At 48.1% G+C, this 123,907-nt stretch overlaps 4 protein-coding genes and 1 pseudogene across 8 annotated transcripts in view; 2 read left to right on the top strand and 3 right to left on the bottom strand.

The window, feature by feature from the left end:
- The first annotated feature begins 10,098 nt into the window (after window positions 1-10,098).
- TRAF2 (TNF receptor associated factor 2) lies at window positions 10,099-67,870 on the top strand. 3 transcript variants are annotated; one of them, XM_083161169.1, is made up of 13 exons: window positions 10,099-10,242; window positions 27,464-27,553; window positions 43,676-43,721; window positions 44,268-44,470; window positions 45,177-45,255; window positions 47,598-47,696; window positions 53,239-53,400; window positions 54,506-54,580; window positions 55,441-55,515; window positions 56,279-56,638; window positions 58,348-58,525; window positions 58,756-58,904; window positions 59,587-67,870. In XM_083161169.1, exons 4-13 carry the CDS (start codon window positions 44,280-44,282, stop codon window positions 59,803-59,805), a joined length of 1,587 nt encoding a protein of 528 aa, XP_083017295.1. In that variant the 5' UTR covers window positions 10,099-10,242; window positions 27,464-27,553; window positions 43,676-43,721; window positions 44,268-44,279; the 3' UTR covers window positions 59,806-67,870. The 3 variants fall into 3 exon arrangements, with proteins under 3 accessions (XP_083017295.1, XP_083017294.1, XP_083017296.1); XM_083161168.1 differs by having other exon boundaries at window positions 43,676-43,725; XM_083161170.1 differs by lacking the exon at window positions 53,239-53,400 and having other exon boundaries at window positions 43,676-43,725.
- A 5,617-nt stretch (window positions 67,871-73,487) lies between these two features.
- On the bottom strand, window positions 73,488-82,294 carry FBXW5 (F-box and WD repeat domain containing 5). Of its 2 annotated transcripts, none has more exons than XM_083161167.1 (9): window positions 82,157-82,294; window positions 80,219-80,445; window positions 79,967-80,124; window positions 79,705-79,879; window positions 79,469-79,617; window positions 78,921-79,383; window positions 75,110-75,257; window positions 73,994-74,206; window positions 73,488-73,899 (listed from the first exon to the last, which is right to left on the bottom strand). In XM_083161167.1, the coding sequence occupies exons 2-9, from the start codon at window positions 80,409-80,411 to the stop codon at window positions 73,653-73,655; spliced, it is 1,746 nt and encodes a 581-aa protein (XP_083017293.1). In that variant the 5' UTR covers window positions 80,412-80,445; window positions 82,157-82,294; the 3' UTR covers window positions 73,488-73,652. The 2 variants fall into 2 exon arrangements, with proteins under 2 accessions (XP_083017293.1, XP_083017292.1); XM_083161166.1 differs by lacking the exon at window positions 82,157-82,294 and adding an exon at window positions 82,058-82,131.
- Window positions 82,295-85,760: 3,466 nt separating this feature from the next.
- Window positions 85,761-100,424, bottom strand: LOC146036489 (uncharacterized). The gene is made up of 4 exons (XM_083160477.1): window positions 100,269-100,424; window positions 98,492-98,588; window positions 87,159-88,272; window positions 85,761-85,779 (listed from the first exon to the last, which is right to left on the bottom strand). Exons 2-4 carry the CDS (start codon window positions 98,571-98,573, stop codon window positions 85,761-85,763), a joined length of 1,215 nt encoding a protein of 404 aa, XP_083016603.1. The 5' UTR covers window positions 98,574-98,588; window positions 100,269-100,424.
- Window positions 94,754-94,860, bottom strand: LOC146039962 (U2 spliceosomal RNA; annotated as a pseudogene).
- Window positions 100,425-117,436: 17,012 nt separating the features above from the next.
- Window positions 117,437-123,907, top strand: part of C8G (complement C8 gamma chain) — an 11,269-nt gene continuing 4,798 nt past the window's right edge. For both annotated transcript variants that reach the window (XR_014460992.1, XM_083161171.1), the window contains exons 1-3: window positions 117,437-117,685; window positions 119,205-119,356; window positions 123,123-123,196. Coding sequence is in view for 1 of the 2 variants with exons in the window: in XM_083161171.1 (XP_083017297.1) it covers window positions 117,551-117,685; window positions 119,205-119,356; window positions 123,123-123,196 (361 nt within the window). In the remaining variant the exon portion in view is untranslated. The remainder of the gene's footprint in view (window positions 117,686-119,204; window positions 119,357-123,122; window positions 123,197-123,907) is intronic.

Raw genomic sequence — 123,907 nt, 5'->3', positions numbered from 1 at the left:
GTGTACAGCCTGATTGGGTCTCATAATATACAGACAGAAAATAAAAAGTTTCTCACTTGTTCCTATGGAAACTCTCACGGGTGGGTATTCCACAGTCTCCCAGATGTTATTGGGGAATACTGGAATGGCGGGTGTCCATAAACCTGACCGGATAACCTGGACCTAATCCTGAGGCAGGAAAGTTTGGTCTGGGTCCTTGGTGGAAAAGTCCGGTGAGTAGCAGGTGGTGGTGTCCCTGTGAATGTCCAGTTAAGAGTTGTCCCAGGTAGATAGGCTTGGGGAGTAGAGAGTTGGTTCAAGATGAGAAGATGGATTTTTGTAGTCCACTCGGATGGATATCTGATAGAGTCCCAATTTCAGACTGTAGCACCTGGCCTGACGCGTTTCGTTGTCCACAGACAACTTTTTCAAAGGTATAAGCATGTGAGTTAGGCGAGGGTTTTTATACCTCTATACAGGAAGTAGAACATATGACCTTACATCCTGTTACCCATTGGTCAGTACAAATAATAATAAAACATTTATAAAAGAGTCCTATCTTCTGATGGACTTATAGTAATCAATAGGAGGCAGTAATTGGTTGGCAAATAATTTCATAAACAATATATATATAACATAAAAACCATTAAAAAGGGGAAATGTATTGCACTTCCGGTCGTTGGAACGCACGCCGCGTCCAACTTCCGGTTTCTGTGGAACGCACGGGACGATTAGGTCCCAATTTGATAGAGAATGATATGTGGACAGTAACAATGGGAACATTTCAGTGCCTGTGCCCAAATGAGCATAGTGGTTGGATAACTTATTGTGTGGAGCGCAGTGATCGAGTGTGTGTCGATCGCGTCTGCACTAAAAGACCCCGGACTTCCGGCCGCGAGCACGTCACTTCCGGTACACGGAGTTGTACCTCGGAGCTCCGTGCGCTTCCTGTATTTGGAACGCAAAGGGAAGTTGTGGGACTTCCTGCTTTATATTGTGAGCACATGCACTGAAATACATCGGGGATGCTAAACAGATTTTCCTTAGAGTTAGGGTCCAGGTATAAGGATCGGTATGATAGTATTAATAGGCATATCAATAAGAGGAAATAAATAGAAAAGAGAGAAAAAACTAAAAGGCAATATTGGGTATCCGCAGGTTGTCATGGATACCTGATGTCGTCATTACAGTGAGAGCTAACCACATGTATAAACAGCACGGTGGGCGGGGAGGAGGACATAGCAATCATTTCGTACAGACTTAAACTTATTTGTGTGTATTTAAATTCCACACATTAACAGAGAGAACGATATATCAGAGTTGATTGGCTTTTATATAATGAGCCAGAAGAACAGTAATAAATGTCACAATTAGACATAACAATAATTAAAGTATACATATAATTAGAGAAAACGGATTTAATGTATTCATCCAAATCTAAGATAATCCTATAAACAGCTGAGAGGGTCCCAATAGATATATGAATATTAATATTTAAAATAATTTTTTTAAAAATTTTTAAAAGATTTTTTCTTTTTTCATTTTTTCATTTTTGGAAAACTGGACTGCAGTATCCTCTAAAGGCACAAGGTAATGGTGGCCATAATAATGGAATTAAAGATGAAAAAAATAAAAATAAATATATAAATATAAATCAGTGGTAGTAAAGGTGTGTATATATATATATATATATATATATATATATATATATACAGTGGTCGAAGTGGGGCGGTATACGGGGGTATGCCATACCGCCACTTTAATCTGAAGATAAAAAAAACAACTTTTTTTTCCCCCTCAGGATGCTCTCTGATCACTCAGCAGCGCATATTGTGCTTTTGTAATACCCCTGTACAACGGGGCAGTCTGGCAGGGGACGTTGATGGACAGGGGGGTGTCCGAAGGTGCGCACTATATTCACTCTTTACTTTTCCATACCCCCACTTCAAAATTTCCATACCCCCACTTCAAAATTTCCACTTCGACCACTGTATATATATATATATATATATATATATATATATATACACACACACTAACAGAAAATAATAAATAATAATAATAATGAGAATCAAAATGAAATAAAAAGATAACGGTATTTTGGGTAATATCTTAAAGTTATTAATTATACAGCATCATGATCTATAGACACTCATTAAGCTCTACTTGGTCGTTAAGACCTTCTGGGTGTATGGAATTCATTATGTGCATCCAATACACTTCTTGCCGTGAGAGAGTGGTGAAGCGGTCTCCCCCTCTTTTGGTGCTTTTTATATGTTCCAACCCTGTGATTCTTAGGCATTTTGGATCGCTGTCATGATGTATCAGATAATGTTTGGAGACACTATGGTTCGTTATTTTGTTAATAATATTTCGCCTATGTTCTAAAAAGCGGATCTTTAGGGCTCTTGTAGTGCGTCCTATATAGTTTATATTGCAGGAACAAGTTAGCATATAGATGACGTAAGTCGTTTCGCAGTTGATAAACGATTTTATTTTGTATAGTTTATTGTCTGCAGTCATAACATTTATCGAAAATAAAAAACAACATGTTATGACTGCAGAATCACAGGGTTGGAACATATAAAAAGCACCAAAAGAGGGGGAGACCGCTTCACCACTCTCTCACGGCAAGAAGTGTATTGGATGCACATAATGAATTCCATACACCCAGAAGGTCTTAACGACCAAGTAGAGCTTAATGAGTGTCTATAGATCATGATGCTGTATAATTAATAACTTTAAGATATTACCCAAAATACCGTTATCTTTTTATTTCATTTTGATTCTCATTATTATTATTATTTATTATTTTCTGTTAGTGTGTATATATATATATATATATATATATATATATATATATACACACCTTTACTACCACTGATTTATATATTTATTTTTATTTTTTTCATCTTTAATTCCATTATTATGGCCACCATTACCTTGTGCCTTTAGAGGATACTGCAGTCCAGTTTTCCAAAAATGAAAAAATGAAAAAAGAAAAAATCTTTTAAAAATTTTTTAAAAAATTATTTTAAATATTAATATTCATATATCTATTGGGACCCTCTCAGCTGTTTATAGGATTATCTTAGATTTGGATGAATACATTAAATCCGTTTTCTCTAATTATATGTATACTTTAATTATTGTTATGTCTAATTGTGACATTTATTACTGTTCTTCTGGCTCATTATATAAAAGCCAATCAACTCTAATATATCGTTCTCTCTGTTAATGTGTGGAATTTAAATACACACAAATAAGTTTAAGTCTGTACGAAATGATTGCTATGTCCTCCTCCCCGCCCACCGTGCTGTTTATACATGTGGTTAGCTCTCACTGTAATGACGACATCAGGTATCCATGACAACCTGCGGATACCCAATATTGCCTTTTAGTTTTTTCTCTCTTTTCTATTTATTTCCTCTTATTGATATGCCTATTAATACTATCATACCGATCCTTATACCTGGACCCTAACTCTAAGGAAAATCTGTTTAGCATCCCCGATGTATTTCAGTGCATGTGCTCACAATATAAAGCAGGAAGTCCCACAACTTCCCTTTGCGTTCCAAATACAGGAAGCGCACGGAGCTCCGAGGTACAACTCCGTGTACCGGAAGTGACGTGCTCGCGGCCGGAAGCCGGAAGTCCGGGGTCTTTTAGTGCAGACGCGATCGACACACACTCGATCACTGCGCTCCACACAATAAGTTATCCAACCACTATGCTCATTTGGGCACAGGCACTGAAATGTTCCCATTGTTACTGTCCACATATTCTCTATCAAATTGGGACCTAATCGTCCCGTGCGTTCCACAGAAACCGGAAGTTGGACGCGGCGTGCGTTCCAACGACCGGAAGTGCAATACATTTCCCCTTTTTAATGGTTTTTATGTTATATATATATTGTTTATGAAATTATTTGCCAACCAATTACTGCCTCCTATTGATTACTATAAGTCCATCAGAAGATAGGACTCTTTTATAAATGTTTTATTATTATTTGTACTGACCAATGGGTAACAGGATGTAAGGTCATATGTTCTACTTCCTGTATAGAGGTATAAAAACCCTCACCTAACTCACATGCTTATACCTTTGAAAAAGTTGTCTGTGGACAACGAAACGCGTCAGGCCAGGTGCTACAGTCTGAAATTGGGACTCTATCAGATATCCATCCGAGTGGACTACAAAAATCCATCTTCTCATCTTGAACCAACTCTCTACTCCCCAAGCCTATCTACCTGGGACAACTCTTAACTGGACATTCACAGGGACACCACCACCTGCTACTCACCGGACTTTTCCACCAAGGACCCAGACCAAACTTTCCTGCCTCAGGATTAGGTCCAGGTTATCCGGTCAGGTTTATGGACACCCGCCATTCCAGTATTCCCCAATAACATCTGGGAGACTGTGGAATACCCACCCGTGAGAGTTTCCATAGGAACAAGTGAGAAACTTTTTATTTTCTGTCTGTATATTATGAGACCCAATCAGGCTGTACACCGAAGATATTGTTATTAATAGATGTGCAATTGCTTTTTAAATACCTTATCTTTTACTTTATAGAATAAACATATTGTATTACCCTAAATGGTCATAACTTGTTTAATTGTACCATCTAGCGCTCCACCACCCCCTTTTCTAATATTATGCCACATTGTAGTGCCCCACTTCATAGCACTGCGGAATATGTGTGCGCTATATATACAACTGGTAATAAATAAATATGCCACATTGTAGTGCATCCAGTTCAAATTACTGCACATTGTAGTGCCTCCAGTTCATATTATGCCACAATGTACTGTAGTTCCTCCAGCTAACATTACGTCACATTGTAGTGCCTTCAGTACCTAGTATGCCACATTGTAGTGCCCCCAGTTCATATTATGCTACATTGTAGTGCCCCCAGTTCATATTATGCCACAATGTAGTGCCCCCAGTTCATATTATGCCACATTGTAGTGCCCCCAGTTCATATTATGCCACATTGTAGTGCCCCCAGTTCATATTATGCCACATTGTAGTGCCCCCAGTTCATATTATGCCACAATGTACTGTAGTTCCTCCAGCTAACATTACGTGACATTGTATTGGCTTCAGTCCCTAGTATGCCACATTGTAGTGCCCACAGTTCATATTAAGCCACATTGTATTGCCCCGAGTTCATATTATGCCACATTGTAGTGCCCCCAGTTCATATTATGCCACATTGTAGGGCCACCAGTTCTTATTATGTCACAATGCAGTGCCCTCAGTTCATTCTGTGCAACATTATACTTAATTTCTTTATGGTCCCAGCACCCATATAAATACACATAACCCTCCAGAATCCTGTGGCAGCCAGCACTACAGACTGAAGTCACTGGGATAAAATGGTGTGGCGACCACTTCCCCAGTGATTTTGTGCACGTCAGTAGAGAGGTCTCCATTCAAATCCTAACAAGGTGTGGTTACCATGTTCCCGGAGGCCTGGCACAAAGTCAGTGCTAGCGGCCATGTTTCCCAGCCACAGGCATAGGAGGCCATTGTGTACTATGGGGTGTGGCCAAATGTGTGAAGGCGTGTCCAAGCCATGTTGTAAATACCAGAGTAATTTGCGATGCTGAAAGAGCTGCCATCTTGGGGAGGTGGCAGCACCTCCCTGGCATCTTTGACCTGCTAAACAGGGCCCAGGCTCAATCACTACCATACCTTCTGCTGTGGCTCGATACTCACCCACTGGTAAGTGACTGCCTACTAATTGTAGGCAAGTAGTTCACCGCTATGACAGGCATCTGGAACCGCATACTTCTGTGTGCAGCTGCTGCAGCACCTCTTTGGTGACAGTTGCAAGGTCTTCCTGACAGCGTACTTGGGATGGCAGAGCATTGACTCATGGGGGTTTATTCTAGTTCATTCTTTCTGACAAAATCCTTCTTAGATGGACAAAACCATGTGCACTGCAGGGGGGCAGATGTAACATGTGCAGAGAGAATTAGATTTGGGTGAGTTATTTTGTTTCTGTGCAGGGAAAATACTGACTGCATGATTTTACTCTTCAATATAGATCTCACTTTGAAGAAAAACCCCACCCAAATCTAATTCTCTCTGCACAAGTTACATCTGCCCCACCCGCAGTGCACATGGTTTTGTCCATCTAAGAAGGATTTTGTCAGAAAGAATGGACTAGAATAACCCCCAGGGTGCTGGCTTCAGGAAGGACATGTGAGGGCAGATCAGAGCCTTATCTGTAGGCCACAGGAATTCAGTTATGCGTTGTGGTATCTATGGATCAATAGCATATCTGTAACGACCGTTACACAGCTCTGAGGCAGAGATGACTCACCGGTGTGCAATACCGCAATGTACACACATTACACCCCCCAACCACCACACACACGGAGGGGGGTTTGTCCAAATATCTCTTATGTGAATCATTCATATTAGGTATACACATGGTTTTATCTGTAATGCTCACTACAGACGGTGGATAGGGGATTTCTGCCCAGTGCCAGAGTGAGGGGTGCAGAACTTATCCCCCGTCTACCCTGGCTCTGCAGCAGGGAATTCGGTCCTGTGACTACCTGCTAGAAAGCGTCTCAGGGTCCCCGTCTGTGGTCCCCTCCGGTTGTCCACCACGGATGGGTGGCTGTCACAGCATCTCACAACTTCCAAATAACATCAGCTGGAGCAGTGATAAAATGTCTGCCACCGGGGCCTGGATCGCCATGGTGACTGGGACGCCATTTTATGATTTACATCTTTCTTTTATTAATGACAATATATTTGCCCATTCATATGCAAGCCGTACAGGTAATCCTATTCCTAACACATGGCCTGGAGGACACAGGATGTGGGGGGAATGACTGTAATAAAGTAAGATATTAGATATTACCAAGAACCTGAAAGCAGCATCGTAATCATATATATAATCGCCTGTGGGCCTAGCATCTGATCTAATCACCTACGGGCCTAGAGCCTTATCTAATCACCTACGGGCCAGCGTCTGATTTAATCACCTACGGGCCTAGTGCCTGGCCAGCAGCTCACAGAGTGCTGAAATGCCCCCATAGTAGGGATGGCCATCAACCATCGATGATTAGAAATCATGAATGGTTTATGGCTGATGTTGAATAGTTTTGCCATCGATGGGGGAGAACCGGATGGTTTCCCACCATCGATGTCAAGCTTAAACGAATAGTTTCATTTTTGCTTTTTCCCCAAGGAGCCGTGACACTGAGCATAGCTCTGCCCCCGACACACATGAAGCCCCGCCCTGTATTTTGATTGGCCCACATGCCAATCAATCAAAGAAAATGGATGACCATCGATATGTAAAAACATTGATGGTCATCCATTGAATAGTATAACACCATTATTGCGAGCACACAGCAAGCTGCATGCTGGAGTCCTGTTTCACATTTCTACAGCTGGGCGCACATTAGACGATATGCTCCTTGAACGATATTGTTAAAAATTTCCCTTCGAACTCTCAGGAGCCAAACAAAACTGAAAGATTTCACAAAAGATAGCGTCAGCGACCACATCCAGGAGTACAGCTGTCACAGTATAGACAGGAGTGAGCTGCATGTACAGACTGGGGCATCTGGGTTCTGGTCCTCTGTCGTGTCTGGATATTTAAAAACAAAAATTGGAGAGCAGCCATGTACCAGCACACAGGACAATACCACTGAAAGTGAAAGTGGTCTCGGAACGCTGTACGTGCTGCTGCGGAATATCTTTCCTGGCCAACCACAGTAAGAGGGGAATTAACTCTTTATGTCTTGTGTTCTGTAGCTTATGAATTTTTCTGCCATAAAAAGGTGTCATAAAATTGTGATCTGCCTCACACCGGCACTATTATATCGGGATGCAGTTAAAATCCCGGCGGTCGGGATCCCGGCGTTCAGAATCCCGACGCCGGAATCCCGACACTTTCTCCCTCCGTGGGTGTCCACAACACCCCTGGAGGGAGAATAAATTAGCGTGCCGAGCGTAGCGAGCCCGCAAGGGGGGGCGATACACGTCCCCCCCTTGTCGGGATTCCGGCGTCGGGATTTTGAACGCCGGGATCCCGACCGCTGGGATTTCATACTGAATCCATTATATCTGTGTGTTTGTCCATTTTTATTTATTTCCTATGCAATTGAAGTTTTGGAACCCCCCAATAGGTTGCAGTTCTGCCAATATTGCTTTATAATAATAAACCTGAGCAGCCCAGTAGCTGCACTGGTATGTCCGTCTCTTGTTTGGGTACTGGTCAGGCCTGGGTTAAGCCTTGGGGTGGGGGCACTGGGGGAATTGGAAGTGTATATTGTGCATCTCCCCAAACATGACCCATTCCAGGAGGAACACAATGCTCTTACCAGGACTTCCCTCTTACTATGACTGGTGACACCAATCATATAGTAAAATCCGCCACTGTGACCTGAATAAGTGGCAGATGCAGTCTGCACTGGCATCACTGTGACTGCCAGTGACTTCTTTTTGGAAGTCCGACCTGCCAGTCACCCAAGGCAGTTCCATTGGGAGGTGTTCCCTCCCTCCAGGATGCCTCTGTAGGCTGCAGCTATCCAGAAGCCGATACTGCGCATGCACTGGTCCCACAACTGCGGCGGGGACCAGTGGGGGCAGCAGCAGCGGGGACCGTTGGCGGGGACCAGCAGCTGAGGCAGCGGAGGGGGGCGGCATCGCGGGCAGCGGCTGCAAAAATGCCCAGTGTGTATGCACCTTAACCCTCTAACAATCCAGACAGTCAGGATCCCAACAGTCAGATGCAAGACAGCGGCATCCTAATGGGCAGAATCCCAACAGTAAAGGCCCCATACACTAGTGCCAGTTATTGCATGCGATCCAGCTGCTGGGAAGTTGCTGAGATTCATCGTATGTGGTAATTTTTCATACGATGTATCACATGTGCAACAGTAACAATCTGCGGATCTGATGTGCGATCCGAATTAAATGACATACGATTCTACATTTTTCACATGATTTATCGCTCTGATGGATCGAAATTGTGTAAAAAAAAAAGGCCCAATGGCACTAGTGCATGCAGGCCTTAAGGAGTGGGGCTAGGGTTAAGCTGAAGACAAGGGAGCGAGAGAGAGAGGGAGGGTTGGGAGTAAAGGGGGAGGGGTTTAGGGTTAGGCTACGGAAGGGTTGGGTGAGGATTAAAATAAGCAGGATCTGTCGGGATTCCGTCCGCTGGTATTCCGTTGTCGGTCCTTCCCAACCACTTCAGGTAACCTTTTTAAGGTGCCCATACACTGCCTACGATGTCTCGCAGCACTGTACGGACACCCTATACCCTGCGAGCCGTCGGGACCTTCCCGGCAGCAGGGACGCAGGCGACCCGTTGTGATGGATCACATGTGTCCCTGCTTCCCGCCCACCTCGCCGCCTGGAGGAACGGGTGGTCGGACGGCCTGCCAGTCCGACCACCTGGACACGTCCGATGCACACGGGACCACGCATCGGACCCGACGGCATGTCAGGGAGAGGCGATTTAGTCCGATTCAACAGGCCGATTGGTCGCAATCGGACCAAATCGCCTCGATGTCTCTTTACTGAGACAGACCTCATTGCACAGTAATATGGATCATTTATGAATATTACATTTTGTGCGTCCCCCCCCCCTTCTTTACAGTGCAATGACATCATCACACCCCCAAGCCCCATCCCGCTTTCCTACTAAATGCCACAGCATATGGTTGACATGCAACCTGCGGCGAGCGCAGCGGTCCACCTTGCCCGAAGCATGGCGAGCAAGGCGAGACGTCTCCACCAACTGGGGTCACATATGGCGTTACGTAACATTCCATATTATACAATAGTAATGAAAAAAAAAACAATACATGCGTCGGTCATTTCCACCATGTACCTTTTGACCCTGTCGACCAGCTATCTATTTATGTTATGTAGATCTTCTGTACCTCACCCTGGTATATGCAGTGGCTGATTGGTGAATGTGTCTTCGATCCACAGCTTCTCTTCTGTAAGTATATTGCACACATACTACCTGACCCTCTCCATGAGGGAGACAATGCTCTGTGCCTAGACTGTCTGTGCAACTGTTACTGTGCCGTTCCCTGCCAGGCTGCTTCTGAGGCTGCCTCCCTTCTAACTGTGGTGTAGTACAGGCCCCACCTCCTCCTCGCTGCCGAGTTAGCTTTCTGTTCTGTATACTCAGTGAGTGTCAGTTGTACGTACACACACTCACAGTCATGGAGATGAGGCACAGAACATCCGGCTGAGGGGAGGCACAGGCAGGAGGTGAGTGCGCAGCTCTGGGACCCGCGTACGAGGGTAGGCCCGAAGATCCCCCGGCGTGGCAGTGAGGGGGAGACTGCCACAGGAGAGGGCGCAGGCTTTTGCGGCCTGTGGTGTATTTTGCCCCTCATGACCCTGGGAGAGGGGGAGAGATGTTCTATATAGGCTATAATCTGTGGGACCCCCTGAACCAGCACTGATACAGTATATCATATGCTGTATGTGATGTACACAGGACACTGGCTGGGGGGAGATGTTATATACAGGGGGGGGGGGGGGGGCATAATCTGTGGGACCCCCTGAAACAGCACTGATACAGTATATCATATGCTGTCTATGATATACACAGGACACTGGCTGGGGGGAGATGTTATATACAGGGGGGGGGGGGGGGGGGGGGGGGGGGGGGGGGGGGGGGGGGATAACCTGTGGGACCCCACTGATATATACACAGGCTGGAGATGTAGTATACAGGAGTGGGCTATGTAGCATGTGTGGGAATACCCTGCATTTGGAGTGTGACTTGTTATTTATATTGCAGAATGTGTACGTTTAATACAGGAAGTGGGGAATGTATTTGCTTTTACTTTGTACCTGTCAACTTCATTAAACATGCAGCCTGTGTGCAGCACTCTGTGAGGTGCAGTCAGTGTTTTACTGCAGTGGGTGATGTGCTGTGTGTGCTGTGCATAGCTGCTATAGTTTCTTTTTTTCTGTTTCTGTGTAGTAGTATGTTGGGTGGTGTCCAGATGCTCGGCTATAAAGTTTTATTCTTCTAGGTATTGTGTTCTCTCTCTCTCTCCAGTTGTACGAAGCTTGAAAAGTGATAAACTGGAGTGCTAAACCACCAGCCAATCAGCTCCTTACTGCCATGTCACAGCCTGTGTTTGAAAAATAACATGTAGAAGCTGATTGGTTGGTGGCTTATCACTCTCCATTTTATCACTTTTAAAGCATGCTTGGCTACTTTTGAAAACTAGATTCAGGGAGAGTATTGTTGGTACGGTAGTAGAATTTTGCAAAGCGCCGCATTGAGGGGGCGTTTCATGCTCCACCCAAAGGGCGTGTCTAGTTACATATATGGAGAGATTGTGAAAAGCGATTATGAAAGTAGCACCTAGATGCGTGGCTGTGTACTGCTGCATCTGAGAGGAACCTTGTAAAATGACTTAAGGCCCCCATACATTAGTCCGACTTGTCCTAAGGACAAGTCGGACCTGATTGTCCCAGCAGCTCACTGGGAGGGATCACATGCGATTAGGCACTTCATGTGCCAAGTTTTGCATGCGATTTATCACATGCAACTCCTGGGGAGCTGCAGGGACAATGGCAGCGGGGGTATGCCCGCGATCAGTGAGCTGGGCATGGGGGGCGACGCGAGGAGCCAGACAGGAAGCCACTGCCGTGAGTGGGAGCAGGGGGGGTGGGGGGTGGGGAGGAGCAGCATCAGAGGAGCACTTCAAAAGAAAAAAAATGCCCATAGAAAAGAATAAAAATTTCATGGCCCGATTCATACGAATCTGGTGCAATCGTGCCCAAATCGCGCAGTGTATGCGGGCCTTTATATTCAAATGTAGATGAGCCCCAAAGCAGTTAGTAAGCGATACTATACCTGGTAAAGTGCTGGGAAATGGTTCTCGTGATACAGTGTAAATGTATCTATCTCTCATTCCTTTTTTCCCAAAAAAATATAACAGTGTAATGTGGGCTAGGTGACATGAGGGAGATTGCTGCTATGTCAGGGAGTCTCCTGCAGAATGCAGGAGGGGAGGTAACTATGTTTTAAAGGCTTATTAAATCTCGCCCTTTGACTCCTGAGCAGGTGTCACCTGTATGGAGTCAGCAATAAACCTCTGCTTTGTGGGTGTGCCTGGTGCTTGTCCTGTAAACGTGTTCTTATATCACTGGATGGCTGCTCTCGTGGCATTTAAAGGTCTCTGTGCCGCTGCCTCCTGTGTGACTACGTTCATACCTGTCTCCTTTTCCTTGCAGCGGCTGCACACAGTACTGCTGGGTGACGGTACAGGTGTGACCCCACACAGACAGGGGTGACAGAAGCACCCATCCCTGTACCTGCCGAGGGATATGGCAGTCTGCTACTTCGGCTCCCTGTCTGTGTTGCAGTATTCCACAACAATGTAATGTTAACCCTTTCAGTGCCACCGCTGTGAAAGATCCTCAAAGTATTCGCTAAAAATGCCAGCGCCGCTCACAGGGACCATGTTCTTTTTTTCGGGGTGCAATATTTGCCTAAACTTCAATGAATTGACTTGTCGGTATTTGTATCTACTATATATACTAAGCGACGCTGACATTTTTGGCAGATATTTTGAGGATATCTCACAGCAACGTTGGTTAAACACCAGAATCGCTGCGGGCTATGTTCTGTGGGCTTGCGTAACCCTCAGGTAGCGATCCAGAGGTAACTAGAGTCACTGATGTAATTGGCAGACTTCCTGCATCCTGCAAATTGTGCAGAGCACACAGCGCACATGTTCCACACAGGTATTCCTCATAGACTGTTGCTATGATGATATTTGGAGGCATTGGATGCCCAGGGACCCTCTGTATTTCCTAAAGGTGCTGTGCAAGCTGCCTCCTCCCTTCCCAATAATAACCACATCCCCTGCTGAGACTGGCTAGGGGCAATGTTAATGCTGTCGTCAGGAGAACCGCTTGATGTAAGATCACAGGATCGGACAGTTTGCGCCGCAGGATTTGAACTACTGCACTAAGATGTAAATAAACCTGAATTCTGGGTTACTTCTGTAGAGATCCAGCTGCAACGGTTTGAATGTCGTTATTGAAGAATTCCGACTTACCTGCAATGGTGTCTGTTTCCTCATCCTTCCTGTTCTGTGGCGTCTGTTGGCGTTTCTTGGAAAGTGAAACCCAACCCTCCCCCCCACCTTCCCTGTCATTGCCTGTAGCCCCAACGGCCCCACTGGCAGCCACGCTTCGGGGACAGTGGCAGGTGCGGAGTTTGACTGGGGCGGTACACCTGTCAAACCGTAACGCAGGTGTCCTAAGGCGAGCTCAGGGAGGACAGAAACCTCCCGTGGAGCAGTGTACAAATAGTACAGGGGCTTTGCGTTCTTCTTTGTAGGGCTCATTTGGCTGGAACGTGCGAGTACGGGTCAGGGAAGCGCTGTTAACCCTTTGAGTGCCAAGTGAATTAGTCAAAATGAGTGTGAAAATTGCCAAGCGAACATTTGTATTCATCCTAATGACCTGTAATGTCACCTTATACAGGAAATAGAATCTTACTTTTTTTTCCCCAACATTTTTTTTTTTTTTTTAATTTATATAACAAATGTGAGCACCGCTGGCATTTTTAATGGATATTTTGACCATCTCACAGATTTTGGCACTCAAAGGGTTAAACACACTATGTTTAGGCTGGGGTACATACGGATGACCAGCAGAGGAAATGGAATCCTGATGGCTCAGGTAGTTATACCTACCGGGATACAGTCACTAGTTCTACAAGCATTGGGTCGACCGGGTCATTCGGTTGACACAAGCATTATGTTGATATTGGGAACGTTGACAGTCAAAAGTTCGACATGGGGTTTTTCACTTTTTTTTTTTTTGTGCCGACAGGCGGTATTTCATGCCCTACCATCCACTAGGACCGTGGTGGGAGAATAAAATAGTGTGCCGAGCGCATTGCGGCACCGTGCCCAAAGCGTGGCGAGTGCAGCGACCCATGCGAGGGGACGCGGTGCTACGTTTCAGTGTCGACATTTGGGTAAAAAAAAAAAGTGAAGAACCCCATGCCAACCTAATGCTTGTGTCGACCAAATGCTTGTTGACATAGTTGGTGTCTATCCAATGATCCATGCCCTACCTACCTTCCTTCTGCACCCTCTAACCCTAATGCTCCCCCCTTCTAAGTGCCTAAAGGTGCCCATACACTGCTGCGACGTCTCGGACACCCAATGCTCCGCAAGCCCGCTGGACCTTCCCAGCGACAGGGACGCACGCCATCCGTCCTCGTCACCTGGAGGGAGGTCCCAGAATGGGTGGTCGGACAACCAGCCGGTCCGACCACCTGGTCGGGTCCGATGCACGGCCCCGTGCACATGTCAGGGAGAGGCGATTTGGTCCGATTTAACGGGCCAATTGGTCGCAATCGGCCGAAATCAGACCAAATCGCCTCAGTGTATGGGCACCTTAACACTACTGCTCCCTGCGTACTTAAGACCGGGATTGCGGTGTCCTCCTCATCAATGCGACTGTCGGTATCCCGTCCGCTGGGTGCTGAACACATCCCATTTAGGCCAACTTGGCGTGATTTTTCAATGTTGCATTGTGGGTAACCAGACTTAAATGCATGTATACATATTAGACCACATCAGAGGGATCACTGTGACCACCTTCTTATAACCTGACGAGTGAGGAGACTCTATTCCAGATGATGGTCGTGATGTGACTCTAAACCCTCCCACGCCCCCTTCTCCCATGGAGCAACATCCACACCCGCCATATGGCTCATGCGAGTTTCCATATTGCGTCTACAGTTGCGCCAATCTGCGTTTCACAGTCCTTGCTGACTGGGTGCACGATGTACGCCAGATGTACTACCTGGAAACACACAGACACGGGAGCTGATGTCTTGGAACCAGAGCGGCTCTGGCTGGGCCCAGTGGGCTTTAGAAGACGGTGCTGCATCTCCTCTGAATAACGAATCCGTTCCAGGAAACAAGCAGCCATGGGGATGTATGTGACGCACATTCCAGGGTATTCCCCCTCTTGCAACTGCCAGCTATATGTGGGTATTATTCTGGTTCACTCACAAAGGCAAATTCCTTCTCAAATGGACAAAACTATGTGCACTGCTGGTGGGGCAGATGTAACTTGTGCAGAGAGAATTCGATTTGGGTGGGGGGTGGACTTCAAACTGATATCTATATTGCAGTGTAAAAATAAAGCAGTCAGTATTTTCCCTGCACAGAAACAAAATAACTCTCCCAAATCTAACTCTCTCTGCACATGTTATATCTGCCCCACCTGCAGTGCACACGGTTTTGTCCATTTGAGAAGGAATATGCCTTTTTGAATGAACCAGAATAAGGGCCTTCGTCTGTAAAGGGACCTGTTCCCATGCGGTATGTACTAACATTTACATTGGCCATGTGTATGTTTTGTAAGCATCACTCCTTCATCAACTAACTCTGTCCATTGTAATGCTACTGGGACATCGCCCCAAAATACCTGTTGTTCCTGTGTAGTAAATGCAAGTCAGAACAATGGCCGGTAGCAATATTACAGAGACTGAGGACCCAATTACATTGGGCAATTTCATTCAACAAACTATGAAGGGTCCGAAGCAATCTGATCTGCAGCAATCTGATCTGTCCAATTATAGGTTTGGAACTCTGGTCCTGATTCTGGTTCACTCGCAAATTCTCTCTCTAATCGAATAAAACCATGCTGCACTGCAGGGGGGCAGATGTAACGTGCAGAGAGTTACATTTGGGTGGGTTATTGTGTTTCTGTGCTGAGTAAATACTTGCTGCTTTATTTTTTATTTTAAGCTGCAATATAGATGTCAGTTTGCAGTACAAAGCCGACCCAAATGTAACCTGCACATGTTACATCTGCCCCCCCCTGCAGTGCAGCATGGTTTTAACCATTAGAGAGAGAATTTGCTTTTGTGAGTGAACCAGAATCAGGTTCTCTTTCCAGCACGTGTCTGTCAGGCAGGAAAGGGGAACTAATGGCCTATGTCACTATCTTATTCGCTTCTGTGGCCTGAATCGCAACTGTGCTTCGTTTTCTAGAGCAGGGGTTTTCCCAAATGGCCAAAGTAATGATGCGAGCGAGGATTACGAGGGTTTAATGAAATCAAACCTGTCTAGGTGTCCTAGTATAATCAGCATATTCTCTGTACTAGTATACGCAGTGTATTCTGTGTACGCCATATATATGGTAGATGACGTGTTCTAGGAACTCTTGTTGCCATAAATAATTTGAGCTGCTCTTGCTTCTCCTCTTCCTGTTTTAGAGGAAGAGGATATGAGTAAATGCGAAGATCAAATAACGGCGTAACTGCGGTGATTGTGGTTTCTGGTGTCTTCAGTCTGCAGTTTGAATTGACGATCTGTGCTAAAGCTCGGACACGGAAAGCACTTGTGCAGGACATTACGCGTGCATGCAGGACGCTGCACATCCATGGACAGAAATGCTGGTTGGGCACGCCGGATGGGACATCGAAAGAAAACATCAGTTGAATGATGTTTTCTAACATTGGTTAGAAAACGTCATTTAGACCTAAACATTGGTACTCTAAAACCGATGTTTCTATATATATTTCAATAAACTGTCTACTTAAGAATATAATACACTAATATGCTTATGAAATGATAAATAATCCTTCTATTAACCCCTTCCTGACAGAGCCTGTTTTTGCCTTCCTGACAGAGCCCTTTTTTTCAATTCTGACATGTCTCACTTAAGTGGGGATAACTTTTTTTTGCTTTTACTTATCCCAGTGATTTTGAGATTGTTTTTTCGTGACACATTGTACTTCAAGTTAGTGGTAAATTTTCGTCGATACAGTCTGTGTTTTTTTGTGAAAAATACCAAAATATCGTGAAAAAATGGAAAATTTAGCGATTTGCAAAATGTTAAATTTTCTGCTTGTGAGACAAATAATCTTACCACTCAAAATAGTGAATAACTAACATAGACCATATGTCTACTTTATGTTGACATCATTATTTCAACTTCCTTTTAATTTTTTGGGACACTAGGAGGCTTACAATATGAATAGCAAATTCTCAAATTTTCAAGAAAATTTCAAACACTGATTTTTTTAGGGACCAGTTCAGTTCTGATGTGACTTTGAGGGACTTGTATGTGAGACACCCCCATAAATGATGCCATTTCAAAAACTGCACCCCTCACAGTATTCAAAACAGCATTTTGGAAGTTTGTTAACCCTTTAGGTGTTTCACAGGAATTAAAACAAAGTGTAGGTGAAATTTCAAAATTTCTTTTTTTTTGCAGATTTGCAATTTTAATACATTTTTCTAAGGAACACAGTACATTTTACTAGAAAAATGTGACTAAAAATTGATTCCCCCAATTCTTTTGTTTTCATAAATATCCTATATGTGGCCCTAGTGTGCACGGTGACCAAACCACAGGCTTCATAATAGAAGGAGCACCTACTTGATTTTGGAGCCTCCTTTTTATGAGATTATTTTTTAGGCACCATGTAGGTTTCTAGGCACCATAACATGCTAAAAGTTAGGAACCCCCCCACAAGTGACCCCATTTTGCAAACTACACCCCTCAGGGAATTCAGCTAGGGGTATAGTGTACATTTCAAACCCGCAGGGGTTTCACCAATTGTGGTACAACTGGGCAGTGAAAATGAAAAATTATTTTTTTTACACAAAAATGCAGTTCTGGCTCCAAATTTGTCATTTTCAGAAGGTATGAAGGAGACAAAGCACCCCAAAATCTGTGCCCCAATTTCTCCCGAGTACAGCAATGCCTCACATGTGACCAAAAAATACCAGTTGGGTGCATGGCAGGACTCAAAAGGGAAGGAGTGATTTTTGGATTTTGCAGCTCAGATTCTGGTGGAATTTTGGTGGGTGCTATGTCGCATTAGCAAGACCCCCCAAGCACCAATACAGTGGAACCCCCCCACAAGTCACCCCATTTTGCAAACTACACCCCTCAGGGAATTCATCTAGGGGTATAGTGTACATTTCAAACCCCCAGGGGTTTCACCAATTTTGATACAAGTGGGCAGTGAAAATGAAAAATTACATTTTTTTTACACAAAAATGCAGTTCTGGCTCAAAATTTTTCATTTTCAGAAGGTATGAAGGAGAAAAAGCACCCCAAAATCTGTGCCCCAATTTCTCCCGAGTACGGCAATGCCTCACATGTGACCAAAAAATACCAGTTGGGTGCATGGCAGGACTCAGAAGGGAAGGAGTGATTTTTGGATTTTGCAGCACAGATTCTGGTGGAATGAATGGTGGGTGCTATGTTGCACCAATACAGTGGAACCCCCCCACAAGTCACCCCATTTTGCAAAGTACACCCCTCAGGGAATTCATCTAGGGGTATAGTGTACATTTCAAACCCCCAGGGGTTTCACCAATTTTGATACAAGTGGGCAGTGAAAATGAAAAATTACATTTTTTTACACAAAAATGCAGTTCTGGCTCACAATTTTTCATTTTCAGAAGGTATGAAGGAGAAAAAGCACCCCAAAATATGTGCCCCAATTTCTTCCGAGTACGGCAATGCCTCACATGTGACCAAAAAATACCAGTTGGGTGCATGGCAGGACTCAGAACGGAAGGAGTGATTTTTGGATTTTGCGGCTCAGATTCTGGTGGAATTTTGGTGGGTGCTATGTCGCATTAGCAAGACCCCCCAAGCACCAATACAGTGGAACCCCCCCACAAGTCACCCCATTTTGAAAACTACACCCCTCAGGGAATTCATCTAGGGGTATAGTGTACATTTAAAACCCCCAGGGGTTTCACCAATTTTGATACAAGTGGGCAGTGAAAAAGAAAAATTACATTTTTTACACAAAAATGCAGTTCTGGCTCAAAATTTTTCATTTTCAGAAGGTATGAAGGAGAAAAAGCACCCCAAAATCTGTGCCCCAATTTCTCCCGAGTACGGCAATGCCTCACATGTGACCAAAAAATACCAGTTGGGTGCATGGCAGGACTCAGAAGGGAAGGAGTGATTTTTGGATTTTGCAGCTCAGATTCTGGTGGAATTTTGGTGGGTGCTATGTCGCATTAGCAAGACCCCCCAAGCACCAATACAGTGGAACCCCCCCACAAGTCACCCCATTTTGCAAAGTACACCCCTCAGGGAATTCATCTAGGGGTATAGTGTACATTTCAAACCCCCAGGGGTTTCACCAATTTTGATACAAGTGGGCAGTGAAAATGAAAAATTACATTTTTTTACACAAAAATGCAGTTCTGGCTCACAATTTTTCATTTTCAGAAGGTATGAAGGAGAAAAAGCACCCCAAAATATGTGCCCCAATTTCTTCCGAGTACGGCAATGCCTCACATGTGACCAAAAAATACCAGTTGGGTGCATGGCAGGACTCAGAACGGAAGGAGTGATTTTTGGATTTTGTGGCTCAGATTCTGGTGGAATTTTGGTGGGTGCTATGTCGCATTAGCAAGACCCCCCAAGCACCAATACAGTGGAACCCCCCCACAAGTCACCCCATTTTGCAAACTACACCCCTCAGGGAATTCATCTAGGGGTATAGTGTACATTTCAAACCCCCAGGGGTTTCACCAATTTTGATACAAGTGGGCAGTGAACATGAAAAATTACATTTTTTACACAAAAATGCAGTTCTGGCTCAAAATTTTTCATTTTCAGAAGGTATGAAGGAGAAAAAGCACCCCAAAATCTGTGCCCCAATTTCTCCCGAGTACGGCAATGCCTCACATGTGACCAAAAAATACCAGTTGGGTGCATGGCAGGACTCAGAAGGGAAGGAGTGATTTTTGGATTTTGCAGCACAGATTCTGGTGGAATGAATGGTGGGTGCTATGTTGCACCAATACAGTGGAACCCCCCCACAAGTCACCCCATTTTGCAAACTACACCCCTCAGGGAATTCATCTAGGGGTATAGTGTACATTTCAAACCCCCAGGGGTTTCACCAATTTTGATACAAGTGGGCAGTGAAAATGAAAAATTACATTTTTTTACACAAAAATGCAGTTCTGGCTCAAAATATTTCATTTTCACAAGGAATGAAGGAGACAAAGCACCCCAAAATCTGTGCCCCAATTTCTCCCGAGTACGGCAATGCCTCATGTGTGACCAAAAAGTGGCAGGACTCAGAAGGGAAGGAGTGATATTTGGAGTTTGCAGCACAAATTCTGGTGGAATTTTGGTGGGTGCTATGTCGCATTAGCAAGACCCCCCAAGCACCAATACAGTGGAACCCCCCCACAAGTCACCCCATTTTGAAAACTACACCCCTCAGGGAATTCATCTAGGGGTATAGTGTACATTTAAAACCCCCAGGGGTTTCACCAATTTTGATACAAGTGGGCAGTGAAAAAGAAAAATTACATTTTTTACACAAAAATGCAGTTCTGGCTCAAAATTTTTCATTTTCAGAAGGTATGAAGGAGAAAAAGCACCCCAAAATCTGTGCCCCAATATCTCCCGAGTACGGCAATGCCTCACATGTGACCAAAAAATACCAGTTGGGTGCATGGCAGGACTCAGAAGGGAAGGAGTGATTTTTGGATTTTGCGGCTCAGATTCTGGTGGAATGAATGGTGGGTGCTATGTGGCATTAGCAAGACCCCCGAAGCACGGTGAAATTATGAACCTAATATTCCATAGATGTGTGGTATAATTTAAAACACTCCTTTATACATAGGCCGGGTTTGTCGGGGCAAGTGTCACACTGGAAAATAGTTTGCTTTCTTATTCCCTTTTTATAGCAAACTTTGCACCTTTTTTGTGTCCTGCCCTTTTTTCCAGTGGAGGGGATTTCATCAGGAAAATGCTGCCCTGGTACAATACGGGGGCCAGTACTAGAAGTACTGGGGCCCTCTGCCTGCTGGTTCCCAAATATTAGGCCCTTTATGACTTCCTCTTGAAAGTGCATAAATGTCCCCCTCTGGCCGGTAGAACGGAATAGCACGTAAGCGTTATACAGTGCCATCTGGATGATATACACGGCCACCTTCTTGTACCAGATTTTTGTTTTCCGCAGGGCACTGTACGGCTTCAGTACCTGATCTGAAAGATCCACTCCGCCCATGTACCTATTGTAATCCAGGATACAATTAGGTTTTGAGGTGTGGGTACTGGTACCTCGTACAGGGACGGAGGTGGTACTGTCTCCGTGAATTGTTGTCAGTATAAGGACATCCCTCTTGTCCTTATATTTGACCAACAACATATTTTCGGTGCATATTCCCCTGCTTTCACCCCTTCTCATTACTTGGGCAATGTGCGTTTTTGGGAGGCCTCTTTGGTTCTTGCGCACAGTACCGCAAGCTGCTGTACCTCTTGAACCAAGGGCCTTAAACAGGGGGATGCTAGTGTAAAAGTTATCCACATAGAGGTGATAACCTTTATCCAGGAAGGGGTGCACTAAATCCCAGACAATTTTCCCACTAACACCTACGAGGGAGGGGGGGCATTCTGGCGGTTGAATTCTTGAATCCTTCCCTTCATAAACCCTAAACCTGTGGGTGTACCCTGAGGTGCTTTCACACAGTTTATACATTTTTATGCCATACCTTGCCCTCTTACTGGGAAGGTACTGGCGGAATTTAACCCTTCCTTTAAAATGTATAAGGGACTCGTCGATACAAATAAATTTTTCAGGGATGTACACCTCTTCAAATTTGGCACTGAAATGATCAATGACCGGCCTGACTTTGAATAGCCGGTCAAAGGTGGGATCATCTCTGGGTGGGCACTGTGCATTATCGGTGTAATGTATGAATTTAAGAATTGTCTCAAATCGAGTCCGGGGCATGGCCATACGGTAAAATGGAGTACTGTACAGAACATCTGTACTCCAATATTGCCTAATTTCTGGCTTTTTTACTATGCCCATATGAAACACCAGACCCCAAAACGTCATCATCTCTACTGCATCTACAGGGGTCCACCTAGCAAATGATGACGTGGGGTTTTGAGCAATAAACTGCTGGGCATATAAATTAGTTTGGTCCACCATTAAATTTATAAAATCATCAGAGAAAAATAATTTGAAAAAGTCAATTTCTCTGAGACCTGTGGAATCAAATTGGATTCCTGGCATGGCCAAAAACTCAGGAACCTGGGGCTCAAAATTGTCTGGTGGTGGGGTCCATACTAGATCAATTATTGGGGGGGGAATCTCAGCTGATCTACGGGGGCGTCTTTGAGGGGGTCCCTCATCAGCAGAGGAGGAAGAGGAGCTTAAGGCAAATCCTTCAAATTCCCCGCTTGCATCACTGGCTGTGTCAGAGTCAGAAGCAAGCATGGCATATGCCTCCTCCACTGAATACATTCTCCTGGATGATTGGGAGGACATTTGGGAGGACATTTGGGAGGACATTTGGGATGCCATTTTTATTTTTGTGTTACCGGTAGTGAAATGTTTCAACACGTGTATAGTGTAGGGGGGGGGCACAAACTTTATTTCAATCCGGGGGGTATGTAGTGTGTAGTGTGTATGTGGTGCAGAAAAAAAAAAAAATACTTTATACCAATAAAAAAAAAAAAAAAATGAAGGGGTTAAAAAAAAAAAAAAGGAAGGGGTTAAAAAAAAAAAAGGTCCTGCGCCAAAAATTGAGCACAGATGTTGGTCAGTAACGTCTGTCACTGAACAGCGCTCAAAGGCAACAGGAATTTGATCAAAAAAAAAAAAAAAAATAGATCAACCCTGTGCCGAAAGAGATGATCAGTGATGTACGTCACTGATCAGCGCACAGCGGCCACAGGACACCCACAAAATCACAGTGTGTGTAAAAAAAAAAATTAAAAAAATACCCCACAGCACACACACAAAAAAAAAAGGTGATCAGTGATGCGACACTGATTACCAGTGAGGTGCAGCAGGTGCACAACCTTTGGTGCAACTGACAGGTATATATAAAAAAAAAAAAACCTCTGTACCCCCAAAAAAGTTGCTGATCACCTCAGATATAGTGATCAGCACAAAAGGCGGGGACAGCAGACACAAAATTTAGCACTCTCTATCACTATCTCTCTCTATCTCTCTATCTCTCACTATCTAACACTATCTAACACTCTATGACACTGCAGCAGCAGCACTCACAGGTATATCTATATATAAAAAAAAACCTGCGCCCCCAAAAAGTTACTGATCAGTTAATTTATACTGATCAGCACAAAAGGAGGGGGCAGCAGTCAGTTATATAAAAAATATATAGCACAATCTGTCACTATCTCTCTCTATCTCTCTCTATCTCTCTCTCTCTATCTCTCTCTATCTCTCTATAACTATCACACTGCAGCAGCACAAAATATAGCACTCTGTCAGTAGGCCTCTCTCTCTATCTCTCTCTCTCTATCTCTCTCTCTCTATCTATAACTATATCACACTGCAGCAGCACAAAATATAGCACTCTCTGACACTATCTCTCTCTCTATCTCTCTCTATCTCTCTATCTCTCTCTATCTCTCTCTATCTCTCTCTATCTCTCTCTATCTCTCTCTCTCTATCTCTCTCTATCTCTCTCTATCTATCTCTATCTATCTCTCTATCTATCTAGCTAATACTAATACAGTGCAGCAGCACAATATCACAGTATGGCACAATTATTGCACAGGATCCAGGAAGCAATCAGCAGCGATCAGGTAAGTATTGCAGCAAGTATTTCTGGTCAGTATGGCGGCAGGGGGGTACGGTGACCGCACTGCACGCTTTCCAGACCGGAATGGCGTCTGCAGTGCAGTCACCGTTAGTTTAAATCTCCCTCCTTGGCTGTGATTGGTCCGTCGGTCCGACGGACCAATCACGGCCTTTGGGGGCGGGCGGGGTGAGGTGGGGTGACACCAGTGTCACCCTTACACCCCGCGGTGATTGGTGCTGTACTTTACAGCACCAATCACCTCTGATCCCGTGTCACCGGCGAACGTTATTCGCCGGTGACACAGGAAAACGCTGTGAATGGCTGTTCACACTGAACAGCCAATCACAGCGATCGCCGACGGGGGGGCGGCATCGCAGCCCCCCCGGGGCATGCACGGACATGTCTGCTGTCAGGGACAGCAGACATGTTGAAACTGTCACCGCGTCTATAGACGCGGTGACAGTTTAAATCCATGACGTACATTTACGCCATGTGTCGGGAAGTGCTTCCCGACCATGACGTAAATGTACGTCAAATGTCGGGAAGGGGTTAAGTTTATCTTGTTGGAGGCTTACAGTTTACACACACATTGGAAATATGATTCATGTTTTGAGGGAAATAAAAAAAAAAAATTAGTGAGGGGAAAAATATGAAACATTAACTAGCAAAACTTTATTACAGCAGCTCACAGCCTGCAACAACTCACAGCAGCTCACAATCTGCTATCTTTAAATATTTTAAGGTACTTCCTCGTCTTTGCGGCCACCGCTTACACCAGTTACGTTAGCCGCTGCGTGAATCGCGATTGTCCCCTCACGATTGCTCACCACGCTTCAGGCTCGGTGGCTCGCTCTGCTTCGCTCGCTACAACATTACTAAAGGTAATAGATGGTGGCGTGGACCCTGAAAATAACCCTCACGGCTCGCCGTATGCTACATAAGTTGCATAGCGTAAGCGGTGGCTGCAAAGATGAGGAAGTACAATCTTTAACTTGATTTATAACAGTAAGAACAGGCTAATAACTTAAGTTGAACATAGAAAATAACAAAAAAACTGTACATACAATGCAACATAGAACATTCTGTATGTTGAAAAACTGGCCTTATTTTGTTGCAATATAGGAGTATACTAAACAGTACGTTTATTGTTATCACTTCCTCTTTCGTTAATCTTTATTTCTCTCTTCTCTCTCAACTGAAGTCTGTATCATCACCACACACAGGGCCATATGCACTAAGCTTCAAAAGTGATAAAGTGGAGAGTGATAAACCACCAACCAATCCGCTCCTGCCAAACATTTTTTAAACATAGTCTGTGACTTGTCAGGCAGGAGCTGATTGGCTGGTGGTTTATCACTCTCCATTTTATCACTTTTGAAGATTAGTGCGTCTGGCCCGGTGTGTGTTACTGTTTTGTATCTTTTTTTTTTTTAAAGTTGTCAATGGATATAAAACAAGGAGTAAGCTGGCTGCCGAAAGCAGTGGCAGCCCCACACAGTGATAGCCCCCACACAGTGATAGCCCCCACACAGTGATAGCCCCCACATAGTGACACACAAAATAAAAAAACATTGGAAAATTGAGAAAAACATCGGGGGAGAAATGCAGCGATGTTTAGAAAACATTGGATCCTCAACATTGCAGGGTTAAACATCGAACATTGGAACCAAAAATCCGATGTTACCGATGAAACATCATATGATTACCCATCCCTAGGCGGCCATAGTGCTGATCTTTCCCTGTAGAGCGGAGACCGATCAGATCACGCCGGGCTCAATGGGGCGTGCACCCAATCTGTTCCTTACTGGCAGACCATAATAACTCCAGTAAGACCAGTGCATCCTGTGCGCAGCACATTAGCGTGCGCTTGGTTCCCGGCTGTGCGCTGCTGTTTCGTTGTCTCTCTGGATCAATGTCAGCGTTGGGGACATGAAAACCTGGTGACCTGCAGTAGTGCGGTGCTGAATAATGCGCTTCTCCCATCGGACCACCCCCACCGCCCCCTGTCTAATGAGCTTATCTCACTAACTGGGGGGCCACATGCTCCGGTGTCGACATTGACACCAAAAAACTTGTAAAAAACTCATTGTCGACCTTTCCCATGTCAAAATTTTTTTGTGTCGACTTGCATGTCCGCCTAGACACAGTCTACCATGTGATCCATATCTTGGAACGCCTCCTCCCGGTGCAAACCTATGGGGCGGAGCCAGGCTCAGGAGCAGGTGGATGGGTGGATCTTCTGATGCGCCCAGATCAGCGCTCCCGCTGAGCTGCACTGATTCCCCCCTCAGCAGGTTGCACGTCTAAGCCCCAGCACTAGGTCCCAGGCTGATGTATAGCAGGTGTTTTGGTTGCTCAGATACCTGGCAATGTGTGATAGTTCTTCAGCTCTCGCCGGTAGCTGGCCCTGTGTCCTCCGGCTCTCACCGGTAGCTGGCCCTGTGTCCTCCGGCTCTCGCCGGTAGCTGGCCCTGTGTCCTCCGGCTCTCGCCGGTAGCTGGCCCTCTGTCCTCCGGCTCTCGCCGGTAGCTGGCCCTGTGTCCTCCGGCTCTCGCCGGTAGCTGGCCCTGTGTCCTCCGGCTCTCGCCGGTAGCTGGCCCTGTGTCCTCCGGCTCTCGCCGGTAGCTGGCCCTGTGTCCTCCGGCTCTCGCCGGTAGCTGGCCCTGTGTCTTCCGGCTCTCGCCGGTAGCTGGCCCTGTGTCCTCCGGCTCTCGCCGGTAGCTGGCCTACAGGGCTTTGTTTGCAGAAGTCATTGATGCAGCCTGGTTACAGGCTTGGTGTCACTCTGCGGAGACTGGTACTGGCTGGTGTCACACATGGCCGCACTGGATGATGGGCGTGTTGTTTATACATAGGGATGTCAGGACTCCACACCTACAAATCCAGATCCCCTTTACTGCGAGTGATTGAAACTCTTCCAAAAGTATTTTTGGGCTCAGACCATGAGAATAAAGATCATTCTCAGGCAAAAACAGATAACCATACCGACGTAACTGCAGCAGGGGTCGTGCAAATCCCAGGGGTCACGTGACTGATGACTGGGCCAGACACAGATTCTCCGAGTATTTCTTTATTATCCCTATTCCTGATAATAAACTAGCGACCGTAAGTATGGTATATACTGTTATATCCTCCAATCTGTATTTTCGTTTTGTGGTGCTGTAGTTAAATCTCTTGATAATGTCATCTGGTTTCCTGGCGCACACGTTCCCGAAAGTTACACTGAGACTGCGGGACAGTAGAAAGGTCGGAGTACAGGGGTTTGTCATGTGACGGGTCATGGTGTTCTCTACATGGGGGTGGGGGGTTGTCATGTGACTGGGTCAGGGTGTTCTGTACGGGGAGTGTTTGTCATGTGACGGGTCAGGGTGTTCAGTACGGGGGAGGGGGGGTGTTTGTCATGTGACGGGTCAGGGTGTTCAGTACGGGGGTGCATGTCGGTTGTCATGTGACGGGCCTGGAGACTGGATTAGATTCTCTATTTCAGCATATCCTGCTCTGTCATGTCTGTTATTTCCTTTTTTTTCCCCCGCTTTCAGTGTACGGTTATTAGGTTGACATGACTTCCTCATGTTTTTCTGAGCCGACACGTGCCGACAGGCAGTATTTCATGCCCTACCCTCCGCTACGGCGCGGAGGAAGACTATATAATAGTGTGGCGAGTGGGGACGATAAATTTTTTCTGTGTCTGTCGACATTTGGGACAGAAAAAGGTGAATACCCATGTTGACCTTTTGACTGTTGACCTTGCCTATGTCAACCTATTTCATGTGTCGGCCTAATGACCCATACCCTTCCCATTCTACCCCTGTTACATAAGCTGTGTCTTCCCATCTCTATGACATTTTGGTTGTTCTTTTGTCTTCCAGGTTCTATAGTTTATACAAAGAAAAGCGAGGTCACCGTTAACCCATGGCCTCCCTACAGCCAGCGCGCACCTAGCGGGGGGTGTCTCTCAGGTAGGTGTCCTCGGCGCTCTGTGTAGGGCCACTGCAGTGACACAGGTGGTTACAGGCTGTCACACTGTATAACTCTTACGTGCAGTCCATGGGGTGATGCATCAAGGGAGCCTAATCCGGCCTGACATACTCTGCTCTCCTGTGGGAAGGACGGTATACCTGGACGGGGCATGGTATATAGTCGTGGATTGGATATAAGTGAAGTAGTCTGTTGTGTAAGGCATTCATTACCCAAAGTGTACTGTATAGCCTTGGTACAATAATAACAAAGTCAGTGGTATATATTATTATTATTATAATTTTATTTATAAGGCGCCACAAGTGTTTCGCAGCGCCGTACAAAGGAACAATACAGGGAGACAAAGCTTGGCATAACATTGAATAAATAACAAAAATACAGTACAAATAAAGAGCACCACAGATCAATACACATTACAGCTTGGATATAAGTAGTGAGGACTCAATCAACATACAACTAGAGGCTTGAGGCCAATGATGGAGATGAGTACGAAGATGGTCACTGAGTGTTGGAGTAAAGGAGAGCTGTGAGTGACATGTGAAGAGAAGAGGGCTTTGACAACAGGAGGGAAGAGGGCCCTGCTCGGAGGAGCTTACAATCTAGTAGGAAGGGGAGACAGACAGAATACAAGAGGTGCAAGCAAGTGGGTGGTGGTTAGATAGCAGGATGTAAACAGGCAAGGGGTCAGAGAACCAGCTGGTTTATGCAGTGGAAGGGTATGCTTTGATGAATAGGTGAGTTTTCAGTGCCCGTTTGAAGCTTTGCAAGGTCGGGGAGAGTCTATATATATAGTCCACGGAGTGCCGTCTCGGAGCCCTGCGATCAGCTACACGCTGTCCCACCAGAGTGATATCCTGACCCCTGCAAGCCTGCAAAGGGGCCATTTACGGCCCGCGGGCCGGAGGTTCCCCACCCCTGCCTTAGAACCAGGCTTCTAGATTTTATTTTGCGCTCAGGGTAAATCCATTTGAACCAACAGATAATAAATGGTCAGAGTAAATGTCTGTAGACACTTTCCCCAGCTTGACAAAACTGCGTATGCCAGGGGTGGCCAGACCTGTCCTCAAGATCTACCAACAGTTCATGTATATCAGGCAACCTGTGGGTCTATAGTAGGAATGAATGCAGCGGGTTTGAAAATGTGACAGTTATACCCCTTTTCCACTTGCAGTCCCGGGTCAGACCCGGGAATGTGTACCAGGATGCTTCCCGGGACACTACCCGGGAATGTACCCTTTCACACTGCATTCAGACCCGGGATCGACCCGGGACAGCCCTATTCATACTGATCCCGGGAAATCACTGCAAATACCATATGAAATGGTCATTTTAACTAAAAAAAAAAAGTGATGACAAGGGTGTTTAAAATTATAATTTTTTTATTTGGTTTAGCACCTTTGGATTGTAGGTGCAATTTTGTTTTGCCTTTCCTTTTGCCTTTGTATAGACACTACAATAAAACAATAAAGAAACCCTCCTCCACCCGTACCACCCCCATCCCAACCCCCCGTCCAAACCGCCCCCATCCCAACCTCCCTCGTCCCAACCCCCCCATCCCAAACAAGAATTGCTTGAAGTTTAGCATTACAAGCTAACCGAATGCACAACCAGTTGTGCATTAACACTTTAGTCAGGCATGTCCGACGTTGGCCCTCCAGGTGTTTTGAGGCTGCACATCCCAGTATGCTTTGCAATAGTTTTAGCATTCTCTAATAGCAACACTGTGGCGGAGCATGCTGGGATGTGTGGTTTCGGAGCGTCTGGAGGGCCAACGTTGGACATGCCTGCTTTAAGTGCAAAACAATGAACTACAGGTACATAAACGCATGCCCTCCAACATGGCCCATTCCATTAGGTACAAAATGCTCTGTTTCTGGACTTCCCTGCTAGTGGCAGTTGCAGAGTTGGAGCTGCAGCACAATCCAATGTTCAAAAAGGGGAGCCACACAATGCCACTCCAAACATCACTGTCCTGGACTCACTGACAGTTGATGTGACCCCCCTCTTTGAATTGTGGACTATGCTGGAGTCCAACCTCTGTAACTGCCACTGGCAGGGAAGTCCAGGAGCAGAACATTTTGTACCTAATGGAGTGGGTCATGTTGGAGGGTATGTAAACACTGAGGTAAACTGGTGCCTAAGCACTTTAAGTGCAACACAAAATGTACTAGTAGTGCATAAACAACGAGGTAAACTAGTGCCGAGGCACTTTAAGTGCAAAACTATGAACTACAGGTACATAAACACTGAGGTAACCTAGTGCCTAAGCACTTTAAGTGCAACACAAAATGTACTAGTAGTGCATAAACAACGAGGTAAACTAGTGCCGAGGCACTTTAAGTGCAAAACAATGAACTACAGGTACATAAACACTGAGGTAAACTAGTGCTGAGGCACTTTAAGTGCAAAAAAAAATTAAATAAATGTGCCTATAGCTTTAAGACAAATTGCGAAAAACTGAAAACTCTGAAGTTTGCTCATTTGCAGAATTGCTTGAACCAAAGTTTGGTCCATGATTATATGTGGAATAACCCGGTTCAGGGTATTGTGAGCTGTGGTGTTGGCTTGGAGCTTTTGGATTATTGAACAAACGTTCCAGGAACGCCATGTTCATTTGCTGCAATTCCCTATGACGCTCAAGAGCCTCTCTATTCATGCGTTCCTGCATTGACAGGATTTTAGAAAGAAATGAGTCCTGCATTTCACGCTCGGCCTCTAAAAATTTGTCGATCCTTGCATTCTCCTGTGTGGACATAGCATTGTCCATTTCTCGGAGTTCTTCAACAAGGGCACTTGTCATGGCTCTAGCTGCTTGCCCCGCTTTGTTCATTTTCTTCGTTCTAGGTGGAACGTTGTAAACTGTAAAGATAAGATATAAATTGAAAATGACCATACATAAAAATAGCAGCTTTGGAAACTATTACAGTGGCGTAACTAGAAACATGTGGGCCCCATAGCAAAAGTTTGTAAGGGCCCCTATTTCTCACCTAATGCTGAAAAATGCATAAAGCATATAATAATTTGACAGGCAAAATGGGCCCCTCTCAGCTCTGGGCCCCATAGCAGCTGCACCCCCTGCACCCATGGTAGTTACGCCCTTGTACACACTGCTTAACACTGCGACATCACTGCAGGTTATACTTTGATAACTGTACATTATGTCACCCCCCCTTACCCTGTAAACCCCCTTCCCACAGCCTACAAGTCCCATCATGCCTTGCCACAGTTTTGCTATTAGGTAATGCTTAAACTGTGCCAAGGCATACTGGGATATGTAGTTCCACAACTGCTGGAGGACCACTATTTGGTCATGCTGTGCATAACCCTATGCTCCACCTCCACCCCACCCCCAACCTAACCCTATAGTGTGCTATGTGTCTTTAAAAAATAAACTTACTGTTTCTCTGCAAAGTTGGGGAGACGGCACTTTGTGGAAACCCACTGTCACTGGTCGCAGCTTCCACGACCTCTTCAACGGCGACGGATATGCTGCCATCAGGGCTGGGCAGGTGGGTGGATGTTTCATGCTCACTACAATCAGGTGTGTCCTCAATTAGCAGGGGTGATGAGTGGCAGACTTCACTTGTCTGTGTATCTTCAGGGCCTTGACTGGTTTCTGCAGCAATGTACTTTGAACTTGAAGACAGACTCACAGGATTGCAGAGAGCTGTGTGCCCGAAGACGGTTGCGCAGATGTCATAATATTCCCACTCGATGCGGCCAGCCCCACTCTTTTTACGGTTGTTGTCATGCACCTTCATGAACTTCTTTCTCAGGGTCTTCAGTTTATTGACAACTTGCTGTTGTGTCCGGATCATGCCTCTGGCTTCAAGCAGCTTTGATATGTTTTTATAAACCACGGCATCTTTTACTGTGCCAGTAATTTGGTGCTTTATCTCCTCCTCACCCCTTATGCTCAGGAGCTCTCTCACTTCCTGGTCCGTCCAGTTTGCCATGATGCCTGTCTGCTCCGATCTGCGCATTCTCTTCCGCTTTCCAGTGCGATTAAAGATGACATCAGCATTGTGAGCCCAAACAAAGCTCCAATCAGCAGCTTTTTTAAAGTCCCGTGTACCCGATCCCGGGTACGGGACCATTCACACTGGCCGCATCCCGTGTCGATTCCGGGTCCTACCCAGGTCAGGACCTGGGTAGAGATCCCGGAATGCTGAACACGGGATATCCCTCAAAGACCCTTTCACACTGCACTAAATCCCGGGTTGATGCGCGTTCATTTGCAAAAACCCGGGATATTTTTGCAAGTGGAAAAGGGGTATTAGTAATGACTACAGCTGTGCAGCAGCTGGGAAGTCTGGGAAATGTGACAGTTAGTAATGACTTCACCTGTGCACCAGCTAGGTTATTTGGAAAATGTGGACCGTTGGTAGATCTTGAGGGCCGGTTTGGCCACCCCTGGCGTATGCCAAGCATTTTATGGTGATTGCTTGTATCCTGTTTCGATAAGTGTGCCGCATCAGTCTACCTATCAAGGTGCCGCTGTTTCACCATCCTGCTATATCAACGGTTGCGGCTTTTATTACGCTGGAGAAGATAATAAAACAATTGATTGTCTAAAAATGCCGTATTGGTCCATTTTATTTATGTGTAATGCTCATGGTGCAGGAGGGCATGGCCAATGGCAGACTTGACCCCATAGCCTTTAACACTTTTATATCCGACGTCTAGTCAGGCTCTCCACATCCCTAGCGCTAGTAGCCGATCCAATGGTGAGCCACTTTAAAATAACAACATTAACATCCTTCGAAATTCAACGTAGACCATTTTTTTAATAAAAATAAACAAAACAATTAATTTAAACGAACTGTTTGAATTGTGGTGAATCTAATTTGCCCTAAATTTTTTTGAGAAAAAACAAATCCTGGAATCATTCACAAATCCCCTCCACGTTTTACTCTGTATATCTCCCCCCTGGTTCCTGGATGGACAGATGGATGAATGTGAACTCGCTTCCACTTGCCCTGATTTTGCACCTGTCTCCTTATCGCACCGTTCCGATTGGCAATGCCGGGTTATGACTGCTCACATGACCTGCACTTTGTCACAGTGGCAATATCTGCAGGATTATCTTTACAACCCAGGGGTAAAGGTTTGCATAACACATTCTGGGGCCGGTTCAGACCAGTTCTTTAGTGTCGAAATTACTCCCTATCCCGATGTTCTGAGGTTTGCGTATGCTCGAATGTCAGTGAGTTTTACAGGTCGATTCCTGGTCGAGGCAGAGGGCTGACATCACGTCAGCGCCTGCCCTGAATTCAGCAATCTCCTGCCAAAATAAGTCATTAGCGAACAGAAGAGTTATCATTCAGTGGTGAGTGCCCATTGATTGATTTCTATGGCGTTTGTCCGCATGCACGGGGATGTGTATGCCGACTCGTCCATCGCATGCTAGCGAGCGGACACAGCTCCCTATTCACCGCTATGAATGTGTTATTTATTCAGCAGTGATATTTTGATGCTGATATAGAGTGTTTGCACGCTGCGGCTGTGCCGAATTCTTCAGTACCGAGAGACTGCTGGCGGCTTCTGTGATCCACCGCTGGGCCCGGAGACGCAAATGCGCAGATATTTAGAACTTCGGGGATGTGCATTGACATCAAATTAATTTGCGTCTCTAAATCCGCTTTTCAGCAACCACTTTGGTCTGATGGAGCGACCACTCTACTTCAGGCCAATGGCTGCCAGTGACGTGGAACGCAGCGCGGGGTGTTCTGTAGATCACCTACATCCCTGCGTTCCACTACCGGTTGGGAAGTCCGCTGGCCCCCCACTCTCCTATCTATCCTTCTAGGAGACAAAAACACAATGGAATGCAATATAGGGTGCCCCAAGATTATCTGGGAGCACGTACAATCATCATATTAACTATTGGGACACCACGATCAAGACTGAGTCTCATAATATTGATTCCACTTATTCTCAGAGAGTCTACGCTTGCCCTGACCTGCGTTATATCCGCTGTATGTATAATATCTGTGTGTGTGTGTGTATACACTGCAGACCACAGGAGTGTTGTTCCTGATCCGGTTGTGTCCACAGTGCATCTCCCACATACTGGGGGTTATTCTGTTTGATTTAGCAGATTTGCGAGCCCCCCAAATGCCGGTGTGCCCCCTCGCACACTGTGTACGTTCGCACGGGCTGCGAATGGATGTTTAACATAAACATCCTTTCACAGGCTATTGGATACACCCACATCCTTCGATGGTCATGACCATCGAAGGATGTGGAAGTTGCACGCAAATCTAAGGTTGCGGTCAGGTAACCTTAGATTTGCGTGCATATTTGAGCGGAAGTGGGCAACCAGCTGACATCCGGTGATGTCGGCTGCCTGCCCCTGGCACCTACGTTACAGGGTGATTTTCATGACTACCCACCGCCGCCCCTGCCCACAGTGTTGGGAGGGTGTGTGCGCCTGGCAAACAACCTGTGCAGAAGCACAACATTGCTCCCCCGTGCAAACACACGGGGGATGCACACACACACACACACACACACACACACACACACACACACACACACACACACACACACACACACACACACACACACACACACACACACACACACACACACTGTATATTGTATAAGCCTGGGGTAGCCAACTCCAGTCCTTTAGAGCTACCAACGGTGCATGTTTTCCAGATCTCCTCACAGAATCACAAGTGAAGTAATAAGTTCCACCTGTGGATCATTTAAAATGTGTCTGTGAGTAATGAGTGCACCTGTGCAGCAGCTGGGTTGTCTGGAAAATGTGAACTGTTGGTAGCTCTCGAGGACTGGAGTTGGCTACCACTGGTATAAACCAGCCATTATTTACTATAAACGCGTCATACAGGCAATCGTCACATGAGGCCGATCGCCGCGAGTACCTAAAATATTTCACGAATTGTACGAGAGCTAGGAGCGGTCCTGTGCAGCCGGGCTGGGAGGTCTGCGCTGGCCTCGGAGTTTAAATGGAAAACTCCATTGATAATGAATTTGAATAACCACTTCCTCCTCCCTCCTGCGTATAACGGACACTTTGTGAATATGTTCCGTTCTTACTTCCTACTTTCTGCTTTATTTATATACAACCATCACACTCCCCAACCAGTGGGGTGACCTACGTGCCTTCCACAAGACGAGGCTGTTCCGTAAACTCACCATTTGTGTCTGTGCGCAGACATCCATCTGACTAGCAATCTGTTCCCCTATGTAATTGTCACATGTTGAGGCCCCTCTAAAAGAGGCGTGGCCTAAAAGATCTACACTATTGGGTCAATAGGGTCAAAGCTTTGACATGGAAAAGGTAGATGGCAAAAGTTGACATGATCGAAAGGTCGACACATGACATGCAATTGTAAAAATGGTACTTGTGTATTTTGGCGGCACCCATCGCATCGCATACCATAACGCATACGACGGTATGCGACGCGATTTCGTTCGATAGTGTGCGATGGCATACAATTTTCAAATTGTATGCCATTGTACATGGCATACAATGCCATGCGATGCGATGCGATTAAACATTGTATAAGCACCCTAATGGGTGCTTACAATGTTAAATGCACCCCCCCCACTGTAAACGTGAACCCGAAGCGCAGCGAGCCCACGAGGGGCGGCGGTACGCGTCCTACAACTTTTTCATACCCCCACTATCCACGTCGGCGTAGAGTTGAGAATAGAATAGTGTGGCGAGCGCAGCGGATACATGTGAAGCCCGCAAAGGGACGCGATTACCTGTGAAGGTATCCGCGTCCCCTTGCGGGGCTCGCTGCGCTCGCCACACTATTCTATTCTCAACTCCACGCCGACGTGGATAGTGGGTGTATGAAAAGGTCGTAGGACGCGTACCGCTGCGCTCGCCACGCTTAGGGTTCACGTTTACTACCCCTTATACGCTGCTGTGCCGTGTCACACCTCCTGGGGGGAATGTTCTACCCCTTATACGCTGCTGTGCCGGGTCACACCTCCTGGGGGGACTGTTCTACCCCTTATACGCTGCTGTGCCGTGTCCCACCTCCTGGGGGGACTGTTCTACCCCTTATACGCTGCTGTGCCGGGTCACACCTCCTGGGGGGACTGTTCTACCCCTTATACGCTGCTGTGCCGGGTCACACCTCCTGGGGGGACTGTTCTACCCCTTATACGCTGCTGTGCCGGGTCACACCTCCTGGGGGGACTGTTCTACCCCTTATACGCTGCTGTGCCGGGTCACACCTCCTGGGGGGACTGTTCTACCCCTTATACGCTGCTGTTCCGGGTCACACCTCCTGGGGGGACTGTTCTACCCCTTATACGCTGCTGTGCCGGGTCACACCTCCTGGGGGGACTGTTCTACCCCTTATACGCTGCTGTGCCGTGTCCCACCTCCTGGGGGGACTGTTCTACCCCTTATACGCTGCTGTGCCGGGTCACACCTCCTGGGGGGACTGTTCTACCCCTTATACGCTGCTGTGCCGGGTCACACCTCCTGGGGGGACTGTTCTACCCCTTATACGCTGCTGTGCCGGGTCACACCTCCTGGGGGGACTGTTCTACCCCTTATACGCTGCTGTGCCGGGTCACACCTCCTGGGGGGACTGTTCTACCCCTTATACGCTGCTGTTCCGGGTCACACCTCCTGGGGGGACTGTTCTACCCCTTATACGCTGCTGTGCCGGGTCACACCTCCTGGGGCGACTGTTCTACCCCTTATACGCTGCTGTGCCGTGTCCCACCTCCTGGGGGGACTGTTCTACCCCTTATACGCTGCTGTGCCGGGTCACACCTCCTGGGGGGACTGTTCTACCCCTTATACGCTGCTGTGCCGTGTCCCACCTCCTGGGGGGACTGTTCTACCCCTTATACGCTGCTGTGCCGGGTCACACCTCCTGGGGGGACTGTTCTACCCCTTATACGCCGCTGTGCCGGGTCACACCTCCTGGGGGGACTGTACTACCCCTTATACGCTGCTGTGCCGGGTCACACCTCCTGGGGGGACTGTTCTACCCCTTATACGCTGCTGTGCCGTGTCCCACCTCCTGGGGGGACTGTTCTACCCCTTATACGCTGCTGTGCCGTGTCCCACCTCCTGGGGGGACTGTTCTACCCCTTATACGCTGCTGTGCCGGGTCACACCTCCTGGGGGGACTGTTCTACCCCTTATACGCCGCTGTGCCGGGTCACACCTCCTGGGGGGACTGTACTACCCCTTATACGCTGCTGTGCCGGGTCACACCTCCTGTGGCGACTGTTCTACCCCTTATACGCTACTGTGCCGGGTCACACCTCCTGGGGGGACTGTACTACCCCTTATACGCTGCTGTGCCGTGTCACACCTCCTGGGGGGAATGTTCTACCCCTTATACGCTGCTGTGCCGGGTCACACCTCCTGGGGGGACTGTTCTACCCCTTATACGCTGCTGTGCCGGGTCACACCTCCTGGGGGGACTGTTCTACCCCTTATACGCTGCTGTGCCGGGTCACACCTCCTGGGGGGACTGTTCTACCCCTTATACGCTGCTGTGCCGGGTCACACCTCCTGGGGGGACTGTTCTACCCCTTATACGCTGCTGTTCCGGGTCACACCTCCTGGGGGGACTGTTCTACCCCTTATACGCTGCTGTGCCGGGTCACACCTCCTGGGGCGACTGTTCTACCCCTTATACGCTGCTGTGCCGTGTCCCACCTCCTGGGGGGACTGTTCTACCCCTTATACGCTGCTGTGCCGGGTCACACCTCCTGGGGGGACTGTTCTACCCCTTATACGCTGCTGTGCCGGGTCACACCTCCTGGGGGGACTGTTCTACCCCTTATACGCTGCTGTGCCGGGTCACACCTCCTGGGGGGACTGTTCTACCCCTTATACGCCGCTGTGCCGGGTCACACCTCCTGGGGGGACTGTACTACCCCTTATACGCTGCTGTGCCGGGTCACACCTCCTGGGGGGACTGTTCTACCCCTTATACGCTGCTGTGCCGGGTCACACCTCCTGGGGGGACTGTTCTACCCCTTATACGCTGCTGTGCCGTGTCCCACCTCCTGGGGGGACTGTTCTACCCCTTATACGCTGCTGTGCCGGGTCACACCTCCTGGGGGGACTGTTCTACCCCTTATACGCCGCTGTGCCGGGTCACACCTCCTGGGGGGACTGTACTACCCCTTATACGCTGCTGTGCCGGGTCACACCTCCTGTGGCGACTGTTCTACCCCTTATACGCTACTGTGCCGGGTCACACCTCCTGGGGGGACTGTACTACCCCTTATACGCTGCTGTGCCGTGTCCCACCTCCTGGGGGGACTGTTCTACCCCTTATACGCTGCTGTGCCGGGTCACACCTCCTGGGGGGACTGTTCTACCCCTTATACGCTGCTGTGCCGGGTCACACCTCCTGGGGGGACTGTACTACCCCTTATACACTGCTGTGCCGGGTCACACCTCCTGGGGCGACTGTTCTACCCCTTATACGCTGCTGTGCCGGGTCACACCTCCTGGGGGGACTGTTCTACCCCTTATACGCTGCTGTGCCGTGTCCCACCTCCTGGGGGGACTGTTCTACCCCTTATACGCTGCTGTGCAGGGTCACACCTCCTGGGGGGACTGTTCTACCCCTTATACGCTGCTGTGCCGTGTCCCACCTCCTGGGGGGACTGTTCTACCCCTTATACGCTGCTGTGCCGGGTCACACCTCCTGGGGGGACTGTTCTACCCCTTATACGCTGCTGTGCCGGGTCACACCTCCTGGGGGGACTGTACTACCCCTTATACGCTGCTGTGCCGGGTCACACCTCCTGGGGGGACTGTTCTACCCCTTATACGCCGCTGTGCCGGGTCACACCTCCTGGGGGGACTGTACTACCCCTTATACGCTGCTGTGCCGGGTCACACCTGGGGGACTGTACTACCCCTTATATGCCGCTGTGCCGGGTCACACCACCTGGGGGGACTGTTCTACCCCTTATACGCTGCTGTGCCGGGTCACACCACCTGGGGGGACTGTTCTACCCCTTATACGCCGCTGTGCCGCGTCACACCTTCTGCGGGGACTGTTCTACCCCTTATACACTGCTGTGCCGGGTCACACCTCCTGGGGGGACTGTTCTACCCCTTATACGCTGCTGTTCCGGGTCACACCACCTTGGGGGACTGTTCTACCCCTTATACGCTGCTGTGCCGTGTCACACCTCCTGGGGGGACTGTTCTACCCCTTATACCCTGCTGTGCCAGGTCACACCTCCTGGGGGGACTGTTCTACTCCTTATACGCCGCTGTGTCGGGTCACACCTGGGGGACTGTACTACCCCTTATACGCCGCTGTGCCGGGTCACACCACCTTGGGGGACTGTTCTACCCCTTATACGCCGCTGTGCCGCGTCACACCTTCTGCGGGGACTGTTCTACCCCTTATACACTGCTGTGCCGGGTCACACCTCCTGGGGGGACTGTTCTACCCCTTATACGCTGCTGTTCCGGGTCACACCACCTTGGGGGACTGTTCTACCCCTTATACCCTGCTGTGCCGCGTCACACCTCCTGGGGGGACTGTTCTGCCCCTTATACGCTGCTGTGCCGTGTCACACCTCCTGGGGGGACTGTTCTGCCCCTTATACGCTGCTGTGCCGGGTCACACCTCCTGGGGGGACTGTTCTACCCCTTATACGCTGCTGTGCCGGGTCACACCTCTTGGGGGGACTGTTCTACCCCTTATACCCTGCTGTGCCAGGTCACACCTCCTGGGGGGACTGTTCTACCCCTTATACGCTGCTGTGCCGGGTCACACCTCTTGGGGGGACTGTTCTACCCCTTATACCCTGCTGTGCCGGGTCACACCTCCTGGGGGGACTGTTCTACTCCTTATACGCTGCTGTGCCGTGTCACACCTGGGGGACTGTACTACCCCTTATACACCGCTGTGCCGTGTCACACCTCCTGGGGGGACTGTTCTACCCCTTATACGCCGCTGTGCCGGGTCACACCTCCTGGGGGGACTGTACTACCCCTTATACGCTGCTGTGCCGGGTCACACCTCCTGTGGCGACTGTTCTACCCCTTATACGCTACTGTGCCGGGTCACACCTCCTGGGGGGACTGTACTACCCCTTATACGCTGCTGTGCCGTGTCCCACCTCCTGGGGGGACTGTTCTACCCCTTATACGCTGCTGTGCCGGGTCACACCTCCTGGGGGGACTGTTCTACCCCTTATACGCTGCTGTGCCGGGTCACACCTCCTGGGGGGACTGTACTACCCCTTATACGCTGCTGTGCCGGGTCACACCTCCTGGGGCGACTGTTCTACCCCTTATACGCTGCTGTGCCGGGTCACACCTCCTGGGGGGACTGTTCTACCCCTTATACGCTGCTGTGCCGTGTCCCACCTCCTGGGGGGACTGTTCTACCCCTTATACGCTGCTGTGCAGGGTCACACCTCCTGGGGGGACTGTTCTACCCCTTATACGCTGCTGTGCCGTGTCCCACCTCCTGGGGGGACTGTTCTACCCCTTATACGCTGCTGTGCCGGGTCACACCTCCTGGGGGGACTGTTCTACCCCTTATACGCTGCTGTGCCGGGTCACACCTCCTGGGGGGACTGTACTACCCCTTATACGCTGCTGTGCCGGGTCACACCTCCTGGGGCGACTGTTCTACCCCTTATACGCTGCTGTGCCGGGTCACACCTCCTGGGGGGACTGTACTACCCCTTATACGCTGCTGTGCCGGGTCACACCTCCTGGGGGGACTGTTCTACCCCTTATACGCCGCTGTGCCGGGTCACACCTCCTGGGGGGACTGTTCTACCCCTTATACGCTGCTGTTCCGGGTCACACCTCCTGGGGGGACTGTACTACCCCTTATACGCTGCTGTGCCGGGTCACACCTGGGGGACTGTACTACCCCTTATATGCCGCTGTGCCGGGTCACACCACCTGGGGGGACTGTTCTACCCCTTATACGCTGCTGTGCCGGGTCACACCTCCTGGGGGGACTGTACTACCCCTTATACGCTGCTGTGCCGGGTCACACCTCCTGGGGGGACTGTTCTACCCCTTATACGCCGCTGTGCCGGGTCACACCTCCTGGGGGGACTGTTCTACCCCTTATACGCTGCTGTTCCGGGTCACACCTCCTGGGGGGACTGTACTACCCCTTATACGCTGCTGTGCCGGGTCACACCTGGGGGACTGTACTACCCCTTATATGCCGCTGTGCCGGGTCACACCACCTGGGGGGACTGTTCTACCCCTTATACGCTGCTGTGCCGGGTCACACCACCTGGGGGGACTGTTCTACCCCTTATACGCCGCTGTGCCGCGTCACACCTTCTGCGGGGACTGTTCTACCCCTTATACACTGCTGTGCCGGGTCACACCTCCTGGGGGGACTGTTCTACCCCTTATACGCTGCTGTTCCGGGTCACACCACCTTGGGGGACTGTTCTACCCCTTATACGCTGCTGTGCCGTGTCACACCTCCTGGGGGGACTGTTCTACCCCTTATACCCTGCTGTGCCAGGTCACACCTCCTGGGGGGACTGTTCTACTCCTTATACGCCGCTGTGTCGGGTCACACCTGGGGGACTGTACTACCCCTTATACGCCGCTGTGCCGGGTCACACCACCTTGGGGGACTGTTCTACCCCTTATACGCCGCTGTGCCGCGTCACACCTTCTGCGGGGACTGTTCTACCCCTTATACACTGCTGTGCCGGGTCACACCTCCTGGGGGGACTGTTCTACCCCTTATACGCTGCTGTTCCGGGTCACACCACCTTGGGGGACTGTTCTACCCCTTATACCCTGCTGTGCCGCGTCACACCTCCTGGGGGGACTGTTCTGCCCCTTATACGCTGCTGTGCCGTGTCACACCTCCTGGGGGGACTGTTCTATCCCTTATACGCTGCTGTGCCGTGTCACACCTCCTGGGGGGACTGTTCTGCCCCTTATACGCTGCTGTGCCGGGTCACACCTCCTGGGGGGACTGTTCTACCCCTTATACGCTGCTGTGCCGGGTCACACCTCCTGGGGGGACTGTTCTACCCCTTATACGCTGCTGTGCCGGGTCACACCTCTTGGGGGGACTGTTCTACCCCTTATACGCTGCTGTGCCGGGTCACACCTCCTGTGGCGACTGTTCTACCCCTTATACGCTGCTGTGCCGGGTCACACCTCCTGGGGGGACTGTTCTACCCCTTATACGCTGCTGTGCCGGGTCACACCTCTTGGGGGGACTGTTCTACCCCTTATACCCTGCTGTGCCGGGTCACACCTCCTGGGGGGACTGTTCTACCCCTTATATGCTGCTGTGCCGGGTCACACCTCCTGGGGGGACTGTTCTACCCCTTATACGCTGCTGTGCCGGGTCACACCTCTTGGGGGGACTGTTCTACCCCTTATACCCTGCTGTGCCGGGTCACACCTCCTGGGGGGACTGTTCTACCCCTTATACGCTGCTGTGCCGGGTCACACCTCCTGGGGGGACTGTTCTACCCCTTATACCCTGCTGTGCCGCGTCACACCTCCTTGGGGGACTGTTCTACCCCTTATACCCTGCTGTGCCGCGTCACACCTCCTGGGGGGACTGTTCTACCCCTTATACCCTGCTGTGCCGCGTCACACCTCCTTGGGGGACTGTTCTACCCCTTATACACTGCTGTGCCGTGTCACACCTCCTGGGGGGACTGTTCTACCCCTTATACCCTGCTGTGCCGCGTCACACCTCCTGGGGGGACTGTTCTACCCCTTATACGCTGCTGTGCCGGGTCACACCTCCTGGGGGGACTGTTCTACCCCTTATACACTGCTGTGCCGTGTCACACCTCCTGGGGGGACTGTTCTACCCCTTATACGCTGCTGTGCCGTGTCACACCTGGGGGACTGTTCTACCCCTTATACCCTGCTGTGCCGCGTCACACCTCCTGGGGGGACTGTTCTACCCCTTATACGCTGCTGTGCCGGGTCACACCTCCTTGGGGGACTGTTCTACCCCTTATACACTGCTGTGCCGTGTCACACCTCCTGGGGGGACTGTTCTACCCCTTATACCCTGCTGTGCCGCGTCACACCTCCTGGGGGGACTGTTCTGCCCCTTATACGCTGCTGTGCCGTGTCACACCTGGGGGGACTGTTCTACCCCTTATACGCTGCTGTGCCGCGTCACACCTCCTGGGGGGACTGTTCTACCCCTTATACACTGCTGTGCCGGGTCACACCTCCTGGGGGGACTGTTCTACCCCTTATACGCTGCTGTTCCGGGTCACACCTCCTGGGGGGACTGTTCTACCCCTTATACACTGCTGTGCCGGGTCACACCTCCTGGGGGGACTGTTCTACCCCTTATACTCGGATATGCCATATCACGCCCTTTGGCTACCGCACTGTATTTGCCATCCTGGTATTCGTAGACACTGACATGAACCGGAGCTCCTTCCAATTGGAGCTAAAGTGATAAGTATCCAGATGGCAGCCAGACAATGTCTAGGTCAGCACCCAAAAGGTTGACATGGTCAAAAGGTTGACACAAGCAATAAATCGACATGGCAATGTTTTTCTAGATCTATTTTTCGGACTTTTTCATAATGTGTTATCCATGTGGACTTCGGATGGGAACAGCACAGTCAATCCCTGTGGTAGCGCAGTGCGACAACTGGCCCAGGGTATGGTGAGGGAAGCGGGACGTTCCTTATAGGTTCACCTGCTCAGGTGTCCACATTGACATCAAAACATACAAAAAAAACATATAGACCTTTTTTCTCATGTTGACCCTTTTTTTTCTAATTCCCCCCCCCCCCCTCATGGCCACTTATTTCTTGTGTTGTAATTTTTAGCGCGTTGACCGTTTTCTCTCACATCAACCCTTTTTTTTTTTTTTCTGGTGTTGCCCTTTTTTTCCATGTGTCACCTTGTTTCATGTGACGTTTTTTTTTTTTTTTTGTGTCAACCTTTTATTGACCTTGTCTGTGAGCTATACCCCACCCTAAACTGAATGTACAGCTAACTAGAGTAATGCTGTGGTTTTATACCTACACTATTGCATGGATGTGACAGGAGCATCTGTATGGATGTATGTATTTATATATAATATATTCCCGTGTCCCCCTCATGTGACTCTTCTGTCCGCTCCTAGGTGTGAGGATCTCTCTGCATCTGGGAGCCACCGGAATCACCTGGCTGTGAGTAAGTAGGATCCTCATTCACCCTCTTACCTCTGTCTGTCTGTTACTGTGTACTGCGCAACAGACCACGCCGGCGCTATACAAAGGTTAATATTGTATGTGTCACTAGCCGAGAGCAGTAATTAGTCACCCTACTATCTTATCGCCGTAGTTACATGAGATCACTTCCTTTCTTGGCTGTATTTTAGAGGGGGACGATATGTACAATTGGTTTTGGTGTCTAATGTCGATGACATGTTGAACTACTGCATTCTGCGCTGTCACATGTCAGTGTACTCTAGTAGTACAGGCCATTGTATGTATTTTCCTTTGTACTGTGTATAGGAAATGAGTCAGGATTACTAGGGCCTATAGAACTATGAAACCATCTGGTTAATCAGAGTTCAGCATGACTTGGTCTAACATGAGCCTTGTAGCTCCAGTACAGCCGGGGTCTTCCTGGCCTCCTACGCAGTTATCTGGCCTTTGCGAAACGCGTCAGGTGCTCCACAGCCTGTTACAGACAGGGACTGTTGTGACTACGATCTTCTCCCCTCTACGCAGTGTCCTTCGCGCATGGCTACCGCATCCATTTCCTCCCCGCCTGCTTCGTTAGACTTGAACCGGCCGGGCTTCAAGAAAGAAATTCTCGGGACCAAGCTAGAAGGGAAATACCTCTGCTCCGACTGCAAGAACATCCTGCGCAGACCGTTCCAGGCCCAGTGCGGACATAGGTACTGCGCGCACTGCCTGAGGAAGATTATCAGGTGAGCGGCGCAAACCGTCTGCCGTACAATGGGGGGGGCCTCATGCACCTCCTCTTTGGAGAGGGCACTGGAGAGACCCGTCCATTTTTATTTTGCGCTAGATCAGACTCTCCCTCTGCTGTGTAACTACAAATATCAGCATGCCCTAATAGCGAATATTAAACGGTGGGAAGGCATGCTTGGATATGTAGTTCCACAGCAGCTGGACAGTAGCGGGTTGTGTACCCCTGATCTAGATGAGTACACGGCTCTGTTTTGGGATCCAGGTGAGACAATAGGTCGTCAGTCAATAGGTTGAGACTGTACGGTCGGCATAGGTAAAACACAAGCAAAGGGTCAGCATTGGTCGCAAGACTGGGAACGGCACAGTGCGCCAGCACAGCAGAGGGTGGAACCTGGCCCAAATCCTGTCGAGAACAGCGGTACACTATTGGGGGGGGGGGGGCTCAGGGGTCAACATTTAAAAACACAAAACAAAAAAGACCCTATGACCGATACACTCCCACCCCTCTCCAGGTCACAGAACCTGTTTTACAGTGTGTACAGGCCTCTATTTTAGAACATGTAGGGTAAGGGAAAGTATAGTACCCCTTGTCCATTATTGGGGGTGATCAGTCTGTCCGGGTGACCGCTGCCTGGGCTGGCTGTAATGTGGACAGCGCTGTTGAGGTTTTGCGCCTTACCGTTCCCTCTTTGCCTCTCTCAGCTCCGGACCGCAGAAGTGCGCCGCCTGCATACAGGAAGGATTATTTGAGGACGGAATATCCATTCTAGAAAGCAGCACAGTAAGTTACACAGTGATGCTTTGTCGGCACGCGGCGACACTCATTGTCTGGAGTCGGCAGAATTATGGTCGAGGGGATCAGACCGGGTTAAAGTCGAGACCGAACGATCTAGACTGTTTCATCTGCATTTAGGCTGTGATTGTTCATAGATCAATGATGTACACTGGACCACATTCAGAGATGTTGCCAACCACAGCGGCGGTTGTTGAAAGAGGGATCATGTTGTACAAAGACGTCCATCTCTGAATGAGACCCGCTGAGCGATAATCGCTGACTTGGTCGGCTTGCTGGATAATCGCGCACTGAATGGCGGCCTTACGGCTGAGGCTGGATTGGTGAAATCACAAATAGATAATGGGGGTTATTCTGATTCACTTTGAAAGGCACAATCACTCTCTAATGGACAAAACCATGCTGTACTGCAGGTGGGGCTGATGTAACATGTGCAGAGAGTTAGATTTGGGTGTTTTATTGTTTCTGTGCACCCAAATCTAACTCTCTCTGCACATGTTACATCAGCCTCACCTGCAGTGCACATGGTTTTGTGCGTTTCCGAGTGAATCAGAATAACCCCCAATGTGTATTCTTCTCATTCTGTATAGTACGTGACACGCCTGCTATTACTCCCATGTATGTTATGCAGACACACCATACATAGCTACATGCCATACAGAACCGGGCCTGTAAAAGGCATTTGTTCCCACTGAGCTCATCCTCCGGTAATAGCCGCCGTACACGGAGCGTTCTCAGCAGGCAGTCAGAGAACTTTTTGGGAAAGTGGATTACAGATACATTTCTAAAGCTAAGGGACCATTGTGTTCATTATCGGGGTTACAGGACCCCCCCCCCCCCACCCCGAAAATTGTTCTGCTTTTGTCCAACATATGGTTTGCTCTGCAGCGTCCTCCTCTAAATCCTGCACCAAGTGTCTAGGGGATACGGTCATTGGGACACCAGCATGATGGTAGACATTAGATCGACACCATTAGTTAGACATGACTTAAGGTAGACATGGGTTTCGGTCGACAGGGTCTTTAGGTCAACATGGGTAAGGTTGACAGGGTTTTTATTTTTTTACTGTTTTTTTTTATTTATTTATTTTTAGCAAAAATGTGCCGACAGGCGGTATTTCATGCCCTACCATCCACTAGGGCGTGGTGGGAGAATGAAATAGTTTGCCGAGTGTAGCGAGGCACCGTGCCCAAAGCAAGGGGAGTGTAGCGAGCCATGCAAGGGGACGTAGTGCTACATTTCGGTCTCCATGTTGACACGACATGTGCCGACAGGCGGTATTTCATGCCCTACCATCCACTAGAGCGTGGTGGGAGAATAAAATAGTGTGCCGAGTGTAGCGTGGTGCTACGTTTTAGTGTTTATGTTGACTGTATTGACATTCCGGTTAAAAAAAACAAAACATGTTGACTTTTTCAATGTCAACCTTACCCATGTCGACCTAATGACCCTGTCATGTCGACCTTCCTGCATGTCGACATTAACTCATGTCGACCTAATGACTGTCTAACAACTAGCTAATGACCAACTGATCCACACCCGTGTCTAGGGCCATCTCCGAGGATGGCATCCCCCACTTACATAGTGAAAGTGAAAGCAGGTGGGGAAAAGTGAAAGTGAAAGCAGGTGGGGAAAAGTGAAAGTGAAAGCAGGTGGGGAAAAGTGAAAGTGAAAGCAGGTGGGGAAAAGTGAAAGTGAAAGCAGGTGGGAAATAGTGAAAGTGAAAGCAGGTGGGAAATAGTGAAAGTGAAAGCAGGTGGGAAATAGTGAAAGTGAAAGCAGGTGGGAAATAGTGAAAGTGAAAGCAGGTGGGAAATAGTGAAAGTGAAAGCAGGTGGGAAATAGTGAAAGTGAAAGCAGGTGGGAAATAGTGAAAGTGAAAGCAGGTGGGAAATAGTGAAAGTGAAAGCCGGTAGGGAATAGCGAAAGTGAAAGCAGGTGGGACAGAGTAAAAGTGAAAGCAAGAGGGGGATAGTGAAAGTAGGTGGGGCATAGCGAAAGTGAAAGCAGGTGGGGAAGAGTGAAATCAGTAGCAGAATATAGGAGTGGCCTTTGAAAACATGACCATTTCCGTTGATGCGCCATCTGTGCTCATCATCGATAGCATGAAACCATACATAGGACAGTACATACGTTGAGCAGTACCGATAATAACCGTGTCCTTTCACACACATCCCCACTTTAATACATGGGGAGGAGGGGGGTGGTATCCTCTGCCCACATAATGTTGTCCTGGTACCACTAAATCGTACCACTAAATCACACAATCGGGAGGGAGTGGGGTTCCTGAGATGTCATGATGGTGTGCTCATTTTGCTCATTGTTCCCAGGCATTTCCAGATAATGCAGCGCGCCGGGAGGTGGAGAGTCTGCCCTCTGTCTGCAACAACAGCGGCTGCACCTGGAGAGGAACCATCAAGGAGTACGAGGTGAGAACCGCATTGCGCCCCTAGAGTACAAGATGAGAACCGCATTGCGCCCCTAGAGTACGAGGTGAGAACCGCATTGCACTCCTACAACTTACCCGGTTCTGCAGTGTGGCAACTTTCAGTTTGGCTAAGGAATTGTTGCATCTGCTTTCCTCTCGGCCATTCTAAGTGGGATGTGCAGTCTGGGACACAGAGGCCGCATAGTACAACATACAGGAGCTACTGATAATGCCTTGGTGCCAGACACCACAGGACATCTGCAGAGGTTTTGTGGGGTCCACGCCCCAATGGGTCAGAGCTGAGTCACTGGTGCAGAATTTGAATGCCAGGACATGGCGTTATCTGCACCTAGAACACAGGACATGTGAGCAGGAAACGTGAAGCCAGGCATCTGTAGAGCTGGCGCCTCACATGCGTCCGATAGTGCTGCGGGATGTGAGGTCATATCCTGCTTCCCGTGGTCTCTGTGCTGTCCTGATAGGACATGTGTGATTACTTCTGATATTAGAATGTCATAAAGGAAAGGAAAAGTGTTCCCTATAGATTGTAAGCTTGCGAGCAGGGCCCTCATACCTTTGACCGTCTGTGAATACCAGGTTTGTTGTATCACTGTCTCCTATTGTAAAGCGCAACGGAATCTGCTGCGCTATGTAAGAAACCGTTAATAAATAAAGTGGTCAGCACTGAGTCTAGCCCTGTGAGTTACAAGGTGCGACTTGGTGTAAATGGGGCACCTTATCCAGACTTCTAGGGCACCTGTTGTGTAGCGCTGCCACTGGGCACCTGTTGTGTAGCGCTGCCACTGGGCACCTGTTGTGTAGCGCTGCCACCGGGCACCTGTTGTGTAGCGCTGCCACCGGGGACCTGTTGTGTAGCGCTGCCACCGGGCACCTGTTGTGTAGCGCTGCCACCGGGCACCTGTTGTGTAGCGCTGCCACCGGGCACCTGTTGTGTAGCGCTGCCACCGGGCACCTGTTGTGTAGCGCTGCCACCGGGCACCTGTTGTGTAGCGCTGGCACCGGGCACCTGTTGTGTAGCGCTGGCACCGGGCACCTGTTGTGTAGCACTGGGCACCTGTTGTGTAGCGCTGGCACTGGGCACCTGTTGTGTAGCGCTGGCACTGGGCACCTGTTGTGTAGCGCTGGCACTGGGCACCTGTTGTGTAGCGCGGGCACTGGGCACCTGTTGTGTAGCGCGGGCACCTGTTGTGTAGCGCTGGCACTGGGCACCTGTTGTGTAGCGCTGGCACCGGGCACCTGTTGTGTAGCGCTGGCACCGGGCACCTGTTGTGTAGCGCTGGCACCGGGCACCTGTTGTGTAGCGCTGGCAATGGGTACCTGTTGTGTAGCGCTGGCACCGGGCATCTGTTGTGTAGCGCTGGCACCGGGCATCTGTTGTGTAGCGCTGGCACCGGGCACCTCTTGTGTAGCGCTGGCACCTGTTGTGTAGCGCTGGCACCGGGCACCTGTTGTGTAGCGCTGGCACTGGGCACCTGTTGTGTAGCGCTGGCACTGGGCACCTGTTGTGTAGCGCTGGCACCTGTTGTGTAGCGCTGGCACCGGGCACCTGTTGTGTAGCGCTGGCACCGGGCACCTGTTGTGTAGCGCTGCCACCGGGCACCTGTTGTGTAGCGCTGCCACCGGGCACCTGTTGTGTAGCGCTGCCACCGGGCACCTGTTGTGTAGCGCTGCCACCGGGCACCTGTTGTGTAGCGCTGCCACCGGGCACCTGTTGTGTAGCGCTGCCACCGGGCACCTGTTGTGTAGCGCTGCCACCGGGCACCTGTTGTGTAGCACTGGGCACCTGTTGTGTAGCGCTGGCACTGGGCACCTGTTGTGTAGCGCTGGCACTGGGCACCTGTTGTGTAGCGCGGGCACTGGGCACCTGTTGTGTAGCGCGGGCACTGGGCACCTGTTGTGTAGCGCGGGCACCTGTTGTGTAGCGCTGGCACTGGGCACCTGTTGTGTAGCGCTGGCACCGGGCACCTGTTGTGTAGCGCTGGCACCGGGCACCTGTTGTGTAGCGCTGGCACCGGGCACCTGTTGTGTAGCGCTGGCAATGGGCACCTGTTGTGTAGCGCTGGCACCGGGCATCTGTTGTGTAGCGCTGGCACCGGGCATCTGTTGTGTAGCGCTGGCACCGGGCACCTGTTGTGTAGCGCTGGCACCTGTTGTGTAGCGCTGGCACCGGGCACCTGTTGTGTAGCGCTGGCACCGGGCACCTGTTGTGTAGCGCTGGCACTGGGCACCTGTTGTGTAGCGCTGGCACCTGTTGTGTAGCGCTGGCACCGGGCACCTGTTGTGTAGCGCTGGCACCGGGCACCTGTTGTGTAGCGCTGGCACCGGGCACCTGTTGTGTAGCGCTGGCACCGGGCACCTGTTGTGTAGCGCTGGCACCGGGCATCTGTTGTGTAGCGCTGGCACCGGGCATCTGTTGTGTAGCGCTGGCACCGGGCATCTGTTGTGTAGCGCTGGCACCGGGCACCTGTTGTGTAGCGCTGGCACCTGTTGTGTAGCGCTGGCACCTGTTGTGTAGCGCTGGCACCGGGCACCTGTTGTGTAGCGCTGGCACCGGGCACCTGTTGTGTAGCGCTGGCACCGGGCATCTGTTGTGTAGTGCTGGCACCGGGCACCTGTTGTGTAGCGCTGGCACCTGTTGTGTAGCGCTGGCACCGGGCACCTGTTGTGTAGCGCTGGCACCGGGCACCTGTTGTGTAGCGCTGGCACCGGGCACCTGTTGTGTAGCGCTGGCACTGCAGATTTCCTGAGGACCTTGACCCTTGGCAAGCTCACAGGTGTGGCTGCGTGATCACTGTTTCAGCATCAGTACTTTGCGTCCGATGTTACGTAATGGCCGCCATATGTGTGAGATTAGGACCAGGCGATAACATTCTCTCTGTAATTATAACGTCACACGAGATATGAGCTGACGGGGAAATGGTTAATGGTAGTGTTTACCAATAACTGGGGAGTACCTGAATACTGTATTTAACCATTCATTTTTAAACCAGCTAAGGGTATTTAACCCTTACCTGGTTTGGGAATTAATGAACCTGCTGCTCATTGGTCCAGTCACTTCCAGTCCTGATTAGGTGGCTGGATGCAGTGACCCCTCCCCCTGCCCCCTCTTCCAGATTGGATGCCCTGATTACATTTATGTCAGAGAAGGGGGTGGAGGGGGTCCGTATTATATTGCGGTCTGTATGATAGGCTCACAGTCAATAGGTCGACATAGGCGCAAGGTCACTGGAGTTTTGTTTACCTTTTTGCGTCATCACTCTGTGTCGGCCCATGGTATAGGGACGCCGGATAGCTTCACTCTGTGTCGGCCCATGGTATAGGGACGCCGGATAGCGTCACTCTGTGTCGGCCTATGGTATAGGGATGCCGGATAGCGTCACTCTGTGTCGGCCCATGGTATAGGGACGCCGGATAGCGTCACTCTGTGTCGGCCCATGGTATAGGGACACCAGATAGCGTCACTCTGTGTCGGCCCATGGTATAGGGATGCCGGATAGCGTCACTCTGTGTCGGCCCATGGTATAGGGACGCCGGATAGCGTCACTCTGTGTCGGCCCATGGTATAGGGACGCCGGATAGCGTCACTCTGTGTCGGCCCATGGTATAGGGACGCCGGATAGCGTCACTCTGTGTCGGGAGTTACAGCATCTTCTAGTCTCTTGGTGCTTTCTGCACCATCTCATTGCTGTCAGTATATTGGAGGTGGCTTATCTGGTTTTCCTGCATTGCCCATGCCCAGCCCACCTTGTGGGTGTGACCCCTCTCACCCTCTGTGGGTGTGACCCCTCTGTGGGTGCGCTGGTATCCAGCCCTAGTAAGAGCTGCAGGTAACCACTTGCTTTTGTTACTTGTTATAGCACATTATGCTGCACACTGCGATCTGACAACGTCTCATACACCCTACGATGTGTCTTGCAGCATGCGTGCAGTCATTTCTTCCCTGGCCGAAGGCACGTTCATGAGGGGACTGCAAGTGTTCCATCTTTATACGATCTGAGGATGACTGAGGGTGTCGGGCTGTATCGAGCAGTGTAACATTATTGCACCCTTTCCCTGTAGCCGGGCAGTTACTAGACTTGAGAGTAAATGCGCACACGTAGGAATCCTGTATCACCAGCTGCTGGTGAACTACAAATCCCAGAGTGGCCCGAATCTAGAGGCAGGGAGTTCAGCGTGACAGCAGCTGCAGACGGCCGCCAGGCGGATTATAGACACAGGGAAGTACCTGGCTGTGAGCCAAGCTCATTCACAGACTGGAAAGTCCCTAAACTCCCCAGTGCTGTCAGCGCGTTATTGTAACCAGCGGGGGAGGAATTGGCTTCATGCACATTAATAAAATATCGGGGGGACCACAAAGTTCTCGTCACCTGGTGGTTTCTGTGCATATATTGTGGTGGATGTGAATCATAGGGTCAATATTGTCTCGGTCGACCACAAAAGATCAGCATGCACAGAGTTGAAGCCAGAAAAAAGTTGACGCATGAATAGGTCGACCCCCCCCCCCCCCCCCTTTTTTTGGGGGGGGGGGGGACATATAAACTCCACACTGATTGGTTGGATTCCATCCCATGATCCCAGTGCTACGAGGAAGAGCAATACTTACCACTGTGCCACGATGCTGCCCGTAACCTGTACATGTAGATTATTGCATTTCAGTGGGGGGATATCTGTATGGTTCAGTGGGGGATATCTGTATGGAGGCCTTTGGACAACTATAGAATTCTTGGATAACTCTTCTATTTACTGTCGCTCCGGTTTGGTAATTCCCAACGATCAGTCCTGAGTGTGGAGAGGATAGGCGGCTGTTGTTCTCCCCAGACAAGTTTCAGCTGCTCCCAGCTGTGACCGGTTATAAATGAGAGTCTGGGAAATGCCCGCTCGTTATTTCACACAAAGACAACACTGGAATATACACAATGTCCCATTGTAGAGGCACAAGTGTGTAGTTTCCTCCATGGAATCGTGTTCCAAAATAACACTAAAACACCCCAAGGGCCGGTGATTACATCGCGTTGATCTTTGCCTATACTGTATACGGTCATTCTGTGAGAAAGCTGCATACGTTACAGAAGGGAACGCAAAACTCTGGAGGCTGTGGCGAGACAGCGGGGCCAGGATGCCGGCTCCTGGCATAGATGGGCGCACTTCCCTACTGCGGCCAAATAGTAGCGCACCAGGCTGCGGCCAGTATTTGCAGCACAAAGATAAATACATGATGAGAATACATAAACCTTCATTGTTCATCACGGTGTCTCCGAGGGGATTATGTGATCGGTTCCGGGCTCAGGGGGTGTCCATAACATTGCTACTGATTTCAGGCCGCGCCAGCCATGCACCGGATTGCTGCATTCAATTTAGTGACCGCTCCACTAATATGTCTGTGGATTCAGAACCGCTTGCGCCCCCCTCCCCCCCCCCATTGTATTTAATAACATCAGTATTTAATGTTGGTTGATTAGCTGCACCCTATACGTTCCCCAATGTTCCTCTGTGCTCACCGGAATGCGTTCTTTGTCTTACAGGCCACCCATGAAGGACAATGCCCATTCATGCTTGTGCCGTGTACGGCGTGCAAAGCGCTAATCCGCGTGCACGACAGGGACTGGCACAACGAGCGGGAGTGCCCCGAGAGGAAGCTGAACTGTCGCTACTGCAAGCTATCGTTCTACTTCCCGGATATCAAGGTAATTGGTTGCTCTCGGTCACATGACCTGGGATGTCCACCTTTGGGTCACTTCACATGGCCTGGGGTGGTCTTGATTGAGTCGCAGTGCGTCACCTGGCCTTGGGTGCTCCCTATTGGGTCACCATGAGTCACATGGCTTCGAATGGCTGCTATTGGGTTGCTGTCCGTCACATGGCATGCGGTGCCGGGTATTAGGTTGCTGTCCGTCACATGGCCTGGGGTGCTCACTATTATGCCACTCTGGGTCACATGGTCTATGGCAGCCACTATTGGGTCACTGTCTGTTAGGTCGCAGGAATTGGGTCTTCGCACTCACCACAACGGAACCTGTCGGGTAGAAATCGTGACTGCCCGCATCAGAACTTGTGGTACACATACAGACAAATGCCGCACACAGATTTGTAGTTTACACGATACACCTGGCTGGCCAGGACCTGACGCACAGACACTGGAGGGCACAGCTGATCCCCAGACACCTCTCTGCCTGTAACACCAGAGTGTTATACTAGTATGGGCGGACACCTCTGTATAAGAAGTGGGTGCAATATGTGACTATACAGAGTCTTACCATGGAGCCGTGTGCACATCTAGTATAATGCAGGGAGTATACCTGACGTGTCGGAGCTTGCAGACCGGTATTTACTGTATCATCAGACCAGAACCTTCCATCCTGCATTCCACCCATTGTGTCATTGTATACAAAACACTATACTGTGTATACAACACACACACAGAAAGCCGGGAATGTCTGGTAGCTGATGCAGGTGGTTTCCGAAGTAAATACCGGGCAGATGCGGCGCCTCTCTCCAGCCTTCCTCGCTTTCCGCGCCCCTGCTGTCTCCCTCGCCATCACCATACGGTGGTATACACACCAGGGTCATCTCCCAGGCTGTGTGAGAAACCGCAGACACAAGCTTGTCCTCACACAACATACCCGCCATTACACAAGTATCCACCCGCACCTCGGAATATCGCAGCAACGACAGCCGTGCCGCGAGCTGTGTGTCACTTGTGCTGATTCTGTATCGTTCTCCTATACGATTCTGGTCTTCAGAATAACTCTGTCACCCGTGTCTAATCATTGCATCTCTCGGTGGTTGTAGGCCCACGATGAGATTTGCCCCAAGTTCCCAATGACGTGCGAAGGGTGCGGGAAGAAGAAGATTCCCAGAGAAAAGGTAATTTCTGCATTTAATACCGCTATAGATAAATGTACATATAATGTACCATAAGATTGGGGTTAGGGGGCGGGGGGGGGGGGGGTTATGGTTAGGCTGTTGGGGCGAGGTTAGGGATAGGCTGTGGGGTCAGGGGGTTTACGGTCAGGGGCAGGGGGAAGTTACGGTTAGGCTGCGGGGGAGGTTAGGGATAGGATGTAGGAGGGGTTGGGTACTTACCTGGATGTGTGCCTAGGGGACGTGTAATAGTCTGCAAATTGCAGCATTGCCATGATTTGCGCATTGGGCAGTGACGCAGGAGCCTCCGACGCATCCAAGTCGTAACCATTCCTTAGAGGATGTTCTAGCAGATCTTTTACATTTTCAATTATTAACAGTCAGTTACAGCGCACACATAGGGCCTGATCAGAGTTGCACACTAATGCCATTGGGATTCACCAGGCTACGGAGCTGCTAATGTCGGCCAGGAATGAAAGGAGACACCCACCGGAGTCATGGCAAACTCACCAATTGCGCACACATTCGCAGCCTATACGCAGTGACCGGGAACACTGCACCAATAGGTCTATGACTGCCCTCGGAGGTAGTGACACAAATTCACTGCGTGCATGTTCCCAGCTGGCGTCAACCCCAAGAATGGCCGTGTCACACTTGTATATTTGCCGTTACTGCTCATTCAGACATTCTAGGGTTAATTTTGTTGGGAGCCAATTAGCCTACCGGTATATTTTTGGACTGTGGGAGGAAACAGGAGTACCCGGAGGAAACCCACGCAAGCATGGGGAGACTATACAAACTCTACACAGATAGGGCCATGGAGGGAATGGAACCCACTAACACACTAACCTTCTCCATCATAGTTCCAGGACCACGTGAAGTCATGCGGCCGCTGCAGAGTGCCGTGCCGCTACCTCGCGGCTGGCTGTATGGAGATGGTGAGTACCCGCTCCCGCTACTATATGTATGTAATCCTGTAACCTGGCTTAGCCCGGAACACCTGCCATTCTCATAATTCAGGTGCTAGTGCCGTGTGTCTCTGTGATGACATCATAAGGGCATAAGCGCACCGTGTGTCTCTGTGATGACATCATAAGGGCATAAGCACGCTGTGTTTCTGTGATGACATCATAATGGCATAAGCGCTGTGTGTCTCTGTGATGACATCATAAGGGCATAAGCACGCTGTGTGTCTCTGATGACATCATAATGGCATAAGCGCTGTGTGTCTCTGTGATGACATCATAAGGGCATAAGCACGCTGTGTGTCTCTGATGACCTCATAATGGCATAAGCGCTGTGTGTCTCTGATGACATCATAAGGGCATAAGCACGCTGTGTGTCTGATGACATCATAATGGCATAAGCGCTGTGTGTCTCTGTGATGACATCATAAGGGCGCTGTGTGTCTCTGATGACATCATAATGGCATAAGCGCTGTGTGTCTCTGTGATGACATCATAATGGCATAAGCGCTGTGTGTCTCTGATGACATCATATGGGCATAAGCGCGCTGTGTGTCTTTGATGACATCATAAGGGCATAAGCGCGCTGTGTGCCTCTGTGATGACATCATTCGGGCATAAGCAGGCTGTGTGCCCCTGATGACATCATTCGGGCACTGGCGCTGTGTGCCTTATGCTCCGTTGCTATCACTACTTCCTATGTAACTGATGTATAATGGCGTGTGCCCCATGGCAGGTGGAGAATGACAAGTGCTTAGAACACGAGAACAAGTTCCTGCCTGAGCATTTGGCAAAGGTTTGGGAGTTTGCGCAGTCACACAGGAAGGATGCCAGCGACATCACCCACCGCCTGGGAGCCATGTCCGTGCAGGGCAGCTCGGTTCCGTACGGCAACCCAGTGTCGCCCATCGCAGCCGCTACCGACAAGTTCTCGGAGGCCATGAGGCAGTTTGAGACGCTGGACAAGAAGAGCACAGTCCTTGAAAACATAGTCTGCGTCCTGACCCGGGAGCTAGAGCGCTCCAGCATCGCCGCGGAGGAGGCAGCAAAGCACCGGCGGTCAGACCAAGAGAAGATAGATACCCTGCACAACAAGGTGAGTGCTGCACTGCATCCACAGCAGCACAAAGTATATCAGGAGATGAGGGATGTGTCGGTGAGAACAGGGCTGCATGTGAAAGGGACATTATGTGAGGAGGGAAATGGAGGCAGCAGGAAGCCACATTATATAGTGGGAGAAGGGTCCCCAGCAGTACAGAGTATATCAGGAGATGAGTGATGTGTCAGTGTGGACAGGGGCAGTGACATGATGTGAGGAGAGGAATGGAGGCAGCAGGAAGCCACAGACTGAGAGTTATATAGTGGGAGGAGCAGGGTCCCCAGCAGCACAGGGTATATCAGGAGATGAGGGATGTGTCAGTGAGGGGATGCAGTGTAAATCCCGGCATTCAGAATCCCGACGCTGGAATCCCGACCGCTGAAATCCACGACACCCCCGGGGGGGAGAATAAAATTAGTGTGCCGAGTGTATCGAGGCACCGGGCCCGCTGCGTGGCGAGCGCAGCGAGCCCACAAGGGGGGGCGATCCACGTCCCCCCCCCTTGTCGGGATTCCAGCGTCGGGATTCTGAACGCCGGGATCCCGACCGCCGGGATTTAATACTGAATCCGTCAGTGAGGACAGGGCTACATGTGACGGGCAGTGATATGATGTGAGGAGGGAAATGGAGGCATCAGGAAGCCACAGACTGAGAGTTATATAGTGGGAGGAGCAGGGTCCCCAGCAGCACAGAGTATATCAGGAGATGAGGGATGTGTCAGTGAGGACAGGGCTGCATGTGACAGGGGCAGTAACATGATGTGAGGAGGGGAATGGGGGCAGCAGGAAGCCACAGACTGAGCATTATATAGTGGGAGGAGCAGGGTCCCCAGCAGCACAGAGTATATCAGGAGATGAGGGATGTGTCAGTGAGGACAGGGCTGTATGTGACAGGGGCAGTGACATGATGTGAGGAGGGGAATAGAGACAGCAGGAAGCCACAGACTGAGCGTTATATAGTGGGAGGAACAGGGTCCCCAGCAGCACAGAGTATATCAGGAGATGAGGGATGTGTCAGTGAGGACAGGGCTGTATGTGACAGGGGCAGTGACATGATGTGAGGAGGGGAATAGAGGCAGCAGGAAGCCACAGACTGAGCGTTATATAGTGGGAGGAGCAGGGTCCCCAGCAGCACAGAGTATATCAGGAGATGAGGGATGTGTCAGTGAGGACAGGGCTGTATGTGACAGGGGCAGTGACATGATGACAGGAGGGGAATAGAGGCAGCAGGAAGCCACAGACTGAGCGTTATATAGTGGGAGGAGCAGGGTCCCCAGCAGCACAGAGTATATCAGGAGATGAGGGATGTGTCAGTGAGGACAGGGCTGTATGTGACAGGGGCAGTGACATGATGTGAGGAGGGGAATAGAGGCAGCAGGAAGCCACAGACTGAGCGTTATATAGTGGGAGGAGCAGGGTCCCCAGCAGCACAGAGTATATCAGGAGATGAGGGATGTGTCAGTGAGGATAGGGCTGTATGTGACAGGGGCAGTGACATGATGTGAGGAGGGGAATGGAGGCAACAGGAAGCCACAGACTGAGTGTTATATAGTGGGAGGAGCAGGGTCCCCAGCAGCACAGAGGAATGATGCAGAATGATGTTAGTGGGAGCAGTTGTGTTTTGTGCTCCGGCAGCACCCGGCGCAGGGGAGAACATTATACCTGTGGGTTTGTTAATAAAACCCCTGCAATGTTTCGTGTCTCTAGGTGCGGCAGCTGGAGCGCACGCTGGGCCAGAAGGAGCTGCAACTGGTAGACTGGGAGACGCGGTTACAGGAAGCAGAACTTTCCACCTTTGATGGAATCTTTGTGTGGAAAATTCCAGAGTTTGCCAAGAAGCGTCAGGATGCCATGATAGGGCGATGCCCGGCAATGTTCTCTGCGCGTGAGTTACTTACAGCGTGGTGGGGTTATTGGGCGTCTCAGCCGGGCGTGGAGCTTAGATCGTGTGGTGGAAATGATTGCATGTGGTGAGCGAGACGTGTAACTTACATACGTGACACACACCGGGGAACTCAGACCTTACTGTCCCTGACGTCGCCCGGAGCCGGACCAATACGCAGCCGCCGCCTCTAAGTGCCGCCAGATCTGTAACATAATCTCCTCCTCTTCCAGCTTTCTACACCAACAAGTACGGCTACAAGATGTGTCTGCGGATCTACCTGAACGGAGACGGCACCGGGAGGGGGACGCACCTCTCACTCTTCTTTGTGGTGATGAAGGGACCCAATGATGCTCTACTCCGATGGCCGTTTAACCAGAAAGTCAGTGTTCTACCCACGTTTTGCCATAAATACTTATTCTTATTATACACAATGATTATTTACCGTAGGAGAAAAACCGTGAAATAAACCCAAGAGCGTTGTTTTAGCGTTGAGTAGTAAATGTTCCGGAAACGTTCACAAGGCCCGATTCTGATTTTTAGCAGGGAAGAGGCTGCAACGCCATACAAATAAAATGTGATGATCATGCCAGCACCCTGCAAATCCCCTGCAGTTCCTCTCCCCTGCCTGAGGTGTCACTCTCTGCTGTGCTGCTTTTAGCACAGGTCTGGTCTGCATATCTGTGCTAAAATACAGACCACACTGTACTAAAAGCACCACATCAGAGACACACCTCAGGGAGGGAAGAGGAACTGCACGGGTATTGGAAAAGACAGAGTGTTAGAATGAACGCTATAAATGCAAAAGGAGGCGCCTGTAGGAGGCTGACGCCTCTGATCCGAGGGCTGCGGCCGAGGACGCAGCATCTGATCACCGATATTGACGGACGCTGCCTCTGACCACTCTGCACAGACCTTATTTAGACTGTGCTCCGGAGAGTACAAGGACGTCTTCACCGGGCGATGCCGACTCGGGGGCGATACCACACGTCCATTATTTGCAAAGATTATATAAACGGGGTCAATTATTTATTGTGTTCAAGATTGAGGTTTCTGTCTTGCAGGTCACCCTTATGTTACTGGACCAGAACAATCGAGAACACGTCATAGACGCCTTCAGACCCGACATCACATCTTCGTCTTTCCAGAGGCCAGTTAGCGAGATGAACATAGCGAGCGGCTGTCCCCTGTTCTGTCCTCTCTCCAAGCTGGAAGGCAAAAACTCTTATGTTCGGGAAGATACGATCTTCATCAAAGTCATTGTGGATCTGACGGGGCTATGACATGCGGAGGAAACGGCCGTGCCTCACCCGGCTGCCTGCCTTGCGGAATAAAGGTCTTTAAAGCGCCACCTCCTCGGCCGACGCGTGGCCAGGGGTGCTGGAGAACCCGTATTGGTGGTGAATCTCCACACGTAGCGGTCTTGGACTCCACAGCACGTCCTTGGCTGTTCCATGACGCTGTTCCCATCCGGCAGGTTCACCCGCTGTATTTCTGGGATGTAGTTTTACTCCTAACAAAACAAGTTGTGCGACTTAGGGAAGTTGTGTCCTCTGCACTCTCGGGACTTGGGTTGCGGCCCTCGCACCTATGTACAGTTATTTTGGGATCTGTTAGGAATCATTTTTTTCTCTTTCGTCTTTAGTGGGAGTCTTTAATTGGATGGCACTTTCGTGAAGAAAGCAGAGTTGCCGGAAGGGTCGCCTGGCAAGTTGGTGGCGGGCAGACCTAAGCAGATACAGGAGTTATACGGGATGATGCAAAAAACCTCCCAGGTTTTAAAGGTTAACAAAACCATAATGGTAACTGTTAATCACAATATTAGTACATATGGTAAGGGTGGAGGGAATACAGGGTATTTCTATTTGGTATTGGATATAATGTGGTCATGTCTTGGCGTATAGCAGCCTTCAGATCATGAATGGTCGTTTCTGGTTGGGTACAGACCCTGGCTCGGCCCATTGGCTGTGTAGAGGCGCCTCACGCTGATGATGCTGTTCCGCCTAGTAATAAAAATTCTACTGGTTACCGATGGCGGCGAGCTGCGACACAGCAGACATCTCCTATATGTGTCACATCACATCTGGGTTATATTCTATTCACAATCAAAAGGAAATAAACTGTATTCCCTGCACTACTACATTATGTACTAATATGAGGAATTACATTTATCATGCCTTTTTTGATAACCTATCAAATCTGGGAGGTTTTATTTGCCTCACCCCGTATATAGACAGCCATCTCCGTCTTTCTCCAGTTGTCCTTTCGTGTCTTCAGACAGTTATGGCCCCAAATAACTACCGCAGTGGTTCTCAAACTCGGTCCTCAGGACCCCACACAGTGTGTGTTTCTAGGTCTCCTCACAGAATCGCAAGTGAAGTAATTGGCTACACCTGTGGATCTTTCAAAAGTGTCCTGTGACCTGGAAAAAATGTGAACTGTACGGGGTCCTGAGGACTGAGTTTGGGAACCTGTGAACTACAGCATTGTCCCTGTGTAAGTGTTTCCTAGAGAACCGATATTAGAGAGTTCTCTGCCCCCACCCCCCCTTCCTGGGTTTAAAGAAGGCTCGGCCCGGAGGCTGCCGCCCTCGCCCCTTAAACATTGCTGTGGGATTTTCGCGGAGATTGTCCTACACCCGTCATCTCATGTAGATTAGATACATCGCCCCGGTCATTGTTAGCCATACATTGATTCTCCGTGCATTGGCTTTTTCCATACGTAGTCAGAGCAGCTGACAGCCCTTTCCCGTGAATGCAGAGGACAAACCCTCCACCACCCCCATCCCATACGTATCTCCTCCACTACCTCCTACTATAACGATCGCTTTGGGATTTGTGAGAAACAACCTGTTAGTTGTATTTAGCGAACGTTTCATACATTGGCGGCAGGTTCGTTATTTCCATCGTCCTGTGTGATCTGTTAGAGGATAACAGCCCAAGATTCATCAGCCGAAAAGGCGACACGGAGATTCCGGAAGCCGAGGACTTTACAAAGAAAAATGGCGTTCAGTGACCCTACGGATGTCGGGGAGCCTTTGCTCCAGGTGACCGCCATGGGCTCAATGCGTCACGACTTAAGCCTGCGAATCGGAACGCACCAGAATGTGAAAGAAAGTTTGAGTAAAGTTGGGGGCTGTTGGGAGAGAACGATTATACTCCGTGACCACTGACTGGTATTAGGGGAGATGTAAAGTGTAGGTTGGTGGTGCAGAATTACCGACGCTCACAGATCATGTGCAGATATAGGGGGTATTGAATCCTGGATTCCAACAGTCGGAATCCTGCCTTTCGGCCAACTCAACAGTTATCAGCAGGCAAAATTCAATGTTCCACCTGTTGAATGGCGAAAAGGGGACGTGTCGGCAAAAAACAGCCGTGGATTGTCGAGATCCGGCCATGAACTCGACAATCCATGTGGTTTGAAAGTCGGATCTGTTTTGTCGAGTTCCACCTTCAATGCTGTCGGAAATGACCTCGTTGAATAGGAATCCGCTGCTATTTGCCCTGTCGGAAATAGCGGTGGGGATTGAATACCCCCCCGTAGAGTGTTGGTGAACATCACTGAATGCTTTTACGCAGTTCTCAAATGTTATTTTATTTTTAATTTGATTGACACTTTCTGTATAACATCTGTGAAGTTACTGTAGCTTCAACTCTGTTATCACAGCAAAAATGGGCAAATCCATGCTGTACTGCAGGGGGGCAGAAGTAACCTGTGCAGACAGATTAAAATTGAAATCTAAATTGCAGTATAAAAATGCAGCTGTCTAATGTGTGTGCTACATGCAAAAGCAGCCAATATTTACTCTGCACGGAAGCAATATAAATGTACTCTCTACCTTGCATCGCAACATGGTATGTTTCAGATGCAGTCACTGGCATTTTTTTCCTTACTGGGGACCAAATTGGACAAAGCCCATAATGGTCGCCTGATTAATGAGTCGTGTGATCATTGGGCGTCACTGTTCGTTTAGGTATACCTGCTCTGATATCGGCTGTGTACACACGGGGGCGATATATTGCTCAGTGTCTTCTTTTCATCAGTGACCAGAGATGGTCGCTGATGAAAGGGAACCTCTGCCGGGGGAACCGCAGAGGGAATCGGCCCCCTGCGACCAACGATCATAAGGGGGCTAAAATCGAGATTTATCGCCGGGGCACACTCCAATCACTGGCAATATGGTCGCTCAGCGACCATATTGCCAGCGATTTTTGCCCGTGTGTGCGCACCTTATGTCTCAACGCAGGGTGTTAAATCCCAAATAAGCCCAGAGCTGTACAATAATGAGATCCGTGTAGGTAGGAGACGTAGGATCTGGCGAAACGCGGGGAATTTGTGTAGGGTTCCTGTTGAAAGGATGTAATTTGTCTTATGCTAACCTGTAGGCCACAGTTACTGAGCGCCAACGTATGTTATAGAATGTCCTTTGACCTAACAAACGTGGCTGCAATATGACTTTAGCGCTAGCAGACAGGCCCCTAAACCCTGTTCTTCTATAACCAGCAGCAAATGGGCACATCCGCAGGTGGTAACTGTTACCATTAATCTGATTGCCGATTGTATTGCCCTACACAGTCTCTGTGCGTCTGCAATTTGATAATCGAGAAGTCGTGGATGACTCGACAGGGAGGAGGTGGCAGAAATCTGCTGAGCTTTTGGGGTTTGAGCCTGCTCGGAGACATTCTAAACCAGCTTGAGTACTTTAAAGCAGGGTTCCTCAGACCCAGCCCATATGGAACCCCGACAGTGCATGTTTTCCAGATAAAATAGATGGAATAAAGGCACGTTCATTATAGCTTCAGGTGCTATTTCTGATTCCTGAGGTTACCTTGAAAACATGCACTGTTAGGGTTCCACGCGGACCGAGATTGGGAAACGCTGCTTTAGAGCAATTTAGGGCATAGGTGAGTCACCCTTCAAAATGGGTTAGGACAGTCGTTCCCACCCTTGAGGCACCTTAACAGTCCAGGTTGTAAGGATTGCCATGCTTCATCCCAGGTGACTTATTTAGTACTTCAGTCTTTTTTATTTAACTGTACAACATGAACATCCTTAAATTCTGGGCTGTTGAGATTCATGTGCTCCCAACTGCCATGTTACAGCCTGTGTTTGGTAAATGACAGTTAGAAGCTAATTGGCTGCCATTTTATCTCCGCCCACTTTCTCTTTGGTTAGTACATAGACGAGACTCCACCCCAACCGGATGACCTTTAAGACCGCTCGCACTACGATAGTGCGAAAATGAAGTGGATTCCAATACTAGACCTAAGGCTGGGTATACGCTGTTCGATGTATCGTTCAAGCGAACGATATATCCCTGGCGGCCCGACGTGTGCGTATACCTGATATGTCTGAAAATGAGGTAATTCAGACATATAGGTCGGACTGCGCTATTGGCTTGCCGCGGCAGCCATTGTATACCGTGCCACAAGTGGGCAGGAATATTCAAATGCCTCGGCTGCCAGACCGATTGTTAAGTTGGTGAGCACAGATTGTTTGTGCGTACACCTTACCTCTCGATAGATCAGTCAGCCGGGCGCGGCCTCTCCAACTGCTTCATTCATACCCAGCCTTAGTGACTGACAGAACTCAGCCTTTTTAGTTTTATCACAGTTTTTGAAGACTTCCCATTGTTTGAAGCCTACCGCTTGCACTTCGGAGGCAGCCATTTTGTTGGTGACACTTTGTGGCTTGTTTCCAGGGGAACAAACAGTCTGCATTTGTACATAAAATGGCTGCCTCCATTGTGAGGGATACTATAAATTCCAGACCTTTGTCGCCCTGCATGTACAGATGACTGTACCCCCCCAGAACTTGCAGCGAATGCTGTAATGCATAAAACTAAGCAATATGACTCAGTGACCTCGCTCCGTGCATGCAGTTGTTACAAGGATATAGTCACACTGACTTGCATGCACAGATGTGGAGGAGGGGGCACGTTGTTAATGACCAGCAAGTGCGTGCGCCTTTCATTGTTTGTAGCATGCACACTGGCCGATATTTTATATATCGACAGGTGGAGCTAATTATTCCACGTTTTTCTGTGAGAAGACCTGAAAAACATGCATGTGGTTTAAAATATTGCATAGTGTGTATGTGCCTTAACTGATCACAATGTTTTAGTAGTTGGGGGAGGGGCGGGCTTCCTGTTTCCGGGCAAGATCATTGTCGATACAACTACATTTCTGTGGAAATTTTGAATTTTTTTAATGTTGTCTTTTGTTGTGCTTGATGTGTTATTCTGCTGGAACTACTTTCTTATCGCCAGCCCCATAACAGGGACCTGTGGAAGGATCATTTTGGAATGAGATATTACAGCAAATCCTGATTGACTGGTGCTGTGTGTGAGAGCGCCAGAAGACCTACCTGAGTGACCGCCAGAGATACAGACTTGTAGGGTATTCTCATGGTCTCCCTCCTCTGCAAGGCTGGGACGTTACCTGGCGGAGGCACCACCTCATACGGTCCCGGGTCTAGGGTTCCTGGCATTAAAACATGGAGACTCTTCACGCCACGTGGGCAGCACAGGCCGTCAGGAATCGGATTGGTGTAAATTCAAACTCCTTTCCACAAGGCGTGAAATGGACTCTTGTATATGATTTTTCAATAGAATCTGATTTACAGCGTGTATGCATGTACATGTGATATATAGGGGGACAGCACCGCCATGTTCTAGGCTGTGTCTGACCGGGACTGATTGTGATCATGCGCAGAGAATAGCGCCGTGCAAGACTTCAATTTGTTTTATTTTTATTTTTTTATAAATGTGTTTGTTTTATTTATTTAGTTTCTATAATATTACATGAATAACTATATTATATAATAATACCTATATTTGGTGGTAACCAATAAAATCGCAGTATTAACCTATTGTCCAATCATGGACAGGGATTTTAGTTTAGGCCTGGTCTTATTGGGGGGAAATCTCTTTTAAGATGATAGTGACCGAGAACAATGATACGAGGTAACGGTAAGATTGCCAGACCATATCCCCAATGACACCCATATGATAACGTGTACATTGTAGCTTTCTTTATTTGTCTATAAGGTTATCAATTCTATTCATTTTATGTCATTGTCGTCAGTGGTTCCCAAACCCAGTCCTCAAGGAACCCCCGGCAATCCAGGTTTTAGGGATCTCCCTGCTTGTGCACAGATGGTATAACCAAACTAACTAAAGGTACTAATTAAGTCACCTGTGCCTCAGCAGGGATATCTTTAAACCTGTAGACCGTGTTTGGGGACCACTGCACTATATTTAGGTTATTGATCCACTTGGGATTTTCTTTGACAATTTCGCCCTGAAGGAAAACTTCAGGTACAAACTATAGCGGCGGTGTGCTGTATCCCCCCCACCAGCTGCTGTACTACTACACACTACACTTTGCTATTTAATGTATGCTGCAAAAAGCTGTGGTAGGGCATGCTGTGATGTGTAGTCCCACAGCACCTGGAGGGCTTCTTGTTGTATACCTCTGAGAGGCTTTAATTGCATAGGTCTCCATGCCCTATATATGGTTATATTGGAGTATGATACTTTGTGTGGTGCCTGTGCGTGTCCTTGCTGTACAGTGTTATGCAGACCTCTTGCTGTGTGAATCCAGTTCTTAGCAGTTGGCTACATTCTCTGGCCTTTGGCGTTTCCTCCTCTGAGCAGGGAGTAGGAGATCCCCTACTTGTTACACCTAATTCATTAATAGGGACTGATTCGCAGAGGAAAGATTAGGATATTCCTGGTTTGGAATTCCCTGGTAATTTTATATGTAATCAGTCGGATGATACAATTGTCTAATCATGACTTTCACAACCGCAGTCACACAGATAACCTTATACGATTATATATTGTTGGTGTACTTAAATGTTCAGGTTTCTACAAATGATTTTGTTGTAAAACCTAAAACTATTCCTGGGGCCGAACCTTCCCGTAGATTTATCACCATCCTCTTTCATTCTGCGAACAGCAATGTTGGCTTAATCCTACGCGTTTCGCAAATGTCCAAGTGGTTTGCTTAGTGTAGTCTATACACTATATTGTGCCCACAAGTAAACAGACTCCTGTATGTAGTTTGGTACATATGTTTGGAGCGGCAAAATGGGGGAAGGAAGGGCTTGCAATTGCACACCGGGGTAGCCGTAATGCTTGCGTGTCTGAGTGTTGGTGATGGTGGTCACCAGCAATAGCTGATTGGCTGATAAAGGACCCACCCCTACAGATGATAGGTTACTGGATTGCGCCTATATTGTATCATTTATATTTTGCACCTATATTGTATACTTTTTTTTTTTTTTTTTTTTTTTAGGAATAGCAAATTTTTACGAATAGCAGATTTTTTTCCTCTATTGAAGCAATTCTTAAACTTTTAAGTTAAACTCTGCGCCCATTCCCTGGCTGGGTGTCCACACCAGGCATCCTGCACCAGTCTGGTAGATGAACTGCCTCAGGTGGAGTTTTCTAAACTGTGACACCGGCATCCCGCCCCCTTTGTTGCTAATTGACCCTATAGGGAGTGAATTTCCTTGAAGCGGAGGGAGACAGGCGGAGGATACGTACGAGAAGGGCAGCAAACATGGCATCCAGAACCATAGCAGCAAGTATTTCCCTATGACAATAATAAATAGAATTGTTGCTGGGGATCTGGCAGGCAGCTGATATTGTGTAAACTGGCTGTTCTGCAAGCTGCGGGAGTTCCCAATATGTCTGGTTTAGGGAATTGCTATGTCCCAACTTGTGCATTTTTGTAATGATTCCGGTCTGTGGTCTAATAGGAAAATATGGAACTGCGCGTCCGCCGGTATACAATTTCGTGCAACTATGGCTAACTATATTCTGTGTACCTTTTTTCTTTTCTTCTCCAATTAATAAAGATCATTTAAAAAATTAAATAATAATTAAAAAAATTAAAACAAAAAAAACTTTAAAAGGATAAAATTGTACTAAAAAATATCTGTATAAAATGTTTTGACAAAAGTAAATAAAACTCCAAAAACAGTGACGTGAACAGTAAAAAATTATTATTTTTTTAAAAAAGCCCTGTATGTATAAACCATATGATACAGGCCTAAAGTATAAATAAAAAAAAAAAAAAAAAATTAACTTGTAGAACCCAATGTTGATGATATGAAACAAATCTATTTATATATTATAATACAGATGTGTGAAAACTGTATTCTGGGTTATTTTAACTCATTCAGATCCAACGTCTATTTAGGCTCAATAGCGCTAGAAGCAGATCCAAGCAAATTGCAAAACCTTCTATTTACAAATTCCAAACAAATGGAGTAAGATGTGTGTGTGTGTGTGTGTGTGTGTGTGTGTGTATGTATGTATGTATATATATATCTATACCCCCCCCCCCCCCCCCCCCCCAACGCTGCTCCTCACCCCTATGGGGTGCTGGTGGCGGCCTAGATCGCACCTGATGGAACTCTATTCAGGCTCTCCCACCTGTATTGAAAGACATTGTTTATTCATAGGGGTCGTTCCTGTTCGGTCTGAAGGGTGCGAGAATACCATACGGGTGCTGTTTTCATGCTTATAAGTGCTGGCAACTGCACCCGATTCAGGTCAATCTTGCACCCTTTGCTTGGCTGAATTTGCTTAAAATTGATCGCACCCCTATGGAGGTGCGAGAGCATTTAAGCGAATTCAGCCCGCCATAAAGTGTGCCTGGTGCCTAGAGTCGCACCCAATAGGATCGACCCCATAGTAGTCATCTTTCTGTGGCTGAGACCGTTCTATTGCCTGCCCAGGGTGACTGTAGCGGTGAGCATCACTGGCCGGTGGTCACCATGTGTGGCCTCGGAGCTTTAGAACGGCATCATGGAGTCCAGTTCCCTTATTGAGGCCACTACTCTCTTTTCCGTGGCATATTTAATGGATTTTTAGTTTTTGTGGTTCTAAATATTTGGTGATTTTATGCGTTGCAGTGTTTATTCTATTCGGGTTAGGAATTCGTTTGGCAGATGTCCGGACCCGGGGAGCGGACTGATTTCTTTGATAATATAAATGAATGTTGACACGTTTTATACGTATTATGGTTTTTGTTTCATTATTATTATTATGATATTTATATAGCGCTCACATATTCCACCGAGCGTATATCCTTTTTGGCTGGGTTTATACTCTATATGAGGTATAGATCGTGCTATATAAAATCTATAGATCACTCTATGGGACAGACTTATTAAACCTAGTGAAGTGATGAAGTCACTGGTAATAACGCACCAGCTAATCACCTTTCAATTTTTAAACTCCGCCTGTAACCTAACTTAGGAGCTGATTGGCTGCTGCATTATCACCAGGCTGCCCCGGGATAAGAGGTAAAGTTTTCTAATATTCTGTATTTAGCGCACAGAGACCATGCATGAGATTTCACCTATAATAGATAACGTATGCAATAATAATCTCATAATCTGTTTCAAAGTTTCCCAAAATATACATATAATCATTTTATATATGTGTGGATGAATAAACTATCCGTATATATATACAAACATGTTATATATAGTGCAAAATGATATTGATGTTTTTCTGTCATTTTTAATGTTAAAATTGCATTCACATATTTGTATATGTAAATAGACACTGACTGCACAAAAATAAAATAAAAAAAATGTTCTATTTTTTTCTTACCAAAAGATCATTCATTGAGTATCTCTACCCTGGTACAACCGTGGTACCCTTAGTGTACAGGAGACCACGGAGGGGGTTAGGGTATTTACCTCCATACCAATACAACCAACGGGCAGCTTCAGTCCATCTAGGACAAATCGGACTCAGACAAGTCTCTGGTAACAGTAGGTGAGGTCTTTATTTGTTCCGAAGCTCTGTGTTCACAACATCCATACAACCTGTTATATGTACCAGATGTTTAATTCCTATTTCCAGCACTTGGTGGCGGTGTTCCACCCCTTACACAAACAGGCAGATCAGGGGTTATGGTTTCTTATGTAATGTTCCAATAAACCAAAATACAGCTTCCACAACCTGACAGGAGCAGGTCGTGCACATTCGACACCAATTATGCAGGAAATACAGCGGCACAAATTGGGTGACATGGGACAGTATTCTGACTGCAAAGCAACAGGAGAAGTGAGTGCACGGTGTAAATGTGAGAACGGAGACTTGTAGATAGTGGCACAGCGTTAGTTACACAGCGTCAGGACCATTATTACATGGACTTGTCGTTACTTACAGCCACATGTAATTAGTATCTGTTCTCTGGTATAACACTAGTCTTGTGTAATAAGGAGGAAAGTAGGCACACACATATCACTGATCCGTCTCTGCCACGTCCACCACATTCTGCTTTTAATATCAACGTTTAATAATAACGTTTCCCAAGTCACCCACCGGCTGTACAGTTGTGCTCATCACTGACAAGTCACCCGGCAGGAGCACAGGTGTACTGATTACACACTGACCCCTGTCCCAGGTTACCAGGCAGGAGCACAGGTGTACTGATTACACACTGACCCCTGTCCCAGGTTACCAGGCAGGAGCACAGGTGTACTGATTACACACTGACCCCTGTCCCAGGTGCACTGATTACACACTGACCCCTGTCCCAGGCAGAAGCACAGGTGTACTGATTACACACTGACTCCTGTCCCAGGTTACCAGGCAGGTGCACAGGTGTACTGATTACACTGACTCCTGTCCCAGGTTACCAGGCAGGTGCACTGATTACACACTGACCCCTGTCCCAGGTTACCAGGCAGGTGTACTGATTACTCAAGGACACATGTTCCAGATCACTCCGCAGGTGTACTCATTACTCACTGACGTTTGCCAGGTTACCAGACAGGTGCACAGGTGTACTGAATACTCACGGACAAATTTTAAGATCCACAGGTTGAGCTAATTATTTCACCTCTGATTCTCTGAGGAGACCCGGAAAACATGCACTGTTGGGGGTCGTTGAGGACCGAGTGCGGGAACTGATAACTGAATAAATTAATATGTCACCAACACGTAACATTGAAGAGGTTCTGACACCTTCCTGTGTTGGGGTAACCAGCAGTAAACAGAACATGAAATTGCATTTCAGCCAAGAGCCCCTGGGAAACGGTGATCACAATACGATCTTGTTTGAAATTAGTTTCAAGAAGTAACGGTATAAGGGATCCACTAGGACTTTACATTTTAGAAAAGCAAATTTGACTGTGCTAAAGCAGTCCTGAAAGTGCAAAGACTGGGACGCAATGTTTTTAGGAATGAACAAGTGGGACGCCTGCTGGTGACTTACATAAGTTCATTCCTATTTGTAACAAAGGTAAGAGAATTAAGGGTACTTGTGGAGTATCACGGCTCCCACGACCTGCATCATATGCAGATCGTATGCTAAAAATCGCATCGCATCGCATACGATCAAATCGCATGCGATGCGATCGCACCCGATTTTGCACTGAAATGCATCAGAATGCATTGAAATGTGTATTAAACTAGTGAAATGCCCCCAAATGCCATTTTTCATAGTGCACCACCCCCACTATCAACGTCAACCCGAAGCGTGGCGAGCGCAGCGGTACGCGTCCTACGACCTTTTCATACCCCCACTATCCACGTTGGCGTGGAGTTGAGAATAGAAAGTGTGGCGAGCCACCGAGCCTCGAAGCGTGGCGAGCGCAACCGGATACCTTCACAGCTATACGCGTCCCCTCGCGGGCTTCACAGGTATCCGCGTCCGCTCGCCAAGCTTTGGGCTCGGTGGCTCGCTGCGCTCGCCACACTTTCTATTCTCAACTCCACGCCGACGTGGATAGTGGGGGTATGAAAAGGTTGTAGGACGCGTACCGCCGCCCCTCGCCACGCTTCGGGTTGACGTTGATAGTGGGGGTGGTGCGCTATGAAAAATGGCATTTGGGGGCATTTCACAAGTTTAATACACATTTCAATGCATTTTGATGCATTTCAGTGCAAAATCGGGTGCCATCGCATCGTATGGTATCCGATGCGATCGCATACGATTTTTGAGCAAAAATGCTCAAAAATTGGTAAAAATCGTATCGCATCGTATGCCACTACATATGGCATACGATGGGAGCCGTGATACTCCACAAGTACCGAATTAAGTTTAAACCAAGGTGGCTAACTAAGAAGGGAAGGATAGAAATAAAAAGGAAGAAGCAAGGGCTGACGGTGTAATCATGTCACTGTATAAATCATTGATACAGCCCCATCTAGAATATAGTGTACGGTTCTGGGCACCACTCCATAATAAGGACATACAGGAATTAGAAAAGGTTCAGAGAAGAGAAACTACATTGATTAAGGGTTTGGAGTCATTGGGCTATGAGGAAAGGCTAGCCAGGTTAGGGACGGTGACATTGGGCTATGAGGAAAGGCTAGCCAGGTTAGGTGTGGTTACATTGGGCTATGAGGAAAGGCTAGCCAGGTTAGGGACAGTTACATTGGGCTATGAGGAAAGGCTAGCCAGGTTAGGGACAGTTACATTGGGCTATGAGGAAAGCCAGGTTAACGACAGTTACATTGGGCTACGAGGAAAGGCTAGCCAGGTTAGGTACAATTACATTGGGCTATGAAGAAAGGCTAGCCAGGTTAGGGACGGTTACATTGGGCTACGAGGAAAGGCTAGCCAGGTTAGGTACAATTACATTGGGCTACGAAGAAAGGCTAGCCAGGTTAGGGACGGTTACATTGGGCTACGAGGAAAGGCTAGCCAGGTTAGGGACGGTTACATTGGGCTATGAGGAAAGGCTAGCCAGGTTAGGGACGGTTACATTGGGCTACGAGGAAAGGCTAGCCAGGTTAGGGATGGTTACATTGGGCTACGAGGAAAGGCTAGCCAGGTTAGGGATGGTTACACTGGGCTATGAGGAAAGGCTAGCCAAGATAGGGACGGTTACATTGGGCTACGAGGAAAGGCTAGCTAGGTTAGGGACGGTTACATTGGGCTACGAGGAAAGGCTAGCCAGGTTAGGTGTGGTTACATTGGGTTATGAGGAAAGGCTAGCCAGGTTAGGGATGGTTACTCTGGGCTATGAGGAAAGGCTAGCCAGGTTAGGGACGGTTACATTGGGCTACGAGGAAAGGCTAGCCAGGTTAGGGATGGTTACTTTGGGCTATGAGGAAAGGCTAGCCAGGATAGGGACGGTTACATTGGGCTATGAGGAAATGCTAGCCAGGTTGCAGACTGTTACATTGGGCTATGAGGAAATGCTAGCCAGGTCACATTGGGCTATGAGGAAAGGCTAGCCAGGTTAGGGATGGTTACATTAGGCTATGAGGAAAGGCTAGCCAGGTTAGGGACGGTCACATTGGGCTATGAGGAAATGCTAGCCAGGTTCGGGACGGTCACATTGGGCTATGAGGAAATGCTAGCCAGGTTAGGGAAGTTTACACTGGATAAGGGGATATGATGAATATTCATAAACACATAAAGGATCTACTATCAGGAGTTTACCCCCAAGGACTGTGTACAGGACACGCGGTCACCCCTAAGGTTAGAGGAGAGGAAGCTTGTCACCCACCGTAGGAAGGGATTCTTTCCAGTAAGGGCAGTAAGATGTGGAATACTCTACCAGAGAAGGGTGTAAATAACAGCAAGGGATAGAAACATTTAGCAGAAAAGAGTATCCAGGTTATATATTTATATTGTATAATAGTGGATCCAAAGAGAATAAGGACGGACCTTATCGGTCATAGGGGGTTCTGGTTTGGAACAGAGAGGTGGTCGCTTCATCTAAGTCATTTACACATATATAACGGTACACTGCAAGAGATCCAATACAGGCTGATGAGGTTTTTACAACCTCATCAACTTTGTAACATTTGTGGGAAATATATAAAACTATATGTAGGATAAAAATCTCATACGGTCAAAGTGTCATCAAACCCACACATACCGGACCGGCGGCCACAAATCCGGTTCCGTATTCTTGAAATGCTGGAGAACACGAGGGCTTGAAATAAAATGTCACACAGGAAAGTGCCCACGAGTTGTCATAGCCTGTGTTTATTCTCTGATGGATAGAAGAAGAATTCAGGGGTCCCGGTACCTTATTACGTAAACTTGCCGCACTTCCGAAATATTGTCATTGCTGCTGCAATATCAGACACCGGAGTGATGGAGGACGGAGGACATCTGTGCAATGAGAAGGCTGGTCACAACGCAGGATCTCCGCTCTTATGGTCTGTAAACTGAGGAGATGACCGTAACAGGTCGGGGGAGTTGCGGAGGGACCGAGGGGAGCGCCAAACTTTGATGGTAAAGTCATCGCTGACGCTAAGTAGTAACTCCTGGTCCACAGGGCTGAAGGCCACCGAGTTTACCACATCCTCGTGCTGCAGCGTGGCCAGGCATATGTTGTAATGGCGATCCCAGACGTAGCCATAGCGATCCTCTGCTCCGCTGGTGTGAGAGAAAGGAGATAAGTCTATGACGTCACAGAGGGGGCAGATACAATGATAGATAGATAGAATGTTACAGAGAGCGTTGCACTTACCTAGCCACAAAGTCCTTGCTGACATCTAGGAAGATGAAGAAGCACTCGTTATTCGGAGTATAGGCACGGTGGGCTCGTAGAGGTTCCTTCACCTCTCGAAGGGTCCTCAGGTCAAAGACACGAAGTTCTATTTCTTCAGCGATGGGCGGCGGCCACATGGGGTCAGAGATCACACAGTCACGAGGCCAGGACCGGCTATTCACGTACAAATACCTAGCAACGGCAAGTAAGAGATTATCAACTGCTCGCCGCCATGCTTTCCAATGCAAACGCCAAGCCAGAACACGGGGTCTGATTCAGTACCGATGTTTGCGCGGCAGAGGGACTATTTGCCTTATTAGTAGTCGCCCTTCTATTCCCCACTGTAACTCCAGTGACACCTAGTGGATGAAGGAGAAATAACAGCGCAAAGGCTTCTGTGATCTGTGGGCGGTTCAAGGTGGAGACCGGAAGGTGGGCTAAAGTCTTTGCAGACAGAGGCGTCATCGCTGACGTGTCATGGGTGTGTGTCGGCATGTGGCTGTGATCACTACGACTGTGGATATACAAGGGAAACTGCACCAGACAGGGGCAACTCTAGGGGTGGGTTGATGGTGGAAAAGTGGGATCCCACAGCGTCGTTGGGCATCATTGAAATATGTGAAGCGGGGGCCACAGAGCCCGCTAAGTCCGTGGCAATTGAATACTTACGTATTTTCACAAAGCTGGAGAATCTGTGAGAAATAGCAGCCGCGCATGATCTACGTGCACCAATCAGGCCCCGAGAACGTAAAGGCTACCCCATCAAAAATGTATTCATCTAATTCAAATAATGACCCTGGGTATAGCAGGAATAACCCCCTGAAAAAGAACTTCTGCCCGGAATCACCTGTTGAAATCTAAGAACACCCATAGTACTGATATATAATGAATAACTGACCCCAATGTAAACTCATCTAAAGCTGGGTACACACTGGCTGATTACTGCGGCAGTCAATATGGGTAACTTTATCGGTGGTGCCCAGGGACAACAATGGCAGGCACACTGACCGATATCATTGTATATCACGCACAATTGTGATATACACTCAGGCCCAGAGGCAGATATACCGGGAGCCGGGGCAGTCGCTGCCATACCTGTGGTCAGGGGAAAGGCCCATTCCAATGATGTGACCATGAATGTTGATTATGTGGTCTAGAGCGTCGAAGAACTCGTTGGGGCCCCGCTCTTCTCCAAGTACAAGCCCTTCTGTGCTCATCTGATGAGGAAGGAGCCTCTTAATACCTGCAGGGACACAGACAAAGCTAATCAATTGCCTATCAGCGGTGCCGCTATGATAAGGCTTTATACAAAAATGTATGTTTTCCATATATCGTACTCTTGTGGCTCAGAGCAATAAATGGGCTGTCTGTACTTTCATTTACTGGCCTGTACTTGTGCTTCTGCAACTATTACATTTACACTGAATCTGCTTTCCTAAACACCTACGCATTTCGCTGCAAGTGTGATCATTTAGTATAAAGTACGGAATGGTTGGGACACATATCAATGAATACAATATTCAATCTGCAAAATATGCTCAATGCATCTTATCCAATTGAGGAGCGAAAGGGAGGCTCCGCCCCATCCCAACCGCCACAGGGTTCATTTTCTGGATGTGTCAAATTTACTTTCTTTTTATTGCTGAAGCCAACTTAATTTCGGTTTATATTGCCTTTGCCTAGACATACAGAGCTTCATTTCTGGAGCAAACAAACAAATATTTTGTTTTACTATTTTGCAATGTTACCTAGGAGAATGCAAGTAAACATGAACTAAGAACTCAGTGTCTCAGGATTGTTGCCATGGTTACATGAATGAGATTACTGCAGTCACAATTTAATGTATTGCTTCTCCTGAGCAATGTATTGCTTCTCCAAGTACATATAATATAGTTTTAAGACCCCAGAATAAAAGTCCTATTTAATGTATCTGATGGGGTCACTATTACATGTACCTATCTGATGGGGTCACTATTACATGTACACATCTCTTAGGGTCACTATTGCATGTACACATCTGATGGGGTCACTATTACATGTACACATCTGATGGGGGTCACTATTACATGTACACATCTGATGGGGGTCACTATTACATGTACACATCTGATGAGGTCACTATTACATGTACACGACTGATGGGGTCACTATTACATGTACACATCTGATGGGGTCACTATTACATGTACACATCTGATGGGGGTCACTATTACATGTACACAACTGATGGGGTCACTATTACATGTACACATCTGATGGAGTCACTATTACATGTACCCATCTGATGGGGGTCACTATTACATGTACACAACTGATGGGGTCACTATTACATGTACCCATCTGATGGGGTCACTATTACATGTACACATCTGATGGGGTCACTATTACATGTACCCATCTGATGGGGTCACTATTACATGTACCCATCTGATGTGGTCACTATTACATGTACCCATCTGATGGGGTCACTATTACATGTACCCATCTGATGGGGTCACTATTACATGTACCCATCTGATGAGGTCACTATTACAAGTACACATCTGATGGGGTCACTATTACATGTACACATCTGATGGGGTCACTATTACATGTACACAACTGATGGGGTCACTATTACATGTACTCATCTGATGGGGTCACTATTACATGTACACATCTGATGGGGTCACTATTACATGTACACATCTGATGGGGTCACTATTACATGTACACATCTGATGGGGTCACTATTACATGTACACATCTCATGGGGTCACTATTACATGTACACATCTGATGGGGTCACTATTACATGTACCCATCTGATGGGGTCACTATTACATGTACACATCTGATGGGGTCACTATTACATGTACCCATCTGATGGGGTCACTATTACATGTACCCATCTGATGGGGTCACTATTACATGTACCCATCTGATGGGGTCACTATTACATGTACCCATCTGATGGGGTCACTATTACATGTACCCATCTGATGGGGTCACTATTACATGTACCCATCTGATGGGGTCACTATTACATGTACCCATCTGATGGGGTCACTATTACATGTACCCATCTGATGGGGTCACTATGACATGTACCCATCTGATGGGGTCACTATGACATGTACCCATCTGATGGGGTCACTATGACATGTACACATCTGATGGGGTCACTATGACATGTACACATCTGATGGGGTCACTATGACATGTACACATCTGATGGGGTCACTATTACATGTACCCATCTGATGGGGTCACTATTACATGTACCCATCTGATGGGGTCACTATTACATGTACACAACTGATGGGGTCACTATTACATGTACCCATCTGATGGGGTCACTATTACATGTACCCATCTGATGGGGTCACTATTACATGTACCCATCTGATGGGGTCACTATTACAAGTACACATCTGATGGGGTCACTATTACATGTACCCATCTGATGGGGTCACTATTACATGTACCCATCTGATGGGGTCACTATTACATGTACACATCTGATGGGGTCACTATTACATGTACACATCTGATGGGGTCACTATTACATGTACTCATCTGATGGGGTCACTATTACATGTACACAACTGATGGGGTCACTATTACATGTACTCATCTGATGGGGTCACTATTACATGTACACATCTGATGGGGTCACTATTACATGTACACATCTGATGGGGTCACTATTACATGTACACATCTGATGGGGTCACTATTACATGTACCCATCTGATGGGGTCACTATTACATGTACCCATCTGATGGGGTCACTATTACATGTACCCATCTGATGGGGTCACTATTACATGTACCCATCTGATGCGGTCACTATTACATGTACCCATCTGATGGGGTCACTATTACATGTACCCATCTGATGGGGTCACTATTACATGTACCCATCTGATGGGGTCACTATTACATGTACCCATCTGATGGGGTCACTATTACATGTACCCATCTGATGGGGTCACTATTACATGTACCCATCTGATGGGGTCACTATTACATGTACCCATCTGATGGGGTCACTATTACATGTACACATCTGATGGGGTCACTATTACATGTACTCATCTGATGGGGTCACTATTACATGTACCTATCTGATGGGGTCACTATTACATGTACCCATCTGATGGGGTCACTATGACATGTACCCATCTGATGGGGTCACTATTACATGTACCCATCTGATGGGGTCACTATTACATGTACCCATCTGATGGGGTCACTATTACATGTACCCATCTGATGGGGTCACTATTACATGTACCCATCTGATGGGGTCACTATTACATGTACACAACTGATGGGGTCACTATTACATGTACACATCTGATGGGGTCACTATTACATGTACACATCTGATGGGGTCACTATTACATGTACACATCTGATGGGGTCACTATTACATGTACACATCTGATGGGGTCACTATTACATGTACCCATCTGATGGGGTCACTATTACATGTACCCATCTGATGGGGTCACTATTACAAGTACACATCTGATGGGGTCACTATTACATGTACACATCTGATGGGGTCACTATTACATGTACACATCTGATGGGGTCACTATTACATGTACCCATCTGATGAGGTCACTATTACATGTACCCATCTGATGAGGTCACTATTACAGGTACCCATCTGATGGAGTAACTATTACCATGTACACACCTGATGGGGTCACTATTATATGTACACATCTTAAGACGTCACTATTACATGTACCTATCTGATGGGGACACTATTACATGTACACATCTGATGGGATAACCCATCTGATAAGGTCACTATTACATGTACACACCTGATGAGGTCACTATTACATGTACACATCTGAAGACGTCACTATTACATGTACACATCTGATGGGGTCACTATTACATGTACCTATCTGATGGGGCGAGTAGGTGAGGCAGCCAGTGGTGAAGATCAGATACTTCCTGCTCACAGTCTCCTCCTTGGCCATAGGGCTATCTGGTCGCTTTGTCCTGTACTTTGCGTACCACTGGGCCACCTTGGTCTCAAACTGCTCATCAGACAGCGGAGGTTGGGGCAGCTCCACCTGCTCTTGGGCGCCATTGTCCATGAAGAGCTGAAGGGCGGCTGCTATCTCTGCATCATCTGCTGCAATGTCCCTGACTTCCTCGTCATCTTCCTCTACATCTTCCTCCTCGGCGCTGTCCACCTCAGCCGGCTGTGGAGGTCTTTGCAAGGCCTCTTCCGATTTCTCTCCGGCCTCCATCAGCAGATCCGACGAGTCCGCCACCATCACCATGCGGATGGTGCTCCCGTTCAGGTTCTGAATCTTGAAAAGTCTCTTCACCACATTCAGGTTCTCAGACTCCACATCCTGGCAACGGGACACACAAGGCACACTTACTGACTCCGTACGCCACCACTCGACCTACGTTCCCCTCTGCCAGCCTAGCGCTCACCTGAAAGGCCTTATTCAACCAAAGCACGGAGCAGGAAGTGACCCGGCCCATGCGGTGCAGGTTCCCGGAGATGAGGTGGGTGTTATTAAGCCAACAGCCGAACACATCATACGGTTTATTTCTTACTCGACTCAAAAGGTTAAATCCATCTACAGACGAAGAGAGATGTCAGCTCTACTGTCTGCAGAGTGGCACTGATACCCCGACACCTCCCCCCCCCCCCCCTGCCGCCTTACCTAGGCTGAAGACTGCAATCTCCCCTGCAGATGAGTTGTGAGGCCCCACGAAGACCCCGGACACCAGGAGGAGCGTGTCGTCAGAATTAAACTGGGAGAACTGGGTGTAGCTCCAGTGGTGGGGTCTCATGTTGGCGCTGTGCAGGAGCGATAGGGGGTGTCTGGTGCTCCATATCTGCAGAGGGACAATAGGAAGCAGCGTCAGGACCCAACAGTCGTCTACACAATCAGGGAAACAACACAAGAGATAGCGCCAACTCACTTTGACGGTGCAGTCCTTAGAGCAGGTGGCGCACAGGTCCCCCGAGTGTGAGAAGCTGACATGCAGGACCTGGTCTGTGTGCTCCCGGAGTCTCTGCACCTCTACGCACGGCGCCGTGTCACGCAGACGCTGGAACTCCTCGTACCATGAGTCTGTGCCTGTCGCCAATACAAACACTTCAATTCATGGCCCCCAGTGCAGTCAGCAAAGCATGATGGGATCAGCCGCTGGGTTCCGGCATTTCCCACTTACCTGGGTATCGATGAACGTGCCGCTGCACTCGGTAATGCCTGTAGAATAACTCCTTCCACAAGAAATCATCACGGGACACGGAGTACCAGCGTCGGCACACCAAACCGGCCGAAAGCAGGTCCGCAGGATCAAGGCTTAGGAATATCTGGTAGAGGATACTGTCCGGCAGTAGAAAGGGCACGGCAGCATCCATAGTGTCATTCTGTCGTCTGTAGCCTGACTGGGACCTGTAAGAACAAGGAGACTGTACTGTGCAGGGACACGTGGGTCCGGGATGAGCACTCGCTGGGAGCGGAGAGCAGTCACTGATGGGATAGTTATAATAACGGAAGGTGCGCAGATAAGGTTGGACATGATATACAGATCCCTGGTATATTATATTATACAGGCAGTGCTCCTGCTAGGAGTATACACGTCAGGCAGATCTAGCACCTGGCAAGAAGGCACTAACTGTTGTACACTGGGCACCCAGAGAAGGGGCACTGGGCAGTACGGCCCATCTGGCACATCACTCAGAGCTTGGCTGGAACATAGTGATTGGGGCTTATTCTGCTTGATTCATTCGGATGCGAATTCGCACCCTTGCATATCTAAATGACTCCCAGGGCACATAGATATGCGTGCACCCTCGGGAGGAAGTGGGCGGGCAGCTGATATCCGGTGATGTCAGCTGTCCACCCCTGGCACTGACGCCAAGGCCCGACCACCATGGGAACGTCCAGCGTTTACATGGGAACCCCAATATAAAGCAACGATGGGCGCGACTATCCGCTGCTGCCCCCCCCCCCCCCCCCGCCGAAGCCTTGGGTGCGTGCACCCAGCGGTGTGTGCTATAATGTGTATTGGGCGTAACAGTGTGTGCTATAATGTGTACGCAATGTCGGCACTTTGTCCCTCTATGGGTGACCACGACACCCATAGAGGGAGAATAAAATAGTGGCGAGCGCAGCAAGCCCGCAAGGGGGTGGCGATCCACGCCCCCCCTTGTCGGCATTTCAGTGGTCGGGATTCCGGCATCGGTATTTCATACTGATCCTGTAATGTGTACTGGGCATAACGGCGTGTGCTATAATGTGTACTGGGCATTACGGTGTGTGCTATAATGTGTACTAGGCATAACGGTGTGTGGTGTAATGTGTATTGGGCATTATGGTGTGTGGTGTAATGTGAATTGGTACGATTATGTGGCCACACCACTTCCCAAAAAAACCATGCCCTAAATTTTGGGCGCACGCCTTCGGTGCGCACTGTCCCTGTTTTCAGAATTATGTATTTTCTAGTATATATGTATTTTGTACGCTAGTGGGCCTATTGATACTTCCCCCAGACCCACATGTGCCATGCTGGGGTGAAAAGGGGAGAGAAGGCTTTATTCCACTGGGACCCAGAAAAACTGGTAAATACGTGGTTGTATATGGGGGGGGGGGGGGGGGAGGTGTGAGTATATACATGGCTGTATAGAGTGCGTGTATATACATGGCTGTACATGGTATACAGGGGGAGTGTATATACTTGGCTGTATATGGGGTGTATATGCATGGCTGTATACAGGGGGTGAATATAATTGGCTCTATACAGGGGGTATATATACATGGCTGTAGTGTATATATGGGGGTGAATATACTTGGCTGTATACATTGGGTGTATATACATGGCTATATATGGGGGTGAATATACTTGGTTCTATACAGGGTGTATATATATGGTTGTATACAGGAGGGTGTATATATATATGGCTGTACACTATATACAGGGGGGATCTATACATGATGATGTCAGTGTACTCAGTGCAGCTCCTATGTCTCTGGTTACACAGTAAGAGCACAGCCCATTACACACACAGTAGAGTGTAAGCTCCTCGGCCATCTCCTGTCAGACCCCAGCATTAGGTGTAGATACTGAATGTAATCCCCACAGTGCCCCAGCCACAGCTCTCACCTTCACTTCCGCATCCTCCTGTCTGTCCCCCGCCCCTCTCTATCATCCGAGACTCTCTCTGCTCCTCCCGGAGGCTGCACTCTATGGTCAGACTCAGGAAGTAAGTGAGGAAGCCACTGCCCGTGCCGGTAGAGACTAGATCCCCTTCAGTTACAGTAACTGCCTTAGGAACTAGCACTTTTTTATTATCTCAGCTAGTTCCTCTTCAGTAAATCAGTTACAGTTACTGCATGGGAACTAGCATTTTTTTATTATGCCAGCTAGTTCCTCTTCTGCTAGTGTAAATATTTCCCCCCTGGAGGTCATGAACGGAATCAGAAGTGTATTTAGCCTACTTTATTATTTGTGTCTACATCCACTTCTGTTATTGTACCTAGTACATGAATTTAAGTGGATGTAGCCCATTTATTATGTTGTGCCTTCATCCACTTCTGTTTATGTAATTTATTATGACCCCCTTGCTGTCAGATACTAAAACTGATGTGGATTTAGCCAATTTATTATAATGTGTCTAGAACCACTTCTGAATTTGTATAAAGAGGGTGATTCACTAGCATTACCAGTGTATTCGTGCTGGGGACCGATGGTGTGGCTCTGTGCATATATGTGCATGTGTAGTTTCTCAGTTTGAATGCCTTCGGTGACTAGCACAGTTGCCAATGTATTCGTACGAGTAGTGGAGGGTGGCGGGGGTGGACACCGGTCTTTGGCATGAGAATGCCCAGCATTTTATGTGCGCCCCTATGAAACATTACCTGCATGTGAAGCATACAGTATGCCCCCTATAGGTCGTGAACAAAATTAGAAGTGGATTTAGCTCATTTTATAAAACAACGCTAGTTCCTCTTCAAATCTAGTACTAAGAACATTACCTGCATGTGAAGCATATGCCCCCTATAGGTCGTGAACAAAATTAGAAGTGGATTTAGCTCATTTTATAAAACAACGCTAGTTCCTCTTCAAATCTAGTACTAAGAACATTACCTGCATGTGAAGCATATGCCCCCTATAGGTCGTGAACAAAATTAGAAGTGGATTTAGCTCATTTTATAAAACAACGCTAGTTCCTCTTCAAATCTAGTACTAAGAACATTACCTGCATGTGAAGCATATGCCCCCTATAGGTCGTGAACAAAATTAGAAGAGGATTTAGCTCATTTTATAAAACAACGCTAGTTCCTCTTCAAATCTAGTACTAAGAACATTACCTGCATGTGAAGCATATGCCCCCTATAGGTCGTGAACAAAATTAGAAGAGGATTTAGCTCATTTTATAAAACAACGCTAGTTCCTCTTCAAATCTAGTACTAAGAACATTACCTGCATGTGAAGCATATGCCCCCTATAGGTCGTGAACAAAATTAGAAGAGGATTTAGCTCATTTTATAAAACAACGCTAGTTCCTCTTCAAATCTAGTACTAAGAACATTACCTGCATGTGAAGCATATGCCCCCTATAGGTCGTGAACAAAATTAGAAGAGGATTTAGCTCATTTTATAAAACAACGCTAGTTCCTCTTCAAATCTAGTACTAAGAACATTACCTGCATGTGAAGCATATGCCCCCTATAGGTCGTGAACAAAATTAGAAGAGGATTTAGCTCATTTTATAAAACAACGCTAGTTCCTCTTCAAATCTAGTACTAAGAACATTACCTGCATGTGAAGCATACAGTATGCCCCCTATAGGTCGTGAACAAAATTAGAAGAGGATTTAGCTCATTTTATAAAACAACGCTAGTTCCTCTTCAAATCTAGTACTAAGAACATAACCTGCATGTGAAGCATATGCCCCCTATAGGTCGTGAACAAAATTAGAAGTGGATTTAGCTCATTTTATAAAACAACGCTAGTTCCTCTTCAAATCTAGTACTAAGAACATTACCTGCATGTGAAGCATATGCCCCCTATAGGTCGTGAACAAAATTTGAAGAGGATTTAGCTCATTTTATAAAACAACGCTAGTTCCTCTTCAAATCTAGTACTAAGAACATAACCTGCATGTGAAGCATATGCCCCCTATAGGTCGTGAACAAAATTAGAAGTGGATTTAGCTCATTTTATAAAACAACGCTAGTTCCTCTTCAAATCTAGTACTAAGAACATTACCTGCATGTGAAGCATATGCCCCCTATAGGTCGTTAACAAAATTTGAAGTGGATTTAGCTCATTTTTTAAACAACGCTAGTTCCTCTTCGAATCTAGTACTAAGAACATTACCTGCATGTGAAGCATATGCCCCCTATAGGTCGTGAACAAAATTAGAAGAGGATTTAGCTCATTTTATAAAACAACGCTAGTTCCTCTTCAAATCTAGTACTAAGAACATTACCTGCATGTGAAGCATATGCCCCCTATAGGTCGTGAACAAAATTAGAAGAGGATTTAGCTCATTTTATAAAACAACGCTAGTTCCTCTTCAAATCTAGTACTAAGAACATTACCTGCATGTGAAGCATATGCCCCCTATAGGTCGTGAACAAAATTAGAAGAGGATTTAGCTCATTTTATAAAACAACGCTAGTTCCTCTTCAAATCTAGTACTAAGAACATTACCTGCATGTGAAGCATACAGTATGCCCCCTATAGGTCGTGAACAAAATTAGAAGAGGATTTAGCTCATTTTATAAAACAACGCTAGTTCCTCTTCAAATCTAGTACTAAGAACATAACCTGCATGTGAAGCATATGCCCCCTATAGGTCGTGAACAAAATTAGAAGTGGATTTAGCTCATTTTATAAAACAACGCTAGTTCCTCTTCAAATCTAGTACTAAGAACATTACCTGCATGTGAAGCATATGCCCCCTATAGGTCGTGAACAAAATTTGAAGAGGATTTAGCTCATTTTATAAAACAACGCTAGTTCCTCTTCAAATCTAGTACTAAGAACATAACCTGCATGTGAAGCATATGCCCCCTATAGGTCGTGAACAAAATTAGAAGTGGATTTAGCTCATTTTATAAAACAACGCTAGTTCCTCTTCAAATCTAGTACTAAGAACATTACCTGCATGTGAAGCATATGCCCCCTATAGGTCGTGAACAAAATTTGAAGTGGATTTAGCTCATTTTTTAAACAACGCTAGTTCCTCTTCGAATCTAGTACTAAGAACATTACCTGCATGTGAAGCATATGCCCCCTATAGGTCGTGAACAAAATTAGAAGTGGATTTAGCTCATCTAAAGAAAAAACAATAATTCCTCTTCAAATAATGTACCATGAACATTTATAGATTTTGAAAACTGCACTAAAGGCATCCATTTTTTACCTTGCATTCATAAATACATTTTTCAAGTACAAGGACAATCATGTGAGTACTCTCAGGGTGCATGGAGTACACAACACCCAAAATTAGGTTAATTGGAGGCAAAAGTGTATAAATGGTAAAAGTTGACAAAAGTACTGTATGCATCAAAGACCTGGTAGCAGCTTGGCACACAGCTGTGCCAGAGAAGCCCCTTCATGTGCTTCCCAAAAGGAAACCAAACAGCTGAAATCATGTATGGCAAATAAGCTTTAAATTGCATGGTAGAAATTGTTCACTTGAAAATGTGTTTTTCTGTGTTAAAGGGATATTCATTCAGAATATTAAGCATAACCATCATGCACAGTAGCACTGCCTAGACACAAAACATAAATTAAGAGAGATTGCTTTTTTACAAAACCTCCTTTTGTACCTCCTGACCTACATGTTTTATTAATGCATATATACAGTATACAAGATTTATCTCCTGTGGGTATGGAAGTGTACAGGCTTAACTAGGTAAAAGGGCATACACATGTAGAGATGTTTGCTAAGTAATTTTGCTAAGCTATTAAGGGTAGGCAATTTCCTCCAGATCCAGATCATACACATGCAGAGATTTGTGCTAAGCAATTTAGCTTAATAAACAAAAAAAGGCCGGGTAGTAGTTTGGAATGGGATAGGGTGATCATTATCTCTCATTCTGTACACACAGAGAGATTTCCTGTCTTTGCAGATGATAATTTGACTGCATGCACTGACTTAATTAGCAGGTTAGGTCTGTGTTTACTTTCTAAAAGTTAAAAAAGAAAAAAGAAAGCAGCGCTGGTAGAATTAAATATGCATAAAATTTAATGGAAGTATGACACAATAAAAATAATCACATGAACATATAAACATATATTAAAATAATTTAAATGGACCCAAGTTTGAATAGTCACCAATTTTTGGAGAAAGGTAAGTCCTGCTCTGATCTTGGTATAGGGGGTTTTTGGGGAGTCCGTATTAGCCAATGATGGTATCCTGTCGATTTTAGAAAGTGGACTCAACCGATTTTTGATTGAAAAAGCAGGTCTTTATTGTACATAAAGAATGCAAAAAACAGACGATAACAAATATCACACATATACCGTGTCGCAGCACAGCCAAAACACAGTACACATGCAAACAGTATAGTACATATTATAAAATACAGTACAAGATAAACTTACACTATAGACTATACTATGCACTATGCATTCTAACGGTAACATTTACACAACAGTATACAAGACTATGGGTGTGGAGGGTAGGGGGTGAGGGAGGAGGAATCACATGCCCGAAGCTTTATTGACCAGACAGACACATATAAGGGGAGGGCAATAAATAAAAATACAGCAACAAAACAACAGACATTGTGAAGTGAGGGGGAAGGGGCCACGGTCCCAAAGTCTTATAAAACAGTCCAAACAGGGGGAAAGGACCAGAAGAAAAGGGGTTTAGTCCTCTTCTTCCTCAGGGCTATCCTGAATGGAATAGTCTCTGAGCAGGCTGTGAACCAGCCTGCGGCAGTCCTGAACGGACATTCTCTCCCTCCGCAATATGAGACGATTTCTGGCAAACCACAAAGCGTCCTTAACACAGTTTATAAGGCGCCAGGCTTCCTGGGTCGCCCCATACGTGTGGTTGCCCGGGAATAGTCCATACAGTACCGAAAGGTATGAAAGACAGTTCCTGGGCACAGAGTCCTTGAATTCAGTCTCTAGGGCATCCAACAACAACTGTGCGTAGAAGCAGTCCCAGAAGATGTGCATGGAGGTTTCTTCATGCACAAAGCACCAGGGACAATGTCTATACCTACACAAGTTTCGGGAGTGCATGAATGACCGGTGAGGTAAGCCCCCCTGAATGGCCATCCATGACATGTCTTTGTGTCTATTTGTGAGCCTTTTGGAGGCCACATACTCCCAGACAAACTTGGCAGTTGCTGAAGGGAGCCCTGAAATCGGTTCCATGGCGTCTTTGGCTCTGATGAGCTTGTGGACATTTTTAGGTTTCCACAAGTCGGGTTTCAATCCCTCCAGTTGGTGCTCCCTCACAAACTTGGACACATCCAGGTAGAACCATGGAGTAGTCCAGTTGTAAGGGATGGAGCTGTCCCACTTGTCCCATTTAAGGGTCCTCCACATAGGTAGGAGGAAGAAGCGGGACATGGAGTTCCCCGCAAAGCCGGCACAATTGTCAATCAAAGTTCTGCGGATACAGTTACATGCAAAGAAGGCTCTCAGCATAGTTGGAATGTCTGGAATGCCTTTTCCACCTTTGAGGGGATCTTTGTACATAACAATCCGCTTGACTCTGTCCATTTTGGAGCCCCAGATGAAGTGGAAAACAGCCCGTGTGATGGCCTTGCAGATCGCCGCCAGAGGTGGCCAGGCCTGGGCGGTGTACTGAAGAACAGGAAGAATCTCATTCCGCAGCACAAGTGTTTTCCCTTCGATGGTAAGGTCTCTGAGACTCCACAATCCCAGTTTCTGACGCATTGTCGCAAGTCTTTCATCCCAGCACTTCAGGGCCGCTCCATCTCCCCCGAACCAGACACCAAGGATCTTGATGAGGTCTGGTTTTACCGTGAATGGGAATGGAGTGGAGGACGACAGGTGCCACTTTCCGAAGAGCATAGCCTCTGACTTCCCAAGGTTGACCCTTGCTCCTGAAGCACGGCCGAAGTTTTCGCAGGTCTGGACGAGGGCCGTCACCGATCTCTGGTCTGCGCAGAACACAGTGACGTCATCCATGTACAGCGAACACTTGGCCTCTGGGTGGTCTGGACCTGGTGCGGTGATCCCTCTGATCTCTTGATTTTGCCTGATGGATACAGCGAAGAGCTCTATAACACAAACAAAAAGAAGAGGTGAAAGAGGGCAGCCTTGTCTGACCCCAGACAGAATTGAAAAGGGGTCAGTCTTCCAGCCGTTCACCAACACCGAGCTGTAAATGTCAAGGTACATCAGGTTAACATAAGAACAGAATAGCTCACCAAGACCAAATTTACGCAGTACCTTGCCCATCAGCTCATGGGAGACACGGTCAAAGGCCTTTTCCTGATCAAGGCTGATCAGGGCTGTGCACACATTACGGTCTTTCACGTAATGGACCGTGTCTCTGAGGAGGGCAAGGCTGTCTGCGATTCTGCGGCCGGGAATGGCGCAGGTTTGGTCTGGATGAACGATCTGCCCAATGACAGCCTTCAGCCGGTTGGCCAGTACCTTGGCGAGGATTTTGTAGTCCACGTTCAGAAGAGAGATGGGACGCCAATTTTTCAGGTCACATCTCTCCCCCTTACGCTTATACAAGATCGTGATCATTCCTTCCCTCAGCGAAGAAGGCATTTTGCCCTCCACCACCATCTCCTTGTACAGCTCGAGCAAGTCCGGGCCAATGAGATCCCACAGCGCAACATAAAGCTCTGCTGGGAGACCATCACTGCCCGGAGTCCTGCCCTGCCTAAAGGATTTAGTGGACTCAACCGATTTTTGATTGAAAAGGCAAATCTTTATTGTGCATAAAGAAAGCAAAAAACAGACGGTAACATTTAGGCATATATACTGTGTCGCAGCACAGCCAAAACACAGCACACATGCAAGACTGTATAGTACATTTCATGAAATACAGCATAAGAAATCAAATACCGTAAGACATGTTATGCACTATGCATTCTAACCTTAAACAATCATTGACTATGGATAAGACTATGGGTGGAGGGGAGGGGGGTGAGGGAGGGGGAGTCACATTGCCCGAAGCTTTATTGACCAGACAGACACATATAAGGGGAGGGCAATAAATAGACAGGACATCAATAAAACAACAGACATCGTGAAATGGGGGAGCGGGGCCACGTCACAGTTCTTATCACTCAGTTCAATGGGGAAAGGGCCAGAAGAAGGGGGGGGTTAGTCCTCTTCTTCCTCAGGGCTATCCCGGATGGAGTAGTCTCTGAGCAGGCTGTGGATCAGCCTGCGGCAGTCCTGCACGGACATCCTCTCCCTCCTCAAAATGAGGCGATTCCTGGCAAACCACACAGCGTCCTTAAAACAGTTTATAAGGCGCCAGGCCTCCTGGGTCGCCCCAACAGTGTGTGTGCCGGGGAACAGTCCGTAAAGCACCGAATGGTACGATAGGTGGCTCCTGGGCACACAGTCCTTAAACTCAGTCTCTAGGGCATCCAGCAGCAACTGGGCATAGGTGCAGTCCCAGAAGAGGTGCATAGATGTTTCCTCGCGAACGAGGCACCAGGGACAATGTCTGTACCTACACAAGTTTCGGGAGTGCATGAATGACCGGTGAGGCAAACCCCCCTGGATGGCCATCCATGACAAGTCTTTATGTCTATTACTCAGTCTCTTGGATGCCACATACTCCCAGACAAACTTAACAGTTGCCGCCGGGAGCCCTGGGATCGATTCCATAGTGTCTTTGGCTCTGATGAGCTTGTGGACAGTTTTTGGCTTCCACAAGTCGGGTTTCAATCCTTCCAGTTGGTGTTCCCTCACAAACTTGGACACGTCCAGGTAAAACCACGGAGTGGTCCAGTTGTAAGGGATGGAGCTGTCCCACTTGTCCCATTTAAGGGTCCTCCACAAAGGCAGGAGGAAGAAGCGGGACATAGAGTTCCCCGCAGAGCCGGCACAATTGTCAATCAAAGTTCTGCGGATGCAAGTACATACAAAGAAGGCTCTCAGCATAGTTGGAATGTCTGGAATGCCTTTGCCACCTTTGAGGGGATCCTTGTACATAATGCTCCGCTTCACTCTGTCCATTTTGGAGCCCCAGATGAAGTGGAAAGTGGCCCGGGTAATGGCCTTGCAGACCGCAGTTGGCGGCGGCCAGGCCTGGGCTGTGTACTGCAGGACGGGAAGAATCTCGTTCCGCAGCACAAGGGCTTTCCCTTCGATGGAAAGGTCTCTGAGGCTCCACAGTCCAATTTTCTGTCTCACTGTAGCAAGTTTCTCATCCCAGCACTTCCGGGCGGCTCCATCATCGCCGAACCAGACACCCAGAATTTTGATGAGGTCCGGTTTGACGGTAAATGGGAAAGGAGCCGAGGATGACAGGTGCCAGTTTCCGAAGAGCATGGCCTCTGACTTCCCGCAGTTGACTTTTGCCCCCGAAGCACGGCCGAAGTCCTCACAGGTCTGGACGAGTGCTGCCACCGAGCGTTGATCCGCGCAGAAGACAGTGACGTCGTCCATGTACAGCGAGCACTTGGCCACTGGGTGGTCTGGACCTGGTGCGGTGATCCCTCTAATCTCTGGATTCTGTCTGATGGATAGGGCCAGGAGCTCTATAACGCAAACAAAAAGAAGAGGTGAAAGAGGGCAGCCTTGTCTGACCCCAGAGAGGACAGGGAAGGGGTCAGTCTTCCAGCCGTTCACCAACACCGTGCTGTGGATATCAAGGTACATAAGGTTAACATACGAACAAAACAATTCACCAAGACCAAATTTTCGCAGCACCTTACCCATCAGCTCATGAGAGACACGGTCAAAGGCCTTTTCCTGATCAAGACTGATCAGGGCCGTGCGCACATTACGATCTTTCACGTAATGGACCGTGTCCCTGAGGAGGGCAAGGCTGTCTGCGATCCTGCGGCCTGGGATACCACAGGTCTGATCCGGATGAACAATCTGTCCGATGACAGCCTTCAGCCTGTTGGCCAGTACCTTGGCGAGGATCTTGTAGTCCACGTTCAGAAGAGAGATGGGCCTCCAATTTTTCAGCTCACATCTCTCCCCCTTCCGCTTATACAAGATCGTGATCATCCCTTCCCTCAGCGAAGGAGGCATTTTCCCCTCCACCACCATCTCCTCATACAGCTCGAGCAGGTCCGGGCCGATTAGATCCCACAGCGCTACATAGAGCTCAGCTGGGAGACCATCGTTACCTGGAGTCCTGCCTTGCCTAAAGGATTTGGTGGCAGAGAATACCTCCTCCAGCGTCAGGGGAGCGTCCAGCGCCGATCTGCCTGCAGGATCAATAGGGTTAGTGATACCTGACAGGAACTTGTCGGCCATGTCGTTGTCAGTCGTCTTAGGGGAGTAGAGGTCGCTGTAGTAGTCGCGGACGACCTTCATCACGCCCTCCTTCCCCTGTCTGGGAATGCCATTCTCATCTCGCAGCTCGGTCAGGGGCGTGTGGCCAGAGTGGAGTTTCCTGAAAAAGAATGAAGAACACTTCTCACCCTTCTCCAGATTCTCCACCTTGGAACGGAAGACGATACGTCTGGACTCCTCCTCAAAGTGCCTTTTCAGGCTCTTTTTGGTCTCATCCAGGTCGTCCTTCACGTCCCAGCCGCACCGCTGGAGGTCCACCAGGGACTGGAGCTCACGCTGCAGATTTCTGAGGTTCCTCTTACGGTCGCATGCCTGGATACGCCCCTTGACCTGAAAGAAACTGCGGATGTTAGATTTGGCATATTCCCACCAGTCAGACATGCAGTCAAAATAACATTTGTCATTTTTCCATGTGATGTAGGCATCCTTAAGTTCAGCCAATACCTCCTCCTTTTCCAGCAGTGCACAGTTCAACTTCCAGGAGCCTGGGCCAGATGGAAAACCATGGCCCAGGATACCTTGGAAGAGAATGGCCCTGTGGTCAGAGAAGAAGCAGGGAACCATAGAATGCCTAACCTGCTGCACTGCCCGGGAGGTGAACACGAAGTCAATGCGGGAACGCACAGAGCCATCGGGGCGGCTCCACGTGAAATTCACGGAGCCTCCCCCCATGGAGCCCACAGCGTCCCGCAGTGACGCTTCGGCCACCATTTCCCGGAGCAGATTGGACGTAATGTCCAGCTTCGCAGAGTTGCAGGTGCTTCGTCCATCCCCTTCGATCGGGCAGTTGAAGTCTCCAGCCATCACTACAGCCCTGGTGGTGGCGAGCTGGGTCCGCAGGGTCTGGAATAATTCCAAACGCTCATTCTTGATAGGTGAAGCGTACACGCAGATAAGCCTGATAGGCTCACCTGCCCAGGAGCCGTCTACGACAAGTAACCTGCCGCAGACAAGCTCCTGAACAGAATCCAGCGTGAAGAGGCTCCCCCTGATCAGAATAGCTACCCCTGCAGACTTACACTCACCTCCACCGGACCAGTAGGACGGGCCATGGGACCACTGCCGGGCCAGGTGCTTGTATGACCTGGAGAAAGGGAGAGAGCATTCCTGCAACATGTAAACATCACATTTCTGATAGTCAAGGAAAGTAAAAACAGACTGTCTCCTAGCCTTATCCTTAATGCTCCTCACATTAATGGTAAGAATATTAAAAGCTACCATCTGTTAAGAGAAAGGGCAGGTTAGGTTACGATACGTTTACGTTACCACTCCCATCAGGGGGCGCAGCGTCCGGCTCTGCAGCTGGATCTCCTTCATGGGTTGGTTCCGTAATGCCAAGCAGCTGGTCGATGTCGCTGTCGCAGACGAGTTCAGTCGCCCCAAACTCGTCGTAACATTCCACCAAGGCCGCCATCTCCTCCTCGAGGGAGGGGGGGGGCTGGGGTGGTTCCACCAACTCAACTGCTGCCTTTTTGGAAGTTTCCGGGTCGGCAGCTGGGCTCTCCAACACCTTCCTCTTCCGTCTCAGCGTAGTCGGACCTGCGGGGGCAAGGGGTGGAAACTCCTCCTCGGAGAGGGGAGGGGCAGAGGGGGTGGAGGGAAGAGGGGTGGGTTGGGCAAGAGGTCGGGAGGGTGAGGGAGGGGGGTGGGCAGCAGTGGAGGGGGGTGCTGTCACAGAGGGAGGTAGGGGAGGAGGGGTGGGGATGACAGGGGCAGGGGAGGGTTTCTTACCACCTTGTTTCTGCAGCTTCGGCTTTGGCTGCTTCTGTACCGGCTGGGGAGGCACCATGGGGGTAACTCCCTTCACTGCTGCGGCGTAGGACCTCGCTCTGTCAGGGCATGCCTTGTAGAGGTGGTCTCCTTTGCCGCACAGGTTGCAGACGAGCTTCGTGGGGCAGTCCTTTGTCTCGTGGCCGGCCACGTGACAGAACTTGCATGCCGAGACCTTGCACTCTCTTCCCACGTGGTCTTTCCCACTGCACTTTCGACAGGTGCGTGGTTGATCCGCGTAGTAGATGAGTCCAGCGGTTCCCCCCAGGGAGAAGCACTGTTTGAGGTGCTTGACTCCGTCTGGGCACGAAGTGTCCTTGTGGAGCCTGACCACCACCGACCACTTTCCGTCCCAGAGCCCGTTGCTCAGCAGGACCCTTGTGGGGTCCCTGATGACCGTGCAGGATCTGCTCAGGAACGTGACGATGTCTTTGGCAGGCACATGTGGACTTCGCATTGAAACCATCAACCGCCTCTCCTCCCTTTGAATAGGGCAGTTGCCCACAAAGCGAGAGAGAGGGGAATCAGGCTTCGCCGCTTTCACCGCCTCCCAATACCTCTTGCAGATGGCAATGGTGGCGAAGGTGACATAAAAGATCCCCTTGATGAAGGTCTGGGTGCTGAGGACTTCGGGGGCCGAGAATCCTTGGTCCAGGACCATCATCTTGCCGAATTGCACCAGCGAAAGGTCCGGCACCCGTCCGTCCACCTCCTTCAGCTTCATCACCACGGTTTGCCTCATCCAGGGTTCCAGGGCTGGGGTAGCCTTGGAGCCATCCCTGGCGGGCACCGCTGGTGGTGTCCCTGAAGGGGGGCAGGAGCTGGGGCCAGCCACATTTGCTGGGGTTTCGGCCGGGGACTTGCCCTTCTTCCCGGCGAGGGGGGCTGGAGCGGAGGCTGTGGCCATCCTTCCGGCTTCTCGGGGCAAAAAGGGTCTTTTCCGGGACCCCGGCAGGAGGGGAAGGAGGAGATCTCTTCAGAGGGCAGAGCAACCCAAGTCTAACCCTCCAAGGTGGCTAGAGAGCGATGCACGGCTTCAGAGGGCAGAGCAAAGCAAGTCTAACCCTCCACAGAGGCTGGGGAGCGTTGCAGAGCTTCGGAGGGCAGAGCAGAAAGTCTGACCCTCGGCGGCGGCTCCGGAGCGGTGGAGGCTTCAGAGGGCAGAGCAGAAAAGTCTGACCCTCCTAGGCAGCTCGGGAGTGCTGCAAGGCTTCGAGAGGGCAGAGCAAACAAGTCTGCCTCTCCCAGGTGGCTAGGGTGCGTTGATCTCCCTCCTCAGGCGAAATCCTCTTCTCCTCGCAGTCGGGGGCGGAGCTTCTTCCTCGGCGTCGAGAGGCGGAGGGGTCGGCAGTCGCTTCGGAGGGCAGAGCAGACAAGTCTGACCCTCAGTCTTCTTCGCCGGCTTCTCCCTCTTCAGCGATGTCTTCTCCTCCTCGCAGTCTCGACGTCTTCGCTCTTTCGCTCTCTCGGCCAGCAGCGGTAGCCCTGAGAAGGACCGTTGTCGGTCCAAGAAACAAGGAGCAGAGCTGCCTCTCAGAGTAAACTGATAAGAACAGATACTACACTTGATCTTAGCCAAAAGGCCGAGAAGCGATTTTTTGGCTAGCCACTAGGTTTTATGTATAATTTACTTTAAACATATAGTTTATATTTGTAATGATGCTGCTATTGTCTCCGAGTAAGTTTTTAACCATTTGTGTACATATTCTTGATTTAATTGACCAATTATGCAAATGATACATGCAGGAAGTTAGGTATAAAAATGGAACCCATAGGCAAGGGGATACACCTTGACAAAGCAGTGAGAACACTGCGAAACGCGTTGGTGCTTGCCCAGTGGACCCAACTCTGTTCCCCAGGAGTCACCTACAAACATCTAAGGACTCGCTCCACCTGCTTACTTCATCTGATCGTCTTTTCTCTCATCATCTCAGGAAGTCTCTTGCCATCAAAAAATTGGATACCTGTCACTCGCAGCAGTGAGGACTCCCGATTGGGCTAATTTCCAACTGTGCCATCGGTTGAGTCCACTTTCTAAAATCTACAGGATTCCATCATTGGCTAATACGGACTCCCCAAAAACCCCCTATACCAAGATCAGAGCAGGACTTACCTTTCTCCAAAAATTGGTGACTATTCAAACTTGGGTCCATTTAAATTATTTTAATATATGTTTATATGTTCATGTGATTATTTTTATTGTGTTATACTTCCATTAAATTTTATGCATATTTAATTCTACTAGCGCTGCTTTCTTTTTTAACTTTTATTCATTTGGGAACTGACTACTCCCTTCAAGCAGCAGCTTATTGACAAAACTCACTCTGGTACAAGCGCTCTTCACTAACCTCGGTTAGTCTTCTTTCTCTGTGTTTACTTTCTAAGCTATCTAAATGAAAAATGATGGAAAATGATTGACAGGAATGTAGTATTTGGTAGGGCGATACCTGGTGTTTCTGGGGGCTGGCTTTAAAAAATCAAGGCATGTCATCAGTTTTATTGGAGAGCCTGTGTACTCCATAGAGGACTGTATGTATGCAGTGACTGCTCAGTTTTCACATGTTGCAGCCAAGAAAAATTGTGTCGATGTTGCTTGAAAAATCGGCAATTGCACATGTACAAGAAAAATTTTAATTTAGCTATCTCAATGAGGCAATAGGCATTTTTAAAGTCAGCTGAATGGCTCCAAAGTGTGTACCCAAGTTTACACTGAGTAGACTTGGGGACTTATTTTGGTTCATTCCTTCTGACAAAATCCTTCTTAGATGGGCAAAACCATGTGCACTGCAGGTGGGGCAGATGTTACTTGTGCAGAGAGAATTAGATTTGGGTGGGGTTTTGCTTCAAAGTGAGATCTATATTGCAGTGTAAAAATAAAGCAGTCAGTATTTTCCCTGCACAGAAACAAAATTACTCACCCAAATCTAACTCACTCTGCACAAGTTACATCTTCATAGTTTTTGTCTTTTTCACCAAAAAAGTAAAACTTCAGGCCTCTTGCCAGAACAGAAGATGTTGACTCAGATCAAAAAGATTTTGCACGTTTCTTATTCAGGTCAAGTCACAACTTTCCCACAATAGCTGATTTTGAATTTCTCAATTTTGTTTTTTTCCCTCCGCCCTAATCCACAGGTTGCCTGGAAAACATGCACCGTTGGTAGATCTTGAGGACAGGTTTGGCCACCCCTAATCTAGATGGAGAAGTACTATTAAACAATTTAACCAATCATAGATTGTTTACCTTTGTTTCACATGGTTCTGAAGATTTAGAATCTTCAATTTCTTGTCCAGTGTTACTATATCCGATAATGGTGCATCACTGTTAAAATCCATATCTCTAAATAGAATTGATACATTAAATATACCAATGATTATATATAAAAGGTTAAAAAAAATAAGAAAGAAAAGATCACATCAGACCAAGTCCAGCTGCTTGGTTGACCTCGAGCACCGGGTGCCGGACGGGTTCCCGTCAGTCGGGATCCCGACAGTCATTTACCCGACGTCGGGATCCCAACTGTCAAAATGCCGACAGCCGGGTGCCCGACGGACACCCGCTATTTTCCCTCGTGGGGGTCCACGACCCCCATAGAGGGAGAATAGAATAGGCAGCGTGGCCAGCGCAGCGAGCCCGCAAGGGGCTTTTTTGCGCTCGCCATGCTGTCTGACTCCGGGCAGTCGGGATCCCGACTGTCGGAGTCCCATACCACACCCTCGAGCACCATGCCAGTCCAAAAATATATAAAAATTTGTGAAGCACTCATCAGTCTCAAACTTGCCCTTAAAAAAATGTGTTTATTCACACCTTTATAAACCGGTACATAGGTAAAAGTCAACGTTTCCATCATCTCTGGACCATCAGCCAAAGTGATTCTCCATAAGCATCATTGCACTACTTCAAAAAATACATGCAGCGCTACCTAAAGAAAGGCATTTACTGCTGTTGTGTTCATATGTACAGTATACCAATCCCACATTCAAAAAAGGCACCAAAACTTAGTGTATTTCGGCAAGTCATGCCAGAACACATAAGCATAACACGTTAGTAATAAGTAGAGACGGGATTATATGCATTTGCAAATATTGCCCATTCTCACTGGTTATTGGATATTTTAACTAAAATCTGGTGCATATTTTAGGCCCTGCCCCCTTTCCACACGCGAGTCACAGCACTGCTTTTCCCTGCTGCTGCTGGCCAGGTAGTGGTAGAGTGTGCAGGCTGGGGCAATATGTGCACAGTGTGGGGGACCTTGGATTTACCTATGTCTGACACTGTTCTAGGAAATGCCAGGTCACAGTGAGTATGCGGCACAGGGAGGAAGCCTTCCACTGCGCCGACCTCACACGCTATGCTGACAGTTGATCCATCGGCGCTGGAGATGAGGGTCCATGTAGTTGATGCAAGTAGAGCTTTGGACGCTGCAGTCTGCTGTAGCAGCCAGGAAGATAAAAAAAATCCTGTTTACAGCACTAGACATCTGCAGATGCTGTGGGACTATTTTCGATGTATATTTGCAAATAATTGTATACTGATTTTTAAACAAATAAGTTAAAAATTACTTTTTTTTATAATTTTATGTAGCATATTTTAACACTTTTCATGCATATTTTAAGTATTTTTCATGCATATTTCAAGCTTTTTATGTTGCATATAATCCTGTCTCTAGTAATAAGCATTATCCTTTGAAAAGTATCCAAAAATAATTGACTTGCCAGGAGCCAATTGCAGAAGGTCATTAAGTCAAGAAAAAAGTCTAATCTTTAGAGCAGGGGTGGGCAATTAGAAGCCCTCCAGCTGTTGTGCTGTTTGGCCATGCTGAAACTGGTGCAAGGCATGCAGGGATGTGTAGTTCATCAACAGCTGGAGGGCTGCTTATTGCCCACCCCTGCTTTAGAGTCTGCAGCAGAGGTTCTACTTGGTGGGTAATAGACCCGTCAAGATGTTGACATGACTCCTGAATTAGAATAAAACATGTACTTTCTAAAATAATCTAAACCCCCCTTTTTTATACTGTTCATTTTAACTTTGTTTTGGAAAGAGTTTATGCCGTATTCTTTTTTGCCATTCTCTCGACTTGTCCGGTAGATGAAGCACAAGTTTTTGACAGATGGTAAGGGTTCTCAAGTCTACAAAACAAACTGAACAGTGTGATACTTTTCCCAAAAAATAAATAAATCACTATTTTACTAAAAATGTCATGCCCTTTAAAAAAAAAAAAAACTCACCTTCGCAAAAAATGTATGTTGACCAAGTATGAAGCAGACAAAGATAATCCAAAGTATTGGCATGTAACAGACTGCCGAGCATCCTAACAAGGTATATCTAGCATCAATAAATTAGAGAAGACAAAAGCTGAGAATGAGTGGCTAATACTTTAAACACACTTGTATACATACTGTTAATAGGAAATTTACCATATGAGTTAATGTGTATGGTAAACATCAATTTAGGGGAAAAAGGTTTATGTAGATAAATTATTGAATAATTCAAGTAGAATTGGTAATAAATAACAAAATATATTTTTAACAAAAGGATGAGACAGGAGAAAAAAATTTGTCTACAAATAATGGAAATAGAAATAGTTGTAAAGGTACAAAAATGGTAAGTACAAACATAACCGACCGTGTACGTAAAATGACTTTGTAAGGGTATGTAAACAATATATATTACATAAGGTGCCCATACAATGTTGCATCTCATCACTTCTCGGTTTTGCGATGAGAAGATATATTACAAAAAGTATGTGCAGAACATTCTTTTTGTAAGAGATCTCATCACAAAACAGATATGCGATATTGGATACAATAATAGTAACGTGTCTGGACAGCTATAGACACTAACCTCACATTCGCAAGTTAATTACAATCTATTTTGGAATAGGTAATTTATGGGCCTCTATTAGAGAAATTAAATTGTTTCTGTAATAGACACCTATTAATGTTTATTGCGGAGCGAAAACAATGTTTACACACCACAATTTACTTGTCTGGTATACAAAAAAAAAAGGCAAAAGGGTAGCTCTAAGTTTACAAATATCAATTGTTGAGGTCAAGTGGTTTCATAAGTTTGACAGAAGTACAAATCAAGTAAACTGTGGTCAATCATTGTTAGCCTTAATGCATGTAATTTTAGGGTGCCTTGAGTAAGGAGTTTGGCAAACTCTGAGAAACTATTTCAGTCATTGATATACTTGCCTAATCTCAAAGGTGGGGAAGCAATAAGGCAAATGTCAACAATGTACAGTGATGTTGGTGCTGCAAAAATGCCGCAATCATGTGGTGCAGAAAAACAATGATTGACCATACATTTTTAAAGTGTATGGATAAGATGAGATTGGCACTGCGATAAAGACAGTGTATCTGTACACATCTGTGTAATGTGTGGTGGTACATAAATAATGTTAAAAGTATGCTTTGAAAAATCAAGTGATTTCTAAACTTACTTCTCCGGTTCTTCACCTGTACGCAGATGAAAGCTTTCAACAGTATATTGTCAATTCATCTTGAAAACACTACATTTAGGGGGGTATGCAATCGCCGTCGAGCATCTCCCCTACGGGAGATCTTCGACGGGCCCTATTCAATGCTGTCTTCCCAAACAGCATTGAACAGGGTTTCCCGGCAGAACGAGCCCGACATCACTAGCTGTCGGGCTCATTCTGCTGACCGAGAACGGGACTGGGTCACGGCGGGCGAGCAAGCTCGCCTGCCGTGACCTGAAGATTGAATACCCCCCTTAGTGTCTATATGAACATTGATTCAAAATATTTAACGACAATGATAATACAAATGCCCCAGTTTATGTGTGCAGATTACTATACGGTCTGTTCTCAATCACCAATGAAACATCCAAGGATGCCCTCTGTTTTCCATAATATTTGCTCTTAAAGGATACCTGTCACCCCCTTTTACTACCCCCAACTAACCCCTAGGCTATGTAGTATAGGTCTATGTAAGCTGTGCTGTGTTTTTTTTTTTTTTTTTTAAGCGCTATTTTACTCACTAGAACGGCTTGAAATCCTTCCAGCGTCCCCTGTATCCAAGGGGAGCTGAGTCCGTTGCTAGGGATCGAGTCAAATTCTTCAAAAACGTCCCTCCCCCTGTGTGCTAAGCATCACGGCCCTGTGATGCTTTCTCAGCCCCCTTCCTCCTTCTCCCCCTCCCCTTTGCTGAGATCTCGCAGCTGCGCGCAAGTTTCCCTGAAGCCGTCCTGGCAATCTCCATAGTCCCACCCTCCGATGTCATCAGGCCGCGCACCTGTGTGATTCCAGACAGTACAATCAGTACACGCCGCACTCACCGATCAGCGAGGGATGACAGGAAACAGGCAGCAGCAGCGACGAGTCTTCCTTCTGTCTTCTCTCCGCGGCGTGTACTGATTGTACTGTCTGGAATCACACAGGTGCGCGGCCTGATGACATCGGAGGGTGGTACTATGGAGATTGCCAGGACGGCTTCAGGGAAACTTGCGCGCAGCTGCGAGATCTCAGCAAAGGGGAGGGGGAGAAGGAGGAAGTAAAGGGGGCTGAGAAAGCATCACAGGGGAGTGTCCGTTAGCCCACATTGGGACGGACATCTCCAGATTATGCTAATGAAGGCAACAGCGCGAATGGATGATACACGGTAATGAAAAGGTTTTTTTTAGTTTGAAAAGCGGATTCTGCGTTGCTGTACTCTGTACTAGTAGACATGGGGGTTAGTTTGGGGTCCTTGATGGGGGTGACAGGAACCCTTTAAGTCAATTACTATGCACATACCATGAAATTAGGGTACAGAGTGGACGATCACAATATATAATTTCGCTATTTGCAGATAATCTTAACATTGAAAAAAAAAAAAAAAAACCCTTTACTTCAATGATTTTATGAGTTCTCTTCAGTCATTTCTCTGGCTATAAAATCACTCTTAATCTTACTCCCCTCCCTCTGTGATTTATGTCAGTGCAAAATGGTCCTACCCGGGACAAAGTCAAGGGTCAATGACCTTGCTACTCAGAAGGGTCAGTGACAGACCTGGGAATTTTCAAAACTCAAAAGAACTTGCAATTTTGAGGGTTTCGTTGGAAAAGGTGTATCAATTATTTAAAAATTATCAATTGTGTAAGCTTTTTTAACTAAATTATGAAAAGTAAACAAAATAAGTGTTTATGTCAAGCAAGGACCAAATGTGAAATGATGAATCAACGATATTGACACACTGTTTGAGTAGTATAGTAATGTATCAGTACAAACAAAGTCATAAATTAAAAGAAAATGAAACAAATACTTATAAATATTTTATTTTACAGCAAATTACTACTCTTATACATAAAGCAAATTATGATGGCATCACATACATAAAAAAAAGTATAATACAAAATTTGAATAACGAATTATGGTAACAAAAATAGTACTGTATATATTTAATATTAACCCCTTCCCGACATTTGACGTATATATACGTCATGGCCGGGATGTACTTCCCGACACATGACGTATATATACGTCATGACTTTAAACTGTCACCGCGTCTATAGACGCGGTGACAGTTTAAACATGTCTGCTGTCCCTGACAGCAGACATGTCCCTGCATGCCCAGGGGGGGCGGCGATGCCTCCCCCCCGTCGGCGATCGCTGTGATTGGCTGTTCAATGAGAACAGCCAATCGCAGCGTTTTCCTGTGTTACCGGCGAATCAGACGCTCGGTAACACAGGGATCAATCACCGCCGGGTGTGAGGGGGCGTGAGGGGGTCACCGGTGATGACCACACCTCACCCCACCTGCCCCCAAGGCTGTGATTGGTCCGTCGGTCCGACGGACCAATCACAGCCATGGCGCGTGATTTAAACTAACGGTGACTGCGCTGCAGACGCCATTCCGGTCTGGAATTGCGTGCAGAGCGGTCACCGTGCCAATCTGTCGTGATATACTGACCTGATCCTTGCCTGATACTTACCTGATCACCGCTGGTAGCGTGCTGCCAGCAGCTGGATGCTTACTGGATCTTGTGACTTCCTGTGTGCTGCTGCTGCAGTGTCATAGAGTGACAGATAGTGAGAGATAGTGACAGAGAGTGCTATATTTTGTGTCTGCTGCCCCCCCTTTTGTGCTGATCAGTATATCTGTGCTGATCAGCAACTTTTTGGGGGTGCAGGGGTTTTTTTTTGTATATACCTGTCAGTTGCACCAAAGGTTGTGCTGCCTGTGCAACTGACTGCTGCCCCCCCTTTTGTGCTGATCAGTATAATTAACTGATCAGCAACTTTTTGGGGGTCCAGGGTTTTTTTTTTTATATATACCCTGTCAGGTTGCACCCACAGTTGTGTGCCTGCTGCCCCTCACTGCTAATCAGTGTTGCATCACTGCATCACTGATCTGCAGGTTTTTTTTTTTTGGAGAGTTCAGTGGGGTTTTGTTTTTACACCCACGTTGCTTTTGTGGGTGTCCTGTGGCCGCTGAGCGCTGATCAGTGACGTACATCACTGAACAGCATTTTTGGCACAGGGTTGATATAATTTCTTTTCTGCAGTTTTTTTAAATTGTTTTTTTTTTTGGAGAGTGCTGTGGTTTATTTTTTTTAAATTGTTTTTACACCCACTTTGCTTTTGTGGGTGTCCTGTGGCCGCTGAGCGCTGATCAGTAACGTACATCACTGATCAGCATTTTCGGCACAGGGTTGATCTATTTTTTTTTTTTTGGATCAAATTCCTGTTGCCTTTGAGCGCTGTTCAGTGACGGACGTTAATGACCAACATCTGTGCTCAATTTTTGGCGCAGGACCTTTTTTTTTTTAACCCCTTCAAGGTTGTACCAAAAGCTGCCTTGAAGTTGCTGAGTGACGTACATCACAGATCAGCATTTTTGCCACAGGGTTGATCTAATTTTTTTTTTTTTTATTGGGATCAAATTCCTGTATAAAGTATTTTTTTTTTCTGCACTACATACACACTACACACTACATACCCCCGTGTTGAAATAAAGTTTGTACCCCCCCTACACTATACACGTGTTGAAACATTACACTTACAGAAACACAAAAATAAAAATGGCATCCCAAATGTCATCCCAGTCATCCAGAAGAATGTATTCAGCGGAGGAGGCATATGCCATGCTTGCCTCTGACTCTGACACAGCCAGTGATGCAAGCGGGGAATTTGAAGGATTCGTCTTGTCAATGCCTAATTTTTCCCAGCATATAATTTCCATAATTATAATTATAACCATGCCCATAACATTAATATAGTCAGGGATAAATAATCTTTTATCCCATATATACCAAGTTTAGTCTCTAAATGATCAGAATTATAATAGCTATCAGATGACAGTTATTAGAATTCCATATGATATTGCACTCACATGTTATTACAAATTATAAGCTCCCACTAGATTAGGATACAGCAAACAAAGGGGCGTGTCTATAGGCTAAGTGATACCAGGTGAATGAATGGCCTCTGGAAAGACAGCTTTTTGGACTTGCTATTGGGACGTTGATCAGACAAGATGGAATGCAGCACTCCTGGACAAGATGAGCACATGGCTTTGAGTAATGTATAATTTGTAGGACCGATTAATTGTGTACTAGGACCCCGGTTATGGAACATGGATTATGTTAGAGAGTTTAAGAGTAGTTAACTTCCATTTTTAGTTGTCTTCAGATATTAACATGTGCATAGGCCCAGAGTATGTTTACATATGGTTTGGACAAAGAAAGCTTCTGTCTGTAGTTGAGAGTGACCTGTGGGAATGATGTTTAGCTAGGATCATTGAGATAAGACAGTGTAACAGAGGATCTGTTTGGCTTGTTAGATTGAGATTTACAACCCTGTATCATGAAAGATATTGTTAGACCATAAAGTGTAGGCCTATCGGCTGTGTGCCATGTGCTCAGCCATGTGTTATCATCATGGATTGTATTGTGCTTCACAATAGCTACATATAGCAGCGGTTGGTAGATTATGGATTGTAGTATTGTATGGACTCTTTGTATTGAAGTGTGTGTGTCTGCGTCCCAGAATGGATTAGCCCTGAGTTGTTCCTATTGAAGTGTGTGAATGCTTTGTGTAATATCCAGTGAGAATATCTAGATAAACTATCGGATAGAACCAACTTATATGTAACAAATGTTGATAGCATGATGCTCGGATGGTGTGTGTGTAATAGCTTGTGATGTGATTATGATATGATTAGTCCTTAGAAGTGTATAATGCCATTTAAGTGTGTTTGATGAATGTGCAAGTTATATAATAGGATTGTGAGTATCGCATGATGCAGGTTAGAGGTTAAATTTGGAGTAAATGTTGTGGAAAGACAAAGGAAAGTACAGGCAGTATATGTGTGATTGCCAGGCAGCTGTTTGAGCCTGAAGATTGTTAAGGTTCCTTTGTCTGTTATGTAATGGAATCTAAGATGGCGGAATGCCACATGTGTTCTGGCCAAATTGGCCGACAATCAGACTCTTCCATGCTACTGTATAGCCACCCCCCCCCCAGCTCTGTATTCACATTTATATATTTAAACATAACTGAGGTTAGCTTTATTAAAGGATGCTGGAGCAATAATCGTTATTATGTATAATGCCTGTATTGTTATATTTATTATCCATGATACAGTTTCATCTGGTTACACTTATAAATAATATTCATTGATTATAAATCTGGACATTCAATTATTGGTTGCGTGCGAAATGAATAAATTAGATAGACTTTGCATATATAAATAAATGTACTTCCATAGTCTTAACCTAATCTTTCTCCTCTAGTGATGAGGGACCCCCTCAAAGACGCCCCCGTAGAGCAGCTGAGACCCCCCCCCCAAAATGATTGATCCCGTATGGACCCCACCACCAGACAATTTTGAGCCCCAGGTTCCTGGGTTTTTGGCCATCCCAGGAATCCAATTTGATTCAACAGGTCTCAGAGAAATTGACTTTTTCAAATTATTTTTCTCTGATGATTTTATAAATTTAATGGTGGACCAAAGTAATTTATATGCCCAGCAGTTTATTGCTCAAAACCCCACGTCATCATTTGCTAGGTGGACCCCTGTAGATGCAGTAGAGATGATGACGTTTTGGGGTCTGGTGTTACATATGGGCATAGTAAAAAAGCCAGAAATTAGGCAATATTGGAGTACAGATGTTCTGTACAGCACCCCATTTTACCTTATGGCCATGACTCGGACTCGTTTTGAGACAATCCTTAAATTTTTACATTACACCGATAATGCACAGTGCCCACCCAGAGATGATCCCACCTTTGACCGGCTATTCAAAGTCAGGCCGGTCATTGATCATTTCAGTGCCAAATTTGCAGAGATGTACATCCCTGAAAAATTTATTTGTATCGACGAGTCCCTTATACATTTTAAAGGAAGGGTTAAATTCCGCTAGTACCTTCCCAGTAAGAGGGCAAGGTATGGCATAAAAATGTATAAACTGTGTGAAAGCACCTCAGGGTACACCCACAGGTTTAGGGTATATGAAGGGAAGGATTCAAGAATTGAACCGCCAGAATGCCCCCCCTCCCTCGTAGGTGTTAGTGGAAAAATTGTCTGGGAATTAGTGCACCCCTTCCTGGATAAAGGTTATCACCTCTATGTGGATAACTTTTACACTAGCATCCCCCTGTTTAAGGCCCTTGGTTCAAGAGGTACAGCAGCTTGCGGTACTGTGCGCAAGAACCAAAGAGGCCTCCCAAAAACGCACATTGCCCAAGTACTGAGAAGGGGTGAAAGCAGGGCACAATCCACCGAAAATATGTTGTTGGTCAAATATAAGGACAAGAGGGATGTCCTTATACTGACAACAATTCATGGAGACAGTACCACCTCCGTCCCTGTACGAGGTACCAGTACCCACACCTCAAAACCTAATTGTATCCTAGATTACAATAAGTACATGGGTGGAGTGGATCTTTCAGATCAGGTACTGAAGCCGTACAGTGCCCTGCGGAAAACAAAAATCTGGTACAAGAAGCTGGCCGTGTATATCATCCAGATGGCACTGTATAACGCTTACGTGCTATTCCGTTCTACCAGCCAGAGGGGGACATTTATGCACTTTCAAGAGGAAGTCATAAAGGGCCTAATATTTGGGAACCAGCAGGCAGAGGGCCCCAGTACTTCTAGTACTGGCCCCCGTATTGTACCAGGGCAGCATTTTCCTAACGAAATCCCCTCCACTGCAAAAAAGGGCAGGACACAAAAAAGGTGCATAGTTTGCTATAAAAAGGGAATAAGAAAGGATACTATTTTCCACTGTGAAACTTGCCCCGACAAACCCGGCCTATGTATAAAGGAGTGTTTTAAAATATACCACACATCTATGGATTATTAGGTTCATCATTTCACCGTGCTTCGGGGGTCTTGCTAATGCCACATAGCACCCACCATTCATTCCACCAGAATCTGAGCTGCAAAATCCAAAAATCACTCCTTCCCTTCTGAGTCCTGCCATGCACCCAACTGGTATTTTTTGGTCACATATGAGGCATTGCCATACTCGGGAGAAATTGGGGCACAGATTTTGGGGTGCTTTTTCTCCTTCATACCTTATGAAAAATTTTGAGCCAGAACTGCATTTTTGTGTAAAAAAATGTAATTTTTCATTTTCACTGCCCAGTTGTATAAAAATTGGTGAAACCCCTGGGGGTTTGAAATGTACACTATACCCCTAGATGAATTCCCTGAGGGGTGTAGTTTGCAAAATGGGGTCACTTGTGGGGGGTTCCACTGTATTGGTGCTTTGGGGGTCTTGCTAATGCGACATAGCACCCACCAACATTCCACCAGAATCTGTGCTGCAAAATCCAAATATCACTCCCTTCTGAGTCCTGCCATTTTTTGGTCACACATGAGGCATTGCCGTACTCGGGAGAAATTGGGGCACAGATTTTGGGGTGCTTTGTCTCCTTCATTCCTTGTGAAAATGAAAAATTTTGAGCCAGAACTGCATTTTTGTGTAAAAAATTTAATTTTTCATTTTCACTGCCCAGTTGTACCACAATTGGTGAAACCCCTGGGGGTTTGAAATGTACACTATACCCCTAGATGAATTCCCTGAGGGTGTAGTTTGCAAAATGGGGTCACTTGTGGGGGGGTTCCTAACTTTTAGCATCTTATGGTGCCTAGAAACCTACATAGTGCCTAAAAAAATAATCTCATAAAAAGGAGGCTCCAAAATCAAGTAGGTGCTCCTTCTATTATGAAGCCTGTGGTTTGGTCAACGTGCACACTAGGGCCACATATAGGATATTTATGAAAACAAAAGAATTGAGGGAATCAATTTTTAGTCACATTTCTCTAGTAAAATCTACTGTGTTCCTTAGAAAAATGTATTAAAATTGAAAATCTGCAAAAAAAAATGAAATTTTGAAATTTCACCTACACTTTGTTTTAATTCCTGTGAAACACCTAAAGGGTTAACAAACTTCCAAAATGCTGTTTTGAATACTGTGAGGGGTGCAGTTTTTGAAATGGCATCATTTATGGGGGTGTCTCACATACAAGTCCCTCAAAGTCACATCAGAACTGAACTGGTCCCTAAAAAAAATCAGTGTTTGAAATTTTCTTGAAAATTTGAGAATTTGCTATTCATATTTTAAGCCTCCTAGTGTCCAAAAAATTTAAAAGGAGGTTGAAATAATGATGGAAACATAAAGTAGACATATGGTCTATGTTAGTTATTAACTATTTTGAGTGGTATGATTATTTGTCTCACAAGCAGAAAATGTAACATTTTTAAAATTGCTAAATTTTCCATTTTTTTACGACATTTTGGTATTTTTCACACAAAAAACACAGACTGTATCGACCAAAATTTACCACTAACTTGAAGTACAATGTGTCACGAGAAAACAATCTCAAAATCACTGGGATAAGTAAAAGCAAAAAAAAGTTATCCCCACTTAAGTGATACATGTCAGATTTGAAAAAAAGGCCTCTGTCAGGAAGGCAAAAACTGGCTCTGTCAGGAAGGCAAAAACAGGCTGCGGCGGGAAGGGGTTAAAGACAAGTGGTAAACATTCACAGTTTTGTGCTACCTTTAACATAAAAACAAAATTTTATTTATATATATATATATATATATATATATATATATATATATCTTCATACCTTGTTAACCATTTCACTGAAACTACTATCGTTCATACAAATGGAACAATGTACAAACATACAATCTTTAACAAAACATTTAGCATAGGACAAAAAATGTAAATTAATAATACAGGGTAGGGAGGAGAGAAAGCACAGATGTTCACAAAATTGTTGAGCATGAATAATTGGGGAAAAATGTAAACGATGGGTGTTGATTTTTCGGCATGTTAAAAATATCTAATAACCCTGCCCCATGCACTGATAAATAAAATTAGAATGATAAAAAAGGCAATGTTTATTGCCTTAAGGTCCACACAAAGAACGATCCAGAGGACAGATTATTAGATTTCCCATCAACTCACTGGTAGCTTCCCGATAGCTCATGGACAAACAATGTGGTAAGTTTATACATGACTTAAGATACCACCGGAGCCTGTAAATGGGGCAGATTTATTAAGCTTGGAGAAGAGATAAACTGGAGATAAAGCAGAGAAAAGGTAAAAGGAGATAAAGCACCAGCCAATCAACTCCTAACTGTCTTTTTCAAACACAGCTGATTGGCTGGTGCTTTATCTCCTTTTACCTTTTCTCCGCTTTATCTCCAGTTTATCTCTTCTCCAAGCTTAATAAATCTGCCCCAATATTACAAGCAGCAGGTAAGATCACAGGATTAAAGGAATGATCTGCAGAAATGCGCATGACAGTTAAGGGCCCTACATACGCAGAGATGTGTGCCAGAGATACATAACGGGAGATTCAGCACAAGAGATTTCACTCTTGTGGCTCATTTCAGACAATGAGCCACATACAGAGAGATTTGTGTCAGAGATTCATAATGGGAGATTCAGCACGGGAGATTTCTAATCTGTCACAGAAAGTGAAGAAACGTTGGTGGTACAGTGGGAACGGACATAAAAAAAATACTTACCAAGTCCGGGGTCCAGCGTCTCGTCCTGTCATAGACAATAATTTTGTAAAATAAAAAATGGCATGGGGTCCCCCCCCCCCAGGCATGACCAGCCCCGGGCTTTTTGAGTGGTCCTGGTTCCCAAAATCCAGAGGACAAAGTGTGTGGGGTCCCCCGGATCTTGGGGACCAGCACCAGGCTCTTGAGCTGGCCCTGGTTTCCAAAATACGGGGGACAAAATGAATAGGGGTCCCCCATATTTTGGAGACCAGCACCAGGCTCCACTAGCAGGGGGTGTAATGCCATAGCCAGGGGACACGCTTGATGGTGTCCCGTGGCCAAAGCATTACCCACCCTAACTAGTCAGCCCAGGCCGGGAGTTTTTGGGGAGGTGGGGACCCCCCAAATAAGGGGGTCCCCCCTCTCCAGGGCACCCCAGGCCTGGGCTGCAGCCCGGTGCTATCCCCTGCACCCCTGGGCGGTGGGTGCAGGGTTGATAGCTTAACAATAATATTGTCTTTTACAGTAGGACTACAGGTCCCAGCAAGCCTGCCCCACATGCTGGCACTTGGGAGAACCACAGGTACCAGCATGTGGGGCATTAAAGGCCAGTCGGTACCTATAGCCCCCTGTAAAGGAAATATTAAAATAAAACACAAACACAGATGTTTTAGTATTTTATTAACTGCATCTGGTCTTCACCCAGGGGGGCTCCTGCCCCCCCCCCCCCCCAGGGCTTCTGCGGTGTCTTCACCTGGGGGGCAGCGGCCCCCTAAGCTCTTTTGCATGGCCGCTGCCTCCCAGGGCTTCTGCCTCTTCATCTGTGTTCTTCACCTGGGGGCGGCAGCCTTTTAAGCTCTTTTGCATTGTCCGTGCCTCCCAGGACTTCGGGAGCTCTTCTCTCCTCCTCCGCCGTCGGACTGACTGCCCCTACCCTGTCTCGAGCTGGCTAATATAGCCAGCTCGAGGGGGCGGGGCAATGACGCGGCGAGCCGTGATTGGCTGGCCGCGGCCATTTTGAAATTTGAATTTTTTTTAACATTTTCGTCCCGACGCCGCCGCCCTGCCGCCGAGAGGAGAGGTGAGGCGATGGGGATGGGTGCTACTGGTGGTGGGGGAGGGGGGTCAGGGGTGGCGGCGGCGGGTTCTGCGGCGTCTGCAGTCGCTCGCCCTGCTCATCTGCCCGCAGCCACACATGCGGGATATGAGCAGGAGCTTTCTGAGCGACTGCTCTGAATTGAACAGCCCGTCCGTTCTGAATCTATGACAGATTCAGAACGGCGGGTGCGCGCATGTAAATCGATGTGTGGGCCATATACACAGCGATTTACATGCATTTTCTGAGCGATTTGCCCCTCCAGCCTGCGCCCCATATGGTCCCCCCTGTGCAGCCTGCTCCCCATATGCCCCCCCCAGCCTGATACCCATATGCTTGCCCATCCAGTCTGCTCCCCATATGCTTGCCCCTCCAGCCTGCGCCCCATATGGTCCCCCTTGTGCAGCCTGCTCCCCATATGCTCCCCCCTGAGCAGCCTGCTCCCCATAAGCGCCCCATATGCTTACCCCTGCAGCCAGCGCCCCATATGCTCCCCCCTGTGCAGCATACTCCCCATATGTTCCCCCCCTGTGAAGCCTGCTCCCCATATGCTCCCCCCTGTGCTGCCTGCTCCCCATTTGCCCACCCCCCGCTGCAGCCTGCTCCCCATATGCTTGCCCCTCCAGCCTGCGCCCCATATGCCCCCCCAGCCTGCTCCCCCTTGTGCAGCCTGATCCCCCATATTCTCCCCCCTGTGCAGCCTGCTCCCCATATGCCCCCCCATTGCAGCCTGCTCCCCATATTCCCCCCCCCCATTGCAGCCTGCTCCCCATATGCCCCCCCATTGCAGCCTGCTCCCCATATGCCTCCCCAGCCTGCACCCCATATGCTCCCCCCTGTGCAGCCTGCTCCCCATATGCTCCCCCCCCCCTCCAGCCTGCTCCCCATATGCCCCACCCAGCCTGATACCCATATGCTTGCCCCTCCAGCCTGCGCCCCATATGGTCCCCCTTGTGCAGCCTGCTCCCCATATGCTTTCCCCTGCAGCCAGCGCCCCATATGCTTGCCCCTCCAGCCTGCGCCCCATATGGCCCCCCTTGTGCAGCCTGTTCACCATATGCTTACCCCTGCAACCTGCTCCCCATATGCCCCCCCAGCCTGCACCCCATATGCTCCCCCCTGTGCAGCCTGCTCCCCATATGCTCCCCCCCCCCGCTGCAGCCTGCTCCCCATTTGCTTGCCCCTGTGCAGCCTGCGCCCTATATGCCCCCCCCCAGCCTGATACCCATATGCTTGCCCCTCCAGCCTGCGCCCCATATGGCCCCCCCTTGTGCAGCCTGCTCCCCATATGCTTACCCCTGCAGCCAGCGCCCCATATGCTCCCCCCTGTGCAGCATACTCCCCATATGTTCCCCCCCTGTGAAGCCTGCTTCCCATATGCTCCCCCCTGTGCTGCCTGCTCCCCATTTGCCCCCCGCTGCAGCCTGCTCCCCATATGCTTGCCCCTCCAGCCTGCGCCCCATATGGTCCCCCTTGTGCAGCCTGCTCCCCATATTCTTTCCCCTGCAGCCAGCGCCCCATATGGTCCCCCCTGTGCAGCCTGCTCCCCATATGCCCCCCCCCCAGCCTGATACCCATATGCTTGCCCCTCCAGCCTGCGCCCCATATGGTCCCCCTTGTGCAGCCTGCTCCCCATATGCTTTCCCCTGCAGCCAGCGCCCCATATGCTCCCCCCTCCAGCCTGCTCCCCATATGCTCCCCCCTGTGCAGCCTGCTCCCCATATGCCCCCCCAGCCTGCTCCCCCTTGTGCAGCCTGTTCCCCATATGCTCCCCCCTGTGCAGCCTGATCCCCATATGCTCCCCCCTGTGCAGCCTGCTCCCCATATGCCCCCCCCCCATTGCAGCCTGCTCCCCATATGCTCCCCCCTGTGCAGCCTGCTCCCCATATGCTCCCCCCTGTGCAGCCTGCTCCCCATATGCCCCCCCAGCCTACTCCCCCTTGTGCAGCCTGTTCCCCATATGCCCCCCCCCAGCCTGCACCCCATATGCTCCCCCCTGTGCAGCCTGCTTCCCATATGGTCCCCCTTGTGCAGCCTACTCCCCATATGCTCCCCCTTGTTCAGCCTACTCCCCATATGCTTGCCCCTCCAGCCTGCCCTGCGCCCCATATACTCCCCCTTGTGCAGTCTGCGCCCCATATGCTCCCCGCTGCAGTGTCCTCCACATGTCCCCACTTTGCAGCCTGGTCCCAGGTTTATTACCTTAGTGTCGCTGGCACGGGAAGTCAGTGGCAGAATGGCAGAGCATGTAGCAGCATCCGGCGACGGGTAGAGAGTGAGTGGCTGGCGGGTGACAAGCTTAAGTATATAGTGGTCGGTCACGTGCTGGTGACATGGTGTGGAGGGTCAGCGGGCATCAGACTGACTGGCGCCTGAAAATCCCGCGCAGTCGGGCAGCATTGGGTCAGCTAGTGTCCGGCACACAGGTCAGCTAGCGGGCATCAGACTGACTGGCGCCTGCAAAGCCCGCGGCGCGCAGTATCGCGCTGTGTATGGTGTAGCATGGGCAGACTGAACGGCGTCTGAATTGAAAATCCCGCTGCTGCAGTATAGTGATCACATGGGGTGATCACGTGATGGTCACGTGGGATGTGACGTAATGTTGGTACGCCTGGAGAGAAGGAACTAGACACTACCTGCCAGTGCCACAGTGCCAACAAAGAAGGGTAGTGTCTACATCCCCTTTAGTTTTGACAATTTTCCCATCATGCCCTGGGTCCACGTATACTCTGCCGTGAGTCCGTGACAGAAGAGAAGAACAGATACAGGGGAAGAAAATAACACACACACAGCAGCCCCCTGATCCCCAGCCAGAAACCCCTTGCTCCTCCTAATACTCAGCCAGAGACCCCCGGCCGCCCGCTGATCCCCAGCCAGAGACCCCCAGCTTCCCCCTGATCCCCATCCAGAGACCTCCAGCTGCCCCCTGATCCCCAGGCTGAGACCCCCACCTGCCCCCTGATCCCCAGCCACAGACCCCCAGCTTCCCCCCTGATCCTCAGCCACTGACCCCCAGCTGCCCCCTGACCCCCAGCCAGAGACCTCCAACAGCCCCCTGATCCCCAGCCAGAGACCTCCAGCTCCTCCTAATACTTAGCCAGAGACCCCCAGCTGCCCCCTGATCCCCAGCCAGAGACCCCCAGCTGCCTCCTGATCCCCAGCCAGAGACCTCCAGCTCCTCCTAATACTTAGCCAGAGACCCCCAGCTGCCCCCTGATCCCCAGCCAGAGACCTCCAGCTTCCCCCTGATCCCCATCCAGAGACCTCCAGCTGCCCCCTGATCCCCAGCCAGAGACCCCCAGCTTCCCCCTGATCCCCATCCAGAGACCTCCAGCTGCCCCCTGATCCCCAGCCAGAGACCTCCAGCTGCCCCCTGATCCCCAGCCAGAGACCTCCAGCTGCCCCCTGATCCCCAGGCTGAGACCCCCAGCTTCCTCCTGATCCTCAGCCACTGACCCCCAGCTGCCCCCTGACCCCCAGCCAGAGACCCCCAGCTTCCCCCTGATCCCCATCCAGAGACCCCCAGCTGCCCCCTGATCCCCAGTCAGAGACCCCCAAAATCCATCATAAACGGCTCACTATGGAATGATAGTTACACCGGGCACCAGTCATCGCCGGCTCAGAGTAGTCAGAGATTTACTCAGCGGCTGCAATGGATAAACGCATATCCGTCCTGGTGCTGACATCACACGCCTGCGTTTCCCCGGACACTCCCAGCGGTTTCCCCGGACACTCACAGCGTTTCCCCGGACACTGCCAGCGGTTTCCTAGGCACGCCTGCGTTTTTCTCAGCACTCCCACTAAACAGCCAGTTACCACCCCAGACACCTACTTCCTGTCAATCACCTTACAAATAGCGTACAAATGGTAATAGTAGCAGGATTTCATTGCAGCGCGGCCTTGTGCATGTGTATTGCGATCCATACACATGCGCAGTGTATTGCTAATCAGCCGGTGCCATACGATGAGGTCTGAATCCGTTTCTTGTTACGGTGCTGCCACCTAGTGGTCAAGGATGGGCAGGGGGAGAAGACAGAACCAGCAGACTGCAGTAAACATGTACGTGTAGTGTATCATGGTGCACTGCTGCCATCTAGTGGACAAGAAGGCGCTGTGCAAGGAAAAAAAACAAAAAGCAGGAGCTAGCGATGGACTCCTCATACTGACATTCTGTCCTGTCCTATACTGTATTTTGAATATTTTATAACCAAGCACCCCTGGAACTCCATCTGTTATGCAACTGGAGAGCCCCAGATTGGTACCCATGACTTACCCATAACTAACTGCAGAATGTGCCTTTGTCAGTAAGTGGCAGAGCCTCTTTGTACATACATGGCGTATCAGTCACTGGGGCAGGCCTCCGGGCTGGGCCCTTATACTCAGGATGTCAGGACAGTGCCCTTAATACATACACTACCGTTTGGGGTCAATTAGAAATGTCATTTTTTTATATAGGAAAGTACTGGGGGTTTTTTTTCAATAAAGATAACATTATTTTAATCACATACATTCTGGGCTTGATTCTGGTTCACTCGCAAAAGCAAATTCTCTCTCTAACGGACAATACCATGCTGCACTGGGTATTTACATAAGTGTATTGAGGCCCATTTCAAGCAACCATCACTCCAGTGTTCTAATGGTACATTGTGTTTGTTAATCTTGTTAGAATACTAATGGATGATTAGAAAACCCTTGTGCAATAATGTTAGCACAGCTGAAAATGGGTTTGCTCATTAGAGAATCTATAAAACTGGCCTTCCTTTGAGCCAGTTGAGTGTCTGGAACTTCACATTTGTGGGTTCAATAATATTCTCAAAATGGCCAGAAAAAGAGAACTTTCATGTGAAACACGACAGTCTGTTCTTCTTTGAAATGAAGGCTATTCCATGCCAGAAATTGACAAGAAACTGAATATTTCATACAACGGTGTGTACTACTCCCTTCAGAGAACAGCACAAACAGGCTCTAACCAGAGTAGAAAGAGAAGTGGGAGGCTCTGGTGCACATCTGAGAAAGAAGAAAAGTACATCTCTAGTTTGAGATATAGATGCCTCACAGGTCCTCAACTGGCAGCTTCATTAAATGGTACCTGCAAAATGCCAGCGTCAACATCTACAGTAAAGAGGCGACTGGGATGCTGGCAGAGTGGCAAAGAAAAAGCCATATCCGAGACTGGCCAATAAAAGTAAAAGAATAAGATGATATGGGCAAAAATAACACAGACAATGGACAGAGGAAGATTGGAAAAAAGTATTATGGACAGACGAATTGTTTGAGGTGTTTGGATCACACACAAGAACATTTGTGAGACGCAGAACAAATGAAAAGATGCTGGAAGACTGCCTGACACCATCTGCCAAGCATGGTGGAGGTAATGTGATGGTCTCAGGCTGCTTTGGTGCTGGTAAAGTGGGAAATATGTACAAGGTAAATGGGATTTTGTATAAAGAAGGCTATCACTCCATTTTGTCATACCATACCCTGTGGACAGCGCTTGTTTGGAGCCAATTTCCTCCTCCAACAGGACAATGACCCAAAGCACACCTCCAAATTATGCAAGAACTTCTTAGGGAAGAAAGCAGGCAGCTGGTATTCTGTCTGTAATGGAGTGGCCAGCGCAGTCACCAGACCTCAACCCCATTGAGCTGTTGTGGGAACAGCTTGACCGTATGGTACGCAAGAAGTGCCCATCAAGCCAATCTAACTTGTGGGAGGAGCTTCAGGAAGCGTGGGGTGAAATTTCTTCAGATTACCTCAACAAATTACCAGCTAGAACGCCAAAGCTCTGCAATGCTGTAATTGCTGCAAAAGGAGCATTCTGTGACGAAAGCAAAGTTTGAAGGACAAAAGTCAGTTTTCACGTAAAACACACAATCGCCTAGGTGGCCCCAAACTTTTGTACATGACGGATCAGTCAGGCCTCCGGGCTGGGCCCAACATTCGGGATGCCAGGACTGTGCCCTCAGATCCGGTTTCCTGCCTGAATCTAAACATTTGGAGGCTATGTCTGTATGCCCTGGCATAGGTGGGTGAGGGATGCTGGTACTTGTAGTTGCTGGCGGGCTGGGGTTGCCGTTGCTATGGGGAAAAGCAGCTAATTAGTGTACTAGGGGCAGTAAACACTATGTGTATATATATATATATATATATATATATATATATATATATATGCAGGGCGGTGCTCTCAAACCCCCTGCTGGATTCCTAAATACCCTGTATACCCCCTTATCATGCAGAGTCCACCCCGGCTCTGCAAGCTATTAGCACACAATGCCTTGGATGCCTCTGTACTATCTGTGTGCATAGAGCAGCACAGCCAGTGCCTCGGTGCCTCAGTGTCATCCTAACCTAGGTGTCCAAGGCTAAAACAAACAGTGTAAGCAAGTTCGTTACTAGTCCCTGTAATCCCATATCTGTACCGTGATCTTAGCGGCCTCTCAAATGCAAAAAAGCTCAGTTCCAGCTTCAGTCCTTTCTGCCGTGCCTCGTGCCTCACAACTGGGGGGAGTTATTCAGATTCAATCGGTCCCCCACGCGCTCGCACGGCGGACCGATTGTTTGCGACTGCACATAGGTTTTTGTTCATATGTGCAGCCCATAGCGCTCTTGGTGGACTCGCTGAAAAATTCACTCCTTGCAAGTCAACCAGAATAAGGGCCACAGTCCTTTCAGCACCTCAGACGTTGCAGGAAGCGCTCAGTGTTCCATCTTCACTTCCAGTGCTCCAGTTGGTCCTGAGTCAACTTCTATCTGCAGGGCCTCCTAGTCCAGTGCCTCATGCCTCACTGCACCTTTTCATGTTCCAAAATTTTGCTTGTGTTGACCTTTGATCAATTTTGACCTAGTGCATGTCGGCCTTTGGTCATTGTCAACATAGTGCATGTCAGCCTTTGGTCAATGTCAACCTGGTGCATGTCGAGATCCGCTATTTGTTAAGGAGGCAGCAGTATAAGAATGCAGGGTGCAGCGCTGCTCGTTGAGATATCCATACAACCTGGCCTGCTGCCAGACAAAGCCAATGACCTTTAGACCCCACAAATATTTAATGGCAGCCGGCCCCGTGTATCGCAGCAAACAGCACAGATTTCCCAACCTCTCAGCAAACACTGGCAGTGTCCACAATCCCATTGTCTGCAGGAGGCCGGTATAACTGCTGGGAATATACTGAACCGCCCTGACCCCTTCATTACACCCCAGACACGGTGCAGGCATGTCACCCCTCCGAGCCGCCCTTCTCCTTGTGGTTCTTTGCACCCACGGTGCCAGCGTTAAAGAGAAGGCAAACAAGAAAGACGATAACCCCATTCGCCAGATAGAAAGTGTCCCCGGATTTGATCCTGATAAGGTGAGAGACCGAGAACGCTTAGTAATAATCACCGACCCTTGTCTTAGGGTCCTGCTGTGACCAATGGGAGATTACACTGGACGGGGTCTTATAGATGCCAGCCTTGGCCAACGGCCCCAATGCCCAGGGATAGTCGCGGGATCGTGGAAGTGGTTGCTGGAATGATCATTTGCAGGCCTGATTCTGACCCGCAGGGGGCGCCGGTGTTCACAGTTCGCTACTACACATGTGCCTTAAGGTGCGTACACACAGATAGATTTGGAAAAAGATGTGGGCGTTCCTGACCGACTGAAACGACCAATCGCTCAAATCGTTCCATGTGTATGAACGATGTATCGAACGATGCGCGTACCCGCCGGTCCTTGGTAGAGGTCGCTGATCTTTCCTGCATGCAGAAAGATCAGCGACCAATCGTTAGCGATGTGTACCGATCGTTTCATGTGTATGAACGATTTGGTAAAGCTGATTGACCGGCTCCCTCTCCCTCCACCATCGTTAAAGATCAATCGTTCATGTGTAATCGTTTGCTCAATCGTTCATCATTTGACACCAAATCGTTTGTGCAGGAGGTTCAGAGGAAATCGTTAATGAGATTGAATTGTTGGCCAAATCTATCCGTGTGTACGCACCTTAAGTCACGGAAATGTTGCATAGCGCTTGGGTCTCATGGTGTGTGCGCATAGAGGCGCAGTGTCCGAAATGTTGGGGGTTGTGGGCAGAGACTGTCAGAAATATGGGGGAGGTTATGGGCAGAGACATATTTTCTGCATTAGGTCACGGGCAGGATCTGCTGATGGTGATAATAATAATGAGATTATGGGAACTGAGATTATCTCTGTCCACATACAGTGCAGCCATGTATAGAGAAGCGCGGAGTCAGCTGGAGCTTGCCACAGGGAAGTGCGTACTAGTGGTAACATATGATGGTATCTGAGGGTTCTGTGTGGCACAATATGAACTGGGGGCATTACAGTCTGGCATCAAATTAATTGGGGACATTACAGTGTGGCATTATATGAACTGCAGACACTACCATGTGGCATGATATGAACTGGGGGCACTACTGTGTGGCGTGAGATGAACTGGGGGCACTATTGTATGGCGTGAGATGAACTGGGGGCACTGCAGTCTGGTATCAAATTAACTGGGGACATTACAGTGTGTCATAATATGAACTGGAGACACTACCATGTAGCATGATATGACTGGGGGCACTACATTGTGGCATGATATGAACTGGAGGCACAACAGTGTGGCATAATATGAACCGGAGGCAGTACATTATGGCAGAATATGAACTGGAGGCACTACATTATGGCATAATATGAACTGGAGGCACTACAGTGTTGCATAAAATGAACTGGGGACATATCATTAGAGATGATGCTATAGACAACTTTACATACTAATGACCATAAGACAGAGAGGCAGATGTACTATATCTCGGGGTGTGCTGGAGTGGAGAGAGATAAAGTACCAGCCAATCATCTCCCCGCTGTCATTTCTATCGTCCATCCAGTTTGCAGGGAAGTGGTATCTGCTGGCAGTGGCTTCCGAGTGTGATTACCTGAAGACAAACAACCACCACGTCGAGGCCACCATAATCCTGGCAAATCTGTCTAAGAACTGGAAGCAGGAAGAGTGCCTGGCCGTCAGCACCTATAGGAAGCTGTAAGCAGTCAGTGTATATGTTGCATATATTCCCAGTATATAGGATACAGTTCCCCAAAGCCACATATGGCCCTTATTCTGATCGGTGCGGATATATCCGCGTGCGTTCGGCCCGCCGATGTTTTGTGTCTGCGCATGTGCAGAGGCGTCTCTGCGCATGTACGAGCGGGGTGTACGGCCAAATCCTGCATGATATGTGAACACTCCGAACAGGGGGTGGAGAGGGGCGTGAAGGGCTATTTGGGCTCATTACCATATGCATACGCCCCGCGTTTCATGGGAGTTCCCATGAAAACGCTGGGCGTACGTATGGTAATGCGGCCGTGACGCACGTGTAGGAGGCGGACATATGACATCGCCGGATGTCAGCTGCCCGCCCTGATCCCTGCTTTTGCACGGAAAAATGTCCGTGTGGTCTGAGGTTGCGGGTGCTGGTGGAGCACACGGTCCTGCATTCGAGGGTCTGCGACCATCGAATGATGGGGGAGGTTCCCTTAGATTGAGGAGGCGTATTCCGTGAAAAATACACGTGCGGTCCGTTCGGACAGCTTCTTACCGCATACAGACGGAGTTGGTGATCCGTATGGAAGGCGGGGTTTCGCACGCACGGTCCTGGCCGCATAATCGGCTCCGGCCGCACCGATCAGAATAAGGGCCATAGTTATTTCTTATCGCTGGCCGCAAGTTGTCTGACAGAAAGAAGGAGTTCTGGGTGGTAACCGTACATTTTCTGGGAGTGTCATGGAATACCCAGGCATGCCCGGGTGTGTGAGGGGAAGTCATGTGACGTCAGCTCCGTCCCCGACCATCCTGATTCTATCACAGCCCCTGAGTAAGTCCTGGGCTACACACACACTGCACACACTGGGGAATCATTACATGGTGAGCGGCTGTTATCTGGGAGTGTCAGGGAATACGCAGGCATGGCCAGGTGTGTGACAGGAAGTCATGTGACATTAGCTCCGCCTCCGATCAGCCTGATTCTATCACAGCCGCTGAGTAAGTCCTGGGCTACACACACACTGCACACACTGGGGAATCATTACATGGTGAGCGGCTGTTAACTGGGAGTGTCAGGGAATACGCAGGCGTGGCCAGGTGTGTGAGGGGAAGTCATGTGACATCAGCTCCGCCCCCGATCAGCCTGATTCTATCACAGCCGCTGAGTAAGTCCTGGGCTACACACACACTGCACACACTGGGGAATCATTACATGGTGAGCGGCTGTTATCTGGGAATGTCAGGGAATACGCAGGCATGGCCAGGTGTGTGACAGGAAGTCATGTGACATCAGCTCCGCCCCCGATCAGCCTGATTCTATCACAGCCGCTGAGTAAGTCCTGGGCTACACACACACTGCACACACTGGGGAATCATTACATGGTGAGCGGCTGTTATCTGGGAGTGTCAGGGAATACGCAGGCATGGCCAGGTGTGTGACAGGAAGTCATGTGATGTCAGCTCCGCCCCCGATCAGCCTGATTCTATCACAGCCCCTGAGTAAGTCCTGGGCTACACACACACTGCACACACTGGGGAATCATTACATGGTGAGCGGCTGTTATCTGGGAGTGTCAGGGAATACGCAGGCATGGCCAGGTGTGTGACAGGAAGTCATGTGACATTAGCTCCGCCCCCGATCAGCCTGATTCTATCACAGCCGCTGAGTAAGTCCTGGGCTACACACACACTGCACACACTGGGGAATCATTACATGGTGAGCGGCTGTTATCTGGGAGTGTCAGGGAATACGCAGGCGTGGCCAGGTGTATGAGGGGGAAGTCATGTGATGTCAGCTCCGTCCCCGATCAGCCTGATTCTATCACAGCCGCTGAGTAAGTCCTGGGCTACACACACACTGCACACACTGGGGAATCATTACATGGTGAGTGATTGCAAATGGATTTACTGCTAATCCCCGATCCTGCTCATTTTTGCAGGCTTGCACGGGGCGGGATGTCACTCTGGCGGAGAAGCATATACCTGATCGCAGGACTTTTTGCAATTTTGCACAGCAGCGATCAGGTCTCAATAATACCCATAGGGCCTGATTGGTTTGCAAAAGAAAAAACACCTTCTATAATGGACAAAGCCATGCTGTGCTGCAGGTGGGGCAGATGTAACATGTGCAGAGAGAGTTACATTTGGGTGGGGTGTGTTCAAACTGAAATCTAAATTGCAGTGTAAGAATAAAGCAGCCAGTATTTACCCTGCACAGAAACAAAATAACTCACCCAAATCTAACTCTCTCTGCACCTGTAACATCTGCCCCACCTGCAGTGAACATGTTTTTGTCCATTAAAGAAGGAATTTGCTTTTGCAAACTAACCAGAATCAGGGCCATAGTCACATCGTGTATTGGTGTGCGGCTGTAAAGGTGGTCTTGAAAGACACAGATGTCTCTGGGCCTATTTCAGCATGGATGGCTAATCCGAGAAGTGGCAGATGACTGCGGGGAGAAAGCCATCGCCCAGACAGAAAGAGAAGACGCACCATGCAATTTGAAAATGCATCGCAGATCACTTTAGACCGGTACACAAATCCCAAAACATCGATGTGAGTAGATCTGAGGCCAACACTAGATCTGAGACGTCTGGAAGTGTTCGGCGCTGACATCACAGACCCTCCTCATAAACCAGGGTTGCCAACCCTCCCGGAATGGCCCGGAAAGGGGGCCAACCCTCCCGGATTCTGGGGGACCCCCGCTCCCCCCCTCTGATTGCGCCCCCCCCCCCTGACCTCGACGTTTAAATTACCTTATGTCTGCAGATCTCTGGGGAGAGGGCGGGGCTAAAGTGTCATAATCGCGTCATTTAGCCACGCCCCTTCACGGAGATAGACAAACGAAGTAACTTTCCTTCATGGGGGCGGGGCTTAATGATGTCATGTTTAAGCCCCACCCCCGAGCTCCTGCTGAAAGTCTCCTCTCCGGGCTGATCCCGGAGAGGAGCTTTTAAAAGTCGACAACCCTGTCATAAACCCCTGGGCACAGCTGAGTTTTTTCAGCCCCACCCAGAAAACAGCCAGTTACCACCCCAAAATCCGGCTTCCTGTCAGTCACACTGCGGCTACGTTGTGTTTAGGGTCCATGCGCATTTTCTGCTGCTATTTCCCCTCGTGCTTGTGCTAGGCATACAGTCCGCATGCGTACTTGTTCGATAATTGCTGAATTAGGCCCCCAGCGCAGAGTACATGTGAAAGTTACATAAGCTGAGGACAGTGATCTCCAGGTATATTGTAAGATCGCTGGGGGCAGACTCACGGGATCATTGGGGGTGATTTACTAAGCCTTGGAGAGAGACGGAGGTAAAGTACCAGCCATCCAGCTCCTAACTTCTATGTATCAAACCCAGCCTGTAATGTGGCAGTTAGGAGCAGATCATCTGGTACTTTATCTCTCTGAGTCTGTGTTCCGCACCTACCTGTACATGGCGAGGCCTGGAATAAGCAGTTGCTGGCTCTGCCATGCCCCTAAGCCAGCGGTGGCTAGCCTTGACACTCCAGCTGTTGTTGAACTACACATCCCAGCATGCCCTGCTACAGTTTTACTATTGCTAAAACTGATGCAGGGATGTGTAGTTCAACAACAGCTGGTGTGTCAAGGTTAGCCATCGCTGCCCTAAGCGGTCGCACAAATGCTTGCTACCTGCTTATGATTCCGGATCCGCAGCAGGCCCGCCATCTTGAATCCAGCGTGGCAGGTGCGCAGTGAGGCTGCACGTGGCGTTTGTGTATTTAGCATTGTGATGTTCCTGCTCTCTCCTAGGGACGGAATCTGTTGGGAGATTAAACATGAATACAAGATGGACGCAAAGGCCAAGGGCAGATCTTCATTTAAAGGTTTGTGCAAATGTGTACTTTGTAGTTTATATTTACACGTGCTGTATGTATGAGCTGTCTACATTACGTTCCTACACCTATACTACAAGTGAGCATCGGATATTGTGGATACGGTTATCTATACCCCACAGACGGGACGGTCCCTAAAAGTTTAGTCACCAAATACTCACACCAGAAAAGGTGCACTAAGAAGATCGCGGACACCCCATATATATATGTATGTGCATCTGATTGATTTCCTAATTTTTGTGTAAAACCCCTGATGAAGTCTTTTTCAAGACGAAACGCGTCGGGTTACTGATGTCACATTCCGAAAAGGAAATAATGTCCAGATGTGGATCTTGAAATATAATAAAGCACTCTGGTTTTAAGATGACACATTGTATTGGGTCACTACATTCTGTACCATTATCATTGGTGGTGAGAATTTTGTTAGGTGGTGATAGCGCTCTCTATACTCCCTGTTCCTATGTCCACTTTGCCTCCCACTAACAGAGGGGCTTATAGAGTAGCTGCTTACATAAAAAGGGCGTACGTGGGGTCATTCTTTGTTTTGTTTTATATATATATATATATATATATATATATATATATAAAACCATGCTGCACTGCTGGTGGGGCAGATGTAACATGTGCAGAGAGAGTTAAATTTGGGTGGAGTGTGTTGAAACTGAAATCTAAACTGCAGTGTAAAAATAATGCAGCCAGTAT

This window comes from Crinia signifera, chromosome 9 (assembly GCF_055691185.1).
Source record: "Crinia signifera chromosome 9, ASM5569118v1, whole genome shotgun sequence".
Lineage (NCBI taxonomy): Eukaryota > Metazoa > Chordata > Amphibia > Anura > Myobatrachidae > Crinia > Crinia signifera.
This window is presented reverse-complemented; position numbering and strand designations above follow the sequence as displayed.

Bases quoted from the DNA above. Each gene is read 5' to 3' on its own strand.
- FBXW5 (XM_083161166.1), bottom strand. From the start codon at position 82,104: ATGCTGGGGTCTGACAGGAGATGGCCGAGGAGCTTACACTCTACTGT. The intron at 80,125-80,218 runs GTAAGTGGGAAA...TATTGGCGACAG, and splicing joins GCACGTTCATCGATACCCAG to GCACAGACTCATGGTACGAG. The intron at 73,900-73,993 runs GTAAGTGCAACG...CTCTCACACCAG, and splicing joins AGCAAGGACTTTGTGGCTAG to CGGAGCAGAGGATCGCTATG.
- TRAF2 (XM_083161169.1), top strand. From the start codon at position 44,280: ATGGCTACCGCATCCATTTCCTCCCCGCCTGCTTCGTTAGACTTGAAC. The intron at 54,581-55,440 runs GTAATTTCTGCA...TCTCCATCATAG, and splicing joins AGAAGATTCCCAGAGAAAAG to TTCCAGGACCACGTGAAGTC. The intron at 55,516-56,278 runs GTGAGTACCCGC...GCCCCATGGCAG, and splicing joins CGGCTGGCTGTATGGAGATG to GTGGAGAATGACAAGTGCTT.
- LOC146036489 (XM_083160477.1), bottom strand. From the start codon at position 98,573: ATGCTCGGCAGTCTGTTACATGCCAATACTTTGGATTATCTTTGTCTG. The intron at 88,273-98,491 runs GTGAGTTTTTTT...TTTGTGTTATAG, and splicing joins AACATACATTTTTTGCGAAG to AGCTCTTCGCTGTATCCATC.